The 144,179-nt window shown below is 37.5% G+C and overlaps 2 protein-coding genes and 1 long non-coding RNA gene across 3 annotated transcripts; 2 read left to right on the top strand and 1 right to left on the bottom strand.

Annotated features, from left to right (window-relative positions):
• Positions 1-39,370: 39,370 nt before the first annotated feature.
• LOC134751080 (uncharacterized) lies at positions 39,371-43,294 on the bottom strand. Its single transcript, XM_063686423.1, has one exon. It carries the CDS (start codon positions 43,173-43,175, stop codon positions 39,843-39,845), a length of 3,333 nt encoding a protein of 1,110 aa, XP_063542493.1. The 5' UTR covers positions 43,176-43,294; the 3' UTR covers positions 39,371-39,842.
• A 5,244-nt stretch (positions 43,295-48,538) lies between these two features.
• Positions 48,539-143,637, top strand: LOC134751056 (uncharacterized). Its single transcript, XM_063686396.1, has 9 exons — positions 48,539-48,758; positions 90,444-91,307; positions 98,830-99,016; positions 112,914-113,013; positions 113,543-113,651; positions 138,065-138,156; positions 140,124-140,316; positions 142,068-142,222; positions 143,401-143,637. Exons 2-9 carry the CDS (start codon positions 90,482-90,484, stop codon positions 143,530-143,532), a joined length of 1,794 nt encoding a protein of 597 aa, XP_063542466.1. The 5' UTR covers positions 48,539-48,758; positions 90,444-90,481; the 3' UTR covers positions 143,533-143,637.
• Positions 139,205-139,633, top strand: LOC134751070 (uncharacterized). Its single transcript, XR_010128596.1, has 2 exons — positions 139,205-139,397; positions 139,509-139,633. It is a non-coding gene; the product is annotated as an uncharacterized LOC134751070 (long non-coding RNA).
• Positions 143,638-144,179: the final 542 nt, after the last annotated feature.

The raw sequence follows: 144,179 nt of genomic DNA, 5'->3' as shown, positions 1-144,179 counted from the left end.
TTAGTTTTAACCGTGTGTCGATAGATGGCAGTGAATTTACTGTGGTTACAAAATTTACTGTGACAGTAACAGTACCGCTCTATCCTATTATATCCTCTTTGGTCGCGACTGATGAAAAGTGTATTTGCTTAACAATTTACAACTAATATTATAAGCAAAAGGAGTTGATAATAGAGTTCTGGTTAATTCGGTTATAATATTAGCTGAAAATGGTTGAGCATTAAGGGCCCTCCACACTCATGCGCGAATCACGGCGCGAAGCCGCGAACGTAAGTGTGGCGCACAGAACTAGAATGACAAAGAACAACTGTCAGGCTTTAAAAGTGCGACCAAAAATGAAATGCAAGTGTGTGCGTAAATTGTCTATGTGAGATCAAAACTAATGATGTCAAGTTACAACATATTTATAATTTATCGGTGTTTGACTGCTTTATCGACTACTCTTTCAATGTTTCTTTTTGATTAAAATAAAATGTCTCAACTATTACTATTATTAGATCCTATTATCGCCTATATTCAATTTTCTTTTACAGCGGACGCAAAGTAAATAACAAAACTAATAACCGAGTGCACAGTCAGCATTAAAGTGGTCAAATTATGTATATCCTTCGTATATTCTACAGTACCTACATATGGTGCTACTGAAGCAAGCGTTGATAATAGCGTAACATACTACCGCACCGCACCGTTACAGCTTTAAAGCAGGTTTCTCGTCGTATGCGTGTGTGTGGTGCAACGTCGTTAACACAAACACATGCTAACAGTAGGCGCAAAGAGTTGACTTACCACAGAAAATATTAATTTCGCCACAATAAATAATAGTACCTACTACCGTACAGAAAGGAAACTTCCTACAAAACCGAAGTTTGACAGCGGTTCAGGGTCGAATCATGATGTCCCTTTTTAATATATGGCACTATCCCTTTCGGCTATTTAGGGTTGGCAAAATTCAGATCATTATGTTATCTGCATATGTGCACGCAAAGGGACGTCAAGTTGTGCCAACCCTAATAATTGCTCGGAGCAATGCTGAGCCGAACAGAGCCGAGTTTGCCCGAAGCTAGGAGTTTCGCACCCCTGATTTCGCGCCTTTTTCTGACAAGTTGGATTGGGTGTATATACGCTGTCTTGTGTTTCCTTGTGTTGGCGGCAAAATCGTAGAAAAGTGGCTAAAATGTAAGTAAGTACCTACTGTGTTGGAAAGTGAAGTTTAAATTTACCGCTAAACATGTGCACCTTCAAAAAAGGTATTATAACAATCGTTATTATTTTAACTCGGTTATAAAGGCTAATATCTTAATGATGTGAAGAAATAGTTAAATATATATTGTACCTATTTATACCGACAAGTTATCGATACAGTCATATGAACATTTTGTCAAGCCCTAGCGTATAGTAACAGTTTAAGTTTTTACACAAAATATTCCAAATTATTGACTAATATGATAAAATATTAGCACACAACTGAAGAAAAACTTATAATTAATTGTATAATCCGGCTTTTTACACTTTTTATGCTGTTAATTTGACATAATATCGTTAAGAAAACTTCGCTCGGAATATCATAATTACCTGTGAAATGAATGTTTGCCTGGGTTATTTCGCACTGTGATACCACAATCCGGCACACTACACGACACCATCTTTACTACATTACTTAATTACACGTTTTATTCCTGATTTATTTTTATTTTGAAGATTAAAAAATACGGCAATGCGCTCCCGGTCGAGTTGGGCCGCCTGTCACTCAAAAATGGTTACGTTTTCTCATTTGTAGTCTGACTCTTTCGCACTCATGGGATGTTCATATACGTGATGGCTTCCCTTTCCCACACTTCAGCTGTCTTTATGCGTAAGCGTAAATTTTAGGTCTGTGGTGTGGCGTCGATTTCGCAGATTGTTCACGCCTTAGCGCCTAGTTCCCCGTTTTTTGGAGCGGAAAGTGGAAACCCGTAATGTCGGTTATGCTCGGAGCGCGTAGCTCGCGCGGGCAGTGGATGTTGACAGTTTATTTTTTGTTGTCTCGGGTAGCACAAACTCAAAATATAATGTAAACACGAAAGGTGACAAATGGAACTATATTACCAAAGATTTCCTGTGGTCCCAGATAGCAAAGTGACGTCAGCGACGTCATAATGACGTCATTTATACGTCATAATGACGTAACGGACGTCATAATGACGTATAAATGCTACTTGGGGTAGGTACTAATAAGGCTCTTATTAATAATTTGCGCGGGTCCGACTTGAACTTGGTCGGTTGTAGGGTCGGGTACACACACCGCACACTCAAGAGTCCTGCCGTCCTATCTCTAAAACCAGTCCCCGGCAAGCTCGGCCGAATTTCACATTCATATACTTACAAACGGAGTTTCGTTCTCATTTTAAAACTACTTGTTGGATTGTAATGAAACTTTGCACATACAATGACATGAGGTATATCTGGGTCTGTAACTAGTTTATATAGCTCCAGTTTATAAAACAAACGAAAAAGAGCAAAAACAAGTTTAGTATGAAAAACTAAAATTCGCTGTATTCTTGTATATGTATATTTATATATATTTCGGGGATCTCGGAAACGGCTCTAACGATTTCGATGAAATTTGCTATATGGGCGTTTTCGGGGGCGAAAAATCGGTCTACCTAGGTCTTGTCTCTGGGAAAACGCGCATTTTTGAGTTATTATATGCTTTTCGAGCCAAGCTCGGTCTCTTAGATATTTTTATTAAATAAGGTATCTGAAGCTACATAAATTAATTACAGACATAGATATACCTTATCCTACTGTAAGTACAAAGTTTCAGAGCAAACTAACTACTCTTTTTAAAATGAGAGCGTAACTACGTTTGTATGGAGAACCAGCATGCTTGCGGGGATCCTTAAATACATCAGAATTGTAGTCGGCACAGCACTTCAAGCACCAAGAGTAATGAATAATTCCAAGTTCACAAAGTTTCAGACTTTCAGATTTGTTGAAACACATAATATAATTTCATTTACGAAGTATCCCTGTGTCTGAAGTGAAGGCCGGAAAGTACTACTGAAACTCATTACAAATAGCTTCCAATAATCAAGCCATTTTTACACTGCAGTAAGTAGTACTTAATCTACTTATGTAGTGAATGATCCTTTCCCATCATATTTTCTTGGGAACTTTCTTGGGTATTAGTCATGCTATTTCAGTCAACTACTTGACTGAAATAGTATGACAAGTTCGTACGTTCCCGTGAAAATACGATGGGAATAGTACATTTCGATTATGTCATTACTTCACGAGTACCGAGGGACGAGTGAAGAATGACATTTCCGCACGTGCATCGAACGAACTTTTTTAATACAGTTGCGAAAAAATAAGAAAAACAACCAGTAGGTAGGAACTATCGCAGTGAAAATTTTTGACATTATGAAGATGTGTTTTTTAACCGACTTCAAGATTTCAAAAGGAGGAAGTTCTCAATTCGGTTGTATGTTTTTTTTATGTTTGTTACTCCATATCTCCGTCATTTCTGGACCGATTTTGGAAATTCTTGTTTTGATTGTAAGACAAATTTTTGTTAAGCTCGAGTTCTAATGATGGGATCTATAAGGAATCGACGGAACTCCTCAAATGTTAAAGGCATACGTATAGATATTTTTAATAATATTAAAACTCTCGCATCTGATGAAGTGGAGCTGCTGATGATGATCAGAACGGAACTCTTCAACGACGCAAGATTTTTAAGATACAATGTGATATGCAATAAAGATTATGAGTATGAGACGCATAGTACATGTTTGGCGATTTCGACTTGGACTGGGACCCGGACTCGAACCCGGACTCGGACCCGGACCTGGATTCGGACCCGGAGAGTTAGAACTGTGAGTACTGCGATCCTTACAGAAACGAAATGCTACTAGATAAGTGGGTTAGGTTACGTTTGAACTGCGATCCTCACAGAACCGAACTGCTATCAAAAAATTGGGTTAGGTTAGAACTGCGATCCTCACAGAAACGAAATGCTACTAGAAAAGTGGGTGGTTTGACCTCCTGTTCTACATAATTATGCAAAAGAAACTGTCTTTTTCATTTCATTGAATGGAATCTAAGAGTGCACCATCAAAAATAATCTTTCACCGGCATCCCCCATTGAAGTCGGTTTTTTTTTCTTAAAAATTATTCTAAGTGTATTTATTAGAGATTAGAGTGACGGTTAGTCTATCTTCAGAAATCGAACAGAACTCGCTTGATTCTCGATTGTTCGACTAGCCCGTAGTACCGCACACACGTCGGTCCCTGCCTCTATTACGTTAACGGTGAAGGATTGGTTCTCTGCATCTCTTTGTGAATTAAATCATGCTGCTACTTCGGACAGATACGAGTGTAGCAGAGTAACTACGAGATACGGTCGTTGGACCGAGCTACAGGTGTGCCTATGTCTTACTTAAGTATTCATATAAGTAAAGCCTGACCAGGAATATATGATCACGCGCCATGTTGCGGAATTTCACTGGAACTATTTTTTTCATACTATACTGAACTGTCACCCTATACATGCGCAACAACAGCGCCCTTTTGACAATGATCATATATTACTGGTCAGGCTTTACTTATCTATAAGTATGAAATGAGTCGAATTCGACTATTGCGTAAGTCGCTGCTTCGATATGATATGCTACGTAGTGCTTACGAGCTGCTGTAATAAATAAATCTTGCATGTAGCTAACACTACACTGCTAAGCTGTTTGTTTCGCCTCGGCCAACAATTACATGTGATCTGACACGTTTCTTACTTTACTACCCTAGGCATGTAATATACTAATAGCAGTCTATATGTGAATTTAAACTATCGTGAGACATATTAACATTAAACTAATTTCACGGTTTCACTCACGTGATTTTAGTCACTCGCGCAAGCTTGGAGACCAAGGCTCTCTGAAACATGTTGCGCGAAACATGTAGGTCTCAAAGCTTGCGCGAGTGACTAAAATCACGGGAGTGAAACCGTAATAGTACATTTCGATGCTAGTGCGGAAAGTATGTCATTACTTCACGAGTACCGAGTTATCTTGCCACGAGCCGTGGGCGAGTGGCAAGACTCGGGACGAGTGAAGAATGACATTTTCGCACGTGTATCGAACGACGTTTTTTAATACAGTTGCGAAAAAATAAGAAAAGCAACAAGTAAGGAATGGAATTCGAAACTTTTATATTATTAATTCTGTGACATCATTGACATTGACATTATGAAGAGGTGTTTTTCTAGCTTTTATTCGACTAGAATGCATTTTATTATTATTATTGAACCCACTTCAATGAGTTTTTTTTTTCAAATGCATGTTCTATAAGACAGAAACAATTGTAAATATTAAAACATTGTACTATTATTACCTAAATATCGTTATTTACGATTATTTGTGTATCGTATATTTATAAAAACAATATCGAATGTTGCCTTTGGAAACTTAAAACATTCTTGCAGTAAGAAAATACGCCTCTTCTTTGACAGGCGTTCCGTTCCATTTAGACAACTTATTAAGAACGGTTTTTCAACATTAAAAAATAAACGTGTTATAATACTTAGAATGATGAAGAGGTAAGTAATAAAATATGAAATATGCATATTTTTCGTATTCTTACATTAACAGTAGGTTTTTATGTTGATTACGACGTTTAAAGGAAACTAATATTAACACTCATCAATAAGTAGTCATGAATTGGAACAAGTAAAAATTTAAAAAAATTGGAAACGAAAAAGCACTAGTTCGCGAAAACCAACTTTCCGCACGCTAAACAGCCACGAAAAGTAGCACTTTTTAAGCAACTGTATTAAAAAAATAGTTTAAAGCGGTCTGTGTATTCTCATATATTGGCATTGAACCGTGAAGCTATTTGAAAGCAATCGATCCACTCCAATAAAACTAGCGACGCAGCGATACGTGCGGATATCGAATAATATCCGGGCAAGCCTTCCAACCTTTGATTTCAAATAATTCGCACAAAGCCGCATCGAGAATGCAATCAAACACAGCACAATACAACAAATACAATAAGATTTAATCTTGAATACAACGCAAATACAATGGAGATCGAGCTATTGGATTCTTTCTGCTTGCACGGACTACCTACGGTTTTATTTTATACGTATTTTATTATGGACACGAGTATGTACTATGTACACGTGCTCACGACCAGCGAAATTTTTTTTTTTTTTTTTTTTACTTTATTTAGAACACAAACAGTCACATATACAAATGGGTTTGAAGTACAAATGTACTTAACATACTTAAGAAAACAGACCTGGAGGTTCATTAGTAAGTACATAATGTTAACATACACACTAAACAGCAGAGATAAAAAGGAGATAAAAGAAAAACATGAGCCTACGGTTGTCCTACCGGAAAGCCGGAAAGTTACATTTATACATTTACTTATTTATATTTATACTTGACATATTAAAACAACATGTCTAAGTTTCATTCTAAGACTAGACAGGGAAGTGTGAAAAGAATCAATGTCATGTAGGTGCTTATTATAATAATTTGGGACTCGTCTGAAAAATGTGTGCCGAGCGTAATTCTTGCGGGCAAAGCTGATATGAAATAGAGGTCTAGAACGTAGGGGTTGGTGCGGACAACTGAAAGTGACTAATTCTAAGAGATTCGGACATTTTATCACACCTTTAAGAATTTTAAACAAGAACATTACATCTAAGTAAATATGTTGACCTATTTCTGATAATATTACGAGTTTTCCATATAAAAAGCTCAAATATATTCAGATAGGTTTATACAAACACACGTTCGAGATTAAAATATTCAACCTAGGAGAATGTTTGCTACAGAAATGCTTTATCACGTTAGGTACCTACACCTACAGTCTCCTGCAATATTTACTCCAACGAGGTACGCAAAATAAAGTGGTGAGTGTCGTGGAACACTCGGTTGGAATGAAGTTAAGAAAGGCTGCATGGTAACGTATTCATGCTCATCTTCATGTTCAGCTCATGCTCATGATTGTTATGTTCTGTTCTGTGTTGTAGTATGGCTTGTGACGCCAATATTTGATATTTGCATTTATCGCACTAGTATGGTTGTGACGGCAAAATCTTACACGTTTTTTCGCCTAGCCTCCGCAAACCGTCCGATAAGGAACTTCGTTCCAATATACGGCGTGCGACGTGCCAGATTCAGATATTTTTGCGCTCTTCGTTTTGCAACATATGTTCACTGAATTTGTTAATAGTTATTTGTTATACAAGGGTGCAAAGTTGTATTTTACCCGCGAGTGTGGAATTGATACACGAGCAAGCGAAAGGATTCTATAGTTGAACCACGAGCGAAGCGAGTGGTTCTAAAATAGAATCCTGAGCGTAGCGAGTGTTTTAACACACGAGAAGAAAAATACATTTGCACCCGTGTGTAACACAAAACTTTTCCCCTCACTATAGCGAGGAAAGTGCAACATCCACAGGCGTTAGATCATCTTCATCAACTGGAATCACTCATTTTTTTACGATATTATAACAAAAAAACTCGAAATTCTGTACTTTTACGTGAGAAGTTTTAAAGTAAAATTTTTGTTGTCAATGTTGACATTTCTGACGTATGAAATGTCAATGATGCGTTTTGAAATTGCATCGACTTAACTTGTGCGTTCAGAATTATATTTAACATAATTATTAAAAAACAAACGTTTATTATAGAATTTTAAGGTTTATGACTTAAAATCATTAAATAAAGCTAAATCTGGTATTTTTTATTAGATTCTCAAACCATTTATTTAATGATAATTAATATCGAACAAACCATTATTATGAGCGTTTTACGTTTTGTTATCTGTCAAGCTACTTAAACACGCTCCATCCAAGGTCAAATTACTTTCCCCACTAGTGGATAAAATGGGTTTTATCCCTGCTTGTTTTAAAGGATAAAAGACGACTTTCCGAGCTAGTGAGGGGAAAAGATATGATTTATCAGTGTCAAAAGACGTTTCTGTACAAAAATAAAATTCTTTTGACAGTGATAGTTATTATTTATGTAGGACGTTTTTAGCGGTTTTAGTCTTTGAATATGCAGGAATATACTGTTAAAATCTTTCGGGTTTCTCATTAGCACCGTGAATATTATTGAAGGAAATTGTATACAAAGTTACAGACTTTCAAGGAAATCGAAAACTGCACAAGATATCCGTGATCTATGTCTGAGATATATAATCAAATAAATGTCTCTATTTAAACTTCTTTCCCGTTGTTATTGATTTTGTATTATGAACTAATTCCATGCGTAAAAACCTCTTCATTTGTTTTCTTCTCCGTCCACCTGACCTTTGCGCATGGTAGGAGAGAAGAGTTAGTTGAGAACCATAGAAAATAGAAGAGGAAATAGGCTTGGACACCTGCTACGACACGACGAATTTATCAAAAACATAATTGAAGGGAGAGTTGCGGCAAGGAGACAGAGGGCTCTCTCTTGGTCTCCACCAAGGAGAACATACTGATAGCCCACCTCGTGAGCCTCTTCAGGGGATTCATAGGATGCTTCAAATATGAAAACGTACTTCTTCTGCATAGGTTTTAATCAGTAACTTTTACAATTGCTTCTCTCTTAGCGACGGGACAAATGCTTGACAGCTAGAAAAATCTAGAAACAGGATTGCCACAGATAACATATAAAATGCTAACAATACATCCATCAAGTAAAGGAAAAACTCAACGTCGTGTCGTATCAGGCTGTCAAGTTGAAGGCAGAGGACCGACACACATGGAAATCGCTCCACCGACAAGTCTTAACTCTTAAATATATGATGATGAACTAATTAACATATTAAATAATACGGGCCAGCTCTATTACCCGCTTCTGCGTAATCGGTAAAAGGCTCTGTACTGTACTCGGATAACGTCCTATAAAAACCGTTCATAATGAAAATTCACGGGAAAGGAAATTTTATAATCCAATGTAATTCTTAAAACATTTTATTTCTAGCGTGCCCTCGTCTCTTATATATTTGTGGCAAACAACCGTACTTAAGTTCTTAAGAGGGGGTAAGCCAGGAAATTAGAAGGGAAAAAAGATATTAGATAGAAGGGAGAATAAGGCGAATCACGCGAGTTTTAGCGTTTTCCCCAATAACTGAAAATATATATACTCGTGTTTAACCTAAATAGGTAGTATACCTATTTTACCTATAGATTTGATTATGGAATGGATTTGATCAACATTACGATTGAAGCGTTCTCGCTTCGCTAGGTCTCGGAGATCTAAACCATAGATTATTAGTATATGTTATGAAGTATTTTACAGATGGCATCATAGGTTTTACCCGTCAATACTACAAATAGTGTCAAATCCTTGTTTTTATTTTGATTATTTTTTTAGCCTACCACCCTAATACCTGCCCTGTGATCCTATACTGACTGCGCCATGTCAGTGTATGCGTCAATGATACTTGAGTTGCAAATTAACTGTTTACTGATAATCTAGGGTAGGTGCACTACCGACCGCCGAAGCCTTTTAAGCCAAATCTCATAAAACAAAATTCATTATCATATCAGCCCTTTATCGCCCACTGTTCAGCATAGGCCTCTCTTCCAGTACTCCACTTGTCCCGGTCCTGAGCTAATCTTATCCAGAAGTGACCCGCAATCTTTCGGATGTCGTGCCAACGAGCCAACGGACGCCAGGGGCTTCTTTCATTCGAAAGCGGCCACCATTCCGTTAACATTTTAGTCCACCTGCCATCACTCTGCCTAGCAACATACACAACAACACAAACAAAATTACACATATAAAAACAAAACAAAATTAGAGATAGGTAAAGCCTATGTTTTTTTATTTTTTATTTTTTTTAACGTATTACATTTATTTACATACAAGATATATACAGTGGTACTACGTAAACGAAATTAATAACTAGCTTAAATCTAAAATAGGCCCTTGAGGCATTGTACCAACTTATTAAGCCTATGTTAACTTTAAAAACCTTTGACAGTTGCCAATCCCAGTAGAGATCAACATTAAACGGCTTGCCTTCAAGTGATCCGCTCGGGAGCATCATGATTAACAGTCAGACCACTTGCTGGGGAATGAAATAAAAACATTACCGTCAAACCGTTCTGTTTTGGCCTTTTACCCGATTTTATTAAGAGAGGGTTGTTTTTTGAATGTGTCTTATACTGACAGGCTATGTCATTTCGAACTTAGAGTTCGAAGTTTTGACTAACACACATATTAAACACAATCATTGCAAAAAAATCTAATTCTTTTCTATGCATGTGGATCTAAATTTAATTGATCGAAATACATTAGATAAACATTTTGTTTTGTCGAAATTTATATAATAACGTTAATGAAAGTTTTTTTTTTCAAAAAATCCTTTTCTTCCTTGCGTTTTCCCGGTTGTTCCCTCAAGGAGCCCAGGGTCCATTTTGCCAACCTAATCGAATCGGCACATGCAATAGCTTTCATGAAAATGACTGACGACTTAGTCCGCTTTCCTCGCAAGGCTTTCCTTCACTAAAAGGCAATTGGTAAATATCTAATGTATTCATTCGTACATAAGTTCTAAGAAACCCATTTGCAGATTGCAAGATTGCAGAGGAAGCTGTCACTAGTCACTTTTTTTGTATTTATTAACATTTATTTCAGTTTCAAATTAAACTCATAGGCCACCAAACGAAGAAAATACAGGGGAAAATATTCGTGTATAAGCAAATTTTGGCATAGTTGTATAGATTTCGTGGTTGGTCCCATAGTAAAAGTTGCTCAGTAAATATAATCCCAAAACCTCCCTGGCAAGGGGAATGCACTTATTTTGAGGGCTCCACATAGGTGCATTCAATTGATCTAACTTTTTGGCGAACCGCTAGTTCTCAGTTCGGGGCGAACTGTAGTTCGTTCGTCGAAAATGTTTTCCAATTTCTACCAAACACGTATACTAAATATCTCCCTGACTCATTGTTTCCAATTTTGAATAATCCCTTGTCGCACGCAATATTTTCAGCAAGCCATCGTGTGTAAAGCGGTAAAAGCATTGCTTGGTTAGGGGGACATCACTAACAGGGGAGAGGGGGTGGGTAGGAGCACCTGTTGCGAGGTTCATAACTCGGTTACTCTGTACTCGCGGGTATAGAAATAATAGCTCTTAACCGCACAGTGAAGTTTGCCGCAAATGTCAATTGTGTTCTGATTATAACGCTATTGGCCTTTTTTTGTCGAGACAAATTGGTGGGTTGCGGGAGAAATTAATCACTTCACTCAGTTCAATCAATCAGTACACAAATCAATTAATCAGTTCAGAATATTATTATTTTGGCTTGGATACAAATGAATATATGCTTTTGATGTAACATAAGAGTACGTGATGAAGTAATAGGAGTTTTATGTTTATATACTCATGGATAAATTTAGAGGAATACAAAAAAACCGGCCAAGAGCGAGTAAGACGCGCGCAGGAAGGGTTGCGTACCATTACGCAAAAAACGGCAAAAAAAACACGTTTGTTGTATGGGAGCCCTACTTAAATATTTATTTTTTAATACAGTTGCTCAAAAAGTGCTACTTTTCGTGGCTGTTTAGCGTGCGAAAAGTTGGTTTTCGCGAACTAGTGCTTTTTACTTTTCCAATTTTTTTAAATTATTACTTGTTTCAATTGACGAGTGTTAATATTAGTTTATTACACGTTTATTTTTTAATGTTGAAAAACCGTTCTTAATAAGTTGTCTGAATGGAACGGAACTTACGGAACGCCTGTTAAAGAAGAGGCGTATTTTCTTACTGCAAGAATGTTTTAAGTTTCCAAAGGCAACATTCGATATTGTTTTTATAAATATACGATACACAAATAATCGTAAATAATGATATTTAGGTAATAATAGTACAATGTTTTAATATTTACAATTGTTTCTGTCTTATAGAACATGCCTTTGAAAAAAAAAACTTTCATTGAAGTGGGTTCAATAAAAATCTATTCTAGGTACTCGTGTGGTAATGACATACTTTCCGCACTAGCATCGAAATGTACTATTATTCTGTTTTCAGTATTTGTTGTTATAGCGGCCACAGAAATACATCATGTGAAAATTTCAACTGTCTAGCTATCACGGATCATGAGATACAGCCTGGTGACGGAACCCTAAAAAGGTTTAATTACTGGATTACAGCACCTAAAGTAATTTCAAAATTAGTAATTAAACTTTTTTTTGCGTTTTTTCTAAATTTTCCATGAGTGTATGTCTAACATCAGACATAGGAAAAATTAAATAAATTCATGTCTGTACCTAGTATTTCTCTGACATCGACAAAAAATATCTCGCCTCTCCACCCTAAAAATAGGTAATCTGTTTTTCCCACGTAGGTACAACACGATCAATCTTTTCTCAATACAATACACGGACGGAAATTGATAAAAAGTCCTAAATATGAGAGGCGGTAAAAAAGGTACTCAGACATTATGTTCTATCTGCACACGTTTCACCTACGTTCACAGATAACTTCATCCTTGTAAAAATAAAACTTTAACTTGATTATGTAACTCCATTTTCTTTCGAAAAATTTCCGCCTTTAAATACACTCGTGTATTTCGAAGGCTGAGGTAAAATTGAATTGGGAACTTGGAGAATTTCTGAAGGCCGATACGAACGGGATTATATACTAAGCAACTTTTACAATGGGACCAACCCCGAAATCGCGAAAAAAAATTTGGCTGTTTCATACATTTTGGCTGATGTATTTTCTATGGGAGGGTAAATTTTAGGGTTCCGTACCCAAAGGGTAAAAACGGGACCCTATCACTAAGACTCCGCTGTCCGTCTGTCCGTCTGTCTGTCTGTCACCAGGCTGTATTTCATAAACCGTGATAGCTAGACAGTTGAAATTTTCACAGATGATGTATTTCTGTTGCCGCTATAACAACAGATACTTAAAAGTACGGAACCCCCGGTGCGCGAGTCCGACTCGCACTTGGCCGGTTTTATTATTAACTTGCACTGTATGTATGTTTGTACGAACCAAATTTTGCGAGTTAAATTTAACCCACTTCCCGACTTCAATGAGGCTCAAAATTTGCATACATATGTAAGTCGGGTGGCAATGCAATATTATGGTACCATCGAGCTGATCTGATGATGGAGACAGGAGGTGGCCGTAGGAACTCTGTGATAAAACAACGCAACCTAATTGTGTTTGGGGTTGGCCGGTTTTTTTTCATGATTTCGTGGTTGGTCCCATAGTAAAAGTTGCTAAGTATAATCCCAAAAAATCCCTGGTAACGGGAATGCACTTATTTTTTAGCTACCCCATTTAAGGTGCATCCGCACCGCCAGTTATTTTTGTGGAGCAACTGTGGCGCAAGACTGTGCAGCATTAAGTAATAGATAAGTTACATTACCTAATAGTACCGTGTTGCACAGTGTTGCCTCACATTAGTTAATTGCGGCGCCTTATGATCAAGAAAATCTGACAGATAGAATTGGGCCTTATTACTCTAAGTTCCAGGGCTTACTTTAATGAGTACCTTGTCTTTTAGACAAGGGCCTGCTTTAAAACACTACGCTATGTATTTGGTTAAGAAGAATTAGCATTTTGGGTTTGGCTGTTTATGACAAAAGATAACGTTTTACAACTGAAAGAATTTTGGTTAATCAGGTAAGGGCGAACAACTAATATATTGGTGTCCAAGCTTTCTAAAGACGTACCTTACTTAGGCCACTCAGCAAGCTTCGTGAAAGAAGCAACAGTTTTAAATTTCGAAGCCGTTCATAATAAGTTTAGGATCGATCAGCAATCAATCAAGAGGTTTACCCCGGTCAGCCTTTTTCGTTATTGTTTACCGATGTTGTTTGTACTGGCATACTCTCCAAGAAAATAAATTGATAAGTAGATATTGGGCCACAAAATTTCCAAACAATAGAACTTATTCTCTCGAAATTAACGTCTTTAAGTTCTGTTTTTCGGCGATATTTTAAAGTTTTTAGTTATTGAATAAGTGTTATTACCTACATTTTCTAATATTTTTGCGCTCCTTTCTAATTTAAAAGTTCAAGTTATTGATTAAGTATCGAAATCAAACACTTGCTTAAAAATCGCGATTAACTTTAAACGACACTATTAGCTGAAGTTTTCGAATTTGACCATTTTTCTTTTCTTTTTATTCTAATTGTTCAAGGTTGTGTCAACTATGATAAAAAAAATGAAAATGAAAAATACAAAGTAAAATAAGCAAAATGTAAAATCTAAAGTACTTGTTGTCGTAAATTATTATGCAAATATAGCCAAGAGACTCACAAAGTGCCTTCGCTTGGAAACCTAATTTACCTATTATCCGTCGCTTTACGAATGTTATTTATTGACGTTTTATTAAGTGTGTAATCAAATGCCACAATGGCGGTCGTAAGCCGTAACATACGGTTCCTGAACTCATCAGAGAGCTTATAATATGTGTGGTGGTGGTGGTAGTGTAACTGCATAACTAAATTAGGCAGTAAACCACCACTCGTGTGATGTTTTTATTAAACTAGCTTTTTAGGTTTCCGTTCCCAAAGGGTAAAAACGGGACCCTATTACTAAGACTCCTATGTCCATCTGTCCGTCTGTCTGTCACCAGGCTGCATCTCATCAACCGTGATAGCTAGACAGTTTAAATTTTTACAGATGATGTATTTCTGTTGCCGGCGTTGCCGCTATAACAACAAATACTAAAAAGTACGGAACCCTCGGTGGGCGAGTCCGATTCGCACTTGTCCGGTTTTTTTAGTTCATTGAACTACCTAGCTATGCTTGTGAAGTGTAAAGAATATCAGGAAAAACCTAAAAAAAAAAACGGCCAAGTGCGAGTCGGACTCGCGCACCGAGGGCTCCGTACTTTTTAGTATTTGTTGTTATAGCGGCAACAGAAATACATCATCTGTGAAAATTTCAGCTGTCTAGCTATCACGGTTCATGAGATACAGCCTGGTGACAGACAGACGGCAGACGGACAGACGGACAGCGGAGTCTTAGGTCTTAGTAATAGGGTCCCGTTTTTACCCTTTGGGTACGGAACCCTAAAAATGAGCACACAAAACTAAAACTCAGGTGGGGTAAGAGAAACAGGTAGTTGTAAAGTCCTTCTACGTAAGTATTTTTAAGTTATTTAAATATTAGTAATTATCATTAATTTAATTTAGTTTTAATTACTTTAAGTATCTGTTTATCAATTACCATGTAAAATTTGTGATTTATCTCTAGTAATAAAAAATAAAAAATACTCTGGTCCCAGAGTTTCTCTTAACCTTAATGTTTGTAATTAAAAATAATAAATAATAAAACCTTGGTATATTTTCTTTGCCTAAACCTATTCACAAATTCAGAATGAGGCTTGTCAAAAATAAATATCAATATCAATACATAACATTCATATCGTTAATGAAACACACAAACATAAAATATTAATTTGCTCTGCAACCGCTCCATAAGTGCAGCTAAGAGCTCATTTCGTCAAGGTTAGCGGAGTTCAGCCCAGAATAGGTCAAGGGCAAATCCTCTAAATGTCAGCGGGTACTGCGAGTAGGGGATGTCATGGTTTTATGTGGAGTACAGAAATATTAATTAATAAATTATGAGAAACTAATATCTCCCCGCGACTTAGTCTGCGTAGAATTATTAGGGTTCCGTACCTCAAAAGGAAAAAAGGGAACTTTTATAGGATCACTCGTGCGTCTGTCTGTCTGTCTGTCCGTCTGTCACAGCCTATTTTCTCCGAAACTACTGGACCAATTAAGTTGAAATTTGGTACACATATGTAAGTTTGTGACCCAAAGATGGACATGTAACGTAAACAAATTAATTTTAAACACGGGGGCCACTTTTGGGGGGTAAATGAGAAAATTAAAAAATAAAGTTTGTCAAACTATATCGTGTTACATATCAAATGAAAGAGCTTATTGTGAGAATTTCGAATATATATTTTTTATAATTTTAAGATAAATACTTTCGAAGTTATTCTAGAAAATAGGCAAAAAATGACCATTCCCCCTTTATCTCCGAAACTACTGGGTCAAAAAAATTTAAAAAAATACACAAAATAGATCTTTACCTATAGATATAGATCACTGGAAAACCTATTAAAATGTGCAGTCAAGCGTGAGTCGGACTTTTACTTAGTTTTTGATCCGACCCCTACGGGTTTTTTAAAGACATTTCACATAAAAAATACATTGTTTGAATAAGTGTAATGTACGGAACCCTTGGAACGCGAGTCCGACTCGCACTTGGAAGGTTTTTTTTCGTTAGGCTTTTTGTGTTACTCTTTGTGTTAAGTACGAAATATCATTTGACATATACCAGTCGCTTATCGATAAAAGAAAATATCGCGAGGGAGTACTAACCCCAATAAGGTCTACTTTGAAATATGCTTAGTATTGCTATATAGTTTATGCTAAAACTCTTTTAAATTTAAATAAATAACCGAAGGAAAAGTATGGTCGAACAGTTTTAGGTCGCAGTTTACGAGGCAATTATACTTTCAAAGCTAATTACCTTGACTGACTTTAAAATCTGGGGTAATGGTAAAGCCGCACACGGTCTTATTACTCGATATAATTATGAGTAGTAATAATTATGTGCGTTGTCAAGCGTTTGAAGATTTACCTTGGAGATTTCTAAAATCCCAGTAGGATACCTAATCAATTTTCAGGTTTAATACCATATGTATTGGGTTTAATTATCTGTATAATACCTATGAAATTGTGAATACCTACGTAATTTTTCACTTGACTAGGCTTGCCGGTCTTCTCTAAAACGCGCAGCAAAAAGGCAAATGCAATCCCTCGTCCTCAATGCAACAGTTAAGTCACCAATACCTATGTAGATGTTCTTCAATGACTTTTTAATTTTAATACACCTTAGTGGAAATGTAAATGGCGTCCAAACAAGCCCAAGGACTAGTGCTGAAGCCGTCTACGCTCGCTGTTTGTTATTTGCAAGACTGTTCTTCGCAACTTAACCGATGACTTCACTAGAGAGAGACCAACATTAACTGGTCCTCCGATTGTATGAAGTTTCTTGACGTTAAGGTATAGAGGGACGTTCTCACATTTGAACTATATTTTGTGAATTTAGCAGTGGAACGTCTACGGAGCGAGAATTTAAAGTTACATAGCGGACAAACTAGCTCCAATCCATTAACAACCTTATTCCGTTTGATTTAAACGTTCATTTCTTTAAATTTTTAAGTCAAACTAAAATACTTTCTAGTAGAATTGTATTTCCTACTTGTATACTGGAGGTTGGAGAGAAATTTTAAGGATGCAGGCAAGGCAGTAGTTCTTATTGGTGAATTGGACTTGTACGAGTAGGTACCTAATTTGTCGAAAGAAACTTTCAGTTCCAGAAAAGGTGCGAGTTTTGAAGTTTGCGCTAGTATATCGGTTTCGTCAATTCTTACAAATTGTTACGGATTCCTTAAAAAATAGTGATCAAGTAAAATAAACATGATTTAAATTTGTATAGGGGTTGGTTTTTAGAAAATTGTATTAAGTTTCATAAAACAAACCTTAATTTTTGTTTTAATCCTGTATCCGCTATAAATAGTTAAAAATTACTGAAATTGTATTTTACTGATCAAGAAAAATGAACAACATTAATACTGTAACGTGAAATGAATTAGGTATACGTTGCGATTGCTGTGGAAGTAATTAATTTATCCGTACAGAATTGTCAATGATTGATTCTCATTTCTATCAAATAACCGATATGTATATATGTCCCTATGTTAACTTTATATGAAGTAGTTTCAAGCGCTAGCACTGCTTTATACGTATTACTGAAAGATAACCGCAATCAAACAAATCACTTATGATATATTATAAATATTTGCTCTGTGCGATATGCTCCTCCAGACATATTTATGAATTATCCAAATAAAAACTCGTTGAAGGTATTAACTAAACTGATATATTACCAAAGCAGCAGGAAGACGTCCTGCCCCAGGTATCGCTGGTGCGACATGGTGGAGGCGGATCTGCGCGAACCTCGGGTCACCAATTGGCGTGAGGGCGCACAGGACAGAGAAAAGTGTCGGAGGCCAAGTCTCATTTTGGGTCGCTGAGCCAACGGAGTAATTAAGTGAGTAAGTAAGGATATATAAACAAAAAAATGCGAGTGTCATGGAAAAATCAGTTAGAATGAAGTTAAGAAAGAGTCGTGGCGGAAAACTTACACTTTTCTTCACCTAGCCCCCAATTATTGTAATTAATTTATCGTATTATGCATGTCGCACGTCGCAATCGTATCGATAATTTAGACGCTACGATGAAACATGAGTTCGATTCTAATTCCAATTTGTTTTGGTTTTGAACTGGTTTTGATACTACCTTGAGGATCGTCTTGGTGATTGGCGTATCGGTTCGCATCTCACGATTCTCCCGTACAACTTCCACTTCATTTCGCATGCACCAATGAGCGTGAGCTATCTTCCAGGTCATATCAAAATAAGATCGAAACCTTAACATAGGTATTAGATAAGCATGTGTCGTTTTCAAGCAAAAGGTACCACATTGTCGTTTACCATAAGGACGCTCTGACAGGTTTTTCGTATAAAGATACAAGCAATTTTCGCCGTTATGGTAAGCGACAATGTGGTACCTTTTGCTTGAAAACGACACATATTTTTGGTTATCACTACCGTAGTCGGGTAAAAAAACAGAAGTGAAATAGTTATTTGTGCAACAAGTGAGGAAAGTTGGTTTTTCTTGCAGTGTTTATTTTGAGTCCCGAGAAAGCGAAAGACTATAATTGAATCACGAGCGAAGCGAGTGATTCTAAGTTAGAATCTTGAGTGGGAAAAAACAAACTTATAAAAGTATGAAGTGAAAGTTCATGGCCTTCACTAAATTAAAAAGCTACATTGTTTCACTCCCTGGAGTGAGGAAAGTCGCACTTTCTTCACTCCCTGGAGTGAGGAAAGACGCACTTTCCTCACTCCAGGGAGTGACGAAAGTAGGCTTGTTCGAGCTGCTGAGGTGAAAACAATTTATTAAACACAATCCTCGATGAGTTCAAAATTTGACGTAGGCTTTTTTAGTAATTTTCGTAATGAGTATACCAGGTACATAATAACAGCATCGAAACCGCACCGCTCGGTTTACCACAACAATGGTGTATGTTATCTACGTAATGGATGCCGCTTTGTGTGGATATTTATTTTAAACGATAAATATAATCGCACTTAAACTATCGTGAGACATATTTCAAAATATTTATCAGTACGGTTTTTACACGACGTACAACCGCCGCGGACACTCGTGCCTGAGGATGGATTCCCAAAGAATCCGAAACATGTCGCCAAAAGCGACTGAAAATAATAGTGAGTAAAAACCGTACTGATAAATATTTTGATACATATAATATTCTGTTAATAAGATAATTACATGCATAACCTTGTACCTAAACGTCGCGATAATAAAAGGTTGTTGCCATCCAATACTACTCGTAGTCATTATGGGAAGAGGTGTGGCAATACACATCATTAGGTTCACGTCTCTCCTGTGGACGTACTGAGTAAGTATAGATATTCTGACCGCTTATTTCGCTTATATCCGCTTATTTTAGTGTGATAAGGGAAAAGTGTGGACTGAGCGAAGATGTAGTGACAAAAATTGAGAAAGGTATGTTGAGATGGTTTGGACACGTGGAAAGAATGAGTGAAAGAAGGCTAACAAAGAGAGTGTATATGGGAGAGGTAGAAACGGGAGTTGGAAGGGGCAGACCTCGGCGGACTTTCTCTGATCAGATCGGGGAAATCCTGAAGAAAGGCCAGGTCAAGAGCACCCTAAACCGGCGAGCGTGTATGGGGAATATTATGAAAGTGAAGGAAGCGAAAGAGGTATGTCAGGATCGTAGCAAGTGGAAATCCGTGGTCTCTGCCTACCCCTCCGGGAAATAGGCGTGATTATATGTATGTATGTATTTCCTTTTATATTAACCCGTATGATAAAATAATGATTTATGTATCACACAATATACAGTTTCGCTTAAAATTACACAATGTAAAATCTTAAGGAATTTAAATACATTTGCAGGACACACATTAAAACTTACTTATTAAAGCTTGCTTATATGTATGTGTTGTTAACTATTGTCCACAAGATGAAGGACTACGAGTACTTTTATTTTTTAACCGACTTCAAGATTTCAAAGGAGGAGGTCCTCAATTCGGTTGTATGTTTTTTCATCACATTTGCTCGAAAAAGATCTTATTTCACGAATGTGTGAAATGTCAACGTAATTAATAATTATTCTGCTTAAAATTTAGTTTTTTCTTCGCAAATGTGATGAAAAACATTGTGTAACTAACGGGGTTAAGAATATTATAAACTCGAGTCTTTAATTCCTCCCAGCCTGCGGCTGTCGAGAATTAGATCTCGTTTACAAAATCTCGCTTACCCCTCGTTGCACAATGTACTAAATATAAGTATCTCGAATACATAATATTACTACGAAAAATACAAGAAACTAATTAATTAAAGTAGGCGTAGTGTAGGCAAACGTTATTTTTTTTTTTTTTTTTAATTATAACCTTTTTAAATATAAATTTTTAAATACAATTCCATTCCTTAGCCGTCCGTACCAAAAAGGAGGAGGCAAAACGTTTCGTCCGAACGAATGGAATGTGGACCACATGTTGTGATGTTATAAATTTACATCGCAACTATGAAATGACAAAATTAGCAAATCAATACTGATGAAGTTCAATATTACCACAGCGATAGTAAATTGGCAACAAGTTCAAACTAACCATAATTGGATTAGTGAGAATAGCACTTGTAGGTAGTTTGCTAACAAGCAATAGGTACATATCTAAATTAGAATATGAGAGTGGTTTAACTCCATTCCCATCAAGGGCCTGACACTCTTCGATAGAGAAAGATAGTCTTATTGCGATTCCTATAAGAGGAAAGAGAAAATAAGTGCCATGCTTTGTCTTTATCACCGACCGGGCATTTTTTTCATGGTAGGGTTATGGCATCACGTGGGCATCATAGCAAGGAGGCTATGGCGAAATACCGAAATTTATAAGAGTGAAAGAGAAACAAAAATATATCACAAATGTATGAACCAATCAAATATGAATATTATTGTGTTCCGCTCGCACCTATTCAGTTCAGCTTTAGAATAAGAAAGCGCGCAATTAATAAGTTTTCAATGTTAGGCCAGGATTACACTTGTAAGTTTTACTTACGTAAGTAGGGACAAAGCTATTTGCTAGAATGAGATAACGATATTCATATCTCATTCTGTAGTATAGCTGTGTCCCTACTTACGTAAGTAAAATTTACAAGTGTAATCCTGGCCTTACAGTAAGGAAAATTCGTATTTCGTTCGTTAATATTCGGGCGTACATTATTTTAACCGAGTCTTCACCGACATAATGAAACCGCGATTCTCATAATAAGAGATGGGATGCTATTTATATCATTACATGATTGTTTGCTCTACTTAATTAATGTAATTTTCTAACAACAGCGGTAAATTGCGTCTATTTATGTTGCTCTTCAGACCTTATCTTTCGTTTACTGTTTTCTTATATTAAGTCTAAAAAACAACACATTTTATATGGTGATCGTAGGCTTAGAATAGTTATAATGCAGTAATGGAGAACCCCGAATACTACGATGGAGTACCTTCTAATGTTTGCAAACGTGTGCCAGTAAAATTGCCATAAGAAGTTATGGCGGCAAATAGTTATTATGTCCATGCTTTAACTCCTTATTATCATTTTAAAGAAACTAACTGCATAGTATACTTAGTATAATCCATACTAATATTATAAATCTGAAAGTCTGTCTGTCTGTCTGTGTGTTCCCTCTTCACGCTTAAACCGCTGAATCGATTTAGATGAAATTTGGCACAGAGATAGGTTAAGTCCCTGAGAAGGACATAGGATAGTTTGTATCCCGAAAATCATCTCTTAAGAAAGTAAAAAGCGAGGTGGAATTGAGATAATTAATGAAGTGTCTGCTGATTTGTGTGCATAATATGCTCAAATTGAACAATTGCTATAAGACTTTCTCCAGGCGCTATTCTTACTCTTGCTGGGGTTACTAAGTCCACGCAGACGAAGTCGCGGGCAAAAGCTAGTGTTTATTATAAATTGGCAACGGCCTTTATAAAACGCAACGAATATAAAACTAAAGCCATTCCTTAACAGCAGGTGTTATAATATTCATGCTGTTTTCAGGTTCCGCGTCGGGCGTCGACCTGAGAGTAATAGACCAATTCGAACATACACTGACATCAGAATGGTATTTGAATCATTGTATTTAGTTTTCGTGTGTCTCGCCCGCACAAATACATGTACGGGCACGTAGAAGTGAAATGCACGATATTTCAATACCATCAGTTATATGTCATTCTGATATCAGTATAAGTTCGAATCAGCCTGCTAGTCTAGACGCGTGAGCTCTAGCTCTACTCATTTTATTTATCTGACGTTTCTGACACATTATGAGAAAACTAGCTTCTGCCCGCGACTTCGTCTGCGTGGACTTAGTAACAGCAGCTGAAGTAAGTATAACGCCTGGAAAAATTCTCATAGCAAATTCAATTTGAGCATATTATGCAGACAAATTAGCAGGCACTTCATTAATTATCTCAATTCCACCTCGCTTTTTACTTTCTTAAGGGATGATTTTCGGGATAAAAACTATCCTATGTCCTTCTCAGGGACTCAACCTATATCTATGCCAAATTTCATCTAAATCTATTCAGCGGTTTAAGCGTGAAGAGGGAACACACAGACAGACAGACAGACAGACTTTCGCATTTATAATATTAGTATGGATGTACACGTTTTAACTTTTCATGTGGAAGTTTCTTATACATAAATCGTGTATAGTCAATTTCGGCGGCGGCGCCCTTACCTACCTAGGCTATTCGAAATAGATAGTGTTAAATGGTGAGGAGGATTGGCTCACGGTGTCCCTCTATATACTTTCTACGGCACCCCAGGGCGCTGCGGCGCACAGTTTAGGAACCCCTGCTCTAAACACTAAAGGAATAAAATAAGTTTTTATCAAAAATTTAGTTTTTGGTACAAGCTTTTAACGCTGACTGTACTTTTCTTTCCACAGGCAACAGGCAACTAATACTCATAGAGACAATTCTAAAAACCCCAAACACAATTAGGTTGCGTTGTTTTATCACAGAGTTCCTACGGCCACCTCCTGTCTCCATCATCAGATCAGCTCGATGGTACCATAATATTGCATTGCCACCCGACTTACATATGTATGCAAATTTTGAGCCTCATTGAAGTCGGGAAGTGGGTTAAATTTAACTCGCAAAATTTGGTTCGTACAAACATACATACAGTGCAAGTTAATAATAAAACCGGCCAAGTGCGAGTCGTACTCGCGCACCGAGGGTTCCGTACTTTTTAGTATTTGTTGTTATATCGGCAACAGAAATACATCATCTATGAAAATTTCAACTGTCTAGCTATCATGGTTCATGAGATACAGCCTGGTGACAGACAGACGGACAGACGGACACACGGACAGCGGAGTCTTAGTACTAGGGTCCCGTTTTTACCCTTTGGGTACGGAACACTAAAAACCGGCCAAGTGCGAGTCGGACTCGCGCACGAAGAGTTGCGTACGCAAAAAACGACAAAAAAATCACGTTTGTTGTATGGGAGCCCCACTTATATTTATTTTATTCTGTTTTTAGTATTTGTTGTTATAGCGGCAACGGAAATACATCATCTGTGAAAATTTCAACTGGCTAGCTATCACGGTTCATGAGATACAGCCTGGTGACAGACGGACAGACAGACACAGACAGACAGACAGCGGGGTCTTAGTAATAGGGTCCCGTTTTTACCCTTTGGGTAAGGAACCCTAATAAGTACCTACCACTACAGTGGCCATCGGCCATGTTGAGCTAGCAGTTTACAAATGCAGATAAATTTTCTTGCTTGTTTATTATTACCGAGTCATATTTAATGAATTGTGTAGTTCCGTATAATAAGGGACCTAAATAACGATTGATGTTTTCATATAGCATTGTCTAGTGCGTATTGCGACCAGGATTTATTTTAACATTGACGCATTTCTCTTTCAGGGGGTAAAACACACTGCTCGGTCTAATTTTGCTGTATTCATGACCAGCAAGTTATCAACTTGCATATAAACTTCCACATTCGTTTGTAGGAGTGCTCAGCTCTACAAAGCTTGGTAGTTAGTGACCAACTTTCAGACATACAATAAGCTAAAATGTCGCGTATTATGAACGTAGTTACTTTGTAGCGTAGAGTACCTACGTAAGTACGTAACCGAGCGATAAGGCTTTTAGCGTCCAAAGAAACGATACAACAAGTTTGTACCAATAAGTTACTTCAAACTACGTACTAGTTGCCCTTCGATGAAACATAATAACGACGAAACTGAAAAGAAATCGAAAGGTGCGAAGTTTCCAATAAATATGCTGAAAGAAATGTCATATACGAACGAAAAAAAGACCAAGGCCTTCAGTAACCGAGGCTGGAAGTTGGCGACGAGTTTCCAGCATCTGGCACTTAAGGCCTTGGTCACTTTATCGTTCGTATATGACATCTATTGCAGTTTATAATGTACTGTCCATGGCTGAGTTAACAAAATATCAGTTAAACACTTTAAGGCGGTTCCCTGAGCCAGAAGGCGAAAAATCTCCTTGTATGATCATATATCTTTAATTTATAAGCTTCCGATACACGAATTAATTCCCAAACTAGGACTTTTAATCCAGCTTTACTTGGTTATTTATTATGTGACACTATAAACAAAAAAAAAGAAAAAAACAATCTTAATAGTTCTCAGTAATTTTACTGCTTTCGAATTTCGATATTGTAAGGCAACGTTTTTAAAATAAATAAAAATCGACAAAATTCGATCAAAATTGACACTTGGCGCGCATGGTCTTTCCCGTTCTTTCTTGCGAAATGTGACAGTGATAGCGGCAAACCGATGGAACGGCCTTAAAGATAATTTAACGCAAACTATTTATTTTGAAATATAACGCGGCAGCCAGGTAATTGTTGTCATTAAGTTAGTGAGTGAGTTAATCGCGCGCCCGCAGTTTGCAACTCAGTTAAGGTATCCGCAGCTACACGATGTAAGCTAAGTTTGTTAATGACGGTACTTTCAAATTTTTTAATATATATTTTTGGCGTCTTTATTTCCGAGGTTTCGACGCAGGCTAAACTGCGTCGTGGTTAAAATGATGTTTTAATATGTGTTCAAAACAAGAAATTTTTTAATGTTGTAACGCCTAGTCATATCTTTACGTTTAAGTATTTAGCATTTTAAAAGCAGTAATCTAATAAGTTTAATAGGGGTAAATTGAGCTTATAAGCTTATTTTAATTTCATTTAAGTACTCAGTAAACCCGCCTCATCGAGGATCAAAATATTCTCTAAAAGCTATCATTAATCTTCCTTTTGTGGCTAAATTTACCTGCCTGGCATAATAGGGAAATATTCGTATACGCGCCGCCAAGCTCAAAGGTGAATAACCTAGCTAAATGGTGTTTTGTAAATCGCACAGGCCAATCTGAACGTACACTGACATCAGGGGCCCGTTTCCCAAAAGCTTGTAACTTTTAATATAAGCGGATGTCACTTTTTGACAGCTTTTGTTAGAAAGGGACTTGTATTTCTGATGACTATAAGCTATGCTGATGACATGGTGCTGTTGAGCCCCTCGATGGGGGGTCTAATAAAAATGTTAGGCATTTGTGAAACGTATGCTGAGGCCCATGGGCTTAGGTACAATGCGTCTAAAAGTGAGCTCTTGCAATTTAAATCAGGCAATAAAAGTTACCAAATGCAGGAGGTTAAGCTTTGTGGAACTCCGTTAAAGAGAGTGGATAAATTTAAGTACCTAGGCCACTGGGTCAAAGATACACTGTCTGACGTCGAGGACATCGAGCGGGAGCGCCGAGCGCTGTGTGTCCGCTGTAACATGTTGGCCCGCAGGTTTGCACGTGGTAGTAAAGAAGTAAAGTTAATATTGTTCAAAGCTTTTTGTCAAACTTTCTACACGTGCGGTCTGTGAGCTAACTTTACGCAGAGGGCGTACGGCGCTCTGCGTGTTCAATACAATGATGCATTTAGGATGCTGTTCAGGTTTCCGCGGTATTGTAGTGCCTCAGCGATGTTTGCTGAGGCTCAAACAGACTGTTTTTTTGCCATCATGAGGAAGCGATGCGCGTCACGCCTCAATCGCAGCCGAAACAGCACGAACAGCATCCTAAGTACGCTGGCGCAGCGTTGGGACTCACCCCTAGTCAAGCGGTACATGCAGCTGTACACGCACCTGTTGCTGCTCCGCCGCGAAAGTTATAAATATAATGTTATGTTATGTAATGTTTTGTTTTGTTTGTTTTGTCCAATTGTTTGTTTTGTCTAATTAATTGTAATACTAACTCTAGATTAAGTTATTGTATGACCTAACCCTATGGACGTCAAGTTCGAAATAAAGAATTTCAATTCAATTCAATTCCATTACAAGCTACAAGCTTTTGAGAAATGGGCCCCAGATTGATATTGCCAGCGAGACGCACTTCAGTATATGTATTATCATTCAGTGTATGTTCGAATTGCCCTGGCAGTTGTGTGAATAGCCACATGGTAGTTTATTCGACATGCAGTGAAATGGAACTTTAAGGCTTATAATTTGCTATCCATACTAGTTAATATTATAAATGCGAAGTGTGCCTGTCTGTCTGTTACCTCTTCACGATTAAGCCGCTGAACCGATTTAGTTGAAATTTGGCATAGAGATAGTTTGAGTCTCGGGGAAGGACATAGGATAGTTTTTATGTCGGAAATCATCCCTAAAGAGAGTGAAAACGGGGGTGGAATTGAGAGAGTTAATGAATTGCCTAATAATTGATGTAAGCAATTAAGTTTATGCTCTAATTGAATGATTGCTACTACACTTTGTCCAGGCGCTGTACTTTAGCTGCTGTTAATGATTCCACGCAGACGAAGTCGCGGGCAGAAGCTAGTTTTTAGAGGGTTCCGTAGCCAAAGGGTAAAAACGGGATAATTTTAACAAGACACTCGCAGATATAACAAATATGTACTTAAGTAAACCAGTTATAGCAAATGTGTCGCTTAATTACAAACTCGGGTAAATCCATTCGACCCTCAGCAAATATCTACCCTATTGTATATCTTAGATAGAAATTAATAATTAGTATATGTGTTCTAACTGATGTAAAGTTAACTGATACTATATGATTGGTTTGCAATAATGCATGGTTTATTGTTCTGTATACTTAGTTATAGTACCTAGTTAATAAGGAATGTTTGCATGCTTCTTTAAGTAAAATGTACGCACTTAAAATTACCCACTGTCCAACTATGTTTACCACTACATTTTTGCAAATAAATATATCTTATCTTATCTTATCTTATCTTATCTTATCTTATCTTATCTTATCTTATCTTATCTTATTACCTTTTCTTAATACCAAAATCGCATAATCGGACAGATGGATTTACACGAGTTTGAAGTAAAGCGACTCAATTTACGTTGTTGTAGTAAACAAGCTGCATGCATCTTGACTGGCTCAAGAACACTTTTTTATTTCAAAATAAATTTGTTGCTCTACAAAAAACAAATGTACGGCTTTGAGAATAATGCTGTTTTTGGCCTGTGAGAATCAGCTGTATAAACGACGCAAGGGTAACCTGTTGCTGTAATACGTTTAAGAGTATCTCGTTTACATAATTCGCTGCGATGAAACCTTCGCATCTTCTCTGCTCTCATGGTATTTGGGGTCCCGAATTTGAAGAAATCGATTGAGCCATGTTACGAAATCTATAAATTTAGTCGGTTTGTCTGTAAATTTTTTGAATTAGTGTTAGAAGTTGACAAAGGTAAGACTGTGATCATAAAATTATTATTGGGTATTATAAATTAGTTAATAAAAAAACCGGCCAAGTGCGAATCGGACTCGCGTTCCAAGGGTTCCGTACATTACACAATTTTTAACAATGTACCTATTTTTTATGTGAAATGTGAGATGTCTTTAAAAATCCGTAGGGGTCGGATCAAAAACTAAGTAATTAAATCCGACTCACGCTTGACTGCACATTTCTAATAGGTTTTCCTGTGATCTATAGGTAAAGAGCTATTTTGTATATTTTTTCAAAATTTTAGACCCAGTTTCGGAGATAAAGGAGGGGGGGAAATTGTCATTTTTTGGCTATTTTCTTAAATAACTTCTAAACTTTTTATTTTAATATTACAAAAAAAATATATTTGAGATTCTTATAACTAGCTCTTTCATTTGATATGTAACACGATATAGTTTTAAAAACTTTGTTTTTTAATTTTCTGATTTACCCCCCAAGGGGCCCCATGTTTAAAATTCATTTGTTTACGTTACATGTCCGTCTTTGGGTCACAAGCTAACGTATGTGTACCAAATTTCAACTTAATTGGTCCAGTAACTCCGGAGAAAATAGGCTGTAACAGACGGACAGACAGACGCACGAGTGATCCTATAAGGGTTCCGTTTTTTTCCTTTTGAGGTACAGAACCCTAAAAAGTATTAAATACATATATCTTGTGTATATGTGCTACGCTATGTGGCAATCTGAGCAATCTGACACAAACACTTTACACCCTTTTCGCAATCATCACTTGTTTGTCAATAAATATCTAGCAAAACTACATTCTGTAAAATAATTCCTTTCAATATATGTGTATTTAGATTAAAATAAGAAAATGAAGTGTGAATAGTAGAAACCCTTAAGGTTGGTGAATAAAAACGAAAATTATCTGTTTCTCTGATTTAAGTATACATTCTAACCAAAGATAGATATAACTCCGTAATAGATGGATACAGTCTAAGGAAAAAACGTGACTCGAAAATCAAGAAAATTTGATTCTCGTTCAGAGGGCGCTACTAGTTTTGGCCTACAGTCGTATATGTATACGACTGTAGGCCAAACCTAGCGCTATCTGGCGTTGACGGTTTCGTTTGTTATTTAACAATTTTAACGCATATCAGTGAAAGAACATGGGTCAAAATCATAAAAATAATTAATGCTAATAAAAAAAATCATTTATATATATTTAAATACATTCTATCGTATTTTTATAAATCTTCATTTTTAGTTTTAAAGTGTGTCGACAGATGGCAGTGAATTTACTGGGGTTACAAAATTTACTATGACAGTACCGCTCTAGTATAAGTTACTCTATGATTCTGAGAGATTTAAATATCATTTGTTAAAACTACCTATAGACATGTATAGTCAGTAATTTACAAATACAAATAGTTTATTTCCAGAAACATTTTTGTTAGCAAACATAATAACCACGAAAGAAAGTGGTGTGATCATAGAGAAACCCACAGGATAATAACAATTATAAGTGGAAACACCAGATTCCAATCTATTTTTAGGTCAAAGACGAGAAATTAAATGACTTGCGAAAAAGGATCCATTTGCAAATGTCGCGTGACCGCACAGAACCCTTTTTACACGAGTACTATTCACACTTCATTTTCTTATTTTAATCTAAATACATATATATTGAAAGGAATTCTTTTACAGAATGTAGTTTTGTTAGATATTAATTTACAAAGTTGCGAAATTGCGAAATTGCGAAAAGGAAGATTGTTTACGTACTAAATAACGTAGGTTCATAATATAACGGAAGCAACATAAAATTAAGTAACATAAAAAAACCGTGTTCAATTAGTGTAAAAATTATCAAAGCCTATGTTGATCTGAAACAAATTCTTTCTACATTCTGCGTTAAGTCAACTTCAATAAATGTGGAATTTCTATAAAAAGGGACCTTATTGTCGATGGCGCTTACGCCATTATAAACCATGCTCCGATATAAATACAATGCCGCGCGACGCTGTGTAGCGTAAGCCCCATCGACAATAAGGTCCCTTTTCACAGAAAATGCCCCAAATAACGTATTGTTTCTGAATAAGTTTAAAGCGACTATCGTTACTGAGAATACTTAAATCGGCTATATTTATGCCTAACAATACTTCGATACCCTAAATTCCTCAGGATAACAATGAAACCAATCGAAAGGAAATTTCACTCAAATAATAAACTTTCTGAATCGGTATAACCATTACGGGGTTTTGAGGAAACAAACGTCAAAAGAGAATATTAGAAGTTATAGTAGGTACCTACTCATAAATATTCTTCCTTTGCATAATATACCTATAACTAACAACAGTTTTAATCATAGATAGTTTACGTCTTTTGCAAAATGAGGCTAATTCGAACGTAGGTACACTAACATCAGAATGATGTCATTTAGATGCCAAGTGCAATAAACTTCTAAAAAGATGCCCGGCTATCAATATGACTCATTAGAGAGAGAGATTAATGTGCACATCAACAAGATAGAACAGGAAATAGATAACTATTAGTATCCTGTATTTACCAAGCTCAATTTGTTATTAAATATTAATTGGCTATGTATTGTCAAATCAATTTTGTATCAATATATTATCATTTTTGAAGTGTGAATAATTTGGATCTTATACCTTTAAACGAGCAATTATTGTATATATATTTATATCCTTCGGGGATCTCAGAAACAGCTCTAACGATTTCGATGAAATTTGCTGTTACGGGGGTTCTCGGGGGCGAAAAATCGAGCTAGGTCCTATCTCTGGGAAAACGCGCATTTTTGAGTTTTTGTTTTCCGAGCAAAGCTCGGTCTACCAGAACCCAGATATTAATTATTTAACCTCCAAAGCTATTGAGGTATCAAATTAAGGAACACATTGACCTTTAGATCTATAAATACAAACTTTATTAATTAAGTAAAAGTGTTGGATCTTAATTAAATCAGTGCTTGCGTATTCAGCGTCTGGGCTGGCCACTGCGAAGTCCTATCAAGTAATCGGAGATAAGTTCACGAATTTAATTTAGCGGAGATGAGATGAGTTGTTAACTTGGATGAAAATATATGGAAGTGAATCTCTACCGCAGCTGCTAGATGTACTGCAACACAACTCAAAATAACTAGCAATAATACTTTGAATTGTTTTATCACATAACCTATGGCCTAAATATATATATATATATATATATACTGTGCAAATGTCCGTAGCTCGAAACACACTTTTTTGTAGGATATACGCAAGTATAGCTGCGGTACATTTATACGCGATAATTAACCGAGCAAGAGCGAATGTCTCCGTTTCAGCTTGGGAAAAATGTTTTTATATATCTCTCTGTCTGGAGGTTCTCCTCTGCAGGTCCCATTTATCGAGATTCTCTTGAAGTTTGATAAGCAGGTTCGATGTGGTTGATTTTGAAAATGTATTAAAATTACTAAGTCATAAAGGGTCCACGAGATCTAACTCACAGTCACATAGTTCATTTAAAATAATTATAGTTCAGGTAAAAACGGGACCCTATTACCAAGACTTCACTGTCCGTCTGTCCGTCTGTCTGTCACCAGGCTCTCATGAACCATGACAGTTAGACAGTTGAAATTTTCACAGATGATGTATTTCTGTAGCCGCTATAACAACAAATACTAAAAGTACGGAACCCTCGGTGGGCGAGTCCGACTTGCACTTGTCCGGTACTCGGTACGGCACTCGAGTATAAATGCATGGTATACTCGAGTGTTTACGTCCAAAACGTACTGCCGTATGTTTCCACCTTAATTCTAGCTTATTTGCGAATTTTCTCAGGTACTAGTTTGACGTATTCGATTATGCAAAGGGTTGGCGTTGACGCGAAAAAGAAGCATTCAGAAATGTTTATTGAGACACCAATTCGACTTCAAATCGCATCGCCACCCAATTTATGAGAGCAAGCGAGATGAAATGATATCGATTTCAGTATTATTTTAGGTTTCTAAATAAGCTTTCCGAGCAGACGATCGCTTCTAGGTAATAAAATACAATCAATGTTGTAGATGTACAGGCAATTGGCTTTGATGTTAATAAAAATGCAATTTACCCTCGAACTTGACGCGGCATCGCGTAACTTAATAACAATTTGTGAAATAAAAATGAAATAGAAATATCTTGTTAGAAACTTCGCATCTTACTGTAAGATTTTTCGTGAAGATTATATTAGATTTGTTGATGAAATTTATTCATCGGCTAATAAAATAACTAGATCCGTAAAAGGCTAAAAGCTCATTTAAATAGACGGCGCGCGAAGTCGCATGCGATTTAAGTTATATTGCGGACTTTTGAGGTTACATCCAATTTACTGACAAAATACCGCAATTTAATGAAAATCGCATCGTCCAAATGAGCCATGATTGTGGTTAATGGTAAAAGCCAAAATAATCATATAATATAATACTCCACGGCTGACTTCGGCCACGGCGACTGCTGTCTACTACGTTGCTGTCGCTGGTGTTCTCGCTAGTGTCTGATGTAGCCGATTAATCATATACTTTCGTAATAAATAGGGTATTTGACTACTAGTCAAATCAGTTTCTTTTTCGAACTGTCAAAACGATTTGCTACTATGGAATTTATATGAAACACTAGCATGTGACGTCACGATCAAATTACCTACTCTTTATAGTTTTAGACGAGTTTTAAAATAGAATCTGTGTCTAAAAATAATTGCTGTCTACGTTTCTCTATTGATGTTCTCATGCTTTATTTCATGCATGGTGTAAAATAATAAGGTATTTGACTAGTACATTTTGATTTGTTTGTTTGATTAGTAGCTTAAATATGTGACTGCTACATAGTGAAAGGCAAAAGTAGTTGTTGGCATTCGGCACGTAGTGGTGTCGCCGATTTTTTTTGGCTTGGCACCGACTTCAAACATGTCAGTTGCTGACGCATATAAAAGGGATAATATTTTATTTTATCCTTTTTGAAGTAAAAGGGATAAGATTTTGTTTAATCCTTTTTGAAGTCGGTTTTCTTTAAAAAGAAAGGTTTTGTTCTATATCCAGTCCTATCTAATAAAGGAAATATGCCGAATGAAGAAAGTTTTCAAAAAAAAAATGTACCATTTACTTATTTTAGAAAAAAAATAACAACTCTTGGGTTATTTAGATTCAGAATCACGAGGACTATTGATTAAAACGAAGAAAAAAAGAGTCACCAGTTTTAAAACAAATTTTGAGTGTTAGTTTTGTGACGGTCCATACAAAATATATGTGAAAATGCGTCACATTTTTTTTTTGACACTTTTTTCCTTTTTAAATCGATATTTCTCGTGATTCTGAGTTGATGGTTAAAAAAAAAGAAATGGTACACATCCGTCAATATCTATGTACAGAGAACCTCTATTTTGCAACGAGCGAGCCCACGCCACGCCCACAAGGCTTCTATTAATACTTGATATTTGCTCTCGTACAATGGCGTATCAATTCTAATGAAGGTGCTTGTTAAATAAATGAGAAAAACAGACTAAACGTACAGTCATTGCTGAGAAAAGTAACTTTTTTTGATTATAAATGGCCAAGCTCAAAGTTACATAGTTATATTAAATATATTAATAACGGGTCACACGTGTTTTAAGTCGAAAACGCTCGACATGTTTCACTCCGTACCGAGGAGCGTCATCAGGAGCTTTCTACGACGGTGACGGACCGGCTCCTCCTGATGACGCTCCTCGGTACGGAGTGAAACATGTCGAACGTTTTCGACTTAAAACACGTGAGTGACCCGTTATTAATATATTTAATATGTCTATGTCTCACGAAAGTTTTCTTATTAAAGTTACATAGTTATCTGCAGATGATTATAGCATTTTATTATTTATTTGTATTATGTGTAGAAGAATTTAAAAATGGCGTTGAACACGAAGCTTGTTTGTATGTGCGGATTCGCGAAATCACGATAACCAGTTTATCACTACAATACAGGCATTATTAAGGTTTACAGCTGACCCGAGATATCATGGTCACAACGCGACAATAAAGATAGATGACGGACGACCCAGATGACATTATACTCTATGAACGTATCAAATTCAATCTTTTCTCAATAAGTATCAAGCTTCGCAATAACCAATAGGCCAAAAAACGAAACAAGAGCCTGATTAAAATTTAACAATTTGTTATTGTAATGTTCTGTATATACCACAGTAAATCATACGATGTAATGTATTTCCAACGGCTCGCCAACCTAAACATCATGCTACACGGCTGCTCTGCTCGCGGTCTGTCATCGACTGACTCCTAACTGTCAGTGACGTCACTATGACGTAAGCACTCGAGAAGCCGATACACTACAGTTATGGTTTTGAATTGGTTTTAATACGACCTTAAAGATCGCTCACACTGTACCAATCGCATGCGAAATTAAAGTCGTGTGTGAGATTTGCGCAAGTCACCAAGCCTATCGTAGGTCATATCAAAACCAGTTAAAAACCATTACAATTTTTTATATCTGAATCGGGCTAATTGTCAGAAAAAGGGAAAGTCATGAGCCACGATCCTCGGTATTGAGAAAAACGACGTGGGAGAGAGGATCTGGGACACGAGCGATTATGTATGCCCGGCGCGTTTCTTTCCTGCGTCAACACGTAACTGCCGGCATACAGTGTGGAAAAAATGTATCGGCCCTGGAGGGAAAGTGCCTTAAAACCTTAAGTTAGCTCATTCTACTTTAAGGAAACATTCTTTTATTTTTAAAAACCAACAAAACTGCATTCAAAGATTTTTTTAAATTCGCTTGTCTCGCCCGGAAATTGAACCGACTAAAAATTCCAAAAAATAAACACTCGCTATTCTATTCTACTAGTCGATACAGTTAATGTTTTTTTTTTTTTTTTTTTTTAATAAAATGTTAATGATAACATTTCTCAGAGAAACATTAGGTCTTACACTCGTCTGTCTTACAAAATATCCATAAAATCGAATATTTAGTACTCAAGAATATTTTTAGACTAGCGAAATTGAAAAAAAAAAAAAACAAAAATCTTTGAATGCAGTTTCGTTTCTTTTTAAAAATAAAAGAATGTTTCATATTAGTAAAATGAGCTAAGTTAAGGTTTAAAAGCACTTTCCCGTCAGGGCCCATTAATTTTTTTCCACCCTGTATATACAAATGTAGGTATAGTATAGTTGTATAATTTGTACTAATATTATAAATGTGAAAGTAACTCCAGAATAACTGACATACAGTTAAACGCTAAATCGATTTAAATGTAATTTGGTAGGGAGAGAGTTTGAGGCCCGAGGACGGACATTATAGGATTGGTTTTATCAATTATCATCATCGTCGTCACCCCACACAGAATATATGGATAACAATTCCACTCCCGTTCCAAAGAAGACGTGAAAAATCACATTACGTTTACAGTGGACCCAGCTATGTCCTTAAACTACGTCCAAAAGAAAGGTATGGGCACTGTGAATGTCATCTCGCTTTATATCTCGCATCCATTGTGCTGTGGTAGGGCACAGCACAGCGGATGTCATTCCAGATCTACAGCAGAGACCAATTGGGGAAGTACCTCCACCTTACAGAAAACCGCAGCCAAATAACACTAGACCCTACTCATAGTGTTGTGTTCCTGCCGGTGAGTAAGGTTGCCAGATCTCAACGAGGGTGCGGAGTGTTAGGGTCGGCAACGCGCATGTAACTCCTCTGGAGTTGAAGGCGTACATAGGCTACGGAGACTGCTTGACAACAGGCGGGCCGTATGCTTGTTTGCCACCGACGTAATATAAAAAAAAACAGTTACCGTTAGTAGGCTTATTCGATGTATATAAAACTTTTAAGTAGCTCAATTTACGATTTTACGACAGATATTAGAATTTTATTTTTACGCGTTCATTAGAATGCGGGAGTTACGCTATTATTTAGTTTATGGACGATAAAAATCGGATTTGTTACCAGACTAGCCGTTTTTATTTCATTCTTAATTAATACGTTTATATATAACCTAAGGTTTTAATGGTGCTTATTATAGTTAATAATATCTCTGAGAAAACATATAAAAACTCAAAAATGCGCGTTTTCCCAGATATAAGACCTAGCTAGATCGATTTTTCGCCCCCGAAAACCCCCATATAGTAAACTTAATCAAAATCGTTAGAACCGTTTCCGAGATTCCCGAAACTATAAACTTCGCACGGGTTCAATACTGATGTATTATATATACCTAAAAACCTTCCTCTTGAATCAGTATATCTATTAACCGCATTAAAATCCGTTGCGTAGTTTCAAAGATCTAAGCATACATAGGGACAGACATCCATCCAGACAGCAGGAAGCGACTTTATACTATGTACTGATAGTGATAGTGATATATATACATACGACTATCTATCCACAAGTAGTAAGGTCGCACACGAGGATGAAAACCAACAGCTGCCTACAATTAACATGGAAAGTCAAACAAAGTCGGCCGAGCATGCGCTAAGGTAATGCCAACACTTGACTCCTGAGCAAACAGAGAGACCGCGGCGCGGGTCCGAACCTTCGGGAGCACAGTTATTACGGTTGTGTTAAGTGGGAGTTACATTACAAAATTAATGTCGTGACAGTAGTTTTACCAACCGTTTCACGTGTAAAAACTGTAATAGTTGTCATATATTAAGGGGATCCCATGCCCCAATGACCTTCGATTTGAATCCCTTAGTTTTCTAATGTTTTTTGTAGCTTATCATATCAACAGCAATGGATTTAAGCAATATAGTATCCCATATTTACTTCAAAGTTCATTGTTTTCGAAATATTTGGCATCAAAGTTAAACAATTTTAGGCCAAAAACTGGTTTTCTGGCCATAACTTTTGTGTTAATTAGTTTAAAATTAAAACCTTAGACACATTTTTAGAGACGTCTAAGACGAACCCAAATATGTAGATTTCGTATAAGTAAGATCTTTCACAGCAATCGAGATACGAAAAAAGTGTTTTTTTAGATAATGTTTAAAACAATCATAAATAAATAAGTATTCATTTTTTTCACAATTCGATAGACAAAAATGGAGATAAAAGATTGAAGAACCGATAGCCGCTTGTCTTATAATTCTATATGTAGTGCAAAAGTAGGAGATACGATTCAAAACTTGTCAAAAATCGATGAAAACCTCAGGTAGCCCCTTAAAGAAAAAGTGACGAAGCCCTCCAGTGGTGAAGGCCGGATTCGAACCGGCGTCTTTAGCTATCGCGGCTAACGCCATGAACCCCTAGGCAACCTCGCCACGGCGGTACCTGTCCCAATTTCTCGACTATATGCCATCTTAGTAAGACTAGGCGTCTTTGACCAGCTCTAAGGGCTATTACAGTTTTTAATTTATATATATAGGTAGTAGTGTGACTACTTAAAAAACACAGATCAAAATATTTAATAAAATAATTTGATTTGTTCCCAAACTTATTCAGTTTCCCATGTAATTTAATACTTTCGTAATGCATGCATTACGAAAGTTATAAATTACACGTGAAACTGTTGGTAAAACTACTGTCACGACATTAATTTCACGCCACTAATTTCGTAATGTAAATCCCGCTTTAGTGCGACGTTTACAGAATGTACTCGTATGGAGGCCGCAGAAGAGCTATTAACTGGGGTTTTACCAATGGTTTCTCAGATAATTATGACAGTTAATAATAATAATAAAATAAGCCCGCAGGGCAGCTTGTGGCGAGCTGTTGGGGAGTAACGACCCCACGGACCCGAGTGCTCCCGAGAGTCGGTCAGGGTCTCCGTCTCCGGCGTGTCTTCGTCGGTCGGAGTGGACCCCAAGGGGACCCGCAGGACTCTCAGCTCTGGCTTGCCTTCATTGGCTGTCCAGAGAGGAGTCGCTAGAGCTATATGCTCCAGGGGTGGAAGTGAAAGATGCATAAGACGCGAGTTGGCACAGTGGCTGGTAACAGCCACTGGGTAGAAAGCGGCGCACACCTCTCGACCACCCCTGAGCCGCTCACACCGGTGTTGCTCCTGGTCGTCTTCACAACGGCAGTTTCAGGGGCCCATCTAGTCAGCGGCAAGTCACCACCTGCCTCGATAACGTGTGTTAGCATTGTTATGGCAGGTGTCCGGACTTCTTTTCAATAGCCCAGTCTCATTGTCCACCCAAACTTCAATCTATAGACCGGTATACTGTTCACTTTTTCTACAATAGTCCCAATGCCTGTTGCAACCGGTTCATGGGTGTCTATTGTTGCACCTGTGAACGGGTTCCAGCAGGCGTTCTACATGACATTAAAGCTCTCCAAGGGGCCTCTACGTGTTGGATCTATATCCCCACGCAAGCCTATCAAAAGACCGGGATTTATAGGCCCGAGAAATCCGAGGAGATAAAATAATAAAAGCCTTTATTTCCCAAGTATAAGTGTTACAAAAAATTTAGTTTACATACATATTATTTTTAAAAAGTTACAGAGAAAAGAAATTAAAACTAAGTTTTACTAACTAGTATTTTATGTGGGTTTGTCCATTTTTGGACGTAGGCCTCCTCCATGTTACACCATAGTTTTCTGTCGGCGGCCAGACTGGCCCAGGCTATGCCTGCCTGCTCGGTTATGTCATCTCGCCAGCGGCTCACCTTGCCCTCGCCCGCCATCTGGTGGGTACCACTGTAGAACTCTTTTGCTCCATCGGTCGTCTTTCGCTCTCGCTGTGTGTCCGGCCCATCGCCATTTGAGGCGGCATGCCATTTCCGCTATGTCCATTATTATGACAGTTACTAAATGATTATTCTAGGAAAAGTAAATTTGCGTATCAATGCTCTGCTTACTGACTACTCTTGCAAACGACTATTATTTATTTATTTATTTATTTATTTATTTATTATTTATTATTATTCGGAGATCCAACAGCCGTTAACACGTCTATAGGTTTTATAAATATGATACAAAAAGCCAATTACAGGTTCTCACCAGTAGCTACATATTAACAAAAACAATTGGTGGTTAGCACTATTGCACGATTCCTACATTTACACGCCAAAGCTATAGTAAACTCATAATTCGAAATTAACTAAAGAAGATACACAAAGAAAAACAAAAAATACAGCACAATGAAATTTCAATAAGGCATTATGCGTAATTACATTCTGCCAATCGTTTCTGCTAAAGAACCCGTCTGCGAATCGTTGTCGGCGAAAGGAAATTCGGCGTATTTTTTCTCGGAAAATCAATAGGGCACCGTGCAACAGACTAGTCATAAGTTACATTTGACTGATATTTATCTGTCGCTATTCGGTATAGGAAAACATTAAGAGGAAACCGGATCAATCCCAATGAGGGCTATTTTTTCCTCTAGGTCGGAAAACCGTTAGGTTTCCGGGCAAATCTTAGGGTCCGTAACCAAGACGACGATAAGAAAATTGTGATCTTTCTGATGTACATAGCTAAAAGTTTTTATTTGAAGTCGTACTGTTTCGATAGCTATAAGGTTCGGTATTGAATACTCTCAAAAATTAAAGATATTTGCGTATTGTCACAGCGATGGTTTATTTGCAACTAAACTGGTTTACATAGGCATCGATATTAATCTAGCGTCTAGCGGGAGACATGCATGTGTCTCTGTGCGTATATTTGTCTAAACATGCCGCCTACCAAAAAATACATTTTTTCACTCAGGCATAATCAAAAGACGATAACGTTATTATTTAGAGGGGGCTTCAATTAATCTAACAACTAAATCGCACTCATAATAGGCAATTACATACACATGCATGTTCGCTCTTACAAATTTACTTATAAGAAAATAAAGGGTAAGAACCGATCAAAAGCCCGTCGGAATACATAATCAGCAAAAGTAAGGTACTAATAATACGTATAATCAGTGATATTTGTTCAATTCTTATACGAGAAATTACTCAAAATTTCTGTAAAGTAAAGACTCAAGGGCATTTTTGGTACATACCACAACACAATCATGCAACAAATAATGCAAAATCACAATTATTGATCGTTAGTATTAACAGGCAGTTCACATAATTTTGACACTGAACGTTTGATAACATCCCCGCGACAACGCACACTATAGACACGTGTCACACCATCCGGACCTGGGTGCTTGTCCAGCACCCGACCAAGTGACCATTTTCCTGGTGGAAGTTGATCGTCCTTTATCAATACAATATCGCCGAGGTCGAATTCACGTTCGCGTTTCAACCACTTTGGCCTTTCTTGAAGACGGGAGAGATATTCATTTTGCCACTTATGCCAGAAATCTCTGACGAGTTTTTGGGTGAATTGCCAACGTGATAACCTGTTAGTGTTGATCTCCAGTAAATCAGGGTTAGGTATGGTAACTGGCGCCTCCCCGATGAGAAAATGTCCAGGTGTGAGTACTTCGACATCTGGGTCGGTTGTGTCCACAGGAATCAAAGGCCGACTGTTCAAACACGCCTCAATCTCACATAACGTCGTGCTTAACTCTTCGAAGGTGAGATTGGCGGTGAGTATTCTTTTTAAGTGGAACTTTACTGATTTGACGCCAGCCTCCCACAGACCTCCAAAGTTTGGGCTATATGGAGGTATGAAGTGCCATTGCGTTCCATCGTCAGCAAGTATGCCACGTATCCGCTCTGGGAGTTCTAAATTTGATTCTTTCCATGCTATGGTCAAGGCCTTGTCGGCGCCGACAAAGTTGCGTCCATGGTCACTCCATAGGTGCGTGCATCTTCCTCGACGAGCAACAAAACGCTTGAAGGCGCCTATGAAGGATTCTGAGGTCATATCGCCTACCAGTTCGAGATGGATGCATTTGACTACCATGCAGACAAAAATTGCAATATAGGCCTTATTAGATTTTGCTCCCCTGCCTCTTGACATCAAAACTTGTATTGGCCCAGCAAAATCTACGCCGCTATGTAAGAATGGTCGGGCTTGCGTTATGCGAACTTTAGGTAGGTCTCCCATAATCTGTGTTCGTGTAATCGCTCTTTGTCTGGCGCAAACTACACATTTGTGAATGTGTGCTTTAATTGCATTTTTAACTCTGAGGATCCAGTACTTTGAACGTAGATAGACAAACATTAACGGCATCGTGCCATGCAGAGTTTTCTGATGAGCATCTGCTATTATTAACAGTGTCAACGCATTTCTACTATTAAGTATAATAGGATGTTTTCTTTCTTCAGGAATGTCAGCATTCCTAAGTCTTCCGCCTACCCTGAGAACATTTTTCTCATCAAGGTAAGGATTCAACCCCTTTATTGCGCTATCCCTTTTTACATCTTTGCCTTTCACTAGATTGTCTAGCTCCGCACCAAACTCTCTTCTTTGTTCTATTTTTATACATCTTATTAAAGCATCTTCTAGTTCTGTAGTTGTTAATTCCTTTTGTATGTTTTCAGGGGTCTTCTTACTATTAAGGAATCGCAAGCCATAAACAACGGTCTTCATCAGCTCTGACAATGTATCAAACTCTTCAAATTTAATTCCAGGTTCTTCACTTTCTATATTCACGTTTACTTGTATATTTCTCTTTCTTTCTAATTCTGTTTCTTTTATTTCAGGTCTTCTATATGGAATGTCGTCAGTCTGCAGCCACTTCGGGCCTCTCCACCATTTTTGATCTTGTACTAGTATTTGAAGGGTTGTTCCTCTACTCGCGACGTCGGCTGGGTTATCTTCAGAGGCAACATGGTACCACCTTTGATTGCCAATGTTGTCTAATATCTCGACGACTCGATTGCTGACAAATACGTTCCACCTTCCCGGGTCACCCAATAGCCATGAGAGCACGACAGAAGAATCTGTCCAGGCATATACGTGAGTGTCAGGTATTCTCATTGCTTCTTTTACTTGTTTGAGTAGTCTAGACAGGAGCACCGCTGCGCACAGTTCCAGTCTTGGAAGAGATACTGGTTTCACAGGTGCGACGCGTGTTTTGGCAGCAATTATTCCTGTTCGTATTTCTCCTTCTTCTGTCTCAACTCTGAGGTAAGCTACAGCTCCATATGCCTTTGTGGATGCATCACAGTACCCATGCACTGAAACTGCTTGCACATTACGTTGAGTCGTATATAGCCATCGATCTACTTCGATATCGCAGAGGTAATCAAAGCTTTGACGTAAGTTTATCCATTTTTGCTTAACCTCAGCACTGACCTCCTCATCCCAGCTAATACCCTGAAGCCATAAATGTTGTAGTAAACCTTTAGCTGGTAGAATTGCAGGAGCCAACCAACCAAGAGGATCAAATAATCTTTGTACTTGAGCAAGTATATTTCGTTTGGTTACAATTTCAGGAATGTTGGGTAGCTCTAAGGTATATTGAAAAGTGTCGTTGCCCACATTCCAGGATAGTCCCAATGCTTGAATCGTTCCATCTAACTTGATATCCATCTTAACTCGCGAACTTCGCTGCGACGCTTCAATTTGCTCCAGGAACTCTCGTTTGTTTGAGGTCCATTTTTGTAAGTGAAAACCTCCTCGCTGAAGTATGCTCTTTACTTCCCGTGCTGTGGTTATGGCCTCGTCCACGTTGTCATTCCCGGATATCAAATCATCCATATAGAAGTCCTCCTTGATGACTCTTGCCGCATTAGGTTGGTCCTTGCCTTCATCCATAGCTATCTGATGGAGCGTCTTGACGGCTAAATAAGGAGCCGATGCCGTCCCAAAGGTAACTCTAAGTAGGCGATAATCTTTAATTTCTTCGTTTGGATTATTACGCCATAGTAGCCGTTGATAGTTGGTGTCAGACTTTGTTACCAGTATTTGGCGGTACATTTTTTCAACATCGGCCACAAAACATACCTTTCTCATCCTCCAACGCATGATAATGTTTCGCAAGTCTTCTTGTAGCTGGGGTCCGACTAGTAAATCATCGTTTAATGATTTGTTATTGGAACCCTTGGCTGACGCGTCAAATACGACTCTACATTTCGTTGTCTCTTTCTCCTCTCTTATTATAGCATGGTGCGATAGATAGACAGCTGGATCTTCCATCTCCTCTTCTGGAACTTCTTCCATATGGTTCATGGCTAGGTACTCATCAAGCACTCTGGTATATTCAGTTTTCAATTGAGGCATCCTATCGAAACGTGATTCTAACTGCTTAAGTCGTTTCATAGCTATGCTTCTGGTATCACCTTGTGTTGCTTGAGGCTGTTTATTTCTCATAGGTAGCTTCACCACATACTTCCCATCTTCAGTCCTGGAATGAAGTGTTTCATATATTTCTTCACAGAGTCTTTCGTCTGCTGTATATGCTCTTTTACCAGGTGTTTCTAACTCCCACATGTTTTTCACCATATTATCCAGGTCTAAGTGATGATGCATTGCGATTACATCCTCTTGAGAGTTTGATTCATCAATTTCTCCGAAGATAATCCAACCCAGGCTGGTTAGCTGAGCAATCGGTTTTCCTGGTGGACCCTTGATGATTTTTTCTTTTAAGATTCGTGCGTACACTTTCACTCCTAGAAGCAAATCTATTCTTCCAGGTTTGTCAAATGTCGGATCTGCTAGAGGGAGATCTTTCAAATGCGCCCAATCACCTGACTCTTCATTTATAGGTACCCTTTTGGAAGGCAGCACCTTTGTTACTCGCGTAGGCATGACATACATCTTTACATTGAGGTTAAATTTATTCTCATATCGTGAAAGAACATCTAATCGGACGGTATGATTCACCCTCGTGTTGGTTTCGCCCACGCCCGTAATTCTTCCTCTAACAGACTCCCTCTTCACTTTAAATAGTTGAGTTGCCCTTTCAGTGATAAACGTCGCTTGTGATCCTTTATCCACCAACGCTCGCAGCAGGATCACCCTTCCCGTCGTATCTCGTACTGGTACTATCGCCGTAGCCAATAGCCCAGCTGATTCATCTGCTGCAAAATTGGCCACTATATCTTCTAACCTTTCATCGTCGTTTTGGCTCCCGTCGTCGATTTCTTCCATTTTGGCATGTGCAGAAACGTCAGTTGTCCTATTCTCTTCAGTTGCTGACGTAACTCCTTGATAGCTACTTTGATGGAGGAGTGAATGGTGTCGACGATGGCAGACCTTGCAGAATACCTTTAGTTTACAGAACAACACTGAGTGTCCTGGCAGGAGACAATTATAGCACAGTTTTTGATTCTTAGCAAACTCGCTTCTTTCGCTTGGATCTAATTTCCCAAATTGCTTGCAATGGTATAAAGCATGAGCCTCTTGACAGAAAAGACAATTTTTTTCGGATATAGTACTAGCGTGAAATGATCGTTCTTTAACTGTCTTGGTTTGCGACGACGCTGCAGACGTAAGTTCCAATGTATGTATTTTATTCTCCAAGAAGTGAAACAAATCATTGATGGTAGGCAGATCCCCAGTTTCTTGTAGGCTCACGTGCTCCTCCCATTGTTTGTGGCTCTCTGAATCCAATTTTTGAGTCGCTAAGAATATAAGCATGGGATCCCAAGTATCAGTGTTTATCGACAGACCTTTAAAGCTGTAAAGGCATTCTTTCATATTGTCAACTAATGTTTTCAATTGGCTAGGAGATTGACTCAGCATTTTTTTTGATGAAAACAGCCTTTTGAGAATTGCATTGACCACCAGACGTTTATGACTGTAACGTTTCTTCAATGTATCCCAAGCGGGTCTGTAATTCTTCTCCACTACTTTATAATGCTTTAAGGTTGTGCTGGCTTCTCCGATTAAACAAGACTTTAGGTAATAAAACCGCTGCACGTCACTCAATGACTGGTTATTGTGAATTATTGATGTAAAAATATCTTCAAATGCCTGCCATTCTTCATAAACACCAGAAAACTTCGGCAATTCCAAACGAGGTAATTTCACATCCATTACTGTCTTAATATCTCCAGAAACTGCCGAAATATTCATGGGCGTGCCAGCCGGTGTAGGTGTGTTAAAGTCCAACAGGTCTTGAAGCGTAGTTTTTAGATTCAAGTATTTTTCTTCACATTTATCGTAATAATTCTCAACGAAGTATAACAGAGTTTGCCTTTGTTCCGCAGTTGATATTTTTAGTAACTCGGAATGTAATTTCTTAAATGATGACCAGTACTCGTCAATATATTGCATGCGCACCTTTACGTAACCAAGGGTTAACCTGTCCTTAGGGCATTTTTTGTAATTAATTTCCGCTTTCTTGATACTGTTGTATATATCTTCTAATTGCACCGAAATTTCGTCTATTAATGGTGTAGCCATGTCGATCAACAACAAATAACGTTATAAGTCTCAAAACAACAAAGTTATTCACTTTTATAACTCGCGACAATAACTTCACCGCCGAGAATTGCAATGATTTTATGTAAACAACTACACTTTGCACTCGATCCAGTTATCGCCGCGCCGGCCGGCCGGTGATTATCTTATTATTCTTTTGATTCGCATCCGGTTCGATTATGGACCATGTTTCGATAGCTATAAGGTTCGGTATTGAATACTCTCAAAAATTAAAGATATTTGCGTATTGTCACAGCGATGGTTTATTTGCAACTAAACTGGTTTACATAGGCATCGATATTAATCTAGCGTCTAGCGGGAGACATGCATGTGTCTCTGTGCGTATATTTGTCTAAACACGTACTTTTCAATTTTTTTTTTTTATCTATAGTGTTTAGTTAACTATTTCTTAAAAAAATCAATAATAAGTAAACTTATACTAAACTGATAATAAAAAGTAACCTAAAATTAAAACTAACAACAAAACTAAAACTAATACCTAAAAAAGAAATAACATAGGTACATATTAGGATAGATCACCTAGGTCCGAGCCCTGTGGAAGGGTTCCCATAAGGCTGGCTGCGTTCCCCCTTTGGATGGCTATGCCGATCCGTTGGGCGAGGAACGAGCCAGCCCTGCCCAGCCCAGTTTTGTGATCTTATATCAAGTTAAAATTATTGTAAGTACTCACACGAATTTTCCGCATTTTAAATTATACTAATATAAATTTAACGCCACCGAAGTGGAATCTCAGGCCAGTACCTATTCAATTTGTTTGCTAAGAAGTGTTTTCTTTGCTACGAACTGCTACGAAACTGCAGCTACGCCGTAGCAATTAGAAATCACTTGAGAATTTTGTAACCTTACTACGACTGCCTTATGGGGCCTGTGGACAGGCCATATTTTCACTGCAATATGTGGCCGGCAACTATTGGTGTCCCTCTCTTACTTACATGTAAGATAAAGTCTACAGTATGGATGGTATAGAAAGGATGCACATCTCTTATGGCAGAATTGTTGCAAAAGTGACCGCTTTCAGCTTTAAATAATAGTTCCTAATCTCTCCGGTGGCGCTAGTTAGACTCTGGGACATAAGCCATATAAGGCAACAAATAACCCGACCAAATTACGTAGGTTGTTTTTGGTAGTATTTCGGTGTATGGTGGCGCCGCCTAATTACTGTTTTTTGATGGACACTTTTCATACATAGAGATTTGGCTCCTTTATATAGTCTCCATGTTCTACAGGCCCCTTTAGCAGTGTCAAACTGACATATTCGGTCATAGCGTAACTTACTTTCTATACATCTCGCTCGCACTAATATGCGAGTACGAACGAGATGCACAGAAAGTAAGTTACGCACACGCTGGCGAATATGTCAATGCAAAACTGGTGGTAGCCGTACAGGAGACAGGAAATTGTTATGGATATGATCTGTCATCTGTCAACAGTGATATTCATTCTTTTAAAATTATGGCTTCAGTCCAGTGGGCCCATTTCACCAGTATCAAGGTCTTAGAAGCTTTAAATACAACGGTGATTTTATTAGCTCTTGTAAAGCGATAACTGGACTTTACAAGAAGCACGTGGACTACCGGCCGTTGACTCCAAAATGGTGGTTAGCCGCGCTTCAAGATTAATTCTCCATTCACTGCACACTACCACATTTGCATTAGTTTACTGTATAATAAGCTATCGATATTACACTTTAAACAATATTAATGAGTAAAAAACAAAGGAATTAATTAAGTCTAACTATCAAGATGGCGCTCGAAACCGGAAGCCCAACAGTGATATTTCTGATTGAAGAATCGTCAACTTTGGCAGCTGACAGATCATATAACAGTTTCATGATCAGATTCTAAAGTTTGAGTTGCCTTCAAATCATAGACATAGTATATACAAGTAGTTATAGACGCGCCACCGAGCGACCGGGGGTAAGAGAAAGAATATTCATATAAAATGTATACTACGCAATTTATCCGGTTTGCATGTCCAATGTCTTTTCTCTTTCACTCTTATAAATTTCGGTATTTCACCATAGCCTCCTTGCTATGATGCCCACATGATGCCATAAGCCGACCATGAAAAAATGCTCGGTCGGTGATAAAGACAAAGCATGGCACTATTTTCTCTTTCCTCTTATAGGAATCGCAATAAGACTATTTTTCTCTATCAAAGAGTGTCAGACCCTTGCTTCCAACCTAATTATCAACATTAATATGACAAAACGAGACTTACGGGCTAATTTGAACGTGCGCCTGACCAGCACGGATATCATGGTCGCGTTTTTATCACCTGTCATGTCATGCGTCACTTTCGCACTTTCATACTTGTAAGAACGTGACAGGCATGGTGACAAATGATAAAAAGGCGACCATCTTAGCCCTACAGGCGTGTCTCACTCCGCGATTTCGTCGCGTCGCTACAAGTACTTGCGGCCCACACCAATTTTGGTGTCTAACCATAGTAGTTGCCGCGCACCGCGACGGAATGGACGCCTGCTCGCGCTTGCACCACCTTGCGGTCATATCTGTCGTAATGGACGTGCTTTGTTAGTGAACCTTCTTTACCTAGTAATATTACAAAGGTTAACTGGAAGAGATCCCTGAAAGGGATAACTTCGCCTTTGTACAAATAATGCGTTTTTCTCTTGTTTTATGTTTCTTTTTGTACAATAAAGAGTTTTACTACTTTACTACTACTACTATTATTTATTCTGTGACCTGACATTGAACCGAAATTTTAATGTCTGAGCGAAATAAACGCGCGAATGACAGCTAACTGATATGATTCCAATATTATTCAAATATCGGTTTGATGACAGATGCACGCTCGAATTGGCTTGTTAATTTTTGAATTCTAGTATACCTAGTTTAGCTAGTTTAGGTCGCACAGGATCGAGAAAAGTAGCGCTGTCTTGTGTCGGAGGCCAAGTCTCATTTTGGGTCGCTGAGCCAACGGAGTAAGTAAGTAAGTATAGGTACTTAAGTACAGTTAAGTATAGGTAGGTAAGCTAGGGCTTAGAAATTTTTTGATTCTCTAAACGAAAACAATACCTGTTTTTCTTAGCCTTTGCAATGACCCCAGAAAAAATATTCAAAACATTTTGTCAATTTATTTAAACGATTAATATTCGCTGACCGAACGAAATATCAAATAGAGACTTAATATTACTAAGCACGAAGTAACACTAAGCAAAAAGTGTCACCGAGAGCATGCTTTATTTCACGGCAACAAGTCCGCTTACCGACGCCAAGAACTGTGATTACAACCCCATACAGAGGTAAGAAAACCAGACAACTGTGATCTCAGGTTCCTTAACAATAATGCGTCATGGGAGTTTAATAGGTTCTTGTTAAATTCATATGACGTATCAAGATACCATGTTCTTTGGAACCATTAGTTATGTACAAAGGCGATCTTATCTCTAGAAAGGCCACTGTTGCTGTGGGTTTACTGTTTTACTGGCTGGCATGAGACGCTATGCTCGCCAAGCATCAGAATAATGTCCAAGGATCCTCATAATTCCCGTAAACCGTCCCCGGTGGCAGTCTCCCCCTGAGCGCCGCCCGGGACGGACGCGTCGCGCTTGCTAACAAGTGTCACCCTTGTAAACCCCCCATACTGAACTAAATCGGTTCACGACCCCTCTAGTGACGTGTAAAGCTTGGATTTTAAACCTCGGTAAGATGCTTTAATTCAATATTGTCGAACGCATGGATTGTAACCTGTTGCTGTCCCATCGCTTAAGACGGGCCAATCTTGAGATTTCCAATATACCTAAATGTAATCCTCAAGGATAACGATGGTAATTTTGATAATTTCTTCAGTATTCATTGATAAAAATATCTTCTGTTAAAATAATATCGATTTTTAAGACTCCAACGCTGGATTTATTTTAGTTTTGCGCCGACGGTTTAAAATATTAGGAATGTAATTTGTTTATAATATTATCGCGTTTTTAATAAATTTAATATTTTTTTAGTTTGTTATTTTAGTTGTATCTATGATACTTATTATTTTGTAAACTGGTTATAAGTAAGTATATTTTGGTGGCAATGCCAACCCAAGTAGTAATGATAGATGTGTGCTACTTAATTGCTACAAAATCATTCAAAAAAAATTCTAGCAACCGGCCACAAAAGCTACCCAATGTAAATAGGCTTTTTTGAAGTGCATACATTAAAATATACTCTTGCAGACTTGCATCTATAAATGCATTTATAAATACTAATTTTTTTAACGTACTCTACTGCAATGGAAGCGCTGGTGGCCTAGGACTTTCAATCCGAAGGTCGCGGGTTCAAACCGCGGCTCGTACCAATGAGTTTTTCGGAACTTATGTACGAAATATCATTCGATATTTACCAGTCGCTTTTCGGTTAAAGAAAACATCGTGAGGAAACCGGACTAATCCCAAAAAGGCCTAGTTTCCCCTCCGGGTTGGAAGGTCAGATGGCAGTCGCTTTCGTAAAAACTAGTGCCTACGTCAATTCTCGGGGTTAGTTGTCAAGCGGACCCCAGGCTCCCATGAGCCGTGGCAAAATGCCGGGAAAACGCGAGGAAGAAGAAGACTCTACTGCAATTAATTGAGTTACTAAAATATCTTCTTAATTTTCAGCTTCAGCCAATAGATCTCTTTAATTTTCACATACACGTTTCACAAATAACTTTTTAAAGACCGGCCAAGAGCATGTCGGGCCATACAAAGTTCCGTCACAATAGGTTAAACGGGTTATTAGTATATTAGATTGTTAACCAAGGGATGAAATTTTGACGACCGGCCTGGCCTAGTGGGTAGTGACCCTGCCTGTGAAGCCGATGGTCCTGGGTTCGAATCCCGGTAAGGGCATTTATTTGTGTGATGAGCACGGATATTTGTTCCTGAGTCATTGTTGTTTTCTATGTATTTAAGTATTTATATATTATATATATCGTTGTCAGAGTACCCATAACACAAGCCTCCTTGGGCTTACCGTGGGACTTAGTCAATTTCTGTGTAAGAATGTCCAGAATGAATATTTATTTGTTTATTTATTTATTATTTATTTAAATGAGGCCTTTCACCCGAGTTAAACACTACTTTTCATATCGAATGCAAGGAAACCAATTAAAACAAGGCAAATTTGCATAATCAGTACCTAATTGAAGTAATGGACATGATTTTTTCCTTAGGACTTACTTGCAACCGGAGATTTTGCATGTCTCTTTGCACTCTTGTCGTCCTTATAAGAAACTCTCTTCGTTCCTTTCTTAAACCCACACTCGTATTTTAATGCCTATTATTATGTAGCAGGTGTAGCAGTCACATAAACTACTATTAAGTGTGGTTGTAGGTACCTACGTATTTTTACTATGAAAGGGTTACTTTTTGCGCTAACTCAAAAACGGCTGAACTGATCATGTTCGCTATAGTTTTCATTTCTAGCTTTAGCTCTATCTCCACGATTTTTTCATAATTTTTGGACCCATAGTTCAAAAGTTAGAGGGGGGGGACACAATTTTTTTCTTTCGGAGCGATTATTTCCGAAAATATTCACTTTATCAAAAAAAATTGTTTGCAGACCCCTATTCGTTTTGAAAAACCTATCCAATGATACCCCACACTGTAGGGTTTAAGCGAAAAAAAAATTACATCCCCAATTATTTTACCCTTTAAAAAATAATAATTTTATGACTGTCGGATAGATCGATGTATATATCCATGCCAAATGACAGCTTTCTAGCACTAACAATCATGGAGCAAATCATCGGACAGACAGATGGACATGGCGAAACTATTCCTAGTTGACTACGGATACCTAAAATCAAAGTGATTGCCAAATTATTTTAGGCTATATCACCTCACATAGGGTCTTTCCTGGTGGTAGGCTATAGCCTAAAACACAGAGCGGACACGCTATACATCAAAAATCACTTGCGTTTCTATGTGTAAACGGCACGTCTGTACACGCGACATGCGCCATAGTGTCATCATCATAGGCCTTTCAGTCTATTGCAGACTATACAGATCATAGTCGTCGTCATAGTGTAAGTTGCTTAAAAATATTACTGAGCGGCCGGCAAACGGCCGTCAATCTGCTGTCGCGGGGCGAGGTAATTCGAATTGGAGCGGGGCGGTGCGTGGCCGGCCTGTATGATAATACTATGACTATGGATGGTATAGAAAGGCCAATCTCTTATGGCAGAATTGTTGCAAAAGTGACCGCTTTCAGCTTTAAATAATAGTTCCTAATCTCTCCGGTGGCGCTAGTTAGGCTCTGGGACATGAGTATAACATGAACCATAGAAGTGCATAGAAGGCAACAAATAACCCGACCAAATTACGTAAGTTGTTTTTGGTAGTATTTCGGTGTATGGTGGCGCCGCCTAATTACTGTTTTTTGATGGACACTTTTCATACATAGAGATTTGGCTCCTTTATATAGTCTCCATGACTATGACTTATTCTGTGGCCTAAAATAATTGTGTCAATGTGGGGTGTCATTTCAGTTGTTATCACTTATCAGCTATATCTTCGCAGGTCTATAACAACACTCGCACAGACCTATATTGGCTATATTATATTCAATAAATATTCCCTCTATTCTTTGTTAGGTAAACACGACGATTGTTTGTTAACTCATATGAGATTTTAATAAAACGTTTTATTAATAAATATTAAACGTAAACAAAGAGGGATTATTCACAGGTCACATCTATATAAATCATTTCAGTTTTTAGGGTTCCGTACCTCAAAAGGAAACAACGGAACCCTTATAGGATCACTCGTGCGTCTGTCTGTCTGTCTGCCTGTCTGTCTGTCTGTCCGTCTGTCACAGCCTATTTTCTCCGAAACTACTGGACCAATTAACAATTAATTATTAAGTTGAAATTTGGTACACATATGTAAGTTTGTGACCCAAAGATGGACATGTAACGTAAACAAATTAATTTTACCCACGGGGGCCACTTTTGGGGGGTAAATGAGAAAATTAAAAAATAAAGTTTGTCAAACCATATCGTGTTACATATCAAATAAAAGACCTTATTCTGTGAATCTCAAATATATTTATTGTATAATTTTAAGATAAATAGTTTAGAAGTTATTCAAGAAAATAGGCAAAAAATTACCATTCCGGCCCTTTATCTCCGAAACTATTGGGTCAAAAATTTTGAAAAAAATAAACAAAATAGATCTTTACCTATAGATCACCGGAAAACCTATTAGAAATGTGCAGTCAAGCGTGAGTCGGACTTAATTACTTAGTTTTTGATCCAACCCCTACGGGTTTTTTAAAGACATTTCACATAAAAAATACATTGTTTAAACTGTGTAATGTACGGAACCCTTGGAACGCGAGTCCGACTCGCACTTGGCCGGTTTTAATAATTCGTTACATCACACTACGCATTAAGTACGTTTTCAATAACCATCGCTAGCGATATAACATCTGTAATATGACCTACATATAGGGAGCTGAAGCCGTGCTGCATACGAATCAGTAATGTACAGTCGAAGGCAAACATATCGATCCACACAAATGGCTCAAAAATATGTGAACACGACTTTATTGTCTAAGGTGTAAGAGCGTACACATATTTTTGAAACTTTGGGAATGTATATATATTTATGCCTTTGACTGTACGTGTTGGCTTTAAGAGCCGTGTCGCAAATAATCATTAAAATATGTAAAATAGAGAAAATGCTAAAGATTGTACCAGCCTAAGGTTTGCAATCGCACATTTGGTGAAAAATCGAGTTCTATGGCTCATACTTTCAGTTTGTCATAATTTTTAAAACCTGCCGGCCTAGCCAAGGTGACAATCGCTATCGCTTCGACAACGAAACGCTTTGTGTCTCTCTATCACTCTTCCATATTAGTGCGACAGTGACAGTTGCGTTTCGATCGCTACGGAACGTTAGCGATTGGCGTGTTGGCTACGGGGCCTGACATCGAACTTAATCGTCGAACATAAGGGACGACATGGGGCCATGTTTACACGTGTCTTGTTTCTCAGTTCTCTCTTTTAGTGGCCTCACATTACACGAAGTCACACTTCGTGTTATGCGAAGGAAAGAACAGGTACAGAACTACAGATACAGGTTTCTATAGGTATCAATTTTTTGTATACATTGTACCTAATGTCATGTTACTGGGCTATTAAACTGACGGACGGACGGACTGATAATCAGTGGGCCCCTTAAAGTGACTCGGTCCTTCTAAATAGTCCCGTCAGCTTGTAAAAGGTGTACAAATTAAAATTCAGAGCACGTAATGGGTCGATAAGATTGAACTTGCTTTGGCATCTATGTTACAAGTAAGGAAGTACGCATGTATTCCATCATGATGCTTACATATATATATATATATTTTTTTTTTTTTTTGATTTCCATGACTCCCGTTGTTGAACTGTTTCCGGCCAGTTATTAGTGAAGGTGTCTAAGTCGTCCCGCCATCTCCGCCTGGGCCTGCCACGTCCGCGCTTCTTTTGCGGCATCCACTTGGTGGCTATACTAGCCCACCTATCCGGATGCATGCGGCAGACGTGACGTGCCCAGTCCCACTTCAGCCTAGCGGTCTGCGGTCTTCTCCCCTACGTCAGCTATGCCTGTTCTGGAGCGCAGTGTAGTGTTTCGGATGCGATCCATCCTTGTGACACCTAGAATGCTGCGCTCCATTGCTCTCTGGCAAACCTTCAATTTGGACTTCTGACTCTCGGTGAGCGACCATGTTTGGGCACCGTAGGTTAGGACAGGCAGAATACACATGTCAACGAGTTTACGCTTTAGTGACATTGGAAGGTCCCCCTTCATTAGCTCCTTCATGGACCAGTAGCTCTTCCATGAATATAATATAATATAATAGAAATAATTTCTTCGTAAGCACACACAGAAGAGAAAATTATACAAAACAGAAAAACATAGGATGGAGAAAGTGCCACAAAATGGTCTCATCTTAGCACGATACTGGCGACTGGAAGCGCAGGGGCCTAGCCCAGATGCCAATGGTTTGCTGTAGGAGAACGAGACGCTTTCTGTCTCTCTATCACTCTTTTATATTATTGCGATAGAGAAACAGATAGCGTTTAGTTGTCTTAGCGCAAACGATTGGCACCTTGGCTAGACACCCTGATCTTCCGAAGAGACCATATATTATGCGTTTCGATTGCCATTCCATAAATATAGGCGCGAGAGACATAAATGAATTGCGAACAAATAATTTTTAAGAAAAAAAAAACCGACTTCAATGGGGGATGCCGCTAAAAGTTCACTTATTGTTGATGGTGCACTCTTAGATTCCAGACAATGAAATGAAAAACACAGCATCTTTTGTCTAATTATGTAGAAAAGGAGGTAAAACAACCCGACCCGTTGAGGAGTTCCTTCGATTCCTCATGGATCCCATCATCAGAACTGCTTTTTGACAAAAACGGGACCAATCTGTATGTATATACTTATAATCAAAAACAGAATTTTCTAAATCGGTCCAGAAATGACGGAGTTATGGAGTAACAAACATTAAAAAAAAAAACATGCAACCGAATTGAGAACCTCCTCCTTTGAAATCTTGAAGTCGGTTAAAAAGACATTCCCGAGACAAGCCGAAAGCAAAGATAGATATAACTCCGTAATAGATGGATACAGTCTAAGGAAAAAAACGTGCCTCGAAAATCACGAAAATTTGATTCTCGATCAGATGGCACCACTAGCCTTGGCCTACTCTAGTATAGAGGGCGCTGATGGTTTCGTTTGTTATTTATAATTTTAACGCATATCAGTGAAAGAGCATGGGTCAAAATCGTATAAAAATAATTAATGCAAATAAAAAAACCGGCCAAGTGCGAGTCGGACTCGCACACGAAGGGTTCCGTACCATTATCTATAAAAACGGTCACCCATCCAAGTACTGACCCCGCCCGATGTTGCTTAACTTCGGTCAAAAATCACGTTTGTTGTATGGGAGCCCCACTTAAATATCTCTTTTATTCTGTTTTCAGTATTTGTTGTTATAGCGGCAACCGAAATACATCATCTGTGAAAATTTCAACTGTCTAGCTATCACAGATCACGAGATACAGCCTGGTGACAGACGGGCAGGCGGACAGCGAAGTCTTAGTAATAGGGTCCCGTTTTTACCCTTTGGGTACGGAACCCTAAAAATCATTTATCCATATTTAAATTCATTTTAACGTATTTTTATAAATCTTCATTTTCAGTTTTAAAGTATGTCGATAGATGGCAGTGAATTTACAGTGGTTACAAAATTTACTATGACAGTACCGCTCTATCTTATTATATCCACTTTGCCAAAAGTAACGATGTTGTCATCGAGCATCAAATGATTTCGTAAGGCTTTTCCCAACAATATTTGATAACTTTGACATCTCATTATGGTGGTACAAACCGCAACACACTGTCCATAAGTGGATCTTATGTCTTTTATAATAAGATCCATCGGTGGACAGTAAACACTGTAAACAGTGTGGGCGATGGTAAAGCCTAGTGTATGGATGGTATAGAAAGGATGCCAACCTCTTATGGCAGAATTGTTGCAAAAGTGACCGCTTTCAGCTTTAAATAATAGTTCCTAATCTCTCCGGTGGCGCTAGTTAGGCTCTGGGACATGTGTATAACATGAACCATATAAGGCAACAAATAACCCGACCAAATTACGTAGGTTGTTTTTGGTAGTATTTCGGTGTATGGTGGCGCCGCCTAATTACTGCTTTTTGATGGACACTTTTCATACATAGAGATTTGGCTCCTTTATATAGTCTCCATGGCCTAGTGATTCACGCAGGTGATATGATTCTGTCAGCGCTCGATAAGATAATACTGTTATCTTCCATTAATTTGATGAATACAAGTATACGTTTTGAGGTTGACATTTTGCACATGAATTTATTAAAAAGCTTTCGAATTGCTGTGAGTTATTTTTTTAATTAAAGTGTGTTTTATTGTATTGTAGTCATTCCCGCTCGAAATAATGAAATAAATATACGCTTGATAACCACTTACTTGCTACTTTTATTAAATTTGATAGATAGATAGATAAACCATTTATTCGTTTGCCACAATACACACATATTAAAACAGAAGAAACAGAAGAGATACAAAAAAGCAACATTAAGATAAAAAACAAAACTTAAAAAATAAACCGTAGAATGCTGTGTGCGTTGCAGCAAAACAAAATGGTTCTGGCTCAGTTATACACTCCGCTCTTTCGAGCGAAGCACTGGTAATTCTGCTAGAACCCAGGTCACTAACAGACTATCAATGTAGAAATTATGATGTTAATAATAGTAATGAATAATTGGCCTATTTCATGATCACAACACGTTAAAAGTTTATATTATTTTGGAAAACTAGTTTGAAACTTTGAATTACTTGCACTACAATACAGTTAACAATAGGGGATATTACTGCATTATAAATCTTAGTTTTTAGTTTTAAAGTGTGTCGACAGATGGCAATGAATTTACTGGGGTTACAAAATTTACTATGACAGTACCGCTCTAGTATAAGTTACTCTATGCTGCAATGTTCTGCCACCAGAGTGCAGCACTAGCCTTTTTAGTAAACCATAGAGTACAGTTTTTAACAAGTTTTCAGAGATAATAAAATATGACATTGATGCATCAAGGCGGTTTGTTTACAGAGGACCTACCGGGAAACGCGAATCCGAAATTTCGCTATCCGACTCTTTATCGCTCGAATATGCAAGTGACAGAGATGTTAGATAACGAAATTTCGATTTTCTTGTTTCGCGATAGACCCTCCGATTGTGGTAGTGGCGCCCCCTACGCCGAGTCTCGCGTAATATTCCCTATTGTATGAGTACTCGAACTCCAGATTCCGTGAAATTATGCGTGTACCTACAAATTACCTATTCGGGAAACCCGTCAATTTAATCTTGGTCGCGAAATGACAATACCTACTTCACACGTGACGATACTTAATGAGTATTGTGTAATGAACAATAAATGTTTCTGATTCTGATTCAATGTGTTAATTAAGGCAGGGTGCGCCTTCGTGGATAAAATTACTGTTTATGACTATTCTATTTATGTATATATATATTTATTTAAATCTTTTTTGCATTTACATGATGGTACAAATGGCGGACCTGTCCTTAAGACATATATGCTCCACTATATATATATATATATTTAGTTACTTACACCTCTTTATATATATTTTTACATATTCCCAAACCACTCACTTCCACATCCACTTTAAAAAAAATCCTTGTATATTGTTTCTAATTTGTGTTAATTATTAGTTGCTTAATCACAGTTTGACACTGCCTTTACTGTTCTGAGCTATCTTCTTGCCCTGGGCTCCACGGAAGACCAGCGCTGTAGCATATACCTATATGTTAGAGCATATGCTGAGTGGTGTCCATTTGTAGCCTCTATAGCAGCATCAATATTGTAATTATTGCATGTTAGTATAAGCTACTTGTAATTTTACGTGTTAGTGTATAAGATCTTCTTCTTTTTAAACTTGTATGGTGCTGTATGTAGATTTTTACAATAAACGTTTTCTATTCTATTATATTCCATTCCATTCCATTCGATTCCATTCCATTCCATTCCATTCCATTCCATTCCATTCCATTCCATTCTATTCTATTCTATTCTGTATAACGATTCGACGAGCGGTCCGGCCTAGTGGGTAGTGACCCTGCCTGTGAACCCGATGGACCTGGGTTCGAATCCCGGTAAGGGCAGTTATTTGTGTAATGAGCACAGATATTTGTTTCTGAGTCATGGGTATTTTCTATATATTTAAGTATGTATTTATCTATGTAACTATGTATATCGTCGTCTAATACCCATTAGTAGAAGCTTTGCTTAATTTGTGCCTAGGATGATTTGTGTAAGATTGTCCCCAAATATTGATTTATTTTATTTATTATTTATTTATAGACCGGGGTTTTTCTCGTATCGGTATCTAATAACTTGAGAAATTAACGTGAAGTATTGTTGACGATATTGATGAAAGTTAGAGCGAAAGAAGTGCTCAAATAATGTGACATCTGACATACAATTTTGTACAGTACAACCGCCGAGACAGTGCTGCCTACGCATCTAATATGCCATTATGTAATGTAATGTAATAAGCCTTTATTTATTTGACCTCAACTGCAAATTGTGTAACGCCGTGTCTTATTACGTAAGCGAAGCGGCGCGGCGCGGCGGGCCCATGGCGTTCGCGTTCGTAAAGAGATCGCCCACGTAGGACACTTCTATAGGTATCAAAGGATTGATTCACCCCGCGCCGCATCGCTTCGCTTTACGTTCGCGTGTTGTTCGCCTACGTAGTACGCTGGGTAAGAAATTAAACCATATCGCAACGGTCAACAATTGTCAGGTCAACAAGTCTGCCGTGGCTGAGCATTTACTGGAGTCAGGAGCAAACCACTGTATTGAGCTGCATAACCCTAAAAATCCTAAAATATCCTTTCTACGGATTGCTGTTTCTACAGTAGAAAAGTGCGGGAAGCCATTGAAATAAAAAAAATATTGCAATTTCACTCTCGACGAGGGTTTTAGGATATCATCAATTATAATACGCGATTAAGTCTCGTTTTTTGCTCAATAATAATAAAACATTCGTACCAGGCTCGTTTCGGCATAATAAAGATAATATCATAAAGCTATCATTCTTCTTTGAATGTACATTATAGCACAAGCATAATGTCATGAATTGATTTATGTAAAGTTATTCCTTTCGGCGAAATATGTATAACATTGTTTCATTAAAACTATTTGACCGAAACAGTGCAAAAAGTATGCGAGCGGAGAATTTGCATGAAATTAACCGTGGTCCGCTTTCAGGGAAAATTAAACCTTTAGGTACCGACGTCCTTAGTACACGGGCATTCTGTAGCTGTAGGTATGCTAATTCGTATGGGAATAATATCCACATTAATTTTGTTTTAATAAAGCAGGTATAGGTTCAAAGTTAAACGAACAACTATGGAATTGGAGTCCTACAATAAGGCACCCATTTCTGTCGAGGTAGTTTGGCGCTCGAACGCAGTGAGAGCGTCAATAGTCGGAGACGGAAATGGTGCCTTTTACTCGAGTTAAACACTCTACTTTTCATATCAAATGCGAGGAAACAAAACAAGACAAGGCAAATTTGCAAAATCAGTAACTAAAGTACCTAATAGACCTACAGCAATTTTTTTTTCTAAGGACTTGCAATCGGAGACTTTTCATGTGTGAAGATAAATAACCCCTAGCGAAACATATTTAGATTGCAATATTTACGAAAACACACATATTTAAACAAACTGCAGTAATTTTAAAATTATTTGGTTAATTTAGTATCAAAATCAGCGGGATTGCCTCTTACTTTTAAATTTTTTACTTTTTCATTTTAAAACTCCCAATAGTCAATGGCATCCCAGTCATTTAGCCAACATAATAAAAGTATTTAAAGAAATTTAAATATTAAATAACTATTTAATGAATAAAATAAGCAATTTTTAACATATTTTATTTTATTTTCACGAATATAGTGCTAAATAACTATAAAAACCCATTTAATATCGTTCAAACGTTTAACTGTGGCTGTATAAGATACTGCCTTTGCTCATTTACGCAAGTGTATGGTTTAAAAAATATTTTTGGTGTATTCCTTTTGGTTCCCGCCTTATGATATCGAGTAAATACAATTCAACAAAAGAAATCAAGAATAATTTTAAACCATTTTAATAACAAAACTTCCGTGAGACACAGACATACCGTCCGTCACCGTCGACGCAAGCTCCTGATGACGCTCCTCGGTACGGAGTGAAACATGTCGAGCGTTTTCGACTTAAAATACGTAAGTGACCCGTTATTAATATGTTTAATAATTTTAAAAATTTACTTACATCATTTTTGATAAAAAACGATTCAATGCGGGATTAGTAAAATTAGAACAATTACCAATTGTTCCAGGCGGGGAAATAAAGACACTATTTTCCAATTTTGTTTCCACCCAGTTGCTCGTGGGACGGGGACGAAGAGGAGTACAACACTTTTCTGCACTAGAGCAGAAACGTATCACTTTCTGCGCACTTTTTAGAACAACAACGACCCACTTTCAGAGCATGAGACATGACAAATATAGTTAATCCCTACAGGATCGATTGACTAAAACAGTTGAGGACAGCGCGATCATCTTGCTGGCCGAAATTACGGAGAAATGTTAGTTGAGAGACTTGAGAGGTAAGGGCATGATATTGCCGGTCGTTGAGAGGATTCTAGGGGGTTTTTGAGACCTATGAGAGAGTATGCCAAGCTCACATGTCAGGTAAATAAATTCTCGTGGGTTCTTATACCTAAAGTACCTACCGAAAAGAGATTACCTCTCCCGAGACCTGTTACCCATTAACGGCTTAACGTTAAACTGCCGAAAACAACGTTTTCCTATAATATGTATTATTAGTCATGTTCACTTACGTATGCATAGCTTCGGGATTATTTATTTGTGACGTCCATTAAGTAATAAGTATAGATAGATAGATAGATCATTTATTAATAAAAAAAAAACATGTCAATTTTGTTTATTCCTATTTTATACTATACATTATTATTATAATTGGGCAGGGGTGCACGCGGGCTTCACAAGGAGCTCGGAAAGCGGTTGAGGGAGGCAACGGGGGACCCTCGCGCGGGCAGCTTTCTCGCGCAAAGGCTTGCTATCGCGATACAGCGCGGGAATGCTGCCTGCGTGATGGGCACTTTGCCAAGAGGTCAGGGTTTGTTATAGGGATTTTTTTTAGGTAGGTTTAGTTTTAATCGTTTTATTTTATAAGTAGTCTTAATTTTGTTTTATACAATTAATGTAAATTTTATTTATCATCTTTTCAATAAAGCTTATAACTTTATTATTATACAGTATGACGTATCATATAATGCAATCAACATAATCTTAACATAATCGAATCTGTGTACTCATCGCCGAGTCCAGGCAGAGTAAATAACGCCGAACAATAAACCGAAGTTAATAACTAAATATAGTCCGATGATATTAATAGTCATCTGAATGAACCATATAAACGCATTCTGACTTTATTAACCCTCAATCTAAATATATATTGCTATGGAAAATCAATCTTAGATTATACGTCTCAAAATCCTTTTCAAGTTTGTACAAATTATGAGATACGAGCTTGAGAAAGACGGAGAATGTAATTTCGAAGGAACGCATTTCCCAGTTAACTATTGCACTTGAATCATTCGGAATCAAGCTTTAATCCAAATGGTATAAAGAGTACGTGTCTGTAAATTTAGCTGGTGTATTTGTTTACACGATACCGACACATGCGTTCAAATACCTCGTAGACGAACGAGCAAAATGACGTAAATGTAATTAGATTTGTATAAACATACGCTTTTTTTGGGAAGAAAGTAGCAAAGTAACTACTGAATCGCGCGTTTGTTTACAATAGCGTTATTTTAGGCTTCGGGTTCTTAATTAAAGCTATACCTCTATTAAAAGACGAAAAGGTAACGAGCATGTAAAAACCTTTTAGAATTACCTCATACAATAACATATCGCCTTTTTGCCATTTCCGCACCAATTCTATATTGGCACCGTTTATTGGCAAAACCTGTAAAATGTACAGGCACCATCTGACCTACCGTCAAAATATTTACCTACTAGTTAACAGAGAAAGTTACAACATTATCAATTGATAAAACATTAACAATAGAAAGAAAGAAAGAAGAAAGAAAATACATTTATTTGACGCCACAACATAGTACATAAAAAAGAAAAGCATGCAGACAAAAAACATTTGGACGCCAAAAAGGATCCCCACAGCATAGTGCCGCGGCAAACCGTGGCGCTGGTTTTCTGTGGGGACCTGGCTTAATCTAAAAATAATGGCGACACGAACGCCAACGACACACAAATAAATTTACATTGACATAAAAATACAAACATATATACTACTGTAAGGCTCTAGTAACAGTCTCTCAGGATCAGAAAGGTATTCAAAACAGCCATCTACGAAATTAAAATACGAATTCGAAACTTAATTGAAATACCTATTACTAGTAGGCTTCATATGAAAGAACGGATACCTTTCATTCTCTTCTTGTATGGCGCCTCATCAACGACACATTGACGACAGCCATAAAGTTGCTCTCCACGGGATCAAACTAGCTTATAATTGGCCTGTTTCATGAAACATGTAACCTCCCGCAGAGAGACACTTTATGCTTTACTACCTTTTATACAATGTAGTATTCTATATCAGGTTAAAAGACACCTTAATGAAATGCTTTTAAGTCTATTTTCGACTGAATCTATTTATCAGATTGCGTCCGTTTTGCTGGAGCGATAATGGGTTAATAAATGATGATATTTTTACTCATACGTACTACATAACTGCCAATTTTGATATTTTACGGCGCCAATCATTAAATGAAAGGTTAAACCCAGCAGCGCAGGTATGATATTACTCTTGACTGTTAAAACCTTTATTTTCAAATATATTAAAACGGGGTCACTCACGTATTTTAAGTCAAAAAATCGGCCAAGATCATGTCGGTCACCAGTCTGCCAGAATAAGCTCAAATGGGGATATTAGTAAGTATCATGTACATTACAAGCATAAGGAAAAGCAAAGATTAAGAAAAGAAGACTTTTTGCAATAATTCAAAAACGGCTGGACCGATCATGTTCGCTATAGTTTTCACTTTCAGATTTTAGATTATTATTTATTTGCGTTAAGTACGTGTACATGCAAATACAGTTATACTAACTAACTAACTAACTCCGCTGGCTCAGCGACCCGAAGTGAGTCTTGGCCTCCGATACGAGTTGGCGCCAACACGCCCTGTTTTGTGCGATCTCCTCCCAGTTTTCTGCTTGCAGGGCGCGTAGAGCTTTCTCGACTTGGTCTCTCCAGCGGTACTTAGGACGACCTGCTGGGCGTCGACCTATGTGGCGTCCAACGTAGGACCGTTTGACTGCCCTATCGCTTGTCATTCTCTCGAGATGCTAGCCAGCGGTGTCTTGCTGACTTGGTTTCGCCGATGATGTTTGGTTCAGAGACCAGGTCTTCTATCTCCTGATTTTTCCGGATTCTCCAGCTACCATCTTCTCTTTATGTTGGCCCCTCTTAATTAAAGTTCAGTTATACGAGACCAGTTATACAGTATATACAATTATTTACATCAATTACTTAATCTAGCTAAAAATATAGTGTATAAAATAATGTCGGATGGTATATGAATGTCAAATATTGTTATTATGTAGATAAAAAATAAAAAGTCTACTTTACAATATATATTTCTAGAATCATTTTAATCAAGTGCCTTGGCAAAATATTCGTCAATTGTGTAGAATGGTCTATTAATGAAATAATCTCTTACTTTAATATCAAAGGTTCTTAAGTCACTACATTGTTTTATGTCAGTACTTAATTTATTGAAGAGTTTAATTGCGATATTGTTAAGGCTGTTATTGAAATGGATAAAGTTAGATTTACTACTACTACTACAGACACTACTCCTACTTACTTATTTGGCTGGCGCGATGACCCAAAATGAGTCTGGGCCTCATACACAAGAGCACGCCACTTTGCCCGCTCCAGAGCTATATCACGCCAGCTTTCGCCGACGCCGAGCTCACGGACATCCGCCTCCACTCCATCCGCCCAACGACATTTAGGACGACCAACAGGACGGCGTCTAGTTGGTCGACTCAAGTTAGGCCCTTTTGGCTGCCCTATCTTCACCCATCCTTTCGAGGTGGCCAAGCCAGCGGAGACGATGCGCTTTGGTCTCACCTATTATATTTGGCTCGGCTATTAGCTGTTATATTTCGTCATTCTTTCGGATCCTCCAACTGCCATCGTCTCTTTTGACGGGTCCCAGAATCTTCCTTAACACCTTACGTTCTGTGATTCTATTCTCCTCCTTGAGTGTTAGTGTCCAAAGCCTCACACCCATACATCGCTGTAGTTTTCATTGAAAGTATTTAGTAAGCTTTTCTTTTACGAATTTTTTACATATTTTAGACCCATGGTTCAAAAGTTTGAGGGGGACACACATTTTTTTTTAGGAGTGATTTATTCAGAAACTATTCACTTTATCAAAAAATGGTTGTTGGTGACCGGTATTCGTTTTGATAGACCTATTCAACGATACCTCACACCTTTGGGTTAAAGTAAAAAAAGTTCCTTTTTTTAAAGTTTTTTTTTGCTTTGTCTCAATAGTGTGGGATATCGTTGGATAGGTATTTCAAAACGAATTAGGGTCTCCAAAAAACATTTTTTGATGAAGTTAATATTTTCTGAAATAACTGCTCCGAAGGAAAAAAATATTTGTCCCCCCTCCTCTAACTTTTGAACTATGGGTCCAAAAAATATGAAAAAAATCCTGAAACAAAAACTTAATAAATACTTTCAATGAAAACTATAGCGAACATGTTCGGTCCAGTAGTTTCTGAGTTATTGCAAAAAATCTTATTGCAGAGGCTGCTTGCAATGTACATGGTACTTACTAATAACCCCCGCTTTGCCTATTTAGACAGAATAGTAATACGAAACCCTACACTTAGCATGGCCCGACATGCTCTTGGCCGATTATCCTTCGATTGGTGGCCATTAAAATGACATTGAAAACTTATTGGTATGTTCTTTCACCCTAGAACACATATTCGATCACGACACATTGTTTGGTGTTATATTGGCAATGAATGTTCGGTCAGAATAACTCCCCTGGCTCTCTCTGAGCTTTATTGCTCGGCTCCCACTCATTCAGTAGCCGGAACCGTACCTTTGTAACACGCCACGTGTATGGAATTTACCATAACATATGTTTGTAAGAGGATTTCATTCCTTCCATATATTCCATCGCAGCTCGGTTTTGTAATTTGTGAGTGAATGAATATAAAATATGCATTATTTCTCTTTTCTTTGTTCGTCGAAGATAAGAATGTTTTAAAATAAAAGAGAAACCGAAATAATACCGTTTTGTGTATAATTTTAAAGATTGCAGTGGATTGCACCCTAGGACTGCAAATTTACGCTTAAGAATATTTCACTTACAGATATATATGAATAGATAAAAAATACTACATATAATGATCATTTTTGGCTATTTTCTTAAATAACTTTTTATTTTAAAATTACAAAATGTATATATTTGAGATTCTCAAAACGAGCTGTTTCATTTGATATGTAACACGATATAGTTTGAAAAACTTTATTTTTTAATTTTCTCATTTACCCCCCAAAATTGGCCCCATATTTAAAATTAATTTGTTTTTGTTACATGTCCGTCTTTGGGTCACAAACTTACAAAGTGTATCAAATTTCACTTAATTGGTCCAGTCGTTTTGGAGAACATGGGCTGTGACAGACGGACAGACAGACAGTTCCGTTTTTAGGGTTCCGTAGCCAAATGGCAAAAAACGGAACCCTTATAGATTCGTCATGTCTGTCTGTCTGTCCGTCCGTATGTCACAGCCACTTTTCTCTGAAACTATACCGTTGAAACTTGGTAAGTAGATGTATTCTGTGAACCGCATTAAGATTTTCACACAAGAATAGAATAAAAAAGAATAAATTTTGGGGGTTCCCCATACTTAAAATTTTTTTTTTCATCAAACCCATAAGTGTAGGGTATCTATGGATAGGTCTTTATTGAGGTTTCTAATATAATTTTTTTCTAGAATAGTTTGCGCGAGAGACACTTCCAAAGTGGTAAAATGTGTCCCCCCCCGTAACTTTTAAAATAAGAGAATGATAAAACTAAAAAAAATATATGATATACATTTCGATGCAAACTTCCACCGAAAATTGGTGTGAACGAGATCTAGTAAGTAGTTTTTTTAATACGTCATAAATCGTAAACCGCAATTTACCTTTCATTCAATCAACTCAAAAAAAGTGGGACTCCCATACAACAGACGTGATTTTTTTGCCTTTTTTTGCGTTATGTTACGGAACCCTTAGTGCGCGTGTCCGACTCGCACTTGGCCGGTTTTTTTTCCTTTTAAGGCACTGAATCCTAAAACAGATGACTATTTAAATGAAGTAACTTGGGGAGACAAACAATAATCATTAAACAAAATCTTGTTTAAAGCAAGTAAACTTACTTCAGTATCTCAAGCGGCGACGACGTTTTGTCTGAAATTTAAACATTTTAATTGTAAAACTTAATTCGTTACTCCATGTCAGAATTTGATGAGTTGTAATGGGCTTAATCACTTGACAACAACGTGTTTAAAATGTGTTGACATGTAATGTACTGTGTTAAACTCAGGATAATGAAAATTATTTGTGAGGGTCACATTCCTTTGTAAATTTGAGAAGATACAGCAAGAGTTAATTTGACAAATGTGAAATTTCAAATAGTATAAGAACTTGTAACACGTTTTCATATGCTTCTTCGCACAATAAACAAATAATGAATCAAATGCACCAGCTGATTAGTGGTGATGGTGGAACAGATATACAGCCACACCAAGGTACATGTAAGTACTTATTCGAGTAGATTTAATTTCAATTTGCGAGACACAATGATAGCCAATACGTGTTCCAGTAACGACCCGGCTGCTCGTGTTACAATACTACGCTAACGATTGTCCCGCAACGCGACGCCTGGATTTATTGTTCTCTATCGATCCTGCGATATTTTCGGACTCGTATCCATGGGTTTAGGACACGAGTCGTACATATGTGTGCTGTGACGTCAGAGTTCAAGATTTAGGGATCGAGTTGCCAAAAGTTTGCTTGATTGAACGGGATGACATATTTAAATATTTTAGGACACCTTAAGGGCAGGTTTGCCGTAGTTTTGGAAGCGACGACGTAAGATAAATTACAACTGAAAGTCAATTCACGCGCATTCATGGTAGATAATTTTTTTTTGCTTTTAAATTTATTTTTATTGAATTCCAAACAACCTAAACAAAATAATTCGTCTCTAATTAAAAAGCTACATTACTTGTGAGTTGTTCGACATGTACAGTAAATATGTATACATTTTTTCACCTTATTGCAACGGATTAAGGTGAAGAAATGAACACATATTTATGAACTCGACTGTACTTGACCACATGACGATCGTACAAAAACAAAACACCTACAGACAAAAGAACGTGTAATGTGATGAATGTGATGAATCATTCTATTATTCTTCATTTTTATCGCCCACATATTATTGATTTCGCGATTTAAAATATTCGAGACGTAACAAAATTACAAAGGTTCTGTTTATTCCCATCTCCTCTGAAAAGTGACGGCAGCCTACCTATATTTTGCGTGGGCGGCGAATATAAACGTAGTAACTCAATTTTTAGGGTTCCGTTAGTTCCGTACCTCAAAACATAGAGTAACTTATACTATAGAGCGGTACTGTCATAGTAAATTTTGTAACCCCAGTAAATTCACTGCCATCTGTCGACACACTTTAAAACTAAAAATGAAGATTTATAAAAATACGATAGAATGTATTTAAATATAGATAAATGATTTTTTTTATTTGCATTAATTATTTTTATGATTTTGACCCATGTTCTTTCACTGATATGCGTTAAAATTGTTTAATAACAAACGAAACCGTCAACGCCATCTATACGACTGTAGGCCAAAACTAGTAGCGCCCTCTGAACGAGAATCAAATTTTCTTGATTTTCGAGGCACGTTTTTTCCTTAGACTGTATCCATCTATTACGGAGTTATATCTATCTTTGCTCAAAAGGAAAAAAATTGAACCCTTATAGGCTGTGCGTCTGTCTGTCCGTCTGTCACAGCCTCTTTGCTCCGAAACTACTGGACCAATTGAGGTGAAATTAACCCAAAGACGGACATGTAACGTCTAAAACCTTTCTATTAACTGAATGTTTTTATAATCTCGATGATTTTTTTCTCAGAACAGAACAAAATCGATCGCTTGACATGTAAATTATAATGTATATTGACTTGAATTGTAATGTAAACTATACTAATATTGAATTGACTACTTATCTGGCTATTATATATATATTACTATTGTATTTTAGGAATAAGTCTATTGTATACCCTAAACCGGTGGATTGTGACACTTACTATTATAAGATACTATTGTAACATCTGTATACTGACATGCACAATCTGACAATAAATGATTACTTACTTACTTACTTACTAAAAATAAATTTGAAACATAGGGGAATAAATGACAAAAAAAAAGTTTTACAAACTATAGATAGATAGAGAGATTTATTGTTCAAAAGTTATACATACAAGTTATACAGTCTCCTGCAAAACTGTTTTCACAGTTTGTCTGCAGGTAAGATAGTTAACTAAATTATTCTACTTGCTATGCTACTTAACTTACTATATCGGATCATATATCACCCCCCTTTATCTCCTAAACTACTCGGTCTAAAATTTGAGAAAAATACACAAAATAGTTCTTTACCTAAAGATGTCAGGAAAACCTATTAGAAATATAGAGTCAAGCGTCAAAAATGCAGTTAGGCTGTTTTAGCGACACATCCGCAATGGTTTACGTGAAACGTGGTGTTGTTATTGTGTAATGTACGGAACCCTTAAAACGCGAGTCCGGCTCGCACTTGGCCGGTTTTTTTTCTTTGAAGCAAAAACTGCTTAACATTTTCTTAAAACTCGTTATAATTGTTGTAAGAACATGGTTTGGAATACTTAAGTAAGTACGCACTCTGGTTTTATAATTATTTTCCTCCAGCATTACACACACTGCGGGGTTGCGCACTGCATCGCAGACATAATTTTTAGTTCTAAGATATATTTTATAATAAATATGTATGCTACCTTTAAGGTATTTATCTATAAAAAAAAGGGTCGGTAAAACACACGTTTCAAAATTCTCGCACTGAAGAATCGGCTAAAGTAAGTTTCGACATTTTCAGTTTTTTCTGTAGGTACCAGAATTTTTTGTGTATTTACTTAAATACAAGTCATATTTATATAAACGAAGACTCAGTAGATATTCAGAATAATCGAAAAATGACTTAATCCTCGTGCCGCCCAAGAAAAAAAACCCGGCCAAGTGCGAGTCAAATTCGCGCACCGAGGGTTCCGTTGTTATAGCGGCAACAGAAATACATCATCTGTAAAAATTTCAACTGTCTAGCTATCACGGTTCATGAAATACAGCCTGTTGACAGACAGACGGACAGCGGAGTCTTAGTAATAGGGTCCTGTTTTTACCCTTTAGGTACGGAACCCTAAAAAACGCGAGATCAGCTAAACGCCCAATATGCAATCTATGAGACGATTTAAAACTGCCGTTATTGTGTGCGGAATGAGCATCGTATTGTACACTGGGCGTCTAGCACTAAATTTAGTTTTTGACGTCTGGGCGTTTATGCCGAGTGTTACTTTGTACAATGTATTGCACATTGGGCGGCACGAGGCTCAATTGAGACTCAAAATACAAAGTCCTATAAGTCATCTAGTAAAATTCTCGAGTTCCTATAATTCAGACTACTAGGACTTGAACCTTCACCAACTTAACTTAAGCCGCGTAGTTGTACAAAATGTGTAAGTGCGTCGTGGTGGGTAACCGTACAAAGAGCTAATGAAAAAAACTTGCGAAACTTGCACTTTCAAACCAGCGATTACGATGTTTGAATGAGTACCGTAACTCCCACAGGCAAACAGGGATTATAGACCGCGAGCCAGGAACAGACTTCGATGATCAATCGGGCAATAACTCGTATAGTGGTTAACGGATATGTATGATGAACCTTCGTAGACGTCAGCTGCCGCTCCGTTGGTGGGTTGAGGAATGGCAGCCACTGAAACATGTAAAGAAATAAAATAAATGTTGTCATCGCCTCCCGTTTGATAATTAATCAGATGATAGTTTAGATGCTATAGTAAATTAAAAAAATCGTCAGCCGGTTGTATCGCGGTGGAAAGACCATCAGCTGGTCGCATATTAAACATGTATAAATACATGTGTATAAAGACTCACTAGCATGTAAAAATATTTAATTAAAATTTAATAATGTATAAATATAAAAAATCCCCGTATAAAATATGGATTTTTTGAGTCTGAAATATTTTCTTTTTTTTTATATCTCTTAGCCCATATAATCTTAAAAATGTAAGATTAGAGCTAATAATAGTGTAATTCTTGTTATTTATGAAAAATAAACAGTTTAATTATTTTTTTATGTAATAAATAAGCGCTTTACCTTTTTATGATAGCTAAACTAAATCATGAAACTTTGCATGTAGCATTTCATCAGGCGTTTCAATAAACCCCTTACGGATTTGCAGACATACATGGTAAGGCGCGTATTCTTTACATGTTTATGCAAGTAGCTGACGGTCTTTCCAGCGCAATACAACCGGCTGACGGTTTTTTTAAATTTATAATAGCATCTAAACTGTCATCTGAAAAAGTATCAAGCGGGAGGCGATGACTGACGATATAGCATCTAAACTATCATCTGATAAAGTATCAAGCGGGAGGCGATGACTGGCGATATTTGCTCCTGGCCTACGGTTTATTAGTCGACTTTATTTTATATCCCTACAGCTCAAAGAGCAATGAAAATCTTTTTCTGACAGATTAAGCGGCTTAACTGACGTATTATGGACGAGTTTTGAAGGATTTTCCATTTATAGGTATTTTATAATGTATAAGCTTTTCAACTGGCGGCACATGAACACACTTTAAAAGATAATAATGCGTAGCGTGCAGTGAAAAATTTTGTGTTTCACTCGGTGGCAAAATTTGTTTAATACTCGTGCCTTGAAACCTTCGCAACGCTCAAGATTCCATTTTTAGAACCTTCAATTTTGGAATCTTTCGCTTACTCGGGTATCAATTAGCACAACAATAACAACAACTTTCGCCCTTGTAAAACAAATAGCTAATACAAATCAAATCATTAGATGTTGCCACAACGCTATTCCGGAGTTACATTACTACGCTTCTATTACTATTCATTAGTAAATTAACAGGTGAGCTTTGATATCAAATGTCAAGGACTTTAGATAGCGAGCTAATTATAATTGTGTTATTTGAGATATTCAGAAACATACATTATAAAGTGTTGTGGTTAACTTATTCAAATAAATTTTGATAATACCACGAAGATATCGAATATCGGGAGCTCACAAATAATACAAAAGGTAATCACGGTCTATATCCCGGTCAATATAAGTCTAGTGAATACCACGAAGAGCAATTAACACTATTTATGGAAATTCTGTTTTAGTTGGTATGAATGTATACAGAATACATTTTACTTGGGTATTGATTGGATCGAAAACGCTCACGGACAAAAAAATATCAGATTATGTAAAACGAACTGTTCAATCGACTTTTCTCAAAGTTTCTTCAGCATCTACAGGCAGTGATGAAACTCACGTCAATGTTGTAGAAGCATCTTTACATTTTTATTATTACAAGCTTTTATTTAACTTGCAATGTACCTATGTATGTATGTATGTACCTAATATGTTTGTAAGGGTCAAATCTTGCAAGTTAAATTTGACCCACTTCCCGGTTTCCGATGAAGTTGAAAATTTGCATACATATGTAAATCGGGTGACAATGCAATATTATGGTACCATCGAGCTGATCTGATGATGGAGACAGGAGGTGACCATAGGAACTTTGGATAAAACAACGCAACCTAATTGTGTTTGGGGTTTTTAGAATTGTCTCGATGAGTATTAGTTGCTCGTGGAAAGAAAAGTACAGTCAACGATAAAAGCTTGTACCAAAAATGAAATTTTTGCCAAAAACTTGTTACACATAGAATCGTCTTGACAACGTAGCAATGTGAGTACTACCCATATACTATTTAGGTAAGGTAATATAATTTAATTTCAGTACCATTTCGTACCTCGTCACAGTGACAATCAATATGAAAGTCGCTAGGCACCTCATACTATTGTCAATGTGACAAGGTAAGAAATGGTATAATTTGTTATACAAGGGAGCAAAGTTGTTGTTTAACCTCTCGTGCATTATTGATACACGAGGAAGCGAAAGTTGGAATCTTGAGCGTTGCGAGTGTTTCAAGGCACGAGGGTTAAACAAAATTTGCCACCGAGCACAAAAATGTTCACCATACCAACACGAGGAAAATACTAATTATGAAATAACCAAATCAAATCCAAATCCACGCAATAAAAAAATATCATTCAAAATCATCATTTGAAAGTCCATTCTACCAAAGAGGATATAATTACAGAGTTATATCTATCTTTGATTCTACCAGCAATACTAACATAAGGAAACAACTCAAAAATCGCATCTGATTACTTTGCCCCACAGTATGTGTATAAAATGTAACTTTCTCATTAGGTAGTTTTTGAACAATCAAGAGGGCCTTTACCAGTTGGTGTGGTGAAAATTAAGTTGTTGACCGTAGGATACGCATTTGTTTCAAAACAGCAATTAGTGACAATCAGACACAATGGCGTAAAACCGTCCCAACCTGTAAATACTTGTCGTCCAAGTGCATAATTGAAGCTTCGCAAGAGCCATTCATACTCATTGGGCAGTTAATCCATTACTGAAGGTAATGGCGATGGCAGGAGGTAAGCCGAGACCCCTTCATTAGAGCTATAAAGTCGGGTCGCTGTTTCTTGTGGTTACTTTGTGTCAGGTTTCGCAATGTGCTAAAGATCGTATGTGCCTATACGGTTTGGATGATATCTGGATTAGTATGTTATTGATATAAATAGAGATTACTTAAACCTTTATATTTCTACTTACAACAAAAAGTACTCAACTGTCAAACTCCAATTTGATTTATTTTATATTTGTCATAGTTGAAGACATACCTATTTTGGTTAGGTATTCATTAGTTTTTTTGTAAACAAAGAAATTACGACTCTTTAAAGTTTGTGAAAGAGGTAAAAAAAATATCTAACTTTCAACTTTGAATAAAATTGTATTAAAATACTGAAAGAGATCGAGAAGTTCTAATTCCAGGAAAACATCCCCAGTTTATGCCCTTTCAAACTGACGTAATGTACATGCATACATTTTTATATTATTCAATGACTAGATTTAGGTCGGGTTGCACCAAACCGTCTGTCACCGTTTTAGCGTTCGCTTAATTTTATTGTACGGGAAGTTTCATTGTTTTCTGCTGCTTGACGTTGATCAGTCTGTTAATTGTGGTTGGTGCAACTGACCCTTATTTGCTAATTTTGTCTGTCCGAACACACGCAAAAAACCTTAATTACCTATTAAAGTAAATCAATTTTATTTACCGTTGACCCAAAGCAGGCATTTTTTTTTTCACTCAAGGCCATATTTATATGGCTAAGTGGCATATGGCCCCACCTCTTCGTTGTTTTCGTTTGTCCAACCATGTGCCGAACACACTGTATATCAAAATAAATCAAATCGGAGCCGGACATTTGGGTACCTGTCCTTGTTAGTAGGTACAGTTTATATTGTAGCAAGTAAAGTGACCATTTATATCAACACACATCCTTAATCCTATGGTAATAGGATGGTTAGTTTTCTGTAATGAGGTGTGCAATAAAGAGTATTTGTATTGTATTGTATTGTAATAACTACGTGTTCCGAAATACATATAAACCTCTTTCGCTTATCCTAAACTGTTGCTAGATATACTTATAGAGCTTTGTCTGATTATGCGATTTATTCACCAGCTAGGACTGAAAAAATCACATTAGTGAAAGTATGAACCAATTTTAATAACAAAACTTCCGTGAGACACAGACATATTAAATATATTAATGACGGGTCACTCACGTGTTTTAAGTCGAAAACGCTCGACATGTTTCACTCCGTACCGAGGAGCGTCATCAGGAGCTTGCGTCGACGGTGACGGACCGGCGCAGACTGCGGGCCGCAGCCCTCCGCGCCCGATGACTCGGCGCGGGCGCCGGTGGCGGCAGGGGGGGCGAGAAACTACCCTCGTTTACGGCATTATTGTCAAATGATGGGTTGCACACAACACTCACTACGTCATTCGCTAATGGTTCGTCCACACTGTCCACCGACGTAGTACCCAAAACAGTTTTCCAGCTCGGAGGCACTGACCAACCACAATCACGGTTAAAATTCGGATGACGACCAATTTCGATAGCCTCCCGTACTTTTCGCTGAATCACAAACTTTTCTTTCGCCAGCACAGGGATAGCCGGGGTTCTGCGGTGACGGAACACGTGTTGGATTCGGATTCGACTCACTATATACGTTTCGATAAGGTAACTGTGCTGGCGAAAGAAAAGTTTGTGATTCAGCGAAAAGTACGGGAGGCTATCGAAATTGGTCGTCATCCGAATTTTAACCGTGATTGTGGTTGGTCAGTGCCTCCGAGCTGGAAAACTGTTTTGGGTACTACGTCGGTGGACAGTGTGGACGAACCATTAGCGAATGACGTAGTGAGTGTTGTGTGCAACCCATCATTTGACAATAATGCCGTAAACGAGGGTAGTTTCTCGCCCCCCCTGCCGCCACCGGCGCCCGCGCCGAGTCATCGGGCGCGGAGGGCTGCGGCCCGCAGTCTGCGCCGGTCCGTCACCGTCGACGCAAGCTCCTGATGACGCTCCTCGGTACGGAGTGAAACATGTCGAGCGTTTTCGACTTAAAACACGTGAGTGACCCGTCATTAATATATTTAATATGTATGAACCAATGATTAAAACCGCAAAAAACAGTTTGTAAAAAATATTCTGTAAATATTAATTTACGGTATCTTTTCTAAATCCACGTCAAGGTGTTACGTGGATCAACCCCAGGCTGAATTTAGAGGTTATAAATTATGGCGACCGCGCGCTCTATTCAGGGTTCAGGGCATCCATTTTCAAATGAATATTTTGTAGAGCACAAAATCACTTCGAGTAATGAAAGAAAACTACTTTACGATGGGTAGTACCTATGTGATATCTAGTGTTAAGGTGTAAAGTTTATGAAGTTAAGGGCTTGTAGAGTTAGAAGCTTGGCTCTACAAGTTCTGAAAACTTTTTGACAGTGCGAGCCTTATGGTTTCGTCTTGGCAACATTTTATATGAAAATGTTTTTATTTATTTATCATTTATTGCAGACAACATTGGTCCATATACATAATAAGCATAACACAATAAGCCAACAGTTGCAATTATAATAAGAATTAAAATAAAATTATGTTAAAATTAATAATAAATAAATCTTGACATTTAAATTTATTAGATTGATCATAATAATGGATACTGGTACTAATAATAATAGATTGATTAAATTCTGATTAAAAATAATACTAAAATTAAGATTAAAAATTAATAGTAATTCATTATGCGCAGTCAAAAATAAATTTAAATGTCAACGCTAAAATTAGGTTTAAATATTAACATGCAGACTATGCCAGTGTCCAGCTATCGGACAATCTAGCCTGTCTGCCACCAGACTCAGGATGCTGATGGAGCTCCCACGCACTCGGCGCATAATGGAAGCTGTTCGTTTCCGGATTATGGCCTGGAAGCCATCTATTTGTGAAACTGCAAACATCCCAGAAGCGCTACAGTACCTGGGAAGACCCAACAGCATCCTCAGTATGTTATTATACAGAACGCGCAAGGCGCTGATTGCCTTCTAAATATGGTTGACCCACAGGCTGCACGTGTACCATGACTGGCAATATGCCTTACATAGGGTTATCTTAACGTCCCTTGAAAATCGTGCAAACCTGCTTTTTGGTGGGATTGAAAATAGCAAGCAAGTCCTTGCTAGTCTAAGCCACTTTACGGTTGTTATTACTATTGGAACAGACTTCTAGTCATGAAATGCCACGATTGTTGCAAGTGACAAGTCTCTAATTAATTTCATAAATGAAAAATTAAATTGATATTAAAGCCTGAGCTTGATTACAGTAGAATATGTTCTCACAGGATTTTAATTAGTTTTCCAGGTGCATATTTTGGTTCGGTTATTATTATCCGCCACGATGAGAATACCGAATGCTTAGGGCCACTTGCAAGTTCCAAGGTTAGCCAACTAACTCGGAGTTAAATACAGGGTTAAACTGTACGGTTAACTGTAGGGTTTAAACGGTTATCTCCGAGTTAGTTCGCTAACCCTGCGCAAGTGGCCCTTAGTTCGTTACGTTGTGAACTATTTCTATTATCGCAAGTTTTCTAAAAATATTTTGAATTATTCAATGTCACTTAAATGGATGAATGATGATTGATGAATGACACTTAAATATATTTCGAATAAAAAAAAACATCTAAGATTTCATCAATCATTTTTACATTAAATTAAAAGTAATATCACTCCACTGTTATCGTTTACTTTTCATTTGCAGTAGGTATTTCGTTTGCGACATTCATCATCTTCCTCGCGTTATCCCGGCATTTTGCCACGGCTCATGGGAGCCTGGGGTCCGCTTGACAACTAATCCTAAGAATTGACGTAGGCACTAGTTTTTACGAAAGCGACTGCCATCTGACCTTTCAACCCAGAGGGGGAACTAGGCCTTGTTAGGATTAGTCCGGTTTCCTCACGATGTTTTCCTTCACCGAAATTTTCGTTTGCGACATTATTCCCTGTATTTAAAAATCTCGTAGGTATATTTATTACTCGTCCTATTGTCGATAGTAATCAAATGTTTAAGACTTTTGTCACGCAATCCATACTAATATTATAAATGCGAAAGTCTGTCTGTCTGTGTGTTACCTTTTCACGCTTAAACCGCTGAAAATTTGACATAGAGATAGTTTGAGTCCCGGGGAAGGACAGGATAGTTTTTATCCCGGAAATCGTCCCTTTAGAGGGTGAAAATTATCTCACTTCCACCCCGAAAGTGAGATAATTGAAGCAACGCCTGACAATGATGTAACTATTATGCTCACATTGATTCATTGCTTTTACATTACATCAAGACGTTAGAAGTTAGAATTGTCTCTCAAACAGAAGGAAGTTGGTATAGAGAATCAATAAAAACCGGCCAAGTGCGAGTCGGACTCGCGCACCGAGGGTTCCGTACTTTTTTAGTATTTGTTGTTATAGCGGCAACAGAAACACAGTCATCATCTATGCAAATTTCAACTGTCTAGCTATCACGGTTCATGAGATACAGCCTGGTGACAGACAGACGGACAAACGAACAGACGGACGGACGGACGGACAGACGGACGGATAGACGGACAGCGGTGTCTTAGTAATAGGGTCCCGTTTTTACCCTCTAAATAGCAGTGGGTAAAAAAAGAAGCTACCCAAAATACTAATTCTACGCAGACGAAGTCGCGGGCGGGTAGTATTTAATAATTCGTTATAAAAACGTTTCGCGATCCGAAATTGTGAACACGGCGACAAGCTATCGGAATCTCCTTACAAGATTCCGACTGTTTGTATCGCAGATTGCCGCATATTTGCGTAATACTACCTACTTAGTATTCCTACGAGAATCTCGGAATCCGTAATGCTACAACAGGGCTGGATGTTGTTAATTCGATTAGCGCCGTCTATGTTCTTGTCGCTGTATGTACATAATTTGTAGCAAACTTCCTTCTAAATCTCTGTACCTACACATACCAATTTTGTTCGACATGAACTTCGAGTAGTAAAATATTTGAGGCGTAAATCTCTATTTCGTGCTTTGTTCACGCCTTTACCGCCGCTCCGCTCACGGTCGAGCTATGCATGTGGGTACAAAAACGCTTCGGATATATACTGTAAATCGTACATGTTGCACTTTTCTCGCTATAGTGCGGTGTAAAGTTTTGTGTTACACACGGGTGCAAATGTATTTTACTTTTCGTGTGTTGAAGCACTCGCTACGCTCAGGATTCCATTTTACGTCTGTGACGGTGAAGTCTTCATATAATTTCAAATGAACGTTTTATCTGTCTATATATATCTATTATTTATTTTATGCTTACTGTATTGGAACTGCACCCAAAGCCAAATCTCGCTATCGCCTTGGACGGTAAAAATCAAGTTACCTACTATTATTATAATGTGTTATGTATATTATTATAATGTATGTACATGCTTCGATATAGTTAATCATCTGCACTAAGGTGTCTAGGTCACCTTTGAGCATTGAATATTGTCGACGAAGCTACAATTACTGCCTCTGTACCTACGCACGATGCAATTTGCTCTTTGACACCGGATAGGATGGCACACTGCAGCTTGTTTGTGTTTACAGAATGCACTTGTCACCTGAATAAGCAGAGAAAATCAGTTTTTTGTTAACAATTTCCAAGTAGAAATAAACTAATGAAAGTCGTCTAAGCTTTCCAAACAAGTAGTAGTTTCCAAATATAACGCTTATCAAACAGTTGGGTTAAGTCACACTTGAATTCTTGCCTACGCCTTAGCATGTGCAAAACTTGACACCTTTTAAATCCTTCAGCAGCGTGCCGCCTACTTCCTAGATGTTAATTCCATCGCTATCCTAGCGCAACGCCTCTGGCTTCAATATTACTTAGGTTTAGGAATGTCCTGGTAACGTTATACTGCTTACCTAAGATCCTGAATCGCCCGCACTCGCACAGCCAAAAGAATTCGCGGCTTGGGACCAATCTGGCCCTTCAGTCCGCCTGACTGATCCCTCCCTTAGGTCGGAGCACTTCTCGGCTCCAAGATGCCGACTCGAGTTGTCAAGGGCTCTTTGAAACAGTTCAAAAGGTTCGTAATAACACTGGAGTCTATATCGTCTTTCGTGGGTGGTGGAAAGTATTCAACCGATTTTAAAATAAGTTGCTGTCTCAGCTGTTGTTGCCAAGTTGTTTGGTTTAGGCTTCTGTGATCATTACATACTTATATTTTTTAAGATCACGGCGCACTTCTGGATGAGACTAGCTCGACCGGGATAAATGGCGTACACGAAGATAGGCTTATGCTCAGCCGTCGTGGGCGACAAGAGGCTAAAATCATGATGAAAATGATGACGACAATAGTTTACTTTTAATGATTAGTTTTCTGTAGATTTATTCCTATCATAGTTGTTTAAGACAATAAATTGAGGAGTGTGTTTTCAAAAGGGCTTATTTTGTATGCTCATAGAGAAATCATCATCATCATCATTGGCCACAGCATCTTTACAGATGATAGTTGGAGCGCCTAGAGGTATTTGAGGAGATGTCTACAGTCTACATCGACTGCGGTGACTGTATAAACCAATGGCCGATCGGCACTTCTTGCCGCACCGATCACAGATGTGTCTTGACTCCTGGGGTGGTCCAGCAGCTCTGCGAATTCGTTCATAGAGAAATAACCTGCACCTGTCATCACTTGCTAAGGACTGCTACCGAAGACTGGGCTTTCTTATTCGCAACATGCGTGACTTTAAAGAGCCATTCGCACTGAAACTGGTCTATAACGCCTTGGTTAGAAGTAAGTTGGAGGCCTCGTCGGTCGTGTGGCACCCACACGAGTCAACGTATGCCTTGTTACTCGAGAAAGTTCAAAAAGCCTTTTTAAGATCCTTGTACAAGAAAATGTACGGGTATTACCCGTTTCTGTACCCAACCAAATTCTTGTTAGGGACCCTCGGTTACAACTCGTTAGAGGTCAGGCGAAACTTTTCTTTATTGACTACGGCTTTACGGGTCCTGCGTGGCGAGTCAGACTGCCCAGAGCTGGTGTGCCGCCTGGTACGACTTTTTGTCCCTGACGTTCCCAGGATGGCTCTCAGGCCCCGCCGACGCGACTTGTTGGCAGTGCCGGCGGCTCGCACTGTGTCGCGTAAGAACTCGCCACTTCTTCGTGCTCTCACACTTTTGAATGCGCTCCTGACATCAGCTACTGACTGCGATATGTTTGCGTGGCGATGGACGGCTGTGTGCAGTGAATGTCTGAGGTTTTGTGAGAGGATGGATGATAGGTGCTCAACTGTAGTAATTTAGTGTTGTAAATATACCATAGTACTAGTTGTAATTTAAATGTAATTAACTTTCATGGCGCATTAGTTTTATACTGTAATGTCATGTAAATGTGTTTTCAATAAAATAAAATAAAAAAAATAAGCCCTTTTGAAAGGACTCCTAAATTTTAATACCACCCGAGTAGTATGTTACTCAACGTGTATGCTTAAAGTTGCATTTTGGGTTTTAATCACATCACTATCACTCCCAGATTTTTTATTGCTCCGTACAAAACTTTGTTTAAGGATTATGGGATCACCTCAGTCTTATTTTGAAATTGTGCATGATTGTTTCATCGCAACCGTAACATTGAAATTTAATATAGTCGGGTTATTGTCCGAATTATTATTTTCACTGTCCGAATTGTTAGTTTTCATTTTTTTTTAAATCAGTGTAATCATGCTATCAGTATAACTTAAACCGTGAAGTGGCAGGAACCGCCTCGCGGACAATTTACGTCAGTTGTTCGGAACTGTCAAATTTTTGTTCTAACTGACAGGCCGATATCGTCCGGCGGACAGATAGTCAGTGGGACCCTTTAAATTTGGAATATGATTAATTCAAATAAAATCGAAATTCCTTCAACTCTAAAAGACGTATGCCACTTGAAAGGTTTAGAGATTTCGTGTACGCTGTAAGAACCTAATTACACATTGATTAGTATTAATTGCGGGTTCATACACTCGTATTTGCGTTATACTTGCAATATATTATACTTATACTGCTATACTATATTATACTTGTTTTAAGTAGCATAGTATGAACTTGCACTAACTACTAAGCAATTTACGTATAAAGCAGGTCCAAAGTTTAACAGGCCTAAATGACAGCAAATCTAAATAGGTATATCACTAAATCAGGAGTATCACGACTAATCCTTTTTAAATTTTTAGGGTTCCGTACCTCAAAAGGAAAAAAACGGAACCCTTATAGGATCACTCGTGCGTCTGTCTGTCTGTCTGTCTGTCCGTCCGTCTGTCAGAGCCTATTTTCTAAAAAACTACTGTACCAATTAAGTTGAAACTTGGTACAAATACACACATGTAATGTGCTCATTGTGACAATCTCAAATATATTTTATATATAATTTTAGGACAAACAGTTTAGAAGTTATTCAAGAAAATAGGCAAAAAATTACCATTCCCCCCCCCCTTTATCTCCGAAACTACTGGGCCAAATATTTTGAAAAAAATACACAAAATAGACCTTTACCTATAGATCACCGGAAAATCTATTAGAAATGTGCAGTCAAGCGTGAGTCGGACTTAATTACTTAGTTTTTGATCCGACCCCTACGGGTTTTTAAAGACATTTCGCATAAAAAATACATTGTTTAAATTGTGTAATGTACGGAACCCTTGAAACGCGAGTCCGACTTGCACTTGGCCGGTTTATTTCATATTGGTTGCCATAACATTTTAGGTAACTTCACTCCCGTTTATATTCATTGATAAATATTAAGCTTAGCATGCACGCGCCCATGTAATCAATAAATCTATCAATCACCTGTCGTGTTTAGTTTATCGAGTTTGTCAAGCACGCCGATATATCTACGAAACAAAGTTTTATAATAAACTAGGACAGTACTTCATGTTTACATGGCTTGTGTCAAATAATAATGCTTTCCATAAATATATCAGCTGCATAACATTGATATATGATGTTCGCGGAGGGGCGCGCGCCGGGCTGGGCCGCGCTGCTGCGCGCGAGGAGCGCCACCGCCAGAAAGGCGATCTACGTCTCCTCCAACACGCTGCTGTCAGCGGTCAGAAAGTGGGACGCCAGTCCGCTGCACGAGCGCTGGAGGGCCTACCACAAGCCTGTTGAATCGGGGTCGGGGTGACCCGAGACGCAGGTCCTTATTTAAAGATTTTTGTGTATTTGTTTTTGTGTTTGTGTATGTCTTAATCTAATTTAATTTAATCATATATCGTTATGTAATTCGTTTTAAATGTTTTAAACTCATATGGAATTTCTTTTCTGGATTAAATAATTTCATTCATTCATTCAATATTAATTACATCAACAAAGTCAGAAATTAGCGTTGGCGGGAATTTTCGTGTTATTTATATCTGTTATCATCAAGTTGTTATTACTAGTAATAGGTGATTTTTTTTTATCCCAGCTGTTACAAGTGGTAGCAAATTGGTCATACTGTGAGCGACTGAGAAAATAATTCCCAGTATTCACCAATTCACTTAGGTGGATTCAGATTTCCCCAGTGGTTACCACTAGGGACAGCCTTCGTTCTTGTTCATTTAAAAAAGCAGATATAATATAATATAATATATTTAACTGTTTAAAAAAACCGGCCAAGTGCGAGTGGGCTTCGCGCACGAAGGGTTCCGTACCATTACACAAAAAACATTTCTAATATTTTTGATTTTATAGTAATAATTTTGCATATTTCTGATAGGTTTTCCTGTGATAAATAGGTAAAGAACTATGTGGCGTATTTTTTTTTTCAAAATTCTAGACCCAGTAGTTTCGGAGATAAGGGGGGGAATGGTCATTTTTAGCCTATTTTCTTGAATAACTTCTACTTTTTATCCTAAAATTATGAAAAATATTTATTTGAAGTTCTCACAACGAGCTCTTTCATTTGATATTATTATGTAAGTTATGTAACACAATATTGTTTGAAAAACTTTATTTTCTAATTTTCTCATTCACCTCCCAAAAGTGGCCCCCCAAATGTTTAAAATTCATTTGTTTACGTTACATGTCCGTCTTTGGGTCACAAGCCACCATATGTGTACCAAATTTCAACTTAATTGGTCCAGTAGTTTTGGACAAAATAGGCTGTGACAGACGGACAGACAGACAGACGCACGAGTGATCTTATAAGGGTTCCGTTTTTTCCTTTTGAGGTACGGAACCCTCAAAACGGCAAAAAATCACGTTTGTTGAATGGGAACTTAAATATTAATTTTATTTTGTTTTTAGTATTACTTGTTGTTATAGCGGCAACAGAAATACATCATCTGTGAAATTTTCAACTGTCACGCTAGCCTAGCTATCACGGTTCACGAGATACAGCCGTGTGACAGGCGGACAGACGGCAGACAGATAGACAGACGGACGGACAGCGGAATCTTAGTAATAGGGTCTCGTTTACCCTTTGGGTACCCTTTCGATAACCCTAGATTATCATTATATTCATTATTTACAATATCAGCCCGCGAGGAAAATGGTCCTATATGCAACAGTTTGCAGTGTAACACACATACGCATACGTACAAGTTAACGATATAGTGTTTAGTCCCAAAGAAATACAAGCGGCGCCCGAAAAACCATAACCCATGTTCGTAATAAACAAACACTTGAAGCCAAAATTGAAATTATGTTTGCACTTCTTTCGATATCGAACCAATCATAGTATCGTTCCGCTTACGCAAATAGGAGGGAAAGATTGTGCCCCGGTTCCCAGAAAATTGAGATGTCGTTATATCGCGCGGGCAAAAAGCCTATTGTAGCAGTGATTCGGATTCTTATTTAAATTGAAATTTAGCTATTATGTTGTTCTTTTGTAGCCTTTATTGTTTTTTTTATTGTTCCTTTGTTGCTTTTACTTTCTTTCTATTAAAACGTTTGTTGAACCTATTTTTGAAATCGGCTTTTAAAAGATGGAGGCCGACTCGATAAAATGTCATATTACTTTGTAATTATGATACGACCTTGAAACGACTCGCAATCGCAAATCGCCAATAAAGCGATCGAAATGCCACATGATATGAAATGTCGCAGGAGTCGCAGGGCATCTCGTGGCAATGGATTTTATCATACCATTATTATACATCCATATTATACTTATACATACTCAGATGTATGTATGTACGAGTAGAATGACTCACATTGGAACGGTCTGGTCTGGGGTCCGACACTTCAGGTTTCTATAGAAAACATCACGTGATCATCCGTCATAGAAATTAACGAAGTATTGGAAGCTTCGGCTGGGACATCGACCGTTCTACGTGAGTCATCCTTAAGTCTAGATAGTAAAAGTTATCCTCAAATAGTTATCTTCTTCTTCAATTAAGAGGTATCCTCTTGTCGGTGGAGTATTTTCCATTTCTCCCTCTCGTATGCTATATCCTTGACCTCTTGTTACGACACGACACCAGCTTTTTCTTTTATTTGGTCTACGTAGCTACGTCTTGGTCTGCCTCTGCCTCGCTTTCCTTTTATCTTGCCTTCTATGATGGTCTTAAAGAAGTTGTCGTGCCGTATCAAATGTCCAATCATTTTTCCCCCTCTGTTGTTGATGATTTTCTCTTTCACTCTACGTAATACCTCTACGTTCGTTATCTTCTCCGTCCGTTTTATACCTTCCATACACCATAGCAGTATTTCTAAATATTTGTACTCGTATGGGGTATAGGGGAAGAACGTAGGGCACATAGAACAACTACTATAATATTTAAAAACTGTAATAGATGTCATATATTAAAGAAAAAGTGACTAAGCCCTCCAGTGGTGAAGGCCGGATTCGAACCGGCGTCTTTAGCTATCGCGGCTAACGCCATGAATCCCTAGGCCATCCCGCCACGGCGGTGCCCGTCCGAATTTCTCGACTATATGCCATCTTAGTAAGACTAGGCGTCTTTGAAAAAAAAAAAACACAAATCAAAATATTTAATAAAATAATTTGATTTATTCCCAAGCTTGTTTACTATATTATTTGTTTGCTTTACCTCTGAATTGGAACGAATGTTCAACTATGAGTTTGCATAACATTACAGTTATTCTCCCTCTGATATTGTAGGCCCTATTTTGGTATTTCCTAGTATTTCATTAAATGTAATTTAATGCAGGCAACGTTGCACAAAATAAAATCAGCACCCATGTATCCAACAATTCAGAATGCTACCTCAGTGCATCGCTTCAGGAGGGCCAGTATTAAGTATCTCCTGTGTTGCTTAGTTGTTAGTACTTAGGGGTCGAGATACACTGGAAATGGGTTCAAGCTACGGGAATTAGGTAGGAAGCTGCAGCGCTCGCACGGTAATTACGCTCGGACGAGCGATGCTTACTAACTGTGAAATAAACAGACATATTTTTAGGGTTCCGTACCCAAAGGGTAAAAACGGGACCCTACTACTAAGACTCCTGTCACTATTCGTCTGTTTGTCTGTCTGTCACCAGGCTGTATCTCATGAACCGTGATAGCTAGACAGTTGAAATTTTCACAGTTTATGTATTTCTTTTGCGGCTATAACAACAAATACTAAAAAGTACGGAATCCTCGGTGAGCGAGGCCGACTCGCACTTGTCCGGTTTTTTTATTACCATCCTTTAAGTACTTCGCAGCAGTGAAGTCAACGATGTAATAAAGAAACATTGCACATGTGTCTGCGCATTTAAGTAACTGCTTTTAACAGGGTTAAATTATTAGTTACTAGCTTTTGCCCGCGACTTCGTCTGCGTGGACTTAGTAACCCCAGCTAGAGTAAGAATAGCGCCTGGAGAAAATCTTATAGCAATTATTCAATTTGAGCATACAAATTAGCAGACACTTCATTAATTATCTCAATTCCATCCCGCTTTTTACTTTCTTAAGGGATGATTTTCGGGATAAAAACTATCCTATGTCCTTCTCAGGGACTCAACCTATCTCTATGCCAAATTTGATCTAAATCGATTCAGCGGTTTAAGCGTGAAGAGGGAACACACAGACAGACAGACAGACAGACTTTCGCATTTATAATATTAGTATGGATTAGAAAGTATCTAATAAGTTAGTAAGTTATAAGATGGAATAAAATTTTGATAAAGAGATTATTTCGGTATTTTCTTGTTTAGTTTAACTTAAGATACTAGCGACCCGCCCCGGGATCGCACGGGTTACACCATAATAAATTATACACCTAAACCTTCCTCAAGAATCAATCTATTGATAAAAAGGTGAAAATCGCATGAAAATCCTTTCACTCGTTTTTGAGTTTATCACCAACATACAGACAGACAGACGCTGCGGGAGACTTTGTTTTATAAGGTGTAGTGTAGTGATTGTTCTAGTCGAATACGAGCATTGATCTCGCTAACTAATACCACTTGTCAAACCAGAGAATAAACATCGGATCTGACTAGGTAATCTTACAAAGTTCGGAAGTTTTGGGGATTGACTACAGCATAATATTACATTATGTACTTACTCGAACTCCAGACGGTGCGGGCCGTTATTATATCTATAAACTAGCTTCGCACGGGTGCAATGTATTATATATATAAACCTTCCTCTTGAATCACTCTATTAAAAAAACCGGACAAGTGCGAGTCGGACTCGCGCACGAAGGGTTCCGTACCATTACGCAAAAAACGGCAAAAAAAATCACGTTTATTTTATATTTTATTCTGTTTTTAGTATGTGTTGTTATAGCGGCAACAGAAATACATCATCTGTGAAAATTTCAACTGTCTAGCTATCACGGTTCATGAGATACAGCCTGGTGACAGACGGACAGACAGACAGACATCGGAGTCTTAGTAATAGGGTCCCGTTTTTACCCTTTGGGTACGGAACCCTAAAAAAACGCACTAAAATCCGTTGCGTAGTTTTAAAGATTTAAGCATAGGTACATAGGGACAGACAGACAGTAGGAAGCGACTTTGTTTTATACTATATAGTGATGTGTTCGTGAGCCAAGTTTTATGAAACATTTTTCTGCAATGAATATATGATGCCATTCGTAGCAGAAAGTGAAAAGTAGACCAAGGCAACCTTAAAGTAGGAACGTTATACTCGTACGATATAGCACAACGTTCTCTCGGGAATTACATACGTAAAGTCGCTAAGAGCGACAGAACTTCTTACGAGTCTGAGATATTTATGTTTATCGAATCGAAGGTAACCAGTGAGTCAACACAATGTTTGAGTACGTTAGTACCTAAACCTTCAAATATTCACGCTCGAATAGAATATGTACGGTACGTTTCACGTTCAGGCTTTGATAGGCACTCAATTTGTTTGTGGTGCCTTGGTAACAAATTGAATTGTAATGTCTCTTGCCTTTAATTTTAAAGATGTTATTCAGAGTGAATAGGCTTTGAGGGGCATGTTTCGCAATTATCTTAAGGCCGTTCCGTCGGTTTGCCGCTGTCACTGTCACATTTCGCAAGAAAGAACGGGAAAGATCATGCACGCCAAGTGTCAATTTTGATCGAATTTTGTCGATTCTTATTTATTTTAAAAACGTTACCTTACAATATCGAAATTCGAAAGCTATCAAATTACTATTTAAGTTAAGATTGTTTTTTCTTTTTTGTTTAGTATCACATAATAAATAACCGAGTAAAGTTTGATTAAAAGTCCGAGTTAGAGGTTACTTTGGGAATTCATTGTATCGAGCGAAGTGTCATAATTCGTCTATCGGAAGCTATGTTATTAAAGATAATACAGCCAAGAACTACATATATTTTTTCCACGTCTACGAATATCAACGCCTCTTAGAAAAACATGATCATATATTAAGGAGCCTTCGCCTTCTGGCTCAGAGAACCGCTTTAAGTATGCAAATGTTAAATAAATTGAGTAAAAGAAATTAACTTTTTCTAAAATTATATTTTTGTCAAACTTATTAGACAATATAAGTCTTGAGTAAACGTGGCACACTAATATCGAAGAGTGATAGAGAGACATCAGATAGCGTTTCGGTATCGTAACGCAAACGATTGTTATCTTGACTAGGCCCCCAGGATTGAATCCGCTCCCTGTTGAATGAGTACGTGAGTGATGCATGTGTTGTGACCTTAGTAATTGACAATAAATACCGAATAAAATAATATGAGTATGAATAAGTATCTGTGTCTGCTAGACACTCGAAAAACATTACTATCAGCGATTCGGGTAAAAAAGACATGCGCATTGAGATCCTTTTCGGAAGTCCAGAGCTTATCGCCAACCAAGATTACACGTTGTTCACTTTGAGTTGCATCCCACGCTGGCAAGAATGGCCATCAGTCGTTGACGTCACGCTTTGATGTGGTGGCGCCTCACAGGGCGATGTGGGGCCGAATGTTGCGACAAATTGTATCCGGGCCCTTTTCCGTTGGGGCATGTTATGGAAAAATAGCGGTTTATAACTTTTATAAGCAACAAAGTAGAATTCCATGACTAGAATCACACAGGTGTTCGCGCTGGCGTTGCTTCCAAATAATGAACTGTCTTTTGCTGTACTGCTGGGCACTGTGCATATAAAATACATACAAGTTTTCCGACGACATTATCCTTTATAGATAAGCCAGTGGTAAATATCCAATAATATTATGTACGTATTTTACGAAAAGCTCATAGGTATGAGCACTACACCACTGTCTTTGGCTTGGAACTCACAAGTTTGACCAGACAGTTAACCGGAACCACAACACAAAAGTTGTATAGTAGAGACTCTTAAATACATAGAATATTGATACCTCATAGAAACTATATCAGTAAATTGTACAAGCCAACATCGGATATATATCTTATAAGTTGTACCACATTAACAATGTCGCAACTCCTTGGATATAGACCAGACACTATACTCGGGTCCATTAGTTGGTTTGCTTCCACTGAACATCCATTTGAAAGTACGGTCATCAAGGCCTGCAAAAATAAAAAAATGAAAAATGTTTTTATGGCATTTGTGGCCATTTTCCGAGGAATATGAGTATGTAATCATCCCATAAGGGATCGGCCACATCGCTGCTCAAGACGTTTATGCTCAGTTTCGAATTCCGTAATTGCATCGCATCAAACAAACGCATTCCTCGGAGCTCGTGAATTTAGGTTGATAAGTATATGGTTAATTATAATTGACTATTATAATCTGTAGCCTAAAACCCTTTGATGGATTGACACATTGATAGGTATAAGGTTTAAACGGGAAACCCAAATCAATTTCAATCCGTCTAACGCATGTCACAGGTAATTTCTCGCTAATTCAAATTGTATTATTCGTACACCAACACTGTAAATAGGGAATTTTAGAGCTTTTCAAGAATTGCCTATTAATAGTCACACACCACCTACTATTTACCTTTAGTCACCTAGCCACCATCAAAGACATATGTAACTCCGTATTATTATATAAGTAAAGTCTAAGCACAGAATATATAATAGTACTAGGTACAGAAGACTCACTCCCTAACAAAACGCGACTACTACGCGCAAGGCGGCGCAAGCGCGTGCAGGCGTCCGTTCCATAGCGGTGTGCGGCAATTACTATGGCAAAACCTCAAAATTGAGGCGGCCGCAGGTACTTGTAGCGACGCGAAGAAATCGCGGAGTGAGACACGCCTGGGGCCCGTTTATCAAAGGCAGCTACAAGCTTTTGATAAACGGGCCCCTGGTCTAAGTAAAAAACGTGCCAGGCAAAATCAAGAAAAAATGATGCTCGAATTGATGGCGCCACCTTTGGCCTATCTACTCGTGTAGATGGCGTTGGCGACACCGTTTGATATTTAACAATTTTAACACATATCAGTGAAAGTACATGAGTCAAAGCCAAATGGCGTTCTAAAAAAAAAAATTTTTTTTGATATTTTTATTTATTTTCATTTCTGGTTTTAATCCTGTGTCGAAAGATGGCAGTAAATTTACCGTGACTACAAAATTTACTATGACAATAACCATCTATAGCCTCTATTCTCTTTGCCGCCACGATACAACCAGTTACGTTCCCATTTTAATAAGACATTCTGAAATACGAGTAACATGAAAATTGGAGAGTTTTACATATAAAACTTCTACTAGCTCTATTTTGTTTGTATTACAATTTTTATCATAAAAAGTGATATATATCGTTGACTCTTAACAATGTACCGTACCGCATAATTGAGAAAATTGACGTCATAGAAAAGCCACGCGCGGCATACCCCACATTAACTGCCCCGTCTAGACTCGAGGCAGAGGCATGCTTCAGCACTCGCAACTAAGTTCCGCCACTTTGCTCTCAGCTAACTTTGTACCTTTCATGTTTGATATTAATTTGTATTGAAACAGCTTCATTTAATAGATACTATTTGTATTTAGCTTTCCTACGATAGTAACTAATAAGATTTGATCATACATATTATACAATAATTGGTTTGAAAAATGTCCTAGTATATCGTTAGGGGCACGCAACGTGAAACATAAGTCCACGAGCATGGCCTACATAGCGATCAGGAATCATGCTGTATCGTTTTGGTTTAGCCTTTAGTATCCCCAAAGTTGTAATTAGACAATACAACTTTGTAATACAATGTATATTCTGTACAATTACTTTTAATATAAGTTTATCTAAAGGGTTACCACTTGGTAAAGAAGTTGTTCGGTCATTTGCGATTAAAACTTGTTTATATGTAACATTTTTACTTATCACAATACAAATCAGCCAAGCTGTTCGTAGCTGTCTATAATAACATGTTACTAACCGTCTAAGTTAAACGCCACCTAATTTAATTTAGTTGTTAAACCTACAAGTAGGTTTTAAAAGATAATTAGACCGTAAATTCTTTGTTTCCCGTCTAATAGTGAATATTTGAACATGTCTTTAATACTGTGTTTCTTTTTTTGCAGGTTAAAGTGTGATGAGTACAGTGATCCAGTGGTAAATAATGGCTGTGAACAGCCCTGGTGGTTACCCCCCTATCTCCCCCAAACCCCACACTCCTAAAAGTCCTCGTCACTTTGTCTTCCCCCAAAAGAGTCCCTCGGTCGCGTCTAGCACCTCCTCCTCTGGTTACTACACCCCTCAGTCTGGGTGCAGTTATGACAAGCACAATCAGCCTCCCAAGTCACCGCTAGCGCACGGACATCGCAGCCCCATGAGTCCCAGACATTTCAATTTCCCCCAAAAATCTCCATCAGGACGCTCGAGCCCTTGCAATCCTAGCCTTGACCGGCAAAGCCTGCACTACTCCGCATCTCTGAAGCACGGTCGCCGCGAGAAGTCCCGATCGCCGAAACCGCCACCTGTTCATATACACACTAACCCCGGCTATGTGTCTCCCAATCGCACGAGAAAATTGTACGGCTCGACATCGACTGTCGGTTCCCCTAGGCTAGTGACGTCACCAAGCATTGTCTCCAGTCACACTGATGATTCAATGGATGCCATGCCCGGCACTCCCTCGGCGATGCTTAACGACGCTGACGACGAAGCAACAACAACGTCCTCGAGGATCTGCCGTAAATCCACATCAGATCTTACAGATATCACTGATGATACGCCTCAAACCCGATCGACCAGTATTAGTAGACCCTGTTCGCCTATGCGAAGGGGTTCCATGAAGGGCGGTCTTGCATATCTAGCCAGTAGAAGGGGCTCAAGAGAGTCGACGATGTCAAATTGTGATTCGGTGGAGGATATCGGGCCCCTAAATTTTCAAAATACGATGCGTGGAAGACAACGGCGGACTTCAAATTTCTTAGAATTGCCAGGTGAGTACGATATGCCGTAACAGCATCCCTTAACAACAAAGGTCCATAAATCAGATTTCAAACAATATTGTATTTTTTACATTTACGTGAACCCAGGTTTTTTTCCGAAAACTTGGTGAAAATCCACTCACTTAACTTCTTCTAAAAGGTGCATAACAACTTTATACAAAAACTGCAAAACTTATTTTGAAAATATTTATATCACCGCAGGTGACTCCCATTCTTAACTTAAACTCTGATTGATTGAAGTTAAGCATGATACAAGTAGTAGTTAGTAGTTACTTGTTTCTAGTAAGTTACTGAGCTCAGTACTGCGAAGCTTAGTAGTGCGAAGTTGTTTGTGCTAAATATTTAAATGGTAAACATATAAAAAAGTCGTTAAAATGCACTTATTAAAAACTAACGACACAAGCTATGTATACTAAGAATCATACTTATGATAAGATATAGGATATAATATTGTTTTTCTTTATGTTATTCTCGAACTCCCCATCGGCATACAAACCTCCATAAGGTTTTGCCTACGATGGGTCTTGTAATAATCTAACAAACTGTAATTTGTTTCCTTATTCAATTAAAAAAAAAAAGTATAAACGAACTGTACAACGTGACAATGGCACAAATCTATGTCAATGTTAACATTAGTCAATTATACTGGAATTCATAATTAGAGTTGAGCTAAAAATATTTAGTTAACTTAAATTATAATAGTCGATTATTTACAGTTTAAATATGTCAATTATTTAATTATACAGATTCCCATCGAAGGGCGCCTAATGGACATTTTAATCGAGTTTAAACCAATGTAATGTTCCTATATGTATATTCTGTTGTTTCTAGGGTTCCGTAACCTCAAAAGAAAAAAACGGAACGCACGAGTGATCCTATAAACTCGTGCGTCTGTCTGCCTGTCTGTCCGTCTATTACAGCTGATTTTCCCCAAAACTACTGAACCAATTAAGTTGAAACTTGGTACACATATCTAAATTTATGACCCAAAGACGGACATGTAACGTAAACAAATGAATTTAAGTAGGTATATTACAATGCGCTTATGAACGTCAAATAAAGCTAGCTTTTGGGGGGTAAATGAGAAAATTAAAAAATAAAGTTTTTCAAACTATATCATGTTACTTATTTTCAGAATCTCAAATATATATTTTTTGTAATTTTAAAATCAATAGTTTAGAAGTTATTAAAGAAAATAGACAACAATGATCATTCCCCCCCCCCCTTATCTATCCGATATCCGAAACTACTGGGTCTAAAGTTCTGAAAAAAATACACAAAATAGTTCTTTACCTATAGATGAGAGGAAAACCTATTAGAAATGTGCTGTCAAGCCTTAGTTGGACTTAATTACTTAGTTTTTGATCCTACCCGTAGGTCGGATTTTAAAGACATTTCACTCACGTTCCACATAAATACATTGTTAAACATTGTGTTATATACGGAACCCTTGGAACGCGAGACTTAAACTTTGACTTGATTGGAATGATTTAGCATAGAATCGAAAAGTTGTTAGAAAAGGTCATTAAATTGGTAGCTTCATAACACTGGCGGCGGTAACTTTTCTCATCATTTAACGAACTTCCCGAACCTAATGCGGAAACTTTTTTAACTACCTACTTGTCTGTTACTCTTAATATGAGTAATTTTGTGGGCTTTCGAAGTTTCCTGCGCCATAATGAAGCTTTTAGACTTTCAGATTTAGCAAATTATTTTCAATATAAGTAATTAGCTCGCGAATTAGCTTAACTCATGAATTAACCATATTTGTACGGGGTCCATTCGACCATATAATAGATGACACAGTGAGCGTGAGTGTATAAGTAATAAAATAAAACACAAGGTGACATTAAAACCGATGTCACACGATTTTTTATATGTTGGAATGTATGTAAAACGTAGGTAGGTAGGTAGGCATATCGCATGTCTTTATTGACAAAGCATGGGAAACTCTCTTCTGTTGTAAATACCTTTGTAACCATGTTTTAAGCAAATAAAATTTCTGATGTCTGAGATCTAAAATTTTCCAAGTCTGACGCTTGCACCATTTCAATTATAGCGCTACTGGCATTTATTTTATGACTATTCTCATAATATTTGAATTTTGAATAGCTGTCCAAATGAGCGCTCAGGGTTCGGGATTCTGTTAAGGTTTCTATGAATTAATATACATAAATAGATCAGAATCAACATGACTTTTGACCTGTTTTTTTTTCTCCTAATCAAAATCATTAGGACAATTTTATTGAGCGTTAAGGAAGCTTGACTTACTTTATCTTATACTTTATTGCGTTATGTGCGTGAACTCTTAAATCGACAGAAAGCACAAAATGTAGAGAGTTTAAACTATCTCGGCGTTCGATAGCTGAAATGAGTCAGGTTACGCAAAAAGCGGGTCAAAGTTAAGACTAACGTTTTGGACGTTGTAAAGTCGTTTAAAAGGGTAAGTTTTATACACCTACCGGAATAAATTTCATATGTATACGAAGGAAAAAGTTGGAATCGTACCAGCGTCTTCTGCATTCGCGGCAGATGCTCGGCCATCCGGTCACGGTGGCATGGGTCGAAATGTTTTCTTTATATAACAATAAATAAAAAAAAAAAAAAAAAAACAAGTATATGCAATTTCTTAAGTTCTTATGGCACCCCCTGGCCATCCCTGTTGAATAAATTAGAAAATTGAACACTGGCCACTCAAATACTTAGTCTTAAGTTTCAATATTGCCACCAATAGAGGGCGCCACTTACTATGCGTTTGGTGTGTGTGAGCGAACTTGTATTTCTTGTAAGTGCATCGGTCTTAAGTTAAATAAATCATTTCAAGGGAATTAACTTGTTTCTCTGGAACCAAAGCCCATAATCCAATAGGTTACGGGCCCAGGAAACTCTGAAAATAGAAATACCGAAGAAAACTGCAAAGAAAAGTTCCAAAAAGTGTTATTCATTATCGGCGATATAACCTCAAAATGGATCCCACGCGCTCAATGAATTTGGAAAAATTTGACGGGAATAACTTTAGACAATGGAGATTTCAAGTCAAATGCTCATTAAAGGCGAAGGGAATCGACATTTCAACTCCAAAACCAACTACAGAAGCCAAAGAATTGAAGGAGTGGTTAAAAAATGATGGCATGGTCATGTATATAATTACGTCTTCGATGGACTTCAAGCAAATTACACTCATAGAAAACTGTGAAACTGCTTCAGAAATTATGTCAAAACTTGAATCAATTTATGAACAAAAGAGTGAACTGTGCAAAATGTTAATCCACGAGAAGTTTTATCAGTATAAAATGTCACCGGGTGACAGTGTGGCACAACACATTTCAAAAGTGGAGACCTTAGCAAAACAATTGAAAGAAAGTGGCGAAACTGTTAGCGATATGGCAATAATCACTAAAATACTTGGGACATTGCCTCTTAAATATAGATCGCTGCGTCAAGCCTGGATGTCATTATCTTCTGATAAACAAACTCTTAATAACTTAACCGCTCGTCTATTAGATGAAGAAGCAAGCTTGGCATCTGTAGAAGAACAAGAGACAGCTCTTCTAGTAGCTGGGAAGACCTGGAAGAATCAACCTAAACAGAATCGAGATGTACCATCACAGAATCAACCACAAGCATCGGGGAGTGGTACAAACCAAAATAGAAACACAAAACATCGTTTTGAATGTTACAACTGTGGAAAGCGGGGTCATTTTTCAAAAGAATGTCGCTTTCAAAGAAAATCCAAGAATGGGAAATCACAGAAGGAAGCTACAGACATGTTGGCATTTAATATAGAAGATAGCTCTTTTCATGTTGAAGAAAACATTTGGATCTTAGACAGTGGGTCATCAGCTCACATTAGTTATAGGAAGGACTACTTCTCTGAACTTTATGAGTGCGACCAGAAATAATTGACGTTAGGAAACAAACAAACTGTTGAAGTGTGCGGTATTGGCAAAGTGTTAATAAAAAGACTTGTCAATGGACAGTGGGAGAATAGTGAACTGCAAGGTGTGCTATATGTACCAAGTTTTCATAGAAACTTATTTTCTGAGGGTGTGGTAATAAGAAAATCTTGCACTATCATAAAGAAAAACTCGAGTGCTTTAATTTACAAAGACAATCAAGTAGTTATGAGTGCTAAACTCACAGAAAACAATTTGTACGAGTTAAATATAAAAACAGTGGTTCCAGAGACTTGTAATTTAGTGCTAAAAGACCAAAATGACATTAAAAAGTGGCATGAACGCTTATGTCATATTAATCTAAAAGAAATTAAAACAATGTGTGCAAATAGCGTTGTAGAAGGTCTGAAAATAAAAGACAATGAAAAAACTGACTTTGTTTGTGAGGCATGTGCATATGGGAAACAATGCAAGTTTCCATTTCACAAATCTGTAAGAGGAGAACTACAGCCTGGTGATGTAGTATACAGCGATGTCTGTGGACCCATGAGCCACACTTCAGTCCAAGGCATGAGGTACTTTGTGTTATTCAAAGATGCAGCTACAAGTTACAGGCATGTATATTTTATTAAAAACAAAAGTGATGTCATAGAAATTTTCAAGAAGTATAATAATATTGTGAAAAATAAATACATGCACAGTGTTAGATATTTGCATACTGATAACGGGGGAGAATATGTAAATAAAGTTTTTCAAGATTATATGGACAAGGAGGGGATAATTCATGAGCGCACTGCCCCCTACACATCACAACAGAATGGTCGGGCCGAACGAGAGCTACGTACGATTGTTCAAGCTGCTCGTTCTATGCTGTACGCAAGAGATGTGCCACTAAATCTGTGGGCAGAAGCGGTCAACTGTGCTGTGTATATATTAAATAGAACATCCTCCAGCCAGACTCCAATGAAAACACCATTTGAGCTGTGGAATGGCACCAAACCTCAGCTAGGCCATGTGAAGGTATTTGGTAGTGTCGGCTATGTCCATATTCCCGATCAGTTAAGAACAAAGCTGGAAAAGAAGAGTGAGAAAATGATACTAGTTGGTTATGATAACACCAACTACAGAATGTATGACATAAATTCTAAGACAATAAAAATATCAAGAAATGTCATCTTTGATGAGAATCAAGTACCAGAAATAAGAAGAAATATAGTGCAAATGTGTCTTGAGGACAATAGTGAAGATAAGAACTGTGAAGAGACTGAAGAGGGAGTAAGTTTAGTGGATGACACACTGGTAGAAGCTTCTACAACAGGGTCAGACAGCATACTAAGCTGTAACAGTGATGATCCACCATTTGAGCCGTCTGAAGACATAGAAATTACGCAACGTAGAGATATACTTCTGAGACCACGGAAAAACAGAAACTTGGAAGCCAATCTCGTCGAGCTGTCATTGCCTCAAACATATGCTGAAGCCTTGCAGAGTCCTCAAAGAAAAGAATGGTCAGAAGCCATTAAAGAAGAATTGTCAGCACACAAAGAAAATAATACATGGAGTCCAGTTGAAAGATCTGGTCAACGAACCCTCACCACTAAATGGGTTTTTGCTATAAAGAAAACTGAAAATGATCAAACACGTTATAAGGCTCGCTTGTGTGCTCGAGGATTTAACCAGATCAAAGATGTTGACTATCAGGAAATATTCTCTCCGACAACAAGGTATGACTCTATTAGAATACTTCTGTCTATTGCAGCAAAATATAAATTAGAAATTCAGCAATTTGATGTAAAAACTGCTTTCCTCAATGGGTACCTTGATGAAGATATTTTCATAGAAATTCCTGATGGTGTTCCATTAAATAAAAATTTTGTATTAAAATTAAATAAATCTCTGTATGGTCTGAAGCAGGCCTCTCGTTGCTGGAACAAAAGGTTTACCCATTTCTTGACTAAATATGGATTTGTACAATCGCAGGCAGATAATTGTATATATATAGGAGTTTTTAATGACACTAAAGTGTTTCTAATCATTTACGTTGATGATGCGCTTGTAATTTCCTCCAACAAAAAGATTATTCAAGAAATAATAAACTATTTAAAACAAGCTTTCAAAATTAAAGAATTAAATTTGAAATACTTTGTTGGCATGGAAATTGAAAGAACTGATGACTATATATGTATTCACCAAAAAGAGTATATTAGGCAAATAATTGATAAGTTTTGTATGAGTTCTGCAAATCCGGTCAGTACCCCTGCAGATGTTAATGTAATCATAACTAAAAATATAGATGAAAATACTGTGGATTTTCCGTATAGGGAAGCTATAGGCTCCTTATTGTTTTTGTGTACAGTCTCGCGGCCTGACATTTCATATGCTGTGAATGTACTGAGCAGATATGTAAATAATCCAAGTCAACAGCATGTAAACGCTGTTAAGCGCATAATTAGATACCTAATTAATACGCAGGATTTGTGTATAAAGTATGGAGAAAGTAATGATCTTGTTGGTTTTTCAGATTCTGATTTTGCAAGTGACGTAGATACACGTAAGTCAACTACGGGATATATTTTTAAAATGAATAATGGTCCAATAACATGGTCCAGTCAGAAACAAAAGACCATTTCTCTCTCCACGACCGAGGCAGAATTTGTCTCGGCTTGTGAAGCCGCAAAAGAAATTCTGTGGCTAAAGCTTCTTTTGTCAGAATTAGGTGAAAAATTTGATCATATTATACTATATGTTGATAATCAGTCGGCAATTAAGCTTATTAATAATCCTGTTTTTTCATAAGAGAACAAAACATATAGATATTAAATATAACTTCATAAGGGAAAAAGTGGAGTTGGGCCTGATTAAAATTAATTATATACCAAGTAAAAGTCAATTAGCAGATATTTTAACAAAAGCTTTGCCCACTCAAACTTTTACCTACTTAAGAGATCAAATTTTGTTTAATTAAGTTTTTTATGGCCCTTTTAAAGTGTGTTGAAACGGGTCTTATTGTTGTTTTAGTGTTAAATTTTAGTGGGAGTGTTGAATAAATTAGAAAATTGAACACTGGCCACTCAAATACTTAGTCTTAAGTTTCAATATTGCCACCAATAGAGGGCGCCACTTACTATGCGTTTGGTGTGTGTGAGCGAACTTGTATTTCTTGTAAGTGCATCGGTCTTAAGTTAAATAAATCATTTCAAGGGAATTAACTTGTTTCTCTGGAACCAAAGCCCATAATCCAATAATCCCTAAGGTAGAACAGTATGGTTCTCATCTCCTAACCGAATCAACTTTTCCTTCGTATACGACACTTATTTCGGTTTATAATTTACATAGTAGTGTTTCTACTTTAAAAAACCGGCCTAGTACGCAAAAAACGGCAAAAAAAATCACGTTTGTTGTATGGGAGCCCTACTTAAATATTTATTTTATTCTGTTTTTAGTATTTGTTGTTATAGCGGCATTTCATCTGTGAAAATTTCATATGTCTAGCTATCACGGTTCATGAGATACAGCCTGGTAACAGACAGACGGACAGAGGAGTCTTAGTAATAGGGTCCCATTTTTACCCTTTGGGTACGGAAATTAATTTGTTCTAAGAGGTTAATTTTGTGCAGTGGTGGAGCACTCTCGGCCGCGCGTGTGCTCGCTGCCGGAGAAGCCGTACAACCCGCGCATCTCGGACGACCTGTACCGGCTGCGCACCTTCTCCATCACCACCAAGGGCGGCGTCGTCAACTGCGGCGACTCCATCTGCAACCGCCGGTCGCGCTCCAACACCTCCGTCAACTCCACCAACAGCAGGCAAGTGCTACAACCCGCGCGTCTCGGACCTGTACCGGCTGCGCACCTGTCGTCAACTGCGGCGACTCCATCTGCAACCGCCGGTCGCGCTCCAACACCTCCGTCAACTCCACCAACAGCAGTCAAGTGCTACAACCCGCGCGTCTCTGACCTGTACCGGCTGCGCACCTGTCGTCAACTGCGGCGACTCCATCTGCAACCGCCGCTCGCGCTCTAACACCGTCAACTCCACCAACAGCAGGTAAGTGCTACAACCCGCGCATCTCGGACCTGTACCGGCTGCGCACCTGTCGTCAACTGCGGCGACTCCATCTGCAACCGCCGATCGCGTTCCAACACCTAGGTCAACTCCACAAGGCAAGTGCAGAATAAGTTTTTTGTCAATTTTGCATATAAGCAATATCATTCAACTTGATACACGATTTTATCGCTGACTGTACACACAACAATAGAATCGTGTTGCCGAGGTCGACCGAATAAGAGTCGAATAACATTACTTCTTGTTGTATCATCATTGTGTAGAGAAAACAATAAGCTTTTTGACATTAAAATTTCATTTTCCCCTCACTAGCTCGGAAAGTTGTCTTTTATCCTTTAAAACAAGCGGGGAAAAACGCATTTTATCCACTAGTGGGGAAAGTAATTTGACCTTGGATGGAGCGTGTTTAAGTAGCTTGACAGATAACAAAACGTAAAGCGCTCATAATAATGGTTCGTTCGATATTAATTATCATTAAACAAATGGTTTGAGAATCTAATAAAAAATACCAAATTTAGCTTTATTTAATGATTTTATGCCATGACATAAACCTTAAAGTTCCATAAGAAACGTACTTTGTTTTTTAATAATGATGTTAAATATAATTCTGAACGCACAAGTTGAGTCGATGCAATTTCAAAACGCATCATTGACATTTCATACGTCAGAAATGTCAAATTTGTCAACAAAATTTTTACTTAAAAACACGTAAAAATACAGAATTTCCAGTTTTTTGTTAAAATATCGTAAAAAATGAGTGATTCCAGTGATGAAGATGATCTAACGCCTGTGGATGTTGTACTTTCCTCGCTATAGTGAGGGGAAAAGTTTTGTGTTACACACGGGTGCAAATGTATTTTACTTCTCGTGTGTTGAAGCACTCGCTACGCTCAGGATTCTATTTTAGAACCACTCGCTTCGCTCGTGGTTCAACTATAGAATCCTTTCGCTTGCTCGTGTTTCAATTCCACACTCGCGGGTAAAATACAAATTTGCACCCTTGTATAACAAATAACTATTTTGATACAAGCTGATAGTACTTTTCATTCAAACGGCAACTAATACTCATCGAGAAAATTCTAACTTGAAACAATTACATAGGTGGCGTTCTTTTATAAAGAAAAGGAAAAATATTAATGTTTTTTCTTTATATTTAATTGATAAGTCTTCCATTCCGCGAACTTTTGGACCTTCCCTCGTACGATGTCGACCTAGGAAACACTATAATACGACGCAAACTTTTAGGTTAATATTTGTTTATTTGCTTATTAGTTTTGAATTAAATATAAGACCAGCACTATTTTCCATCTATGAAACAAATTACAAACGTATTGTATAAAAAAATAGATTTGAGAAGATTTTACATCTTTCATGATAAATTACCCGATTTCTGATTGAACAGAGTACACCTACGTAACAATGCAATGATTTGGTACCATCAAGCTTATCGTAATAACAAAGACCGAAGATCGACTCTTTATTCAAAAAAACTAAATTAAACCCTTGTAAAATACTATTGGGTCATCATTCGCTCTGACCTAATGCAAATTTCTGGAATGACTCAACACGAGATTATCCTAATACACATAAACAGAGCGAACACTATCATTACACAATGATCTGACACAGCACAGTCAACTAATCAGATTAGGGCAGATTTGTGAGCGATGTCCACCTCGCGTGCCGCCTTCTGACCCACATACCACAAGATGAATGAAGCCGTTAGTCGCACCTCAAAGGAAAATGTCTCCGCTTTTGCATTAGGTACCCACAGCTAGTCACCTTAGCCAAGCGAAAAACAGCTTTAGCACAAAGTTCTAAAGTCTCAATATTTTAGTATGCTGTCATGTTGGTTTTTGACTAGATCGACGTGGTCGTTTGCGGGCAGGTCATTGAGGCAAAACGTAATTTGGTCGTTACGAGCTCTTTGTAGAATGATATTCTAAATATTGTTATTAAGGTTAAATTGGGGCATTTAATTAATTTAATAAAAAAGGATATTTATTCTAATATAATATTTTATTTACTATCCCAATGGCAGACGGCGGAGTGATCTCTAACCGACCTGAAGTTGTTTACGAATTCAAGAATGGTGTGAAAGTTTATTTCATTTCGGGACAATCAGTCAACGTCAGTTGGTGTTGGGTTTTAATAAAAGAACACTATTCGGCTGAGTCTGTATGTAAATTTGAGTTTTTGTCCAAGTTTGCGACAAAGGCGGGACCGCGGCCATGGGCATTTCTGTTAATATTTTTTCCCCCCACTAGCTCGGAAAGCCGTTTTTTATCCTTTAAAACAAGCGGGGAAAAACGCATTTTATCCACTAGTGGGGAAAGTAATTTGACCTTGGATGGAGCGTGTTTAAGTAGCTTGACAGATAACAAAACGTAAAACGCTCATAATAATGGTTCGTTCGATATTAATTATCATTAAATAAATGGTATGAGAATCTAATAAAAAATACCAGATTTAGCTTTATTTAATGATTTTAAGTCATAAACCTTAAAATTCCATAATAAACGTTTGTTTTTAAATAATTATGTTAAATATAATTCTGAACGCACAAGTTAAGTCGATGCAATTTCAAAACGCATCATTGACATTTCATACGTCAGAAATGTCAACATTGTCAACAAAAATTTTACTTAAAAACTTCTCACGTAAAAGTACAGAATTTCCAGAGTTTTTTGTTATAATATCGTAAAAAAATTAGTGATTCCAGTTGATGAAGATAATCTAACGCCTGTGGATGTTGCACTTTCCTCGCTATAGTGAGGGGAAAAGTTTTGTGTTACACACGGGTGCAAATGTATTTGACTTCTCGTGTGTTAAAACACTAGCTACGCTCAGGATTCTATTTTAGAACCACTCGCTTCGCTCGTGGTTCAACTATAGAATCCTTTCGCTTGCTCGTGTTTCAATTCCACACTCGCGGGTAAAATACAACTTTGCACCCTTGTATAACAAATAACTATTTTGATACGGTACAAATTTTCCATTAAGCTGTCAAGTCAAATGTGCTATTAAGTTTAATGATGTTGCTTTTACGGTAACATTTTCCACTTAAACTAAATTGCTCCCTGTGATTTTTTTCCATAAATTAACAATAGGTGAAAGGTCATGTGGTCAAACCCCACATAGTTTACTTTACAAACCAACCATAGTTTATTTTACAAGTAACAGTATGAGGATGCCCTACAAGTGTTACTCTTGCCCCAGTGTTTGTCTTACCCCATCTGACCTTATGCATTTTTCACTTGTAGTTACCCGTCCGTCAAAATAGACAACCGAACAGGTTTACTTTTACTGTAGCTTTCCTTGAAACTCTTTAGTTCTCAAAAATATGAAAAAAATCGTGAAAGTTAAGCTTTACTTTCACGATTTTTTTAATATTTTTGGGCTTTGTCGGCGTAACTGATATATATGTATATCCATGCCAAATTTCAGCTTTCTAGCACTAACGATCACGGAGCAAAGCCGTGGAGGAACAGACGGACATGGCGAAATAAGGGTTCCTACTTGACTACGAACCCCAAAAATGAACTAGTAATTTTTCTGCTACACGCACATCCGTACGTCTGTTAGAGAAAAAGAAAACCTCCAATTTGAAATACTTTTATTTGCTCTATATAATTATGTCAACCCATTACCCATTACCTGCAGACCTGCGGTCATTTCGTTACGCCACTAATGACATTTTAATTGTATTACTTACCTATAATAATGGGAAGCATAACACAGCGGAACAATAATGAGCGCGACTGAATTAATTATACCACGACTGGACTCTGCGGGTTTTCAGGCAGTTTGTTGAGTTCTGAAATCTTTTTCACAGAGTACCTGTGACTACCTCCAGTATTACAATAGTAATTGTGTAATGAGGGAGGGTAAGGAAATTCTGCAAAAGAGGTCTTTAGATGCACGACCGCCGCAGTGCATTAAAGACTCGAGTTTGCAATATTCTTACTCCGGGGGGAGTTACAAAGGTTTTCATCACACCTGCGAAGAAAAAACTGAATTTTGAGCGAAATTATTCTTAAACACGGTGACATTTCAAACATTCTTCCGCCACATTGTCATTCTTTGATAGGTTAGGCATCGAAGGCACATGCCATTGATATTATATAGGAAAAGAGACCATATATATAGTTCCTGTATCTATGGCACAGACCTATCCGGCGTTCAGCCACGATTGAAAATTTTGTAAAAATATTTTACACGTCTATAAAAATAATTAAATTAAATATTTTTTTCCCCTTACTAGCTCGGAAAGCCGTCTTTTATCCTTTAAAACAAGCGGGGAAAAACGCATTCTATCCACTAGTGGGCAAAGTAATTTGACCTTCGATGGAGCGTGTTTAAGTGGCTTTTGGCAGATAACAAAACGTAAAACGCTCATAATAATGGTTCGTTCGATATTAATTATCATTAAATAAATGGTTTGAGAATTTAATAAAAAATACCAAATTTAGCTTTATTTAATGATTTTAATTCATAAACCTTAAATTCCATAAGAAACATTTGTTTTTTTTTAATGATGTTGAATGTAATTCTGAACGCACAAGTTGAGTCGATGCAATTTTAAAACGCATCGTCAGAAATGTCAGCATTGTCAACAAAAAAATTCTCATCGACTCCGACACGTAAAAATACGCAACTTCCAGAGTTTTCTGTTATAATATCGTATTATCGTAAAAAAATGAGTGATTCCAGTGATAAAGATGATCTAACGCCCGTGGATGTTGCACTTTCCTCGCTATAGTGATGGGAAAAGTTTTGTGTTACACACGGGTGCAAATGTATTTTACTTCTCGTGTGTTGAAACACTCGCTACGCTCAGGATTCTATTTTAGAATATACAACTATAGAATCCTTTCGCTTGCTCGTCGTTGCAATTCCACACTCGCGGGTAAAATACAACTTTGCACCCTTGTATAACAAATAACTATTAACATAAACAATAAAAATAAATTATAAACGTCAGTATTCAAAATAAAACTCATTAATACCTACTTGTTGCGTATGATTTTTTTATTATACCACGTCGGTGGCAAACAAACATACGGCCCGCCTGATGGTAAGCAGTCACCGTAGCCTACGGACGCCTGCAACACCAGAGATATTACATGCGCGTTGCCGACTCTTTAAAAACCTGTACACTCCTTTTTTGAAGAACCCCATACTGTAGCCCCTCGGGAAAACCTCGGCAGGGAGCTCATTCCATAGCCGAAGCGTCCGAGAATTAGTGACACAACTAAAAAAAAAGCTTTTTTTACAATCCATAACTCCCGCGGGAACAATATAAGCCTTTGTCCTTCCAGACTGAAGCTTGCAGTTCATGCCAGTTCATTGGAAACTACCTAAATAAAAAACAGTTGAAGAAAGCGATTACAATTACATATTTATAATGCTCCGAAATACTTCTGGTCGTCCCGTAAGGCCGGTTGTAGACGTCCGGTATTTTCGCCGGACAGCTGTCCGGGTTCAGCGACCATGTCTTATTCTGGGTGGGTGTAAAATGGGTATAGCTATCGGTAGCCACATACAAATATGGACATAGTCGCGTAACACGATCCGTTTTCCGGCGAAAACACCGGACGTCTACAACCGGCCTAATACTTTGTCAGCAGATCTCACACTCAACTAACCACGTATAGAGATATAAGCAAATTAGCAGGTACACGTTATGAACATACTTAATAGACCGAATACATATTTATTCATGCCAAATGAATCATTCATACGGTTCGTGGTTTGTGGAACGGCTTTGTATCCTAGCCTCGCCAATACCTGTGCCATTACTCATATAAATCGATAACCATTACGGCGCGCCTGGCGAAAGGCTTAATCATTATTGAAAACTGGTTGTGTCAGAACAATATGCCTTTTTAGGGTTCCGTACCTCAAAAGGAAAAAACGGAACCCTTATAGGACCACTCGTGCGTCTGTCTGTCTGTCCGTCTGTCACAGCCTATTTTCTCCGAAACTACTGGACCAATTAAGTTGAAATTTGGTACACATATGTAAGTTTGTGACCTAAAGACGGACATGTAACGTAAACAAATGAATTTTAAACATGGGGGCCACTTTCGGGCGGTAAATGAGAAAATTTAAAAATGAAGTTATACAATAGTAGATTGTGTCACAAGGGAGCAAAATGACATATTTACGGCGAGGGCGTACAATTGAATCCTAAACGAAGCGAAGGATTCTATAATAGAATCCTGAGCGTAGCGAGGGATTCTAACATAGAATCCTGAGCGTAGTGAGGGATTCAAGTGTTAACGCCAAAAGGTGAAAATAATTTTGCTACCATGTGACACATACTGCTTTTTACATCACCTATGAGGAAATTACATACATATATTAGGTTTCAAAACATTATTATTTCAGCAAAGATCGATACGGACAAAGTGCGAAAAATATGTATACACGACCTTAGTAATGGTACATACTTCTGGCACTTTGTCCGTATGGATATTTTCAGACGTGACTGTAGTGACAAATTAAAAGTACCTACAGCTCATAATTATGTACCTAATATCTTTTCAAAGACAGCAGTAAACACCTAAAGTGATACATTGAAAATCAAGTACATTATTTTTGTAGATTTTTCTGGTAACAAATTAGCTCTTACCCCTTTGAACCAAATCTTCGGAAGAACACTATTATGAAGACTGATATCACTTATATTTATTATTATAAAGTTATTGATTTAAACTAAGTATTTACAAATTTATACACAATACAGAACCGCATAATTATGCTTTGTGGAATATTTGTACAAAACTTTTTAAATATAAACTTTTAAAATTGCATAGACAAGTATGGCTGCGTTTAAGGAGACCTAAAATGTCAATATAAAAATAAAATTATTAAACTAATGTTTTTTTACGTTTCTTTGTAAATATTACGCGAATTAATTAATTTACGTAATTTAAATAAACTATTTATTAATTTAAAATACGCTAACTACATTTATTATTTAGAATTACAACAAAATATTATTTAAGTTAGAAAAATTGTATGCACGTAATCGATTATAAAGAAATTGTAATCGATTATATACATACTAATTTCATATGTCTTTGTGTCAATATTTCATACTGGCAACAAAATGTCCTTGAACAGAAAAGTGCCACTTTGATCCCTCCTAGCAGGGAAGAAAAGTTCCCTTTTCGAATAGGTGATGTGAAAACTATATTGTGTTACATATCAAATGAAAGAGCTCATTGTGAGAATAAAATTATTTTTTTTAATAATTTTATTTTTATTTAATTTTATTTAATTTTAATTTTAATAGTTTTAGAAGTTATTCTAGAAAATATGCAAACAATTACTAACCTCCCCCCCCAACCCCTTTGGAAAACCTATCAGAAATGTGCAGTCAAGAGTGGGTCGGACTTAATTACTTTTTGATCCGACCCCTACGAGTTTTTTAAAGATATTTCACTCACGTTTCACATAAAATAGTACATTTCGATGCTAGTGCGGAAAGTATGTCATTACATCACGAGTACCGAGACTCGGGAAGAGTGAAGAATGACATTTCCGCACGTGTATCGTACGACGTTTTTTAATACAGTTGCAAAAAAATAAGACAACAAGTAATGAATAAAAAAATATCGAATGTTGCCTTTGGAAACTTAGCTTGCAGTAAGAAAAAACGCCTCTTCTTTGACAGGCGTTTTGGCAGCTATTCCTACCTCTACCTTCCATAGCTATTCCGTTCAATTCAGACAACTTATTAAGAACGGTTTTTCAATCTTCAATATTAAAAAATAAACGTGTTATAATGATGAAGACGTAAGTAATAAAATATGAAATAAGTATGTATATTTTTCGTTTTCTTACATTAACAGGTTTTTATGTTGTTTACGACGTTTAAAGGAAACTAATATTAACACATCAATAAGTAGTCATGAATTGGAACAAGTATAAATTTAAAAAAAATTGGAAAGTAAAAAGCACTAGTTAGCGAATACCAACTTTCCGCACGCTAAACAACTACGTAAAGTAGCACTTTTTGAGCAACTGTATATATATAATACATTATTTAAATTGTATAATGTACGGAACCCTTGGAACGCGAGTACGACTCGCACTTGGCCGGGTTTTTTGAAATGAAATGAAATGAAATGAAATATTTATTTGCTTAAACATGGTAATTACATACAGATGTTATAAATTAATTGATTTAATATCACATGTTAAGCCAAAAAAATGGCATGCAAATTTAAAACTAAATAAGAACTTTTATTACAATTTCAAAATTAATATTGAAAAACAAATTTATTAAAATGATTAATATAACATGCAAGTCACATATTTTTTTTTTATAACAAATCACATAAAGTTTAATAGTACATACATTCAAGTATATTATTTAATAATCCATTAAGTATTATAATTATATCTAGTCTAGTGTCTAGTAAACAGAATCAGTCAGAAAATCGTTTAATGAGTAAAAGCATTTGTCTTTTAGCCATTTGTGTAATCTGGTGGTAAATAATTTGTCAGGTAATTGTCTGATTTCATATGGCAACTTATTGTACACAAGAATACTCATTACATAGCAGTTTTTTTTAAATAAAGAGGTGTTACATAGGGGCATTTGTAGCTTAAATTCATCCCTGGCTCTTAATCTATTGTTAGTAGATGACGGTTTAAAATAAAGTGGAAGTTTCCGTACAATGCACCCTAATTCTAGTATGTACATGTCAAATAAGGTTAGCAGTCCAAGTTTCCTAAACAAAGGTAGGCAAGAGTCCCTCGGCTTAGCTCCGCATACCGCTCTAACACACTTTTTTTGAATCAAGAACGCTTTATTAACATCTGTGCAATTGCCCCATATTGATATGCCATATCTTAACACTGATGCAACATAGCCATGGTAGGCAAGCAATGCTGTTTTTTCTCCAGCTACGGTCCTAAGCTGTTTTAAAGCGTAGACAAACCTATCGAGTTTGTCGCATATTAGTTTTACATGATTTTTCCATGTACAGTGTTGATCTACGATAATGCCTAAAAACTTCATTTCGTTAACTCCCTCAATTATCTTTTAGTTATTGGATACTGAAAGTACTTCATATAAGTGCAGTATTTATGTATATATGTATATTTTTGCGTGTATTTTTAATACAGCTGCAAAATGCAAAGATACGTAGGTTTCAGCGCTATGAAATGACTTTGAAAAAAAAACTTCAAATTTAGCCTTAAGTAAAAGCGAGAAATTTTCTAAAAAAAAAAACAGTGCGGCAATGTACCTATTGCGTAATCATTACTTGCGACAGTTTTGAATTCACATCACTTAGTACGGCATTTTGAATAACATATATTCCATTTTATAATTTTTGAGGTGTACTAGTAGTAATGAATCATACACATCCTAATAAACTTCTCGAATTTCTCCCTCAATGGGTATTTATAGGCACGTAAATTTGTTTCCATTCTTCCATTCTGAGAGAACTAAAAATCACCAAACGACTCTCAACAATCTGCCAGGAGAGGGCTCTCAGATTCTTTGGGCACATAATGCGATCGCCACACCACAGCCTCGAACGTGACATCATACTGGGGCAAGTTGAAGGCAAGCGCGCTAGAGGAAGAGCCCCGGCAAGATGGTCGGATTCCATTAGACAAGCATGTGGGTCCATGCAGAGGGCAGCCCACATAGCCCTTGATCCCGTTAAATGGAGGGATATAGTTCTTGGTCACGATCCTCTGTCATGAGGGAACGACGAAGAAGAAGAAGAAGAAATTTGTTTCAGCAGGTATATTTTAAACAGCGTCAGAATTAAGTAACTTGAATAATATTTAAATAGCGAGGTATCGCTATTTATTTTATATATTTAGATTCGTCTTTTCTTTTTAGGGTTCCGTACCCAAAGGGTAAAAACGGGACCCTATTACTAAGACTTCGCTGTCTGTCTGTCTGTCCGTCTGTCACCAGGCTGTATCTCATGAACCGTGATAGCTAGACAGTTAAAATTTTCACAGATGATGTATTTCTGTTGCCGCTATAATAACAAATACTAAAAACATAATAAAATAATTATTTAAGTGGGGCTCCCATACAGCAAACGTGATTTTTTGTTGTTTTTTGCGTAATGGTACGGAACCCTTCGTGCGCGAGTCCGACTCGCACTTGGCCGGTTTTTATTAAAAAGCTGCTGTCTGAGAATATAGAACCTGGACAATCGTTTTATAACTTTTATTACATTGTTCGCTCATTGTTGTTTGTCTCACAGCGTATCCCTTTGTATTAACCCGAATATTTAATCATTTTATGAAAATTGTGCGACACGGATGAATAAATATTATAATGGCTGTTTGGGAGACCTTAATCCTGACTAATAGAGCCTTAACCGAACAGAGACTTGTCCTGGATTAAAATATAAACAATGGAATAAAATGAGTGAAAATATAAATAAAACTAAAGAGAATTTGCGAAATTATTATACGAAAAATCACCTTAGGAAATCTGGTAACAGGAATTCAAATACATCATATTATACGAGTATAATACCAGAAAACTTTCGTATATATTTTGTAGACCAGCGTTTCCATTACACGTATGACGGACCAAAGCCTTTGATATAAGTACATAATATTATATAATATATTGAATGAATGAATAAATATACTTTATTTCAGACCATGTGGACCATTCGCTCCTTAATGGTATACCTCAAATTACACATCAGCCTGTAGGTATAACACTAGAGCGGTACTGTCATAGTAAATTTTGTAACCCCAGTAAATTCACTGCCATCTGTCGACACACTTTAAAACTAAAAATGAAGATTTATAAAAATACGATAGAATGTATTTAAATATAGATAAATGATTTTTTTTATTTGCATTAATTATTTTTATGATTTTGACCCATGTTCTTTCACTGATATGCGTTAAAATTGTTAAATAACAAACGAAACCGTCAACGCCATCTATACGATTGTAGGCCAAAACTAGTAGCGCCCTCTGAACGAGAATCAAATTTTCTTGATTTTCGAGGCACGTTTTTTCCTTAGACTGTATCCATCTATTACGGAGTTATATCTATCTTTGGTATAACGCTTAAGTGAAAGTAATAAAATATTAAGTATAAGTAGTTCTTTTAATGTATATTTCATAAAAATAGCGTAGTTATCTTTAATTAAAAAGGCACTTGGGAATATAGCAAACTCTTAAATTCGATATATTATTCTCTCACCAGGCGGCAGTACATTCTGAAATATAATTTTTTATACGGTATAATAATATTGATTACTCATGAAATAACACAGTACCAGCGTCTTGATAATTTTCCTTCTCAGATGATGTAGGTGAAACGCGGCCCTAAATCTATATTGAATTGACAATATTATTTTAAATGAATCGCAAAATCAAATTAAATCGAGAGCAAATTCATGAATAATGTCTAAGTCACAATTCATTTGTCATTATTCGTTTTTAGAATTCCGTATCCAAAGGGTACAAACGGGACCCTATTACTAAGACTCCGCTGTCCGTCTGTCTGTCTGTCACCAGGCTGTATCTCATGAACCGTGATAGCTAGACAGTTGAAATTTTAACAGATGATGTATTTTCTACCGCTATGACAACAAATACTAAAAAGTACGTTTTTTTCTTTTTTTATCCAATGTTTTGTTTTTATTTTCTTTATGTAGGATTACCAACAGATAATACATCTTATATGCCCTTAAATCTACCTATATATAACAATCATGACTGATGGTTATCTAATTATAGATAACCACAACTTATAATGTCTTCAGGATCCAACCATTAGATTCTGGCCTGATAACAATGCGACCAATTATGTAGTCAGCTTTTACAAACATATGAAAAATAACTTTGAAGTCAAAATACATTTCCAACTTATAGAATAGAATAGAATAGAATGAGATTTTATTCGTAAGCACAAACAAACAAGACATTACATAATACAAAAGAAAACATAAAATAAGATTAAAGTGCCACGAAATGGCCTCATCTCAGCATGTTGCTGGTGACTTCCATCGCTGATCTTCCGATGAGACCATCAGGTGAGAAGAATCACGGAAGTTAACAGACAAGAAGAAAAGATACATAAAATAACATACAATGAACAAATAGTTAAATACAACAAGCAAGAAGATACAACATAACGCTTAAATTAAAAATTATTTATATAAAGTAAGCATCGTACTTGTAACATAACATAACATACATTATAAAGCATGTTACAAAGTTTTCAAATAGTATTGTAAGTAGGCGCTAAAATCCATAAGCTTTAAAGAAATTTTAGTTTTATCTAACTGATATTCATAAGAAGGTTTATGTTAATAATTGTCTCGGCATTTATTGTAAACATTTCCATAAATAACTTCGCCCACGTCATTAATCCATTGGGATCAAACATTGTTCTGCATCTGACCTTTCGCGGAATTCAAATCATTTCGTCTGCCTTTGAAACGCTTCAAGATTACTATTGTTATCCCCATTTAGAGCATCAGGAAGGGTCAATTCCGGGGTCCGGGTCCCTTGTGCCTTTTGTGGCGTTCGTATTATCAAAGTGCACGACACAATCGTATTGTTGTCTATTATTGTGAACTTGTAATGGGCAGCTAGTTTTCAACCTGTGAAACTTTTTGTATAAATGGTGATGGTAAAGTCTACTTTCAAGATATTTATGGCGTTTGTCAAATCTGAATGGTTTGTCTGTATCCGTTATTATTATTATATTTATGTTGTTTAGAAAGAGACAAAATTTAGCAGCTGTTTATGACTGCAATTTTTTTTATGATATAGGAGGCAAACGAGCAGACGGATCACCTGATGGTAAGCGATTACCGCCGCCCATGGACACCCGCAACACCAAAGGGGTTGTGTGCGTTGCCGGCATTTAAGATGAGAGTACGCTCTTTTCTTGAAGGTTGGAAGATCGTATCGGTCCGGAAATACCGCAGGCGACAGTTCATTCCATAGTTTAGCTGTGCGAGGCAGGAAGTTTCTGGAGAAACGCACAGTTGAGGACTGCCAACCATCTAAGTGGTGAAGATGGAAATATTATAAATAAGTGGGTTAGACATGTCTGTATCTGGTTTTAGCTATTTTCTTACAATTATTGCCATTCAATGGCTTCATAATATTTTTATTTTGAACCTTTTGATCAAAATTTGATTAGCACTTGTAAAGCTAAATCTGACATCAACAACTTCTAGCTGCGCGAGTTTCTCGAACTAAGTAAAGCTAGCCATACACGTACGGATTTGTCCGTCAGATCTGTCTGAAAGATGTGTCCAGCGGACACATCCGTCAATGTGTGGCGAGAAATTGTCACAGATTTGTCCGCCGGATGTCTGCCCGCTGTCCGTGCCCAGTCTGAAATTTATCCCCTATGATTGTTGAAATTTCCGAATTATTGGATTTTTATGAGAAACATAAGCTTTTACATAGAAAAAAATTATACATACCAAATGCAACTAACTGTAATTCAACGTTCGGCTGTGTAAACTGCCGGCTTATAGAGCGGGTCACCTGAGTCGCTAATTGCTAGATTATTAGTGGGCGTGTCGGATTGGCAAGCGACGAACCGAGCGCCTACTGTACCTACACTTGATATAATTTGTTAATATGGCCGGTGTTCCTCAGGGCATCGGACCGGTCCCCGTTCGACGGATCTTGCTGCTCCGGATACCGACCCGTGGACTCGGCCAGCCTCGACACCCCTGATGAGGATGAATTAGACCCGGTGAGCAAAAAAACACTTAGTAAACTGCAGATGTAGTACTACTTCCATACAAAAGATCGTATCCATAAGAGTATTTACTATGTTGAGGGAGATGTACCAGGATTTACTGAGTTGGCGGTGAGATCACAATTGTCTTTTAACTTGATAACAGAGAAAATCCTCGTTCTCGTATGACGTGATTGTGATAACTCTGGGATTACAAGCCTCCTTAGTGCCTCCGCTGTCTTGTGCGAGTGCAGGAGCGCCTATTGAAAAATAGTATGAGCAACCCTAACTGGCGCGGACGCGTGCGGATTTTACTTACGATAGTACCCGCGGGCGTGCACCCGCGCAAGACAGCGCGTTTAGTATGCTTACTAATATTATAAATGCGGTATGTATCCGTTTTGTATTCGGCTGGCAGTTCCTTTGTTTGCCACCGATGTGATGCATACAAATACGTTACATTCTTCAAGGCTTGATTACCACAACGCTGCGCTGCTTAATCGCTGGCATTAACTGTCATTATCAACTTTGAAATTCGTTACAGATACCTAAATACAGAGTGGTGTTGCTTGGCGACGCCGGCGTCGGGAAGACTGCACTTGTTTCCCAATTCATGACGTCTGAGTATATGAACACTTACGACGCGAGTCTGGGTAAGCAGAACGTTCAAGAAATGGCCACGCTACGCACGGTTTTAAAAATTCGATGAAGAGGCATCGGTACTTCCACATCGGCACAATTTACACAATATTGCGTGCGTGGCATGAGCCGCAATGTGCTTTTGCTTTGAATGTACCTATTTATCTTTACCATTATGCATGCTTTTGCTTTTAATTTGCCTATTTATCTATATCATTATGCATGAATAATGCAACTGTTTTTAATTATGTATTTCATGAAAACTAAACTTAAATACACGTTCACATTTCCGTTAAGCTTAGAATAAATTTAAAAGTGGAAAAATTACTGCCTTGGGTGAGACTTGAACTCACGGCCTCTGGATCGATACTCCAGCGCTCTGCCAACTGAGCCACCAAGACCTCATCCATAGTCAGCAAATCTTCCCACTATATGGGTCTAGGGGACCACATTTCCGTTATTTATATATTGACAGACAATACAATCTTGATTTAAACTGATGATGATAATAGGGATTTTAAAGGAGCTTGACACACGTATTCTTTAGTCATAGCTTTATTTGATATTCATAAGCGCAATGTAATATGCCTACTTAAAAAATAAGCTATCTTTATCCAAGGATTCATTAAAATTCAATGATTAAGAGAGTGAAAATTGAGTTGTGTAGACACTTCCACACGGATGACATCGCAAGCGGGGCCTATTTAGGTATAATTACAAATATTACGTACATTAAGGATGAAAATATGCAATAAACAAATATGATATTGTCAACTGAATTCGCTCATTCCTAAATAAAAGCACAACAAAAAATCAGTCAGTGGCTGAAAAATCAAACGCGATTTGTCTTACTACAAATCTAATCCATAATTCCGCTTACTTCCTTAATCGGTTAAATATCCCGAGCTATTAATGAAACATCATTAAACCAGCATTACCCGTTCCCGAAATTAATAAACCTAGTCTCCGCGTACTTATAAAAAGCAATTTCACTGTAATTTATAATAACCGCCGGCGCCTTTAAGAGTTATAATTAAAAGACTTGATTTTCGTTCTTGGGACGATAACGTTTGGTTATACTCGTATATCCTCGCAGTGTTTTTCTTGGTTCTAGAACAAACTGTTTATTCTAGAACCGTTGGATAAGTTCAGGGCACGACTGGCAGCGTGGGCGCTGTGGAGATATTTTGGTCCTTTCTCGATCACCTTGATGATAATTATAGATTATGGGTGCCTTCAAGTAACATAATATGAAATCGCGTAACAGATTTGGCATAAAATAATTGTTCATAAAATTGAACAGGCATAATAATAAAATAGCATAAATCGACCGACCGTTCACGAATAAGATGCGAGTTGGCACAGTGTAACAGCCACTGGGTAAAAAGCGGCGCACACCTCTCGACACCCTGAGCCGCTGACACCGGTGTTGCCCTTGAGCCATCCTAGATGTCGCTTTTTGTGGGGGACCATCTTGTGAGGGCGAGTCACCGTCTGCCGGAAATAAAATTTCATACCGTTTTATTAGGCAGGCGTCCGGTTTTTTTTCCCATAGCTCAGTTCTTAGTCAATCGGTTTCAACCAATAACCTAGTTCACTTTAGATTCTGTTATCTCCAATAGTCCTTACACCATGGTGGGTGCTACCTCTGCGTGCATCCCATGACATGAGCAAGGGCAGCATCCGCTCGGTGTACCCCTTACATTTCATTAAAGCGTCAAAATGGACTATGTGTTGGCTTTGGCTCCGCGCACGCCTCCCAAAGGTCCGGAACACCAATGATCCGTGATGATGGGAAAGACATACAAATAGCATAACACTTATTGTACATAAAAATGAATCCGCATAACATTATTAACTATAACTTTAATTGTCACAAAATGAACTAGCATAAGTTTTATAACAAAACTTCCGTGAGACACTGACATATAGACATATTTCGTTCCATAACGAAGAGCATTTCGATAATTCATCGACTTTATAGACCCGGTTTAATATATTTAATATATTATTAATTATCAGCAAATTCTTTCTTGTGAATATGATTTTGATTATCCTCTCGCCGTCACATTATTTGTCACTTTCGGAATCAAATTGCTTTATTAGGTCTACTTTAAATCAACATTGTCTGGGTCTTTACAATCAATATTTTTCTCTAATAGTGAATTTGCTGTCAAAAGTTTGAAGTAGACTGTAAATTGGGTAAGACCGTGTAAGAAGTACGTGCTACACAGTCACCTTAAGATGGCATTTTCGGCATGACCGTATATGTCAGTTTTGACACTGTCAGTGACCCATGGTACGGGTATAGTAACTATTTGTGGTAATCTGAAGTATTTCCATTTCAAAATTCTTGCAGCCAGTTATGTAGTTACGAAACACATGCAGCACGGACTAGCACAAATGCATATTGTACGTGCATCGAATGCAATTCGAAGCAAACCAACCACCAGAATAAATTGTCCTTGTACCGATTTGAGATAACATTGCATCTCTGAGTCACGTGCAAATAAACACTGTACCCTGAATGGATAAGGTTGGCAATCGTATAACGTTGCCTGTACAGGTAATATTTGTAATCGAGCAGAGAACCATTTCGACAATTGGTATCTGTTGAACGTTTTATTTTTGCACGCTTATATCTTCTTGTCATAGAAGTGGACAGGTCAAATGGATGAGCCATACCGGTGATTAAAATATGTACTTATATTGCGATATTTGGACCTTCGACTGCAAGGCGTACTAATGCATCAATCCTAACCCAGCTTCGAGTGAAAACTCGTCTATCCACCATATGCCAACAACGCATACTCATATTTCGGACACACAGTGCGCAGAGGTGACGAAAGTGGAAAAACTGATTGTCGTTGGAAACACCGAAGGCAGAAGATCGCGCGGTCGCTCAGCAATAAGATGGACCGATCAAGTTAAAGACTCGTCGTCCTCTGCTTTCTACACGGTCGTCAAAGACGCGTTGGACAGAAACCGGTGGAGGCAGATCATCCGCTCCAGATGCAAACCTGATATTGACCACGATCCTCAGACATGAGAGACCGACCAGAGAGAGATATTACAATATTAGAGAGAGAGAGATACAATATTAGTTTTACAGATGGATTTACAAATTTCTAATCTTAGCATTTATGTCGGTGCAAAGTAAAAGAGCCAGAGTTGGTAAAGAAACTTAATTAAAAGCGACTGCTATAACTTAACAACGAAAGCAGCTCTTATTAAAACAAGTCTGGTTTCCTTAGAATTTTTTTTTTTCACCGAGAAACAAATTAATAAACTGAATTTATTTAGAAATACGCGACAATACAATTCTAAGGGATAAGGGAGGGAGGGATCTAAATTGATTTAACGTTAACATGACCAACCTTTTTATACCGCAAAGCACTAATCATCCCTAAACTCATAAAAGTCATAAATCCGAACTATCCAAAAGTTAATAGTGTGGGTCTGGGCGTGCAAAAAAGCCACCAAATTGCGTCTGCACACCCTCGTCACACGGATTAGTACACAATCTAATTTCGTTTATATTAAGGATAATTTCATTAAGAACCCGCAAATTCACTAAGGAATTCAGTCACAATTAAAAAGGCCGGAGTCGCATAATTAACTTTCAGAAGTTTTACGGCCAATTAGAGTTTTGGTCGCATTTTTACGAGCTTTTATTTAACTTGCAATATATCTATGTAAGTAAATATGTATGTTTATATGTAACTATGTATGTTTGTACGAGTCAAATTTTGTAACTTAAATTTTCCCATATTAAATCACATTTACAATCGGGTCTATCGCGAATTTATTTTTGTTACTTTCCGGTTTCCGATGAAACTGAAAATTTGCACACATTTGTAAGTTGTATCTGTGAAAATTTCTGGCTAGCTATCACAGTTCATAAGATACAGCCTGGTGTCAGACAGACAGACGGGCAGTGGAGTCTTAGCTGTGTTTCTGCCTAGCCCTAAAATCATTTATTTTATCTCTTGGACCTTTGGGAGGCATGCGCGGAGCCAAAGCTAACACGCAGAGGCCCTTTTGACACTTTAATGAAATGTAAGGGGTACACCGAGTAGATGCTGTCCTTGCCCGTGTCGTCTCTTGCGTGTGTCGTGCCGTGTGTGGGGATGCACGCAGAGTTGACCCGTCAGGGTGTAAAGAAAATGTATTGTGTGAAAGTGATGGACTAATTACTGGGCTATGGGACAAAAAACCGGATGCCTGCCTTGTTATGAGCGATTACCTGCAGAAGTAAGGACAGAAACATCCGATAAAACATTCAAGCGTCGATTCAGAAAATTACTGGACAACCCATTATAGTCCATAAGTGATTTTTTTTTGTTAATTATTGTTATTACGTATTCGACGATCCTTCTCAGGGGAAATTTTCATATAATGTATAATTAATGAAATTAATTTATTTGGATTATTTTGCCAATTATTTAAATTTATTTCTGACGATCACAATGTAGATTCTTATAAATTGACATTGATGTAATTTGTACTGAAACATATGTTGTGAAATAAATATATCTAATCTAATCTAATAAAACGGTGTGCAATTTTATTTCCGGCAGACGGTGACTCGGCTCCACACGATGGGCCCTTCAAATTTTATTTTATTTGATTATTATAATCATAGAGTAACTTATACTAGAGCGGTACTGTCATAGTAAATTTTGTAACCCCAGTAAATTCACTGCCATCCGTCGACACACTTTAACCCTTAACTACCTACGTCCGATTTCTATAGCATAACCACCTACGAAAGGTCTGGTAGACCACTATTTGAAATGGGTCTCAAATATTTATAAGAATTATGTTAGAGGGACAATTAAATAATATTTACCTATCTATTGGTTGAAGGCATTTATTAACAAATACCGATACAACATTAATCAATAACATATAGCTTGAACTTAACATATAACATTTTTCTTACTTTTAACAAAAAAATCATTGTAAATCCTTTGGGACAAGGGATCACAAAATATTATTTGCATGATATATTTTTTTATTAATAAATCTTAGAGAACAATAATCAGTCTAGCTAATCAGCTATAATTTTTATATAAAAACGTATTATTATTATAAAATTGCAAGCTATTCAAATAACCATTTTTCGCGGCAGCCAATGCACAGCCAATAAATACAATACTTACACATTTTATTCATTACTTTATTATATCTGTCCTAGAAAGCTGAACTTTCCGATGTAGTCTATGTTTTAGATACCTACATAGAACAGTAAAACTAATAAATCTGTAACTTTCACCCTCCCACCTCTAAAAAAGGGGTAGAGTTCTGAATATATTACAAGTAAAACTAGGACACTTCTCGATGTCCTGATGAGCCTACGGTTTACATAAAACGCTGTACCGTAACCCCCCCCCCCCTCCACCCTCCCCTCTCCCCCGCTTGCTATCCTAAAACTGCACGCCGTTATAAAGGGGGTGCAGTTCTAAATACTTATACAGAACAAGTGTGCCCAGGGCACTTCCCGATCTCCTAGAGAGATAAAATATTTGGTATGAAGCCTATATGATTTCTATACAAAGATCATAAAAATTAAGAAATTTGTAACTTTTACCCTACATCCCCTATTAGTGGAGTGCAGGCGTAACAATTTTACAAAGAAAAAACATAAAATGCGTTAAAGTATTAAAAACTACAAGCCCATAAAAATAAACGTAACCTCCTAGGCAAGGTCTCAGAGACCAGCGAGATATAGTATATAACCACCTAGGCAAGGTAGCTGAGACCACCGACGACAGTCTTTTGCTCACCAAATTCACAAAGACACACGTCCGAAGGCATCGATCACATGGCCGGCACTGAGACGGCTGCAGGGAAAGGTACAGGGTCACAGAGGTCCGTGCAATGAACACGTGTTGAGTTATTCACTATTTTGCATTTGCAAAGGTCTGAGAGACCTTGCGTAGGTGGTTAAGGGTTAAAACTAAAAATGAAGATTTATAAAAATACGATAAAATGTATTTAAATATGGATAAATGTTTTTTTTTTATTTGCATTAATTATTTTTATGATTTTGACCCATGTTCTTTCACTGATATGCGTTAAAATTGTTAAATAACAAACGAAACCTCCAGCGCCATCTATACGACAGTAGGCCAAAGCTAGTAGCGCCCTCTGAACGAGAATCAAATTTTCTTGATTTTCGAGGCACGTTTTTTTCCTTAGACTGTATCCATCTATTACGGAGTTATATATATCTTTGTTATAATGGAACTTACAGTATCCACCAAACATGACACATAGGAATTTAAGAATATGTCAATAAATTAAGCTACGTTGAAGGCTAGCCCTAAAAATATGTAAACAAACTTACTCGATGTTCCCGCCTGTTAATTTAACAAGCAGATGTCTTTTAAGGCACCAAAGAAGTCTGGGCGTCCCCTTTGATATCGTTAAACGACGTCATTACTGCTACAAAAGTAACAAAGCTCTATATATACCTATATCAAACGAAGGCGGTGATTTTTAGCTGCGCGCCCCTCATTCATCAAGGTATGTTTGCTCGGCGCCTGCCAACTGCCTACCAACCCAATAGGGTATTTTCCACATGTTGAATTTTATAACTAAATCTAATTAAATAGATAGAAAATGAGCAATTTATCACAATAAATCGAAAACTTAAAAAATATATGAGTTTAATAAATAAATACAAGATCAGTTAAAAAAAAAATTGTATGACAACAATATACATACACGCAATATTTCACCGACAAAATCGCAATTTCCTTGTTGTAAGCGATAGCGACGTTACATGCTGACGTCACGATGTAATTCCAATTTGTTAGAAGCGTTTTGTCAGTAAAGTGCGGGTGCCAGACTTTGACCATCATTTGTGACTTTTGCTTTAAGACAATGGGTCCCATACAGACATTTGATCCTCAAAACAAACCTGGTCGACTGACACCTGTTCAGCGTTAGAGGTAATGGCGACCAAATGAAAGCAGGGAATACTGATATCTAAATTTAATGTTTACAGAAGGCTGGTTAGAAAAAGTGAGTTTATCTACATACATGTAGAAGCTTATATAGTTAAGTACAGCGCCACACTATGACACTACGGATTGGTTATGAACTATTACATACATTGACATAGCTAACAGCTTATTGAGCACTTATACTAGTACACAATAGTTTCGGTAGATGTCACCTTTACATATCATAGGACTATGGTGCCACATACAGACGATTGAGAGACTTAATCTGTCTAGATTAGGTAAGTAGGTATTTAGGTATGCTAATACCTACTTATCTGCTACTTGTTAAGATAGGTCTTAACAACACCATTCATAAAAAATCTAGAATACTTTATTTGCTAAGTTTAGAAATGTAGTTTGGATTAGACATAAATAAGTTTCTTTCAGTTTTTTTTTTACTCAATGCAAATCTTAGAATAGGTATCGTAGTCAACAAGCAATCCTTATATTTTCCTCTCCATATTCATCTGTTTGCCCTTTTGTCCTTGGCCTATCTTATGGACCATTCGGACGATAAAACTGTAATTAAATTGAATGTACCTAATTGTATTTTAGGTTAATGACGCCTGCCGATAATCCTTATTTAATAAATCAATAGCTCTTAGAGCTAAAACGCAATTACACGATATGACGACGCGACGTGCCACGACACGATCGTATCGTGTAATTGTGTTTTGGCCTTTACAGCATTTCAGCGGTAGAAAATTAATAGACATTGGTAATTATTCACAGTTTTCATTTGCTCTTGGCTATTTTTCTAGTTCTCTCCATTACGTTTAGAAATTAATTAATTCACAATTACATTTGACCGACACTTATGCGAATCAAAATATTCAATTTGCGATAAAGGGACCCTAGAAAAATTAGCATGTCCGGAGTGAAGTCGACAACCGTTCTAAGGCTTGATCCATTAAGATTGATAGTTCGGCCGGTCAGTCGGGCTCATTCCTTTGGGAGTTTATTAACCTATTTATACTTACATACAAGTCCTTACTAAATCTAAGAGTTTCTCGTTATTAGGCACTTAAGAAAAAGAGCATCGAAGGTGTGATTCATACAATCTTAAGGTTAAGTTTGGGTATGTCTCAAGAAAACACCAAAAGTATTGTATGTGTACCAAATGTTTATGAACCTGAGCTCGATTTTTCAATGTCGAGTTTGTATTTTATGATCTTTGCTATTTTATTATTGCACAATTATATAATACCTCTACAACATCTCCTACGTTTAACAAATATTAAATTACGTGGAGAATGTGTGTCTCGCAAATTTCGTAGAGCTGTTGACCTGTTGACGACCTGTCTTGCCTAGTGGGTAGTGACCCTGCCTATGAAGCCGATGGTCCCGGGTACAAATCTTGGTAAGGGCATTAAATTTATTCCTGTGATGAGCTCGGATATTTGTTACTGAGACATGGGTGTTTTCTATGTATTAAAGTATTTATAAATACTTATATATTATATATTTCGTTGTCTAAGTACCCACATCACAAGCCTTTAAAATATTTGGATCACTACGGTTTCACTCACTAGTATTTTTAGTCGCTTTTGGCGATATGTGTCGGACTCGTCGGGAGTCCTTCCTCAGGCACGAGTATCAGCCGCGGCTATACTCCGTGCACTGCTCGCGCCGCCCGCCTCGTCGCGTCGTATCTTGAAATATGTCTCACGATAGGTTAATTTCGAACACAAGCCTTATTGAGACTTACATACCTTATTACCGTGGGACTTAGTCAATTTGTGTAATAATTATTTATTTATTTTATTTAAAGAAAGAAAGAAAGAAAGAAAATAAATTTAATTAGGACGCTTACAGTAATTGCTTAAATGTAATACACTTTTATTAATATAAAACATAAACGTCACTGAAAACGTCTCCCCTCAGCTTGATGTCAAGTTACCTTTAATTTAAGATTTAGTGTAGTTGTGTGATCAGCCATTTCCTGCAAGCGACTCTTGATATTAAAATGTTGGTTCAACAGACGGTTATTATAGATATTTCCGGGAGGTGTATTGCCAGTTATATCAAATAAAGAACAGACTTTTAAAGTTAGTATTTATGATGCCATTAAAAAAAACATTTACTTTTTCTTCATCCGCTATAAAATGTGTTGTTTTACTCTCCCAATGCAATAAATATGAAATCACCCAGGGCTCGCAGTAATAGATTGCTAACTGCTCCAGCGGGTTCGCGTTCCAGGGGACGATACAATCAATTGATATTATCTTATTATGGCGGTTTCACTTGTTGACTCGCTTGAGAGGAGGAAATTTCGTAATCAACGAGTAAGTTAAGGTTGAGAGCTTTGAGCCTTTTCCCTTTTCACCATCTATCTAACTCGTTCATTAGTTTTATCACAAACTTCCCGCCTCAATTTTCACTCCGATTTAACGTATGTTTTTGAGGATAAAAGTTCAAGTTGTAGATCAATACTTCATGTAACAATTGTCTTATGCTAATAGCTAATATAATCCTGGTAGGTACAATCTCACATATGTAAGAGTGATAGATAGACAATACAAAATAAGTTAACGAAGTACATACATGTCAACATCCACTTCCTACATATTACCTACGCTGATTGTTACAAATTAGTTTAAATCGTTCTTAAACTGTTATTACTTTTTCCTTAGATTTGTATCACCCGCTCTTAAGCTGCTTTTTACTCCTCGATTTTATATAATGTTTTGCATGTGTTTACACCACAAGTTATTAATGTAAACTATACATTATACTTTAAATATATATCATATAGATCAACTCGTTACACATGTGTAACTACATAAAAATACTTACAAATTTTGAACTAATGTAGACACAATTGGCATGTGATTTTAGGTCGTTGAGGGACACTATGCTAATAGAAATAATGTTACGAGTATAAATACGCTTAAAGCTTACTGTCCATCAACGTATTAACTTCTTGAAGCACTGCATGTTACGAGTATCTAATTTATAGTTTTTAGTGAAATAAAAACGAAAACAGTTTGTTTATCACAAATGTTTACAAAATTTAGTAGTTTTCATTTATTTAAAGTTTAAACTAATCACTGCAGTATTCGTTAGAATTTTACCTATTGGTAGTGAAAATAGACATTTAGCTATTCATTCTTCAGTTCTCCTGTTTAACTTAACGTATTACAGTACTTTTGTAATTTATTTAGTTTGAAACCAGCCATTTGAAAAATGAATAGTATTTATAGTCGGTCAAACAAGTTAGTCAGTAGAAAAAGGCGCGAAATTCAAATTTTCTATGGGACAATAACCCTAAGCGCCTACATTTCTTAAATATGCCGCTCTTTTCCACTGACGGAAATGGCTTGACAGAGTATACTAACGAGTCCTGGTAGTTTAGATATAGCTTTGCTGCTGTTACAGGTTGTGGCCATAGACCATAGAGCGGAGCGTGGGCGGGAGGTACATACCTTAAAATCGTATACAAACCTTTTAAAATTGCTGTAAATTGTTTGGTATTCATTATGATAAATTTGAGTACAGCCTTTGATCTCAAAATATTTCTAAATAAGGGAAAACTGTTAGCTACCTACTTAAGTTGTAAAAGTGACACATGGCGAACTGGCTATCGTATGTCAACTCATTCATAAATGTATGGTAGCCACGTCACTATATATTATCCTGATAAATTAAATCAGTCTCGAGTTTCGATAATCTCACAAGAATCTTTATGGGAATATTATTACTTCATTATTACTTCAATATTATTAGTCCACGAACTTTCAAGTCGTATGGGTTACCTTGGCAACACACTAATAATATTAGACTCGTACCGTCCGAGAAATGGGCCCCTGGTTGCCTTAACGCAAACTCGTTCTCAAGTCGTAAAATGTGCAAACATAAAAAAGGCGCACACAATTTTTAATGATACAAAAATGTCAAGAATCTCAAAAATCTGTACCTGCTATTAAAGTACTTTGGTGACATCCACTTTACCTCACTCAAAGCCATTTGCCAAGGTGGCCGGAACTCCTATTAGCTCCCATCTTTATCGATAATATTAAATTCCGCAAATTGATATTTGCTCAAAATGGACTTTCATTAATTTCATTACCGATGTACAGCTGTCCTTTAGTGGAAAATGAGGTTATTGTTTCAATTGCTCGCGATCGGAATTGAAATAAATTAATTGACTTTTAATTATAAGTCAACCTGATATGAGTGAGCCTGGACACTAACACAAAAAGAGGAAAGTCAACTCCTGATAGCGGACAGAAAGATCTTCCGTAAGATCCTGGGACCTATCAAGAGAAACAACGGCACGTGGGGGATATTGAAATCGAGGAGATGGTGGGTGGACCCAATATTATCGGCGAAACGAAATCCCACAGACTTCACTAGTTCGGTCACCTATTAATAATGGGAGAGGATCGGGCTGCCAAAAGGGCGTACTTGGGAAGACCGACTGGTGGTCGCCCGGTAGGTCGGCCCAGATACCGCTGGGGAGACAGTGTAGAAGCGGATCTGCGACTGGAAAAGTGGAGTGCTCTCGTTTCGGAGGCCAAGACCCTCTTTGGGTAAATATAAGACACGGCTAAAAATAAGACAGACAGACAGACAAGTTTTAAACTCAAAAACTTATTATATTTCATTCCTATTAGATTTAAAAAGTAGACACAAGGCTTCTTTTAAAGTGGAATAGAAATAAAAAGTAGAATACGTTTTTGAGTGTTAACTTAGTGTTATCTTTAACCGTATCTTATATTTACCCTACCTAACCCTACCTACGTTTTCACGTAATCATTTTCAATAGCCGCGGCCTCCATGGACACAATTTAATATAACTGACAAATATCCTTGCAGCAAATAACTTGTTAGTTGCTATTCTTAGTTATTTGCATTCTTTTAATAAAATATACACGGTATAATATAACATCGGTTACCCCAATCACTAGATATCTCTGGATTGAAACAGAATAAAAATTTACAAGTGTTATTTTGTAAATTATGACTCAGATTTAACAACTTTTAGTACTGTTTTGAACTTATTTTGACACGACCCTGATAATGCATCTTACGCACGACTTTCACTTCATTACACATACCAATCAGCTTGAGCGATCTTAATGGTCGTGTCAAAACCAGTTCAAAACTATAACAAATTAGCCTCATTTTATTCGGATGTTTGTTACCGTTAAATCATGTTACAAATACATTTCCGTTATCAAATTATCATTTAATTGCTTAAAATAATAAATGAAAAGTACAAAAATTTGCCCGCGAAAAGCTAGTGAGCGAAACACGCGAAACGTTAAGTGACGTCACGCGTTCGACAGATTAGTTCACATAAGTGTCATTAGTAGCAAACGTCATGACAACATCACGCTCTTTTTTTTTTTATACCACGTTAGTGGCAATCAAGCATACGGCCCGCCTGATGGTGCGCTCTGTCGAATTCGCGCCAAAAATTATGAGCGTTTCAACTGCTCAACATTTTAAATATTTTTTAATAAAATAATGTGAAGGTTTACAAAAGTATTTTTATTTTTTCCGGTGTTCAAACGATATAAATTATGACTACAAATATTAAAAAAATATCATGCAAGGAGCTAAGAGTCAAATCTGTATCGAGCTTCTGTTTTATGAATGCTTTTCACCGCTCCAGCTCCCGCCCACGCCCGCGGATGCAACCTTAGTTCTAATTCTGGCTGACTGGCGCTAACTTTTTTGTAAATAACACAACTTCTTTTTACTTGCTCACGTTGGCGAAGCTAAACGCGGTAAGTTCCCGACACCCGCCCTTAACATCACTCTCAACCTAATCCTTGTACCATGTTAATGTCCTTTTAATATATTTACAAGCAGACCCCAGGCCCCCATGACCCGTGGCAAAATGCCGGGATGACGAGAGGAAGAATAGAGAGAGAGTACCTTTTTCCTTGATTATTTTTACGCTTGAGTCAAAAATGTTGGATCATAGGGTCTTAAATACCCACATGGACAAAGTGACAAAGGTCCTACACATATTTTTGGCACTTTGCCCGTGGCGTGTCGATATTTAATATCTTGACTGTACAAAGCGGGATTAAAAGTTTAGTTGGGCCCTGGAAGGAAAGTACAGGGTGGGCCAGTGATAAGTGCATTTCAAAAAATTAATAAAAAATCAATTTTTATGTTTTTAAATAAAAAATATAATTAGAATTTGGGATAAAGAAATAAATTTTACGTTTTAAAAATTAAATCAACAAGATGTCGTCCGTAGCGGTTGCGGCACTCTTCCAGTCTTGCTTGTAAATTTTGAAAGACTTAACAAGACTTTCGTGTTAAGAGATTTCCTGGCTCCGAAACTTCACGAATCGTATGGTTACAACAACAACACATGGTTTCAGCAAGACGGGGCCACCTGCCATACAAGTAACGTGACCCTGGAAGTTTTGCGTGAAATGTTTCCTCAAAAATTGATATCGAGGCGAGGTGACATTGCTTGGCCTCCCAGGAGCCCTGACTTAACTTCGGCAGACTTCTTTTTGTGGGGTTACTTGAAGAGTAAAGTGTACTCCAATAATCCGACAACCACAGCAGAATTAAAGGAGAATATTCGTCAACAAATCCAATCAATATCTCCGCAACTTCTAACGAAAGTCTTTCAAAATTTACAAGCAAGACTGGAAGAGTGCCGCAACCGCTACGGACGACATCTTGATGATTTAATTTTTTAATTTTTTAAACGTAAAATTTATTTCTTTATTATGTATAAGACACTAGTTATGAGAAACATGTACCGTTTGTGCCCAAATAAACATTAAAACATTTGTGTTGAAGATGTGTAAACATGATCACAGTTTCCGAACGAACAATTAGTTTACTTATATTGCCACTTGCTGTCGCTACTGTCAATGCGAAATTAAAAATTGTAGTTATCATTGTTGTTAACTTCTATCTTACATTAAAACTGTTAATTAGCTATTCTATTCGGCGTATTATTTCCTCAGGTTATGGGCATAAACGCAATATAGAACTAAGGTTAATTATTTTAATCGTAGTAAAGTCAGTACAACAAGTAATTCGCGAAATAATTTGACCCGGGAACAATGGCTACGTCGTCGTCTAACCTGCAAATTGAAAAATTAGCCGGTCGCGAAAACTACTCGACGTGGAGGTTCGCAGTCAAATCGTATTTGGAGCACGAAGATTTATGGGAATGTGTTGATCCGGGAGTAGAAGTGGATGCCAAGAAAGACATTAAGGCCAAGTCCAAGATTATTTTGTTAGTGGAACCAATCAACTACGTTCATATTGAAAACGCAAAAACATCACGAGATGTGTGGTTAAATCTACAAAATGCATTTGAGGACTCCGGGTTGTCAAGAAAAGTGGGATTGTTACGTGATTTAATCAACACTTCGCTCGATAATTGCTCAAATATAGAAGATTATGTGAATAAAATTATGAGCTCTGCATACAAGTTAAGGAATATAGGCTTCGAAGTGGGAGATGAGTGGCTAGGCACACTCATGCTGGCGGGCCTACCAGAGAATTACAAACCAATGATCATGGGTCTCGAGAGTTCCGGCGTCAAGATATCATCAGATTTTATAAAGACTAAACTGTTACAAGAAGTGAAAAGTTCAGAGTCGTCTGCGTTCTTGACTAAAGGGAAGAGTACTTTTCACCAAAATACAAAGCCCAAAGGAAAAGGTCCACGTTGCTTCGGCTGCAATCGATATGGACATTTCAAGACTCAGTGTCCAGCGAAGAAAACTAGTAATGTTCAACATAGTTTTTCAGCAGTTTTTTCAGCATGCAATTCGTTAATAGATAAAGATGCTTGGTATGTAGACTCAGGTGCGACAATGCATATGACAAGATGTCCAGAATGGATGTACGATTTACAACCACCTCCGGTCCAGAAGATAATGGTGGCAAATAAAGCTTATGTCAAGGTTGAGAATATGGGTAAAGTAAATATTCAAACAGACACATGTAAAGATGGTTGTCCTATCCAGGTGAGAAAAGTTTTATTTATTCCTGAATTGGGTGCAAACTTGTTATCGGTCAGTCAATTAACAAAGAATGACTGCACAGTGGAGTTCACAAAACAAGGCTGTTATATTTTTGATGCCAACAAGAATCTCATAGCAACTGGACAAGCAATCAATGACTTGTATAAGCTTAATACTGTAACTGGCAGTGCATGTGCTGTCTTTTGTGCAAGTAAGGCAGATCTTGCCACCTGGCATAAACGGATGGCTCATCTGAATATGGCTGATGTGAAGAAGTTACGAGAGTGTGCTGAAGGCATAAATATTACTAATAAGCAGATTGATACTGTATGCAAACCCTGTTGTGAAGCAAAACAAACACGATTACCATTTCCGCATTCCGGTTCTAGAGCTACTGCATTGCTAGAAATAGTGCATTCAGATCTATGTGGTCCGATGGAGGTACCATCAGCTGGTGGTGCCAGATACTTCATAACTTTCATAGATGACTATTCCCGCAAAGTATATGTATATTTTCTAAAGAACAAAATGGATATTACAACGGTTTTCAAGACATTTAAAGAAGAGGTGGAAAATGAGTTAGAAAGAAAGATAAAAGTATTTAGGAGCGACAGAGGGACAGAATACTGTAACAAAGATTTTTCTGGATTTCTAGCAGCTTCCGGCATCAGACACCAGACCAGTGCTCCGTACACGCACGAGCAGAACGGATTGGCAGAGAGGATGATGAGAAGTCTGGTAGAGCGTGCAAGGTGCATGCTTTTTGATGCAAAGCTGAAGAAAAATCTATGGGCTGAAGCAGTTGCCTGTGCTGCTTATATCATCAACAGATCACCGTCACGAGTTTTGGATGAGGTAACACCATACGAGAAATGGACAGGTAAGAAACCTAACATTTCACACCTTAAGATATTTGGAACTAAGGCTATGGTACACATTCCAAAAGAAAAACGCCTAAAATGGGACCGTAAATCACAAGAATTAATTTTTGTAGGCTATTGTGATAATACAAAGGGCTACAGGTTGTTAAATCCTATTAATGGAAATATGGTGATTAGCAGGGATGTTATATTTATTGAGGATGGTAAAAGCACTGAAAATATGACACAGAAACCCATTTCAGGGCCACAGTTGACCACAGTCTCTCTTAGTTCCGATGAACAGACACAGGAGAGTGAAGATATAACAAATACTGATGATAGTACAGAGACAATACAGAATGAAACTACATCATCAGATTCTGAAACATCCTTTGACAGCTGTGTAATGAATACTAATGATGAGACATATTACCCCAGTGGTAGTGACAGCAATGAAAGTCTTGAAAGACAAATCACTTTGAGATCCCATCAGAAACATTTTGCTCCAGGTAATAATTTCATGTGTGTTCAGATTTGAGATCCGCTGACTGTAGAAGAAGCTTTGTCGAGTTCTAACGCTCAACACTGGAAAGATGCTATGGAAGAGGAGTATCGGTCCTTAATGGAGAATAATACATGGGAAATTACTACTCTACCACCGGGCAAGCGTCCAATACCATGTAAGTGGGTCTTCAAAACCAAGACAAATGAAAATGGAGCAATAGTGAAGTACAAGGCACGGCTCGTTGTCAAAGGATGTTCTCAAAAACCAGGCATAGACTACACTGAAGTATACTCACCAGTTGTCAGGTACGCTTCTTTAAGATATTTATTTGCCTTAGCGGTTAAATATGACCTAGATATATGTCAGATGGATGCCGTGTCAGCTTTTCTTCAAGGTGACATTGAGGAGGAGATCTACATGAAGCAACCGCCTATGTATGGCAACAACGGTGAGCAAGTATGCCGGTTAAATAAATCACTGTACGGTTTGAAACAGGCCAGCCGGCAGTGGAACAAGAAGATTGATATGACATTGAGAGAAATGGGACTCTCACGTTCAAAGTTAGATCCTTGTATCTATTATAAAATAGTAGATAGTAGCAACATGTTTTTTCTGGCCATTTATGTTGATGACCTTGTGTTTTTCACCAATAATCAGGAGACAAAACACTACTTTAAGGAAGAGTTACATAAAAAATTTAAAATTAAAGATTTAGGAGACATTAATTATTGTCTTGGCATACATGTGGAGAGAGATAGGACCAAAGGTATCTTGTATTTGGACCAAAGAAAATATATACAAGAAGTATTAAACAAATTTGGCATGTCTGATTGCAAAAGTGTACAAACACCAATGGATTTGAATAATAAGCTAATTGGAACTACTGAAAATGCCGAGATTTTAGATAATGTTCCTTATCAGGAAATAATTGGTTGTTTGTTGTACATCTCACAAGTTACTAGACCGGACATAAGTTTTGTCATAAATATGTTGAGCAAATATAACAAAAAACCAGAGATGCAGCACTGGGTTGCGCTGAAGCGTGTTATGCGCTATTTAAAAGGCACTCTTGATTACAGGCTGAGCTATAAGCAAGACTGTCAGGAAACCATGGCTCATGGATACTGCGATGCAGACTGGGCAAGTTCAGGAGATGACAGGCGTTCCTGTACCGGCTATACATTTCAGTTCCAGGGAGGAACAATCAGCTGGAACTCTAGACGTCAGCCTACCGTCGCGCTTTCTACAACAGAAGCGGAATATATGTCTCTATCGTCGTGCGTACAAGAGGCTTTGTGGCTTAAACAATTTCAAGAAAATTTGTGGCCACAACTGAAGAATGAAGCCTTAGTAATTTATAGCGATAATCAGAGCTCTATAAAACTTTCAGGTTCTGACGGATATCATTCCAGGACGAAGCACATCGATGTGAGGCACCATTTTGTCCGAGATAAGGTACTTGAAGGAACCATTGAGGTGCGCTATGTACAGACAGACAAGATGATTGCAGACGCTCTTACTAAAGCAACGTCGCACACGAAATTGGCATATTGTTCTTCCAAGATGGGATTATGTTTAAGGGAGGATGTTGAAGATGTGTAAACATGATCACAGTTTCCGAACGAACAATTAGTTTACTTATATTGCCACTTGCTGTCGCTACTGTCAATGCGAAATTAAAAATTGTAGTTATCATTGTTGTTAACTTCTATCTTACATTAAAACTGTTAATTAGCTATTCTATTCGGCGTATTATTTCCTCAATTTGACATCCCAAATTCTAATTATAAGTTTTATTTAAAAACATAAAAATTGATTATTTATTAAAAACTTATTAAATGCATTTATCACTGGCCCAACCTGTACCTCAAAGCCTTAAGTTAGCTCATTTTGCTTAAAGGCAACATTCTTTTGTTTTTGAAAATAAACAAAACTGCATTCAAAGATTTTTTTTTTTTTGCTTGTCTAGATTTTTTATTTTTAGTCGGTTTGATTCCCGGGTGAAACAAGCGAGTGAAGTGAAGTGATCTTTGAATGCAGTTTTGTTTCTTTTTAAAAATAAAAGAATGTTTCCTTTAAGCAAAATGAGCTAACTTAAGGTTTCAAGGCACTTTCCCTCCAGGGCCCATACATTCTTTCCACACTGTATGTGCGCATAAATAATTGTTGGAGTGTTATATATTAGTAGGTAGTGCCTTTAGGATATGTAACGAAATTATTTTCCTTTCATGGAGAATTTTAAGATTAATCTATCATTCAATTCAATTCAATTAAATTCAATGCATTTATTTCATGTAACCAAGACACATTTTATTAGTAACACTTACAAAACTAAGGTAGGTAAAACAAAATAACACTGGCGGGAGAATGAAACCCCTTGCAGTGTGACAAGTAGGGACAGTCAACCCTGTACGCTATTCGCAGGATGCTGTTGGGACTGCCGCGCATCCGGCGCACCAGGGATGCCGCGCGCGCACGCATGGACACCTCACTTTTAGGACATGTCCGAGTATTCCCGGCGGGAAGAAATACATATATGTTGGATCTGTTTCATACAAATCTCCAATTAATTCCTAATTTAAGTAGCGAGCCATTAGTAGTAGTAGTAGTAGTAGTAAACTCTTTATTGTACAAATATACACATTAAAAATTACATGGTACAAATAATAAGATGTACAAAGGCGAACTTATCCCTATGAGGGATCTCTTCCAGTTAACCTTTGAGTAGATGAGAGGAGAAAGTGAAAAGAGGGTGACAAATGTAGCAAAATGTACAACAAGGTACCAGAAAGATAAAGGATATAAATACATACAAAATTAATAGGATAAACATATAATATATTACACAAAAAGGAATGGGGAAAATACACTAAAAATTGGAAAAAAGTAGAAAAATATAAAGCAACATACAATACAAATATAGGCACATTAGTCAATCAGATAACCACAGCTTCTTTAACCTCTCCTTGAACGACGCAAGCGATTGCGCCTGTCTGAGCGAAACTGGCAGCTCATTCCACAGCTTCACTGAACGCACTGCGAAGGACTTGTTGTATCCACGAGATTTGTGAGAGGGGATGGCAAGTGATAAATTCGCGCTAGAACGGAGACGGTGGCCACTGCCTTCAGCCAGAAATTGAAATTTTTGAGAGAGGTATACAGGAGAAGAAGGTGTAAAAAGAACATTGAAGAGAAGAGAAAGAGTGTGAAGATCTCTGCGGCGGCGGATTGGAAGCCAATTGAGTTTATGACGGTAGTAAGATACATGATCGAACTTCCGTAGGCCGAAAATGAATCTTATACAGACATTCTGTAAGCGCTCTAACTTGTCCAAGAGCTCTTCTGTCATGTCAAGATTCACAGCGTCGCCGTAGTCGAGTAAAGGCAGTAACAGAGAGCGAGCGAGCATGGCTTTGGTGTCAAGTGGAAGAAAGTTCTGCAGGCGCCTTAAAGAATGGAGCGATCCAAACAGCTTTTTGCTCAATTCAGTGACATGAGGCGCCCAGGAAAGTGTCTGATCCATGGTGACCCCTAGATTTCTGACAGTGGGTGAGAAAGGAATTGGTATACCATCAAAGAAAATTCTAGGTGCCACCTGCTTAGACAATTTGGAGATGTAATAAGGACGCAGCTAATAAGATAATAATAAGGAGGATGTAATAAGGAGGTAGCTTTATTAAATAATAAATGTTTAATTAGTTTATTACCAACCTTAAACTCCTTAAAGGGAACAAACATTTTAAGACAAGAATTTACCTATGGAGCGATTAATTAATTCAATATTAGCTAAACCTAAAGATAATACGCTCTGTATATTTCTATCTGAAGTTTGTACAGGAAGATTAGAAAATACGGGACGACCGACAATTCTAGGAATCTTTTCCACCACCATATAACAACATTTTCGGGAAAATCAAATTGCTAACGTGAATCAATTTTTTCTTGTCGCTTGTTACCATGGTCACGGTCGCCTGAGTCACTTTAAAACCATGGTTTTTTATTATTTATAACAACCAAACATGCATTTTGATGGCAGTTGGGCCCTTTCCATAATGGGTCATCTACAGCATATTAATAGAACGTAGTATAAAAACAACCAAAAAAAGTTGATCTACCCATTTTTATACATTCACCTAAACATAAATTACACCTTTTTTATTAATCGAAGCTATACAGGGTGGAACATTTCTAAGTGATCTACAATCGAGTTATTATAATCGTAAAGCTGGATTAAAAAGTAAAACAAAATCATTAAAATTAAATATTTTTATATTAGTTACAACGCTACAATAGTATATTATACACTGAGGGGATAAAGCACTGTTTTATGTCACGGGCGCACCCAAGACGAAAACAGCTTTATCCCATAGGAGAATACTCTACTTTTCTCACCTTTAGCGAGACAATAAAAAGCAAGGCTACTTACTAGAATCAACGTTTTATTATAACTTAAAGTAGGAACCTTATTAAAAAAAAACACAAATTATAATCATTCAACTTCAACCTCCTGCTCATAAGATGGTACTGAATCTCATTATAACGCGCTGGTTAATAATGAGATTTGAATTCGTATGAAAAACTGTTCCATAGAGACCTACAGCAATAATGACTTACTTTAGGTGAGGTTTGCATGATATATAATTGGGCAATGTCGAGCATGTGGTGTGAAATAGCTATTTACATTTTAAATGGACACATGTCATGTCATTCATCGGATCCATTCGCTAGGGTTGAAACAGAATTATGTTTAACAAACTGTATCTCAAAACCGGTTAGAAATATTAACGTGATTAATAAGTGAAAAATAAAACACATAGCCTAAACAATTCCCCGTTTGCATAAAAGTCCCTCATTCTGTTCCACCCAATATATTAGTACCTATCCAAAAATATTACGCATACTTAATAAGCAACATAAGTATTGGTAAAGTAAGGTAAATTCCAATATAATTGGCATTATTTATACGTACATTTATAATATCATATTCTTCTTCGCTTATTAACAAAATGTCGTATCTCCCCCAGAGTTTCATAGTATCATACGACATAACGTGTGAACGCAATATTAACCCAAATGGTTAGGAAATTGAATCAGCTCTGCGTGCTAGGCATACGTACACGTACGCTTACATCCTCTTACGGTGATGAGGCCCCCATGATATTGGGTTGAAATTAGGTACAGATTCCGTCCTTTTGCCACAGAATAACTAATAGTACTACCGTACAGAAAATTCACTCCTTCACAAAAGTCAGATTTAGGTATAAAATTATACCTACACTCGCCGCCTACAAGCAAAATTGAAACTTATAACCGCGCACGAACCGTGAATCTTCTTTGCGCGCCGCAGTTTTATGACCGAGCTGCGAGTGTCGGCACGGGGTTGTCACTAGACAAGTTTTTGTACCTATACCTACTGATTTATTATTTTTAAGATATTTATATGTAGGAATTACAAACGTTGATTCTGTAAACATAAAAATTTTAGCCCGAGATAGTATGTCTGATTCTCACGGAATTAGGTATGCCACAGAAGTACTTATTCCTTTGAAAATATGTCGGTCAATATAGTCCGGAATTTAAAAAATATGTTTTTTTTGCTTCCTACATTATCTTTTATACAGATTAGATCGCGATTTAGGTTTCGAAGCCACTACGTATTTTCAATTTTGCGCGAGCGCCACGTACCCACCCACAACCCACTGCCATATACCTTCCCGGGCGGTGCGCCGGCCAAATATACCTAAACTGCGCAGTGACACCCCCCTGGCATTTCCATGTGGAATAGAATGCACTGGGACTGAGAGTGCCTCACAAGGATATTTCCAAGTTTATAACGTACTGTACGTAACGTACTATAAATAGTAATGTAATAGGTACGTCTATTTTATTGAAATGTCTTGGCGGATTTTAACATAAAACCTACACAGGTAGGTATATTTTTAGGTTTAGCTTTTTTTTTACTATTTGTGCTCGTAAAATTCGTCTTTATGTACTATTGTAGACTGCAGAAAATAGGTTTTTACGCCCTAGTATATACAAGTGAAACCTTTGAAGTTAAATTTACATATAATGTCTTATGTAACGGCCCGTCGTGCACAAAGGCAACAAAAATCAACCATACCTTACAGACTAACAAATATACATTACCAAATCGTAAAACTAGAAATCATTTTGGAGACACAACAGTTTTTTTACTGCGTCACCTCTTCTGGTGTAGGATTCGGCAGATTTCCACGGAACCGCCAAAATCAACACCCTGCGGCCAGAAGTCCGGATGGCGGCGGCACGCACACCATACAACGAACTGAAGTGAACATAATGGCGCGATCGCAACTGGAACACCCTTAGCTCGTAACGAGTCTTCTTGCGAACATATTCCTCCACATAACTTGCCCAACATCGTCCACACTATTAACTGTAAACCTTATCAGAAAGACATAAGGACCAGAAATGATCAATTATCATTGTTGCTGTTAGCACACATAAACAGTCCAATACCGGTGCCGACCACATACTCTATTACAGTGTATCAACAAATAGCAGCTTGTTTAGACTCGCTGATGTACCGAAAATACACAGATCCGCGCTGTGTCAGCACGAACCACGCGCCACGAAGTGTTAGAAAAAAAATCTTCATTTACTTTTTCCTGAATACGAGTACGTAAACAATGATACACGTGTGGCCGACGTAGTAAAAACTATTAGGATTTGGTAACTTGAAACGGTTTGCTTGGAACATATCAAACCACACCTGCGATAGGCGCTTTGTCAGGTGACTGGAAGTTTTCATATTTCGTTATTTAAGCTGTTATTGAGAAACAAATGGGATATAAACAACTCGATATAATGCTGGGTTTAGAGGCTTAATACTCGAGTATTTAATTCACCAAAATATAATTCTAAATGCTCTTACTAAGTACTTGGTAAATTGTATTGTGTTAAGCGATTATGGTGTTAAATCAATGAGCGCTCACGCGAAACAGGTTTTGAAATGTTGCCTATAAATTAACATTTAAAAGCAGAATGCAGAGTTAAGATGAATATTTACTGTTATAATTATATTATCATTGTTCTTCACTTTATGTTTGATCAAAGGATTAGAAAATAGCGAATTCAGATGTTGCGATGTCTGAGTTTATATTTTGCTAATATTCATCATAAAATACAAATTTCACTTCAATTCTATGCTGTAACTAGTCGTGGTTATAAAACATCGTGTCCATCCCATTCCATAATATCCTGATGATCCCATTCCCAAACAGGTCTTCAACAGATCCCAAATATCTGCAAAAGTGCCTACAAAATTTTAGGGTTCATTATAAGAACGACTTCAGAGTTTCGTGACCCAAAAATTGCAATAATTCTATATAATGCCTATGTCCGTAGCAAGCTTGAGTACAGTTCCATCGCATGGGACCCTCGGGAAGCAAAGTATAACATCATGGTCGAGCGCGTCCAACGTAAATTTACTAGACATCTTTACAAAAGGTATTATGGATACTACCCGTACTTATTTCCGTCATCCTTTGTACTGGGAATGGTAGGGTTGGAGTCTCTCGAGCTAAGGCGTAAGCAAACGCTTGCCTTACACTACTGTCTACTTCTAAGAAATCAAATTGACAACCCATCTGTTCTGGAGCGTATGCGTATTTTTACCCCAGACAACTACATAGCTGCAGTAGGGCGTAGCGCACGTAGAGCCAGAAACCTTTTCGCATATCCAAATGTCCGCACCTATCACGGTTCAAACGCACCCACGTACCGAGCAATAGAATTACTAAATAACTTCTTAGCTTCAATCCAAAACGCAGACATATTCGCAGACAAGTGACCGTCCTTACAAAGTAGTGTCAGGATTTTTTTAAACTCTACCTATGTAACTTTGTAGTATGTATGTTTAATTTAAGTTCCTTGAGATACTCGTAGTTCGAAAAATGTATACATGTTTATGATACTGACTATGTATTAACAGTATAAGTGTCTTGGCGTAGGTCGCTGTAAACTTATACTTGTGTTTGTTTGAATAAAGAATAAAGAATAAAGAACACCTTAGGTAGTTAATGTGCCATTAACTGATATATGTTGTTGCAGATGACGAATTCGGCGAGAAGTCAGTGTCAGTACTTTTGGACGGGGAAGAGTCTGAGCTTATATTTATCGACCACCCCAGTACAGAAATGTCGGTTAGTAATCAAATAAATACACTCACTAGAGATGACACATATTTTTACACAATCTTGGTGACTATAAGGTCAAATATAAGGTATAATATGGGTAAGTGCCGGTGCTAGATACGAGTAAGTGTGGCTGGCCTTCACATTGGGGTCTGTTTACACATTGATTAGTATTTATTGCGAGTTCGTACATTTGCCACTAAAGTCTAAACTAAAGTAGCAAGTAGCATTTTTTTAATGATGAATAGGCAGGCGTTGAACCACGATCCCACCTGATGGTAAGTGATGATGCGGTCTACGGTGGAGCACGCTTACCTATGAGATACCTGTAAGAGCATATTTATGAACTAGAAATAAACACTAATCAATCACATTAATAATTCAAATACTGTAAATATAAATATGACAGCTAGAAATAGAAACGAATTATTCGTTATTTTGACTTTATTGGTATTAGATTATTTTAATCACTAATGATCAAAAACGTGTTCTAACTAAGCAACCGGTCTGTGAGATCTTTTGTAGAAAAGATTTTTGATGTTTATCCTTAGATAATATTGCTTTGTAAGTAGGTATTCGTAGCTATTTGCTTATAAATGGGGCAGCTCAACGCGCGTTAAAATCATTCTACTATCTGAAGTCACTGATTATAAAAACACCGGCCAAGTGGGAGTCGGACTCGCGCACCGAGGGTTCCGTACATTACATAATAAATAATAATAAATAAATAAATCTTACATGGTACATATGCAGTTGGAGCCCTGGAGACTGCGTTAGTTTACACTGTGTTGCAGCCCCAGTGTTTGCCCGTATTATATAATCAGTTAGAATTATAAAGAACCATTAGACTTAACTTGTAACATAAAATATATAATATCTAATATAGCGGGAAGGCTATTCAAAAACTTGCATGCATTTGTGTGTGTGTGTGTGTGTGTGTGTGTGTGTGTGTATACTAATCCTAACATCCAAATAATCCCTGGCTTAATAGTTTCTCAGTCTCATCATAATTTTAACAATGTATTTTTTATGTGAAACGTGAGTGAAAGGTAAATTGCGGTTTACGATTTATGACGTATTTAAAAAAAACTACTTACTAGATCTCGTTCAAACCAATTTTCAGTGGAAGTTTGCATGGTAATGTACATCATATATTTTTTTCAGTTTTATCATTCTCTTATTTTAGAAGTTACAGGGGGGGGGGACACACATTTTACCACTTTGAAAGTGTCTCTCGCGTAAACTATTCAGTTTAGAAAAAATATATATTAGAAACCTCAATATCATTTTTGAAGACCTATCCATAGATACCCCACACGTATGGATTTGATGAAAAAAAATTTTTGAACTACAGTTCCAAGTATGGGGAACCCCCAAAATTAATTGTTTTTTTTTTTCTATTTTTGTGTGAAAATCTTAATGCGGTTCATAGAATACATCTACTTACCAAGTTTCAACAGTATAGTTCTTATAGTTTCAGAGAAAAGTGGCTGTGACATACGGACGGACAGACAGACAGACATGACGAATCTATAAGGGTTGCGTTTTTTGCCATTTGGCTACGGAACCCTAAAAATGATTAATTTACTTTTATGTCAAATGTCTGATACTAACCTAAATAAACCACTTTAGCTACCTACCTACCTAGCTAGCTTTGAATGAATGAATGAACGAATGATTTATTTGCATATGAATATTGGGTTTAGCTAGCTTTAAGTACATATTTTACAGTACATATGGTGCTACTTTTTCGCACTAGTGCGTCAAATAGCACTTTTCGTGCATATGTCGAAAGTTTAAAGGGCCATATGTACTGTAAAACGTTGTACGATACACGTGCGAATAGGTAATTCGCAACTCGTGTCGATTTAAAACACTCCCTGCGGTCGTGTTTTAATTCATCGCCACTCGTTTCGAATTTCCTCTTTTCCGCACTTGTATCGTAAATAACTATTGAGATGCATTTTTTTATCCAGGTGGAAAACTGCTTGTCAACCTACGAGCCTCACGCCTGCGTGGTGATATACTCGGTGGTGGCAAAGAGCTCTTTCACTCGTGCCGGCGAGGTGCTGGCGTACCTGGCCAGGGAGCTGTTCACTGTAGAGCGGACCGTGGTGCTCGTCGGCAACAAGGCTGACTTGGCTCGGGCGAGACAGGTCTCTACTAATGGTGAGAAACTGTTTATTTTTAGTGCTCGCCACAAAACTTTGTTCGCGGAACACTTCGCGGTCACTTGGGTCTTGGGAATTTATTAATTATTTCTGCCATAAAACGGGGTACAACTTAGGTTCTAATTTGCCTATTCTGCTTTTAAAAGGTATAGAATATTGGCTATGTATGTTTGATACAAATTAAAAAAAACCGGCCAAGTGCGAGTCGGACTCGCGCACGAAGGGTTCCGTACCATTACGCTCAAAAACGGCAAAAAATCACGATTGTTGTATTATTATTAAGCATTTGTTGTTATAGCGGCAACAGAAATACATCATCTGTAAAAATCACGTTTCATGAGATACAGCCTACAGCGGAGTCTTAGTAATAGGCTTCCGTTTTTACCCTTTGGGCATGAAACCTTAATATTTATGGCCAAATATGAGCTACCAAAATAGAAACAGAAAAGTTAAATTATGGTTTTCTGTGTGTATCTAGTTAACCTGTGGTTGATGGCTATTTACTAAATTTTATATAAAACTATCATTTTATCATCAAGGTGTGACTGCACGTAAAAAGCAAATAATTAGCAGAGACAGGCGATTTTATCTCGCTTGAACTCGAAGCTAAAACTTGATAAGTCCTGGCAGGTGTTCTACCTTTTCGCCGAACCTTTATTGCCAGCTTAGCAGCTCCTTAGTAAATCTTGCTACTATATCAATCAAAAGATGTTTTCTGCCACTAGAAATGTATTTATGATAAGTTTTAAAGCATCAGATCCCTTGTAAAAGTTCTTAATGCCACAGGTACTTTACACCTACTAGGAGATCTTTATTTATAGTAATGCAGGCGAGAGTTACTGTCTAATGCGCTAACAAATAGAGATAAAACACTTTTCTAAATTACTTAACTATTATAAAACTTACAATTTCATGTGCCTTTGAATGTAGGTAGATCAGATGCGCTGTTACAATAATACGTACACATAATACAATGCACTTGCAGTATGAATTCACTATAGATCACAGTATAAAATATTAAACTGAATACTATTATGCACTGCAGGAAATAGATGTTTAAAGTTTAGGAGAGGAATTAAATTTTTGTATTGAACTTAAAATTATTACCAACGAAATGGATTCGAAGAAGGATTTGAATTTGAATGGCGAATTTAGGAATTGTATTGTGCCAGGAATAATACAAAAGTTGGTAGTGTAACGTTCCGTTACACGCACCGTCACAAAATTAACCTGTATGTTTTAATAGAAATAAGCATTTTTTTTTTTTTTTTTCCATTTTCACGACTGGAAAGAATTGCATTATCCTTCAACTTATCCGAGCAATATCTCTGATAAATAATGTTCAGGTAGTTCAAGTTCTCAGCAAACAGGCCTAAGTCAATATAGTAATGGAAGGCCCGTGAGTGCGGTTCAATCTCGCGAGTACCGTAGGTACATACAGAACACACACAACATACTACAGAAAAGCAAAACGTAAAATGACTTTTATAACTGGCTGTGTCAGAAGTATTATACTTTTGTGTTTTAGATGGCTGGATGGATGTTTGTCTGTTGCAACTATTGCTCCATTTTATGAAGTTTCTATGTTGATAGATTTTCTCAGAATTAGTCGTCATTGTGACTATGATATCTGAATTGATATGCATTAAAGATTAAAGGTAAAGCTAATAGGATATAGCATATTTTAGATAAACCCTTTGTTTAAGTAATACTGGGATATTTGTTATAGTATAATGTTATCTGTGGTAGAGGGCAAAGCGCTAGCGACGTCCCGCGACTGCAAGTTCATTGAGACGTCGTCAGGCATCCAGCACAACGTGGACGAGCTGCTGGTCGGCATCCTCAAGCAGATCCGCCTCAAGGAGACCCGCGAGAAGAAGCAGGCCAAAAAGGTCGGGAAGCAGGTAATGTTCTGCAGTCATATTACTGCAATGCAAGGACATCGATTGCATGATCTATGTGTTTTTGATGCAAAAAAGTGCGCTCTACGATCAATCTGAATGAGATGTTAAAATATAGAGTATTTCCAATATATCCGTGGTAATTTCCAATATAAGGGAGAGGCCAAAGCGATATCATACCGTAAAAATCTTTCTGCCATTTTTCGCGCATCGCATTTTTTCTGCTGCAGTGACTCGGTCTAGTTTAAAATCCTAGCGCAACAAGTTTTATTACCCGCGCTACATTTTCTAGATAAGTTTCTCTTGTACCTCGGCAGAGGGGATATAGTGCGAATGCCGTCTCTCTTCCTACGTGTAGTAGGGAGCCCGCGTTGCTCGAAGATCGACAGGTTCGAACGGTAATTTTTGACGCATCATTGAAATTATAGATCTCAGAATTGGCTGTTATAAGGATCCCCGCTAGTAATATAGATTTAACAACTTTACGTTAGGTATAAAGGTACTTAATATTTACTTATAAAATATATATTAAATATTTATAATAAATTTGCTACAATTAATTGTTAAATCATAAATTATTTACTACTTAAGCCTATTAGTTTTAGACAAAACAATTTAAAATTAAATTCGAATGTAAAATTATAAATTATCCGATCACGAATTTCAAGCACAAAGGCCAGAGGCAATAAAAAACCCGGCCAAGTGCGAGTCGGACTCGCGCACCGAGGGTTCCGTACTTTTTAGTATTTGTTGTTATAGCGGCAACAGAAATTCATCATTAATAAAAATTTCAATTGTCTAGCTATCACGGTACATGAGACAGACAGCCTGGTGACAGACAGACAGACGGACCGACGGACAGACGGACAGCGGAGTCTTAGTAATAGGGTCCCGTTTTTACCCTTTGGGTACGGAACCCTAACAATATTAATCCCAGAGATTAAAAGAAAATCCAATTAACGCATCTCACAAATCAGCGAACAGAAGTAGGTAACCATCAGTACCAAAAATCAATTAGGATTTTTCGTTTGAATAATTTAAAGGGCCGACCTTCTTAAGGTTCAAAGCATTATTGGCATAATTAATTGCTCTTCCACAGAACTGGCCGAAAAATTTTCTGTTTCAATAATTACAGATTTTAATTAGACAATTTCAAAGTACAAACGAAATATTTTTCCCAGGAATCGAAGCCTTCGAAGCTGGCTAGCTCCAGGACACACATCTCTCTCAGTATCGCGAGAGAATTGCTCCAGAAGATCTGCATCAACGACATTACCAAGTCAAAGTCGTGTGAGAATCTACATGTCCTTTAAACTTATGGTTGCCCGGTATACTTGTAACAAAAGAATAGAAAGGGTTGATATTCGAAAGCTGGCGCGAATTTTGTTAGAGAAATTTGTCAGTTAAGCACAAATTTCGCGCCAGCTCTTATGACCAACCAAACTATAAGACACGTAAAGTAGTGCTAAATATTTATTGAAGACACAAATAATATGTAGAGGGCGCAGTGCGGCCAATACATTTCATGTTATCGAGGTAGCTAGGACTGGTTGTCAAGTGCCATATCTTTTTTTCACATATCGTACGGTACAGTCAACAAATTTAATTTCCATACGATTTCGTACCTACCTAGTCACTGTGACAAGGTACGAAAGGGTACTGACATTTAATTCCTTGACCATAACATCTATCTACTGAATCAAATAAGTCAAAGGATCCTGGGCAATTTTGTATGGAGCCTGGTCCAAAAACCAACAGATATGAGATAGATATTTCTATATTCTTCATTTCGTTCTATGGGCACCAGACGGAATTCCATTGTAGAACTGAGATATTGGTATTTTAGTCAACATGTTGTCACCCTTATTATCTAGGCAATAGAATCCAGGTTAGTAAATTAATTGCTGCAGGGTAGATATGTTCGCGCACAGCGGTAGACTCTATTAAGGCCTAGTTAATA

This window comes from Cydia strobilella, chromosome 21 (assembly GCF_947568885.1).
Source record: "Cydia strobilella chromosome 21, ilCydStro3.1, whole genome shotgun sequence".
NCBI lineage: Eukaryota > Metazoa > Arthropoda > Insecta > Lepidoptera > Tortricidae > Cydia > Cydia strobilella.
The sequence above is the reverse complement of the archived record's forward strand: the minus strand, read 5'-3'. Positions and strand labels throughout refer to the sequence as shown.

Coding starts and splice junctions, on each gene's coding strand:
- LOC134751080 (XM_063686423.1), bottom strand. CDS start 43,175: ATGCATCATCACTTAGACCTGGATAATATGGTGAAAAACATGTGGGAG.
- LOC134751056 (XM_063686396.1), top strand. CDS start 90,482: ATGGCTGTGAACAGCCCTGGTGGTTACCCCCCTATCTCCCCCAAACCC. Junction 99,017..112,913: donor GTCAACTCCACCAACAGCAG/GCAAGTGCTACA, acceptor GGTGTTCCTCAG/GGCATCGGACCGGTCCCCGT. Junction 138,157..140,123: donor ACCCCAGTACAGAAATGTCG/GTTAGTAATCAA, acceptor TTTTTTATCCAG/GTGGAAAACTGCTTGTCAAC.